General features: G+C 42.5%; 2 protein-coding genes across 3 annotated transcripts; both read left to right on the top strand.

Annotated features, from left to right (window-relative positions):
- Positions 1-38,460: 38,460 nt before the first annotated feature.
- Positions 38,461-91,164, top strand: LOC117508751 (synapse differentiation-inducing gene protein 1-like). Of its 2 annotated transcripts, XM_034168580.1 has the most exons (4): positions 38,461-39,196; positions 62,054-62,200; positions 75,488-75,645; positions 91,129-91,164. In XM_034168580.1, exons 1-3 carry the CDS (start codon positions 38,762-38,764, stop codon positions 75,641-75,643), a joined length of 738 nt encoding a protein of 245 aa, XP_034024471.1. In that variant the 5' UTR covers positions 38,461-38,761; the 3' UTR covers positions 75,644-75,645; positions 91,129-91,164. The 2 variants fall into 2 exon arrangements, with proteins under 2 accessions (XP_034024471.1, XP_034024470.1); XM_034168579.1 differs by lacking the exon at positions 91,129-91,164 and having other exon boundaries at positions 75,488-75,736.
- exosc5 (exosome component 5) lies at positions 86,736-111,838 on the top strand. Its single transcript, XM_034168581.1, has 6 exons — positions 86,736-86,928; positions 94,286-94,399; positions 101,906-102,027; positions 102,132-102,272; positions 102,413-102,502; positions 111,687-111,838. Exons 1-6 carry the CDS (start codon positions 86,829-86,831, stop codon positions 111,780-111,782), a joined length of 663 nt encoding a protein of 220 aa, XP_034024472.1. The 5' UTR covers positions 86,736-86,828; the 3' UTR covers positions 111,783-111,838.
- Positions 111,839-144,179: the final 32,341 nt, after the last annotated feature.

Below are 144,179 nucleotides of genomic sequence, written 5' to 3'. Positions count from 1 at the left end.
ATCTCCTCCAACTCCGTCGCCCCTGATCCGGCCAAGGTTGCGGCGGTGAGAGATTGGCCCCAACCCACAAGCCGTAGGAAGCTGCAACAGTTCCTCGGCTTCGCTAATTTCTACAGGAGGTTCATTAAGGGCTACAGTCAGGTAGTTAGCCCCCTGACAGCCCTGACCTCACCAAAAGTCCCCTTCACCTGGTCGGATCGGTGCGAAGCCGCGTTCAAGGAGTTGAAACGGCGCTTTTCGTCTGCACCAGTTCTGGTGCAGCCCGATCCTAGCCGCCAGTTAGTGGTTGAAGTGGATGCCTCGGACTCAGGGATAGGAGCGGTGCTCTCCCAGAGCGGGAAGACCGATAAGGTCCTTCACCCGTGTGCCTATTTTTCCCGCAGGTTGACCCCCGCTGAACGGAACTATGACGTCGGCAATCGGGAACTCCTTGCTGTGAAAGAGGCCCTCGAAGAGTGGAGACATCTGTTGGAGGGAACAGCCGTGCCATTCACGGTTTTCACTGACCATCGGAACCTGGAGTACATCAGGACCGCCAAGCGGCTGAACCCCAGGCAAGCCCGCTGGTCACTGTTCTTTGGCCGTTTTGACTTCCGGATTACCTACCGTCCCGGGACCAAGAATCAAAGATCGGATGCATTGTCCCGGGTGCACGAAGACGAAGTCAAAACGGAACCGTCGGATCCCCCGGATCCCATCATCCCGGAGTCCGCTATCGTGGCCGCCCTCACCTGGGACGTGGAGAAGACCGTCCGGGAGGCCCTGACCCGTGACCCGGACCCCGGAAACGGACCCAAGAACAGACTATACGTCCCACCAGAAGCTAGGGCTGCAGTCCTGGACTTCTGTCACGGTTCTAAACTCTCCTGTCACCCTGGGGTGCGTAGGACCGTGACAGTCGTCCGGCAACGCTTCTGGTGGGCATCCCTGGAGGCCGACGTCCGGGACTACGTCCAGGCCTGTACCACCTGCGCCAGGGGCAAGGCCGACCACAGAAAGACCTCAGGGCAGCTACAGCCACTGCCCGTGCCTCATCGCCCCTGGTCCCACATCGGCCTGGACTTCGTCACGGGTCTCCCGCCGTCCCAGGGAAACACCGTCGTCTTCACGATAGTGGACCGTTTCTCCAAGGCGGCCCACTTCGTGGCCCTCCCGAAGCTCCCAACGGCCCAGGAGACAGCGGACCTCCTGGTCCACCACGTCGTCCGTCTGCATGGTATACCATCAGACATCGTCTCCGATCGCGGTCCCCAGTTTACCTCACACGTTTGGAGGAGCTTCTGCCGGGAACTGGGGGCCTCGGTCAGCCTTTCGTCCGGGTACCACCCCCAGACCAACGGGCAAGCAGAGCGGGCCAACCAAGAATTGGAGCAGACACTACGCTGTGTGACAGCCGTGCACCCGACGGCCTGGAGTACCCACCTGGCCTGGATCGAGTACGCCCACAACAGCCAAGTGTCATCAGCCACCGGCCTCTCCCCGTTTGAGGTGTGCTTGGGGTATCAGCCCCCCTTGTTTCCGGTGGTCGAGGGAGAGGTCGGTGTGCCCTCGGTCCAGGCCCACCTACGGAAGTGCCGTCGGGTGTGGCGTGCCGCCCGCTCTGCTTTGTTGAAGGCCCGGACGAGGGCGAAGAAATATGCAGACCGGCGGCGGGCCCCGGCCCCCAAGTATCGTCCTGGGCAGGAAGTGTGGTTGTCCACCAAGGACATTCCCCTTCAAGTGGACTCCCCCAAACTCCAAGAACGATACATCGGTCCCTTCAAAGTCCTCAAAATCATCAATCCCGCCGCAGTGAGGCTTCAGCTTCCGGCCTCGCTGCGGAGTCATCCAGTGTTTCACGTCTCCCGGATAAAACCCCATCACACCTCACCCCTCTGCACCCCGGGTCCGGCACCACCTCCTGCCCGGATCATCGACGGGGAACCGGCTTGGACTGTGCGCCGGCTCCTCGACGTCCGTCGAATGGGCCGGGGTTTTCAGTACCTGGTGGACTGGGAGGGGTACGGTCCCGAGGAACGCTCCTGGGTGAAGAAGGGCTTCATCCTGGACCCGGCCCTCCTGGCCGACTTCTACCGTCGCCATCCGGACAAGCCCAGTCGTGCGCCAGGAGGCGCCCGTTGAGGGGGGGGTCCTGTTGTGTGGGCCGCTGAAGAGGAGGTACTGCTGGCCCACCACCACAAGAGGGCGCCCTGCCTGGAGTGCGGGCTCCAGGCACCAGAGGGCGGTGCCGCCTTACGGGAGCAGCCAGGGTGACAGCTGTCACCCATCACTGGACACAGCTGTTCCACTCAGCACGGAGGTATATCAGCAGGACGGCGTCTCCACCTCAGTGCCGAGATATCGCCTAGAGTTTAAGGTAATCACCTCAGCAGCATATTCTGTGTTTGTGACAATATTTGATAACCCTTTCAGGACAGCGGACTACTGAAGGCCAAGTGTTTGGATAAGTACTCACCTTTCCTGCTTAAGTGTGACAAGAGGTGGAGGCGGCTTTGCCCCTCTCCGTCTACTGGGTGCGGTCGCATCCCTACCTGTGTGTTTGTGCTCTTTTCCGCCAGCAGTACCGGATCCGACGAGCAAAGGCAGTGGCCACCTGGGAATTCGGGACTTGGCGGTTCCAGTACTTCTGGGTTTCGGTGGCAGAGGAGATCTGGGTGGTTCCGGCTCGACTAGGACGGACGTCTCCTACCTTCGAGCCTGCCCACACGACACCAGCAGATTTCGGCTTACGCCTCCAAATTGTTAATTGTTGTATTAGTTGTGTTCTTCTCACAACAGTAAAACTAATTCTTTACTTTTCTCCATTGTCCATTCATTGCGCCCCCTGTTGTGGGTCCGTGTTCCTACACTTTCACAACATTTAGACTGGTTTGTGAGCAATATTTGAGGGAAATGGTGATATTGTGTATGTGGAAAAAGTTTTAGATCTTTGAGTTCATCTCATACAAAATGGGAGCAAAACCAAAAGTGTTGCGTTTATATTTTTGTTGAGTATATATATTCAGATGGGGGAATTATTCAAAAATACAGGGAAAAGTTCAAAACACGACACAGAATGGCAGCATGGTTCAGTAACACAGAGGAAAACATGGAGAAACAATGCAAGAAAGCAGGTATGAAACTGGACAATCTGGCAAGGAGGTAACACATCTTGAATGGTTCTAAAGGCTAAGGAGCAATTCACATGGAAATGTATAGAAACACCTAAATCCAGGAACCAGTGAACAGGAAGTGAAGCCACAAGGAATCAACGCAGAGAGGTCAGAATAAAGGCACTAGAAATAACTAAAGAGGAGAATACAATCAAATGAGCTTGAAGAAGAAATAGTGGAGGAGAAACACCAGAAAGCATTAAAACAACACAAGAATATAAAATGCAGGCAATAACACGAGGTAAACAAAAGCCAGAGAGTAGCAGATATAATTTAAACAGACTATTTAATTAAATCTTAAATTTAATTAAATACCTCGTAAAGGGACACCATCTGCCAGAAAAGAAGGAAAATAATATTGAAAACCGATGCGCATTAATCAGTCTTAAAATCTGAATGTCAAAGTTCTGAATACGATGGATTAAACATCTGTCGTCAACTGGACACAACACAAACAACTAGCTTAATTTAACATTTTTATTTACATATTTACAGGTCATAAACACATGTGACTGATATTTTGTGCATGTGGATAATGATTCATCATTTTATTACTGAGGTGATGAGACATGAGGCAAAAAAAAAAAAAAACAAAGGGAAAGGGAAAGGAGGAAAGAGACAAGGCACTAAATATTATGACTAGAAATGAATAAGAATAACAATATGGAGAGTCCTGGCAGGACTGCTTTTAAGTGTGAGTCTCACTCGGAATGAGTGAAACCTGACAGCACTACGCTTATTTCCAGAAGGGCCCACGGCACGCGACTCTCCACCTCCCCAGTACTCCAGTTAAAAGGTTGCACTGCTGATGAAAATACAGCACTCAGATCTGAATGTGTGGCACTGATCATGAGTTTATGCATCAATGGGCACGAATTGTAAAACTGTGCTCTCGATTTGGCTGTTCTTATCGGGTTTGATTGGCAAAGCAGACTGAACACAAATGCAGGACGCAGAAACACAGCTCTTAGCTGTTAGCGGGAATGGGTACACAGGCAGGCAGTCCAAAATGAGCAACAGTACAAAAAACATCAGGCTGAGGCGTGGTCGAGGTACAGAGGCAGGTGGCTGAAAAACACGACGAAGCATAGATAGCAAGGCAAAGACACAAGAACAGAACTGGAAGGAAGGTACAAGGCACATCGATCTGGCAGGGGACAAAGGTAAACTGTGAGGCTTATAAAGCACCCAGGTGATTAACTGCAAATCAAGAACAGGTGTGTGGAGAAGCTCCCAGAACCAGGGTGTGGACAGACAGAGAGGAACGCCCACCACCAAGAACCAAGAGAGAGGGAAACAAGAAAGAGCAGGACAGAGAAAACCCAAGCAGAAGAATAAAACAAGCAAACAGAAAACAATAAAAATAAATAAAACAGAACACATATAGTAGTGTTCAGAATAATAGTAGTGCTATGTGACCAAAAAGATTAATCCAGGTTTTGAGTATATTTCTTATTGTTACATGGGAAACAAGGTACCAGTAGATTCAGTAGATTCTCACAAATCCAACAAGACCAAGCATTCATGATATGCACATTCTTAAAGCTATGAAATTGGGCTATTAGTAAAAAAAAAGTAGAAAAGAGGGTGTTAGGCCCAACACCATAGTAGGAGAAACATGCCTATATCATGATGCTTGCACCACCATGCTTCACTGTCTTCACTGTGAACTGTTCAGAGTTCAGAGTTTGGGGGTCGTCTCACAAACTGTCTGTGGCCCTTGGGCCCAAAAAGAACAATTTTACTCTCATCAGTCCACAAAATATTCCTCCATTTCTCTTTAGGCCAGTTGATGTGTTCTTTGGCAAATTGTAACCTCTTCTGCACGTCTTTTATTTAACAGAGGGACTTTGCGGGGGATTCTTGTAAATAAATTAGCTTCACACAGGCGTCTTCTAACTGTCACAGCACTTACAGGTAACTCCAGACTGTCTTTGATCATCCTGGAGCTGATCAATGGGTGAGCCTTTGCCTTTCTGGTTATTCCTCTATCCATTTTGATGGTTGTTTTCCGTTTTCTTCCATGCGTGTCTGTTTTTTTTTTTGTTTTTTTTTGTCCATTTTAAAGCATTGGAGATCATTGTAGATGAACAGCCTATAATTTTTTGCACCTGCGTATAAGTTTTCCCTTCTCCAATCAACTCTTTAATCAAACTTCACTGTTCTTCTGAACAATGTCTTGAACATCCCATTTTCCTCAGGCTTTCAAAGAGAAAAGCATGTTCAACAGGTGCTGGCTTCATCCTTAAATAGGGGACACCTGATTCACACCTGTTTGTTCCACAAAAATTGACGAACTTACTGACTGAATGCCACACTACTATTATTGTGAACACCCCCTTTTCTACTTTTTTTTTTTACAAATAGCCCAATTTCATAGCCTTAAGAGTGTGCATATCATGAATGCTTGGTCTTGTTGGATTTGTGAGAATCTACTGAATCTACTGGTACCTTGTTTCCCATGTAACAATAAGAAATATACTCAAAACCTGGATTAAACTTTTCAATCACATAGCACTACTATTATTCTGAACACTACTGTACCAGCTCAAATGCAGATTCTGACAATTCTGTGCGCAAAGTTTACAACAGTGTGGGCACAGTCAGTGGGGTTCTGTGCTAAAATGCCCCGTCCAAACTTTGGAATGTGTTACATTCTTTAAATACAGGAAAGGATATATATTAACACATAAAATGAGGCTGACACCACAAAACATGAAATATCTTGGGTTCATAATGCCTGCAATGAAACAGATGTCAAAGTAAATGCAAGGATCACTGCTTTAATGGTTTGTTTCCATTGTCCATACCATCCAAACTTTTTTTCTGATTTGGGGTTGTACTAAAATTCCTGCAAAACCTTTTCCATTTGGAGTGGCTTCAGGACAACTCTGTGAATTCAGCTCTATAAAAAAGCCCTCCGTAAAGCTAGGACATCTTACTACTGATCACTAATTGAAGAAAATAAGAACAACCCCAGGTTTCTTTTCAGCACTGTAGCCAGGCTGACAAAGAGTCAGAGCTCTATTGAGCCGAGTATTCCTTTAACTTTAACTAGTAATGACTTCATGACTTTCTTTGCTAATAAAATTTTAACTATTAGAGAAAAAATTACTCATAACCATCCCAAAGACATATCATTATCTTTGGCTGCTTTCAATAATGCTGGTATTTGGTTAGACTCTTTCTCTCCGATTGTTCTGTTCTGTCACTTCCTCCAAACCATCAACATGTCTATTAGACCCCATTCCTACCAGGCTGCTCAAGGAAGCCCTACCATTAATTAATGCTTCGATCTTAAATATGATCAATCTATCTTTATTAGTTGGCTATGTACCACAGGCTTTTAAGGTGGCAGTAATTAAACCATTACTTAAAAAGCCATCACTTGATCCAGCTATCTTAGCTAATTATAGGCCAATCTCCAACCTTCCTTTTCTCTCAGAAATTCTTGAAAGGGTAGTTGTAAAACAGCTAACTGATCATCTGCAGAGGAATGGTCTATTTGAAGAGTTTCAGTCAGGTTTCAGAATTCATCATAGTACAGAAACAGCATTAGTGAAGGTTACAAATGATCTTCTTATGGCCTCAGACAGTGGACTCATCTCTGTACTTGTCCTGTTAGACCTCAGTGCTGCTTTTGATACTGTTGACCATAAAATTTTATTACAGAGATTAGAGCATGCCATAGGTATTAAAGGCACTGCGCTGCAGTGGTTTGAATCATATTATCTAATAGATTACAATTTGTTCATGTAAATGGGGAGTCTTCTTCACAAACTAAGGTTAATTATGGAGTTCCACAAGGTTCTGTGCTAGGACCAATTTTATTCACTTTATACATGCTTCCCTTAGGCAGTATTATTAGAAAGCATTGCTTAAATTTTCATTGTTATGCAGATGATACCCAGCTTTATCTATCCATGAAGCCAGAGGACACACACCAATTAGTTAAACTGCAGGAATGTCTTACAGACATAAAGACATGGATGACCTCTAATTTCCTGCTTTTAAATTCAGATAAAACTGAAGTTATTGTACTTGGCCCCACAAATCTTAGAAACATGGTGTCTAACCAGATCCTTACTCTGGATGGCATTACCCTGACCTCTAGTAATACTGTGAGAAATCTTGGAGTCAATTTTGATCAGGATATCAATCAATCAATCAATTTTTTTATATAGCGCCAAATCACAACAAACAGTTGCCCCAAGGCGCTTTATATTGTAAGGCAAGGCCATACAATAATTATGTAAAACCCCAACAGTCAAAACGACCCCCTGTGAGCAAGCACTTGGCAGCAGTGGGAAAGAAAAACTCCCTTTTAACAGGAAGAAACCTCCAGCAGAACCAGGCTCAGGGAGGGGCAGTCTTCTGCTGGGACTGGTTGGGGCTGAGGGAGAGAACCAGGAAAAAGACATGCTGTGGAGGGGAGCAAAGATCGATCACTAATGATTAAATGCAGAGTGGTGCATACAGAGCAAAAAGAGAAAGAAACAGTGCATCATGGGAACCCCCCAGCAGTCTATGTCTATAGCAGCATAACTAAGGGATGGTTCAGGGTCACCTGATCCAGCCCTAACTATAAGCTTTAGCAAAAAGGAAAGTTTTAAGCCTAATCTTAAAAGTAGAGAGGGTGTCTGTCTCCCTGAACTGAATTGGGAGCTGGTTCCACAGGAGAGGAGCCTGAAAGCTGAAGGCTCTGCCTCCCATTCTACTCTTACAAACCCTAGGAACTACAAGTAAGCCTGCAGTCTGAGAGCGAAGCGCTCTATTGGGGTGATATGGTACTATGAGGTCCCTAAGATAAGATGGGACCTGATTATTCAAAACCTTATAGGTAAGAAGAAGAATTTTAAATTCTATTCTAGAATTAACAGGAAGCCAATGAAGAGAGGCCAATATGGGTGAAATATGCTCTCTCCTTCTAGTCCCCATCAGTACTCTAGCTGCAGCATTTTGAATTAAGAAGGCTTTTTAGGGAACTTTTAGGACAACCTGATAATAATGAATTACAATAGTCCAGCCTAGAGGAAATAAATGCATGAATTAGTTTTTCAGCATCACTCTGAGACAAGACCTTTCTGATTTTAGAGATATTGCGTAAATGCAAAAAAGCAGTCCTACATATTTGTTTAATATGCGCTTTGAATGACATATCCTGATCAAAAATGACTCCAAGATTTCTCACAGTATTACTAGAGGTCAGGGTAATGCCATCCAGAGTAAGGATCTGGTTAGACACCATGTTTCTAAGATTTGTGGGGCCAAGTACAATAACTTCAGTTTTATCTGAGTTTAAAAGCAGGAAATTAGAGGTCATCCATGTCTTTATGTCTGTAAGACAATCCTGCAGTTTAGCTAATTGGTGTGTGTCCTCTGGCTTCATGGATAGATGAAGCTGGGTATCATCTGCGTAACAATGAAAATTTAAGCAATACCGTCTAATAATACTGCCTAAGGGAAGCATGTATAAAGTGAATAAAATTGGTCCTAGCACAGAACCTTGTGGAACTCCATAATTAACTTTAGTCTGTGAAGAAGATTCCCCATTTACATGAACAAATTGTAATCTATTAGACAAATATGATTCACCGCAGCGCAGTGCCTTTAATACCTATGGCATGCTCTAATCTCTGTAATAAAATTTTATGGTCAACAGTATCAAAAGCAGCACTGAGGTCTAACAGAACAAGCACAGAGATGAGTCCACTGTCCGAGGCCATAAGAAGATCATTTGTAACCTTCACTAATGCTGTTTCTGTACTATGATGAATTCTAAAACCTGACTGAAACTCTTCAAATAGACCATTCCTCTGCAGATGGAAAGAGGAGAGGAAAAACAACTTTTTACAAATATAATAACCCATATACGTATGTGTCTGCCACCTGCAGGATGGTTATTGATGCTAGATGGATTTTGAACAGTTGAGCATACATGTAGTTTGTCTGACACGTTCTGAAATACTCCATCGTCAATCTCAGCCTTTTTTTTTTTTACCGATGCGTAAAACGATGTGTAAAACGATGCGTAAAAAAATCTGACCGATGCAACTGCATCTGTCCAAACTGGTCTGGATCCGGGCCTGAAATACACCATAAAATATAAAACAGAAAGGGAAAGTACAACCAGAAATAAAGAATGATCACGCGAACGGCTGAAGCTGGAACGGTTCTCTGTGATTTCAGGAAGTGATTAGAGCCGTTTTCAACAGCGAATTTGCAGAGAAAATTATTAATCCGACAGGAAATAATTATTTTATATGCACAGCGTCCAGCGCAGAGCACGTGGCAGCCGGTAGCACAAAGAACGCCGTCGAGCTAGGAACACAGAGGGTGGGATCATCACGACGACATGCATGCTATTGCGTGAATCAAAGACATGCTCATGTCAGGGGCCCTTTAGTTGGGGTTAGGGTTACCGCAATAAGAACACTCTGGCATCAAAGTTAATAAGTAATCTATAGACCAGATCCTAGCTCTGTGAATAGCCACAGAGTTTAACTAAGGTTAACCAAGCTGCACTCTGGGTCATCCTAAGAACACACGAAATCTCTGGACAATCACTGGACATTATCGTCAGCCAGTACACAGGTACTGGGAGTGCTGTACAGTGATGCCAATATCTTTGCAGGAGAATGAAGGTCCCACCTTTAGGGTCTTGGTGGTTCCTGGCTTACTGTATGTGAGGTATGGATGGTCAACAATGATTTAAGACAATGACAAGATGTCTTTGGTCCTAAGTATCTTTGTAGGATCCATGGGTACTGCTGGAATGTCTTTGGGTCAAACAAACTTAGTGAGTGAGGCTTAGATGAGGAGTATCATTTGTATTTTGAGGGAATGTTATCTATGGCATTTTTGCCATGTGGCACATTTCTTTGGCATAATCCAGCTTGTTATTGGAGAGGACTCCAACCAAGGGGATACCTATGTTTCAACTGGCTTCAGAAAATCGATGGCTAGTTTTGAGAAATGGCAATGGACCATTTGTCTGTCTAACTTGTTGCCATATAGGACCCAAGTTGGTTCCATAGTGTGTTGGATGCAGTGACACATAGCATGAGAGCATGCTCCCAGACCTAACCTTAGCATCTAATCAATAATGGAGAACAAGTTGAAGCCCTGATTTCTGTGTCAGTATTTAAAACAACTTCATGAGGCTTCTTGTGCAACAAAGTCAGATCACATATTTTGATACATGTTACACTCTGGTCTCCCATTTCTTACAATCACTTTATATTTTCTCCACTTTGAAGCGTTCTGAATGCAGACTAGAAAAGTGAACAGGGTGAACACGTGTGCCATTTGTGACTGTATGCTTCATATTCCAGTCAAAACATGACCAATGAAATGATCAAAAAGGACACATAAAACCAATTTAATCTGGCAACTAATCTGCTTCTGATGTTTTAACCCAACAATGGTTATTCCTGTGCTTTTGAAACAACTGTTCATCAGAATTTTGTTGTGGTTTACTGATCCTTACAAATCACCACAGTATTATTGAGAATCAAATCAAATCAAATGTATTAATTTATATAGCGTCAAATCACGACTAGTCGCCTCAAGGTGCTTCACAAACATCATATAAAAGGCAGAATAAAATGAATTAAGATTAAAAACACAATAAAAAATTAAAACATAAATAGGTAAAAGAAATAAAATGAATAAAAAGAATAAAAGACACACAATCGTATAAAATACTAATGATAAAACAGGGAGAAAAAGTGTGTCTTCAGTCTGGCCATAAAAGTCTCCACAGAGTCCGAATGTCAGTACTGCGCAGGCAGATCATTCCACAGAGCTGGGGCACGGTGAGAGAAGGCTCTGTAGAAGAAAAACACATGGGTCAAAATTTGAACTAACTACTTGTGTGGGCAGTTTGGTTGTTATCATTCCACTCCATGCTAAAGACTAAATCACACTGTGGTGGATTGGGGAAATGTATATGTGATGGATACAAAATACTGATATTCATTTGTGTCTGTTCTTGACCTGTACACATTTTTTTCTCATTCATTATATACCGTACCTTCCTTTTCAGCTGAGGTCCAGCGAGTCCATCAGAAAGTTTTTTGTGTGCTCAAAGCTTTGAGTGGACATCAGACAAAGAGCTTCTCCAGTGGTTGTACATTTGCTTACTGTTTTGTCTTGCGCTTGTTTATTAGCTTCCCAGTGGACATCCAGTAGACATTAGTTTTATCCATGCGTTATCTGTTCATCCTCTGCTTGTGTGTAGAAGCATGGCACACCTGAATTTGGTGGTTGTCCATTCAATCCATGACAGCCTTAAATCCACCGGAGAGCGACAGAATAGGCGATTTTTACCACCAAATGATTTCAATCTGTTACTCATCAGATTAGTCAATCTGTCATAGTATGACTAGACCTTAGCAAGTGCAAAAACATAGATTTGTGACTTCCAAAGGTTTTCTTGTGACTATAGTCAGGCTATGATAAAGTTTGCCTTAGCATCTTGGATGTGCATTGTTCCCATCCCTTTGTTAAGCCAAGCACTCACATGTCATGACCATGTTGCTGGGAGAATCAGGAGTAGAAATGTTCTGTTGGTTGGTCTTTGAGAACACAAAATGAACATACGAGGGCTGTCCATAAAGTATAGGTCCTTTTTATTTTTTTCAAAAAACTATATGGATTTCATTCATATGTTTTACGTCAGACATGCTTGAACCCTCGTGCGCATGCGTGAGTTTTTCCACGCCTGTCGGTGACGTCATTCACCTGTGAGCACTCCTTGTGGGAGGAGTCGTCCAGCCCCTCGTCGGAATTCCTTTGTCTGAGAAGTTGCTGAGAGACTGGCGCTTTGTTTGATCAAAATTTTTTCTAAACCTGTGAGACACATCGAAGTGGACATGGTTCGAAAAATTAAGCTGGTTTTCGGTAAAAATTTTAACAGCTGATGAGAGATTTTGAGGTGATACTGTCGCTTTAAGGACTTCCCACGCTGCGAGACGTCGCGCAACGCTCTCAGGCGCCATCGTCAGCCTGTTTCAAGCTTAAAACCTCCACATTTCAGGCTCTATTGATCCAGGACGTCGTGAGAGAACAGAGAAGTTTCAGAAGAAGTCGGTTTCAGCATTTTATCCGGATATTCCACTGTTAAAGGAGATTTATTTAATGAAAGACGTGCGGGCGGATTGCAGCGTCGGCTCGCAGCCGCCACGACGCTCCGTCACAGGAAAAACACCTCTGTTGGAAGCCTTAAGGACAAGTTGGAACATGTCCAGCTGTTAAACAACTTCGCATATACTCACTCCACTGAAAGCCATCAAAAGCCGCCTGGATTTTACAAATGGTTATCAACACGGAGGTGTTTTTCCTGTGCCGCCGCACCGCGTCGGCTGCGTCCCGACGCGCGGACCCGTCCGCACGTCTTTCATTAAAAAAATCTCCTTTAACAGTGGAATATCCGGATAAAATGCTGAAACCGACTTCTTCTGAAACTTCTCTGTTCTCTCACGACGTCCTGGATCAATAGAGCCTGAAATGTGGAGGTTTTAAGCTTGAAACAGGCTGACGACGGCGCCTGAGAGCGTTGCGCGACGTCTCGCACTGTGGGAAGTCCTTAAAGCGACAGTATCACCTCAAAATCTCTCATCAGCTGTTAAAATTTTTACCGAAAACCAGCTTAATTTTTCGAACCATGTCCACTTCGATGTGTCTCACAGGTTTAGAAAAAATTTTGATCAAACAAAGCGCCAGTCTCTCAGCAACTTCTCAGACAAAGGAATTCCGACGAGGGGCTGGACGACTCCTCCACAAGGAGTGCTCACAGGCGAATGACGTCCACCGACAGGCGTGGAAAAACTCACGCATGCGCATGAGGGTTCAAGCATGTCTGACGTAAAAACATATGAATGAAATCCATATAGTTTTTGAAAAAAATAAAAGGACCTATACTTTATGGACAGACCTCGTAGACGAGTAAAGGTACCGTGACACTTGCACAAATTTTATCCGCGCACTGGTACGCAACCTGCAGTGCCAGAGAGTAACTTTGTTGTAAACCTTTGTAAACTGCGTGGCTTTGTGCAAGTGCACAAAGAAAATGTTGAAATTTTCTAAATCTCTGGCAGGCATTAATTTTGTGAACTACACGTGAACATTGTGCAAACAATTCAAAAGCACTGAGTGTCAGTGCGAGTCATTGCCTCACAGCACAGCTCATCTGAACGATTGTGATGAGATGTTATGTTAAACCTACTTTTACAGATACCTATAAGAAGGAATGAAAATGGAACTGTTTTACCAAGCTATTACAATATAAATATTACAAATCCTTTTCGATGATTCCAAATGCGTTCTCCACATCATGAAGTGCATGAGAACAGCTGCAGCTGTAGAAAAACTCCTCTGTGATTCCGGAAGCGATTAGAAGTGGTTTCATCAGCAAAACTCTAAGAGCAAATGATTAATTCGCTACGAAATAATTATTTTATACAATGCAGCATCGAGCGGCACTTAAGCTCACCATCAATCAGAACACAGCGTGGTGGCATTGCATGACTATTGCACAACAGTGCAAGGGTTAATGCATGCAAGTGTCAAGGTGCCTTAGAAATCTGTTTTCTGTGTTAGCACGCAGGCTGAGAGACAGGATCCTGTGCACCGAAGGCAGGCGTTAACCTTTAATGTCAAAATGTTTTGTGTGACCTTGTTCTCCTTTTGGCAGATCACAACCTATTTGTCAGTGGATGAACCGGCTGACTGCTCATTTGTCCTGAACAAGACTTCTTAGTGGACGAGGTGCATTAAAAATGCATGTCCCAGGGGAGCACTGATGTCAGAAACAAACTCTCGTAAAGCAACACTGGAGGACTTGGATTCTACATCGTCACAGTGATGGAACAATCTTTTCGTTGTGACTGGAGTGGATTTACTGCCAGAAGGTTGTGCATATTGAAGCTCTGAGCTCCCTGCTGCCACATCAGCTTTGTCACCTAAAGAGTTGGCCTCGGCTTTCGAGCTCTTTCAGTTCACTTTTTCAAGCACCACATTGCAGTCCTGACAACTTCCCACTCTGACTGTTTCCCATCTATCAACTCATTTCCATCAGCAACTCTTTTTAGTCTTGAAGGGAAAGACCAGGACACATCCTCACACAGTAATCCCACGAACCTCCTCAGCATTTTATTCAGCCTGCTTTCACCTTATCACTCTCTCCATCATCAGAATAGAACTTCTATACTGCACTGAGAGGTAAACCTGCATCCATCAACATGACATGGACACAACCATGACAAGTGAGGAGAGAGGAACTTAGATCTCAACATAACTTCAGAGTGACACCCCCCCCACACACACACAGTGCAGGGACACAGCCTACCACCAGTCATTTCCTGGTAAACCTTTGTGGATGGATTTTGGAGCAATACTTTTGGTGTGGAAAAACTGGACTAAAAATGGATTATCACTGTTCCACTAAAGCCAGAACAGCAGGTGTCTTTCCATAAAACCACTGGCTGCTCTTCAAGAACATACAAAACTGACATTTGGTTGTTGATGTGGTGGTCTCATTTGTGGCTTTTACAAAAACAGAGGGATGGAGAATCTAGATGAGCTGGAGCACCCGCTTCTGGGAGAAAGTCCCAATGACAGACAGGCACCAGAGCTGTGTCAAAGGCCAGGGGTTGCACCGCCCCCCAGTCGACTGTTTAAGGGCATTTTAGTCAAGTGTGAGGAGGACAGGGCCTATCCTCTCTAGCATGGAGGAGGTACTGTGGACATCCTCCTGAGCTTCAACAGCATCAAGTCTTGGACCCATGTTCCTTACCACATACACTGGATTCCTATTACACCCCGGGCCCCATATGGAACCAAACAGATTCTCTCCTGAGTAAGGACTACCTGGAGACCACCTTTGTAGACATTCGCCCTGGTTCTGTATTGGAGAAGAAGCTGCTAGCTGAGGCACAGGATTTCCACAGTGCATCCTACAGCATGGACGAAGACGAAGATGACCTGCTTCCTGACTCCGATGTAAGACACAACACTGGCATTATGTTTAAAGACATGACAAGATACCAAATTTTGCAAAGCTTTGACTATTATGTGCACAGTAAAAGTCTTGCCTTAGCAGTCTGACCTGAATTAATTTATATATCAGTCTATCAACATTTATTTATATAGCCCTTTACAACAACCAAAAGGTGACCAAAGTGCTTTACAGTAAAATCAAGAAATACAATTAACGGCAATAAGAGCAAACATACAATAAAACCAAAAAAGGCAGATAAAAGCAAAAAAAAGTTACAGCACTACAAGGAATTAAAAGCCATTCTGAATAAGTCTTGAGTTTTGAAATTGCTAGACATCCAGTGTCTAAAAGGTGAAGAAAAGTCCCTCTGTACACACAGCTGCACCGTGACAGCTTCTCTCCCCCACCGAGTCTTGGTGATTAAATTATGCTGTCAGCCACAATGAAATAAAATAATGTTAAAATTAGTCAGTTTTGTTTGTGTCAAGTAGATGGCAACAGTGTAATGTCCAAAGTGAACCTGAACTACACTACCACAATGCTCCATGCGTCAACCGGCCACTCATGTCTTGCTCTTAATGATGACGTCATCAGCAAGCGACAGGCAGCCAGTCTGCCACAGATACACAACAGATGGACTAAAATGTTTGATTTTTGGGTTTATAAACACTTATGACCGTTCAACTTTGTTAAACCAGCAAAAAAAAAAAAAAAAAAATGTTATCAGACCGAAAGTTATCAGAACTAAATTTATCGGAAGATAATTGCCCGATGATGGTTTTAAAACTTATCTGAAAAGCTCCGCTAGCAGAAACATAAGTTTCAATAATTATCTGTTATCGGATTAGCTCAACTGTGCCCGCCACTGGCTAAACGCCACCCCGGTAGTGTGAGCCTGTGCGGTGGTCAGGGTGTGCAATAGCAAATTTCATAGAGCACCAAAATTGCACGCAAAAAAAGAACGACTGCACGGTCAATGAAACACAACGGCAAATGGAACAAATAGTCCATGTCACGTGACATACAACCCACCAATCAAATGACAAGGATCCACTCAGCCGTTATATAATAACCTTTAATTGTACTGTTGTCTTGAATTCTGTTGAACTGAAAATCAGCAAATAATGGGAATTCACCATAACTAAATGTTTTTTTTGTTGTTGCTGTTGTCACACTTTTGCAACATTACTTAACCTACTCTAGTACAACATATAGCCTGCCATAAATGTAAAAACAACTTCAGCATGCTCTCCTTAATAGTGGACCCTAGATCTAGTGGAAGTGCCACCTTCTTGCTGTGAGGCAGTAGTGCTAACCACTAAGCCACCGTGCTGCCAGTGCAAGTGATGATAATAACATGATTGTATTTGGGGCCCTGTCGAGGCTTTGCCGAGGGCTATTAATGAAATGTCATGCTGCTAATCACAGATGGAGGGCCACTGATAATCCTTATTGCCCCCCAAAATCATGTTATTACATAATGATTGTGAGGAGCCCTAAATACCAAGTAATAATAACCAGTACTTTATTTAAGTTGCTCTGCCATCCTCAGTAGTTCAACAGTCCAATATCCCAAATACTTGCATCTTTCACAGTTGCTGGAATTTGGTTAGATTAGCTTTAGAGCCAAGAAGCTGTACTCTCAACTCGAACTGCGAACAGGAAAAGCTTTGGTTATACAACACAAGTCAAAAAGCTGATGGAAATTCCTTCTAAACCAAGTGATTCAATTTTTGAAATTCACACTGTGACACAAAAATGGCAAAAATAAATAAGGCTCATTACTGTATTTAACTTCTCTGACAAAGTATTATTTAGCAGAGTTCTGACTGTTGACTGTTTCCTGATGTTCAATGCAAATGTTTTTTAAAGATTGGCCACCAGATGTCGCCATATATAATTGTATCAAAGCTTCAAAACACTAAACCATTGCTTCAGTTTCTCCATCACTAATTTTCATGAATAAATACATCACCAACCACTAATTATTACCACATATCCCTTGATAGACTTATAATTATGAATTCTTTGATGCTATGTTGTGAACCGGGATGTTAATTAACGTGCAATGACTTTTATACACTGAAGAATGAAACAGAGAGTAACTCGCCGAGATCTTCTCACATAACGTCTAATCCAGTGTGCTTCTCTGTGCGACTTTAAAACAGACTGATTTATAGCGCACGCAAAACACTTTGGCATAAATTTAACAATGCATAAATATACAAAAATGTGCAAACTAATTCTCACATTCCTATAGCTGTCAGTCAAAACGGGATTCCACAGCCTTTCAACTGATCGTCCAATCATTGTGCAGAACTCCAGCATCCAGGCCCGCCCACAGCTCCATTCACCCTCAGCGTCCGGGGGCTTTATCCAATGACTGCCGCGTGTCATGGCAATGAAAAAAACCTTTCCAGGCAGTTCCATTGAAGTGTACGGACGCTCGGCTTCTACAGGAAAATGCATTTACCACAGACCATATGAGAAAAAACATTCATGAGAAGTTAACAAAATAGAATCAATCAGTTTGTGATAAGTAGCTGATTCTGAACAAACTCATCTTCAAGATGAATGTGTTCTAATGCATTTGGATTCGATGAAATGATAACAAACTGTACATATTTGACCATTTTTTCATTTTAGAGGAAGCTGAGCAGTCTTAGTGAAATCACCTCTGATATCAGCATTAGAGGTGGGCGGATCGATCTAATATCGATAATATCGATATCAATGCTGGTATTGATATTGAACGATCCGTGTAAAAAGATCGATACTCAAGCTTTTTTCTCTCCCGCACGCACTGACTGCTGCGCACGCAGATTCAACAAAGTCTCTCTCTGTCTGTAAGAGCAGCGCTGCACTGTGTCACACAACACGGAGCAACGCACCCCCACACTGACACAGCATTAACTCTTTGTATATTGTGCCTAAACTCTCGTGAATATATCATCTGGGTTTATAGACATTGTTATTGTGTTTGTTTTATGTAAAATGCTAGAAAGCTAGTTGCCTCTCCATTATTTCAATTGGAATCACTGTGAGTTCCAATCGATTCCTGTTTGCTTTATAACATCCTGCTTGTTGACCTACAACACTGTTTGTTGTCTTTGTTCCAGAGTAATATATATAAGATGTCTGAAATTCGGTTTGTGTTTATTAAATTCCACACAGATTAAATGTAGCACATGTATTATTGGAATATTTGTTTTGGCAAGTTTTCACGGTCTCTACTGCCATCTACTGGCCAGTAGTGTTCATGGCAGTATTCTCCCTAAGTATTGAGATATCCCATAATCCTGTGCGCATGTGACAGTTGTTGCAGCCTCTTGCAGCAGCTAAAGAAATAAAAATGTACATTTTGGTTGTATAATGGTCATTTACAATTGTCATCGTGGATTCTGTTGTTTAAACCACAGCAACTCTCCGGCACATGAAAAAAAATTGGTATGCAAAGTATTATGGATAAGGGTCTGAGTGTCTGACAGTTGTCTAATCACAACGTGACTTGACATTTTTTTTACATATGAATAAAATGGCATATTTTACAAAAGCACATTTATGTAAATACCAACACATGCCACGTCACATTAACTTGTTGGTTTTTACATAGAATGAATGAGTCAACCAATCAGTGTCTGTGTTTGTTACAAAACATCAGAATTAGTGCATTATTTAAAATTTAAAGATATGCGTTATATTGTAACTTTGTACACATGACAGAATTGACATTAATGGAGTTATTCTTTTTAATCAAAACCATAAGTCAAAACTGTTTTATTTTCCAAGACCTCTGCCTCACAGCAACACGGCTATGTTCTGTGACGTATTTTTTTGTATATGTGTGTGTGTAGAGTTGAGCTTCACTACTACAAGCTATGTAGTAAACAGGAGCTTCCAGCAGTGGGCAGGGCACACAAAGATAGAAGTGCTGACTCATTGTTTGGGGCTGTGGTCACCTTTAATCCTACTAGGAGCAATCGTGATGTTAAAACTCAAAATCAGCTTGTTAGTAGTTATTGCAAGTGTACTGGAGATGATACTGAAAGTTATCGGTTAGCTGTAGCTTCCGAAATTTTTTTGGGTGGTTTATCGGTTTAGCTTTATAAAAGATAACTTTTCAGTTAGCTGATTAGCTGTTATCAAAGCTAACTTTTTGGTTAGCTGTGCCCACCACTGCTTTTAGGTGTGTTTCTTGATGTCCTTGACATTCCTGTAGGATTTCTATAGGGTTCCTGGCCTTTTCCTGTAGGATTCCTATAAGATCCTACCTACAAGATAGGATTCAGGAAATCCTGTTGGAAAAATACAATCATAAATCAAAAAAGTTTGAACGAAGAAAAACAAAAATAAGACCCAGCAGTGATTACTTTGACTTCTGTTTCATTGCGGACCATATGAACTCAAGATATTTTGTTTTGTTCTTTCTGGTCATCTTCATTTTATTTGTTAATATACATCCATTCCTGCATTTAAGGCCTGTAACACATTTAAAAAAGTCTGTAAACTGAAACATGTACCACTATGTGTCATTGCCATTCCCTCTCACAATGCTTAAAAGACATTTTGGCATTAAGGATAAACTGATGAAGCATTTCAAGTGTTACTTTGCCCCATTCATCCTGCAGACACATAGGCAGGGGTGGTGGCCAGGCAGTTAGGGCGCTTGTTTTCAGTCTGGCAGGTTCCTGGTCCAAGGCCACCCCTGCCCATTTGATATAAGTTGTCTCTTGGCTTTGAGTAGGATGTTGTAGGCTGATCGGAAGGGCGGATGGGGGTCACGCACACACACCACGTTCACTCATGCACTACATACTACTGACTTGCAAGAACAAATTGCATATATGTGTCTTTATGTATATAATGATTCTGCCAGTGTGGCATTTACCATTACTCAACAAAATATAAACGCAACACTTTTGGTTTTGCTCCCATTTTGTATGAGATGAACTCAAAGATCTAAAACATTTTCCACATACACAATATCACCATTTCCCTCAAATAGTTCACAAACCAGTCGAAATCTGTGATAGTGAGCACTTCTCCTTTGCTGAGATAATCCATCCCACCTCACAGGTGTCCATACCAAGATGCTGATTAGACACCATGATTAGTGCACATGTGCCTTAGACTGCCCACAATAAAAGGCCACTCTGAAAGGTGCAGTTTTGTTTTATTGGGGGGATACCAGTCAGTATCTGGTGTGACCACCATTTGCCTCATGCAGTGCAACACATCTCCTTCGCATCATCCGTGAAGAGAACACCTCTCCAACGTGCCAAACGCCAGCAATTGTTAGCATTTACCCACTCAAGTCGGTTACGACGACGAACTGGAGTCAGGTCGAGACCCCGATGAGGACGACGAGCATGCAGATGAGCTTCCCTGAGACGGTTTCTGACAGTTTGTGCAGAAATTCTTTGGTTATGCAAACCGATTGTTTCAGCAGCTGTCCGAGTGGCTGGTCTCAGACGATGTTGGAGGTGAACATGCTGGATGTGGAGGTCCTGGGCTGGTGTGGTTACAGGTGGTCTGCGGTTGTGAGGCTGGTTGGATGTACTGCCAAATTCTCTGAAACGCCTGTGGAGACGGCTTATGGTAGAGAAATGAACATTCAATACACGAGCAACAGCTCTGGTTGACATTCCTGCTGTCAGCATGCCAATTGCACGCTCCCTCAAATCTTGCGACATCTGTGGCATTGTGCTGTGTGATTAAAACTGCACCTTTCAGAGTGGCCTTTTATTGTGGGCAGTTCTAAGGCACACCTGTGCACTAATCATGGTGTCTAATCAGCATCTTGATAGGCACACCTGTGAAGTGGGATGGATTATCTCAGCAAAGGAGAAGTGCTCACTATCACAGATTTAGTGTTGTGTGGGCCCGCTGAAGAGGAGGTACTGCTGCCCACCACCACAAGAGGGCGCCCTGCCTGGAGTGCAGGCTCCAGGCACCAGAGGGCGCTGCCGCCTTACGGGAGCAGCCAGGGTGACAGCTGTCACCCATCACTGGACACAGCTGTTCCACTCAGCACGGAGGTATATCAGCAGGACGGCGTCTCCACCTCAGTGCCGAGATATCGCCTAGAGTTTAAGGTAATCACCTCAGCAGCATATTCTGTGTTTGTGACAATATTTGATAACCCTTTCAGGACAGCGGACTACTGAAGGCCAAGTGTTTGGATAAGTACTCACCTTTCCTGCTTAAGTGTGACAAGAGGTGGAGGCGGCTTTGCCCCTCTCCGTCTACTGGGTGCGGTCGCATCCCTACCTGTGTGTTTGTGCTCTTTTCCGCCAGCAGTACCGGATCCGACGAGCAAAGGCAGTGGCCACCTGGGAATTCGTGACTTGCGGTTCCAGTACTTCTGGGTTTCGGTGGCAGAGGAGATCTGGGTGGTTCCGGCTCGACTAGGACGGACGTCTCCTACCTTCGAGCCTGCCCACACGACACCAGCAGATTTCGGCTTACACCTCCAAATTGTTAATTGTTGTATTAGTTGTGTTCTTCTCACAACAGTAAAACTAATTCTTTACTTTTCTCCATTGTCCGTTCATTGCGCCCCCTGTTGTGGGTCCGTGTTCCTACACTTTCACAACAGGATATCTCGGCCAGCGTCATGGACCCCGAGGGCGTCAACCGGCTGTTGAACGGCCAATGGAAGAACAGGGCGCGTCGGCGTCTTCGGGAGGGGTAATCGGTGAGTTGCAGCGGATCCTCACCGCTTTCACCACTCGGATGGATTTAATGACCGAGCAGAACGTTCTCCTAAACCGCAGGGTGGAGGCTCTCGCCGCACAAGTGGAAGCACGCCCTTCGGGCGCCGCTGCGGCTCTCCCTCCCGAGGATCCTGCGCGTAATAGTGACGTTCCACTGGTCGTTCAACGGCCCCTCCCTCCGTCCCCAGAAGCATACATAAGCCCTCCAGAACCGTACGGAGGCTGTGTGGAGACGTGCGCGGATTTTTTGATGCAGTGTTCGCTCGTCTTCGCACAGCGTCCCGTGATGTACGCGACTGACGCTAGCAAAGTAGCTTATGTGATAAACCTGCTTCGCGGGGAGGCACGCGCTTGGGCTACACGCCTCTGGGAGCAGAACTCACGGCTCCTTCATACATACGATGGGTTTGTGCGGGAGCTCAGAACGGTGTTCGATCATCCCAACAGAGGAGAGACCGCTTCGACCGCGCTACTGTCAATAAGACAGGGGCGTCGGAGCGCAGCTGCCTATGCAGTCGCCTTCCGCATCGCGGCGGCGAGATCCGGCTGGAATAGCACTGCCCTCCGCGCCGCCTTTGTAAACGGACTGTCACTGGTCCTAAAAGAGCACCTGGTGGCGAAGGACGAACCGCGGGATTTAGATGGGCTCATCGATCTAGTCATACGACTCGACAACCGGCTAGAGGAACGCCGTCGGGAACAAGGCGAAGGGCGTGGCCAGGCACGCATCGTCCCTCTCCCTTCCGGTTCCGACCGAGCACCGCCCTCCCCACGCTCCTCTGTTCCTGCGCTCCGTGCGCCTACGGCTCCCCCTGCTGACGAAGCTATGGACACGAGCAGGGCAACATTTAGGGCACCTGGAGCACAAAGGAGGCGGGCCCACGGAGCTTGCTTTGTTTATGGCAAACGACTGCCCCGAGCGGTTAAACTCCAACGCCCGCCCCTAGAGACTGGGCCAGGGGTGGGCCGAAACATTCACGTGGGACACACCCACATTGCCACACGACTCCCAGTCACGATCCTGTTTGAGGATTCAACCCTGAAGGCCCCAGCACTGGTGGACACGGGCTCCGAGGGGATCTGCTAGACAGTAGATGGGCGAGGGAGATAGGGCTCCCTCTGGTGGCTCTTACCTCGCCTGTGCAGGTTCGGGCACTAGATGGCTCCCTACTCCCACCAATCACGCATAAGACACCTCCAGTAACTCTGGTGGTGTCAGGTAACCACCGGGAGGTGATCGAGTTCTTTGTGACTCAGGCCACCTCCCGTGTGGTTTTGGGTTTTCCCTGGATGCTAAAGCACAATCCCCGGATCGATTGGCCGTCCGGGGTAGTGGTTCAGTGGAGCGAAACCTGCCATCGGGAGTGTCTAGGTTCCTCGGTTCCCCCGGCTCCCAAGCTAAGGAGGAGGTCCGAGTCCCGCCCAATCTGAAGGCGGTGCCGGCGGAGTACCATGACCTCGCTGACGTGTTCAGCAAGGATCTGGCTCTCACGCTTCCTCCCCACCGCCCATATGATTGTGCCATGATTTGGTTCCAGGCAGTGAGTTCCCGTCCAGTAGGCTGTACAACCTCTCACGGCCGGAGCGTGAATCAATGGAGACCTACATCCGGGACTCATTAGCTGCCGGGTTGATCCGGAATTCCACCTCTCTGATGGGTGCTGGTTTCTTTTTTGTGGGTAAAAAGGATGGCGGGCTTCGTCCATGCATTGATTATAGGGGGTTGAACGAAATCACGGTTCGCAATCGATACCCGTTGCCCTTGTTGGATTCAGTGTTCACCCCCTTGCATGGAGCCAAAATCTTCACCAAGCTTGATCTTAGGAATGCGTATCATTTGGTTCGGATCCGGAAGGGAGACGAATGGAAGACGGCATTTAACACCCCGTTAGGCCATTTTGAGTACCTGGTCATGCCGTTCGGTCTCACTAATGCTCCCGCGACTTTCCAAGCGTTGGTAAACGATGTCTTGCGGGACTTCCTGCACCGGTTCGTCTTCGTGTATCTGGACGATATACTCATCTTTTCCCCCGGATCCTGAGACTCATGTCCGGCATGTCCGTCAGGTCCTGCAGCGGTTGTTGGAGAACCGCCTGTTTGTGAAGGGCGAGAAGTGTGAATTCCACCGCACTTCTTTGTCCTTCCTGGGGTTTATCATCTCCTCCAACTCCGTCGCCCCTGATCCGGCCAAGGTTGCGGCGGTGAGAGATTGGCCCCAACCCACAAGCCGTAGGAAGCTGCAACAGTTCCTCGGCTTCGCTAATTTCTACAGGAGGTTCATTAAGGGCTACAGTCAGGTAGTTAGCCCCCTGACAGCCCTGACCTCACCAAAAGTCCCCTTCACCTGGTCGGATCGGTGCGAAGCCGCGTTCAAGGAGTTGAAACGGCGCTTTTTCGTCTGCACCAGTTCTGGTGCAGCCCGATCCTAGCCGCCAGTTAGTGGTTGAAGTGGATGCCTCGGACTCAGGGATAGGAGCGGTGCTCTCCCAGAGCGGGAAGACCGATAAGGTCCTTCACCCGTGTGCCTATTTTTCCCGCAGGTTGACCCCCGCTGAACGGAACTATGACGTCGGCAATCGGGAACTCCTTGCTGTGAAAGAGGCCCTCGAAGAGTGGAGACATCTGTTGGAGGGAACAGCCGTGCCATTCACGGTTTTCACTGACCATCGGAACCTGGAGTACATCAGGACCGCCAAGCGGCTGAACCCCAGGCAAGCCCGCTGGTCACTGTTCTTTGGCCGTTTTGACTTCCGGATTACCTACGTCCCGGGACCAAGAATCAAAGATCGGATGCATTGTCCCGGGTGCACGAAGACGAAGTCAAAACGGAACCGTCGGATCCCCCGGATCCCATCATCCCGGAGTCCGCTATCGTGGCCGCCCTCACCTGGGACGTGGAGAAGACCGTCCGGGAGGCCCTGACCGTGACCCGGACCCCGGAAACGGACCCAAGAACAGACTATACGTCCCACCAGAAGCTAGGGCTGCAGTCCTGGACTTCTGTCACGGTTCTAAACTCTCCTGTCACCCTGGGGTGCGTAGGACCGTGACAGTCGTCCGGCAACGCTTCTGGTGGGCATCCCTGGAGGCCGACGTCCGGGACTACGTCCAGGCCTGTACCACCTGCGCCAGGGGCAAGGCCGACCACAGAAAGACCTCAGGGCAGCTACAGCCACTGCCCGTGCCTCATCGCCCCTGGTCCCACATCGGCCTGGACTTCGTCACGGGTCTCCCGCCGTCCCAGGGAAACACCGTCGTCTTCACGATAGTGGACCGTTTCTCCAAGGCGGCCCACTTCGTGGCCCTCCCGAAGCTCCCAACGGCCCAGGAGACAGCGGACCTCCTGGTCCACCACGTCGTCCGTCTGCATGGTATACCATCAGACATCGTCTCCGATCGCGGTCCCCAGTTTACCTCACACGTTTGGAGGAGCTTCTGCCGGGAACTGGGGGCCTCGGTCAGCCTTTCGTCCGGGTACCACCCCCAGACCAACGGGCAAGCAGAGCGGGCCAACCAAGAATTGGAGCAGACACTACGCTGTGTGACAGCCGTGCACCCGACGGCCTGGAGTACCCACCTGGCCTGGATCGAGTACGCCCACAACAGCCAAGTGTCATCAGCCACCGGCCTCTCCCCGTTTGAGGTGTGCTTGGGGTATCAGCCCCCCTTGTTTCCGGTGGTCGAGGGAGAGGTCGGTGTGCCCTCGGTCCAGGCCCACCTACGGAAGTGCCGTCGGGTGTGGCGTGCCGCCCGCTCTGCTTTGTTGAAGGCCCGGACGAGGGCGAAGAAACATGCAGACCGGCGGCGGGCCCCGGCCCCCAAGTATCGTCCTGGGCAGGAAGTGTGGTTGTCCACCAAGGACATTCCCCTTCAAGTGGACTCCCCCAAACTCCAAGAACGATACATCGGTCCCTTCAAAGTCCTCAAAATCATCAATCCCGCCACAGTGAGGCTTCAGCTTCCGGCCTCGCTGCGGAGTCATCCAGTGTTTCACGTCTCCCGGATAAAACCCCATCACACCTCACCCCTCTGCACCCCGGGTCCGGCACCACCTCCTGCCCGGATCATCGACGGGGAACCGGCTTGGACTGTGCGCCGGCTCCTCGACGTCCGTCGAATGGGCCGGGGTTTTCAGTACCTGGTGGACTGGGAGGGGTACGGTCCCGAGGAACGCTCCTGGGTGAAGAAGGGCTTCATCCTGGACCCGGCCCTCCTGGCCGACTTCTACCGTCGCCATCCGGACAAGCCCAGTCGTGCGCCAGGAGGCGCCCGTTGAGGGGGGGGTCCTGTTGTGTGGGCCGCTGAAGAGGAGGTACTGCTGGCCCACCACCACAAGAGGGCGCCCTGCCTGGAGTGCGGGCTCCAGGCACCAGAGGGCGGTGCCGCCTTACGGGAGCAGCCAGGGTGACAGCTGTCACCCATCACTGGACACAGCTGTTCCACTCAGCACGGAGGTATATCAGCAGGACGGCGTCTCCACCTCAGTGCCGAGATATCGCCTAGAGTTTAAGGTAATCACCTCAGCAGCATATTCTGTGTTTGTGACAATATTTGATAACCCTTTCAGGACAGCGGACTACTGAAGGCCAAGTGTTTGGATAAGTACTCACCTTTCCTGCTTAAGTGTGACAAGAGGTGGAGGCGGCTTTGCCCCTCTCCGTCTACTGGGTGCGGTCGCATCCCTACCTGTGTGTTTGTGCTCTTTTCCGCCAGCAGTACCGGATCCGACGAGCAAAGGCAGTGGCCACCTGGGAATTCGGGACTTGGCGGTTCCAGTACTTCTGGGTTTCGGTGGCAGAGGAGATCTGGGTGGTTCCGGCTCGACTAGGACGGACGTCTCCTACCTTCGAGCCTGCCCACACGACACCAGCAGATTCGGCTTACGCCTCCAAATTGTTAATTGTTGTATTAGTTGTGTTCTTCTCACAACAGTAAAACTAATTCTTTACTTTTCTCCATTGTCCATTCATTGCGCCCCCTGTTGTGGGTCCGTGTTCCTACACTTTCACAACATTTAGACTGGTTTGTGAGCAATATTTGAGGGAAATGGTGATATTGTGTATGTGGAAAAAGTTTTAGATCTTTGAGTTCATCTCATACAAAATGGGAGCAAAACCAAAAGTGTTGCGTTTATATTTTTGTTGAGTATATATATTCAGATGGGGGAATTATTCAAAAATACAGGGAAAAGTTCAAAACACGACACAGAATGGCAGCATGGTTCAGTAACACAGAGGAAAACATGGAGAAACAATGCAAGAAAGCAGGTATGAAACTGGACAATCTGGCAAGGAGGTAACACATCTTGAATGGTTCTAAAGGCTAAGGAGCAATTCACATGGAAATGTATAGAAACACCTAAATCCAGGAACCAGTGAACAGGAAGTGAAGCCACAAGGAATCAACGCAGAGAGGTCAGAATAAAGGCACTAGAAATAACTAAAGAGGAGAATACAATCAAATGAGCTTGAAGAAGAAATAGTGGAGGAGAAACACCAGAAAGCATTAAAACAACACAAGAATATAAAATGCAGGCAATAACACGAGGTAAACAAAAGCCAGAGAGTAGCAGATATAATTTAAACAGACTATTTAATTAAATCTTAAATTTAATTAAATACCTCGTAAAGGGACACCATCTGCCAGAAAAGAAGGAAAATAATATTGAAAACCGATGCGCATTAATCAGTCTTAAAATCTGAATGTCAAAAGTTCTGAATACGATGGATTAAACATCTGTCGTCAACTGGACACAACACAAACAACTAGCTTAATTTAACATTTTTATTTACATATTTACAGGTCATAAACACATGTGACTGATATTTTGTGCATGTGGATAATGATTCATCATTTTATTACTGAGGTGATGAGACATGAGGCAAAAAAAAAAAAAACAAAGGGAAAGGGAAAGGAGGAAAGAGACAAGGCACTAAATATTATGACTAGAAATGAATAAGAATAACAATATGGAGAGTCCTGGCAGGACTGCTTTTAAGTGTGAGTCTCACTCGGAATGAGTGAAACCTGACAGCACTACGCTTATTTCCAGAAGGGCCCACGGCACGCGACTCTCCACCTCCCCAGTACTCCAGTTAAAAGGTTGCACTGCTGATGAAAATACAGCACTCAGATCTGAATGTGTGGCACTGATCATGAGTTTATGCATCAATGGGCACGAATTGTAAAACTGTGCTCTCGATTTGGCTGTTCTTATCGGGTTTGATTGGCAAAGCAGACTGAACACAAATGCAGGACGCAGAAACACAGCTCTTAGCTGTTAGCGGGAATGGGTACACAGGCAGGCAGTCCAAAATGAGCAACAGTACAAAAAACATCAGGCTGAGGCGTGGTCGAGGTACAGAGGCAGGTGGCTGAAAAACACGACGAAGCATAGATAGCAAGGCAAAGACACAAGAACAGAACTGGAAGGAAGGTACAAGGCACATCGATCTGGCAGGGGACAAAGGTAAACTGTGAGGCTTATAAAGCACCCAGGTGATTAACTGCAAATCAAGAACAGGTGTGTGGAGAAGCTCCCAGAACCAGGGTGTGGACAGACAGAGAGGAACGCCCACCACCAAGAACCAAGAGAGAGGGAAACAAGAAAGAGCAGGACAGAGAAAACCCAAGCAGAAGAATAAAACAAGCAAACAGAAAACAATAAAAATAAATAAAACAGAACACATATAGTAGTGTTCAGAATAATAGTAGTGCTATGTGACCAAAAAGATTAATCCAGGTTTTGAGTATATTTCTTATTGTTACATGGGAAACAAGGTACCAGTAGATTCAGTAGATTCTCACAAATCCAACAAGACCAAGCATTCATGATATGCACATTCTTAAAGCTATGAAATTGGGCTATTAGTAAAAAAAAAAGTAGAAAAGAGGGTGTTAGGCCCAACACCATAGTAGGAGAAACATGCCTATATCATGATGCTTGCACCACCATGCTTCACTGTCTTCACTGTGAACTGTTCAGAGTTCAGAGTTTGGGGGTCGTCTCACAAACTGTCTGTGGCCCTTGGGCCCAAAAAGAACAATTTTACTCTTATCAGTCCACAAAATATTCCTCCATTTCTCTTTAGGCCAGTTGATGTGTTCTTTGGCAAATTGTAACCTCTTCTGCACGTCTTTTATTTAACAGAGGGACTTTGCGGGGGATTCTTGTAAATAAATTAGCTTCACACAGGTGTCTTCTAACTGTCGCAGCACTTACAGGTAACTCCAGACTGTCTTTGATCATCCTGGAGCTGATCAATGGGTGAGCCTTTGCCTTTCTGGTTATTCTTCTATCCATTTTGATGGTTGTTTTCCGTTTTCTTCCATGCGTGTCTGTTTTTTTTTTGTTTTTTTTTGTCCATTTTAAAGCATTGGAGATCATTGTAGATGAACAGCCTATAATTTTTTGCACCTGCGTATAAGTTTTCCCTTCTCCAATCAACTCTTTAATCAAACTTCACTGTTCTTCTGAACAATGTCTTGAACATCCCATTTTCCTCAGGCTTTCAAAGAGAAAAGCATGTTCAACAGGTGCTGGCTTCATCCTTAAATAGGGGACACCTGATTCACACCTGTTTGTTCCACAAAATTGACGAACTTACTGACTGAATGCCACACTACTATTATTGTGAACACCCCCTTTTCTACTTTTTTTTTTTACAAATAGCCCAATTTCATAGCCTTAAGAGTGTGCATATCATGAATGCTTGGTCTTGTTGGATTTGTGAGAATCTACTGAATCTACTGGTACCTTGTTTCCCATGTAACAATAAGAAATATACTCAAAACCTGGATTAAACTTTTCAATCACATAGCACTACTATTATTCTGAACACTACTGTACCAGCTCAAATGCAGATTCTGACAATTCTGTGCGCAAAGTTTACAACAGTGTGGGCACAGTCAGTGGGGTTCTGTGCTAAAATGCCCCGTCCAAACTTTGGAATGTGTTACATTCTTTAAATACAGGAAAGGATATATATTAACACATAAAATGAGGCTGACACCACAAAACATGAAATATCTTGGGTTCATAATGCCTGCAATGAAACAGATGTCAAAGTAAATGCAAGGATCACTGCTTTAATGGTTTGTTTCCATTGTCCATACCATCCAAACTTTTTTTCTGATTTGGGGTTGTACTAAAATTCCTGCAAAACCTTTTCCATTTGGAGTGGCTTCAGGACAACTCTGTGAATTCAGCTCTATAAAAAAGCCCTCCGTAAAGCTAGGACATCTTACTACTGATCACTAATTGAAGAAAATAAGAACAACCCCAGGTTTCTTTTCAGCACTGTAGCCAGGCTGACAAAGAGTCAGAGCTCTATTGAGCCGAGTATTCCTTTAACTTTAACTAGTAATGACTTCATGACTTTCTTTGCTAATAAAATTTTAACTATTAGAGAAAAAATTACTCATAACCATCCCAAAGACATATCATTATCTTTGGCTGCTTTCAATAATGCTGGTATTTGGTTAGACTCTTTCTCTCCGATTGTTCTGTCTGAGTTATTTCATTAGTCACTTCCTCCAAACCATCAACATGTCTATTAGACCCCATTCCTACCAGGCTGCTCAAGGAAGCCCTACCATTAATTAATGCTTCGATCTTAAATATGATCAATCTATCTTTATTAGTTGGCTATGTACCACAGGCTTTTAAGGTGGCAGTAATTAAACCATTACTTAAAAAGCCATCACTTGATCCAGCTATCTTAGCTAATTATAGGCCAATCTCCAACCTTCCTTTTCTCTCAGAAATTCTTGAAAGGGTAGTTGTAAAACAGCTAACTGATCATCTGCAGAGGAATGGTCTATTTGAAGAGTTTCAGTCAGGTTTCAGAATTCATCATAGTACAGAAACAGCATTAGTGAAGGTTACAAATGATCTTCTTATGGCCTCAGACAGTGGACTCATCTCTGTACTTGTCCTGTTAGACCTCAGTGCTGCTTTTGATACTGTTGACCATAAAATTTTATTACAGAGATTAGAGCATGCCATAGGTATTAAAGGCACTGTGCTGCAGTGGTTTGAATCATATTTATCTAATAGATTACAATTTGTTCATGTAAATGGGGAGTCTTCTTCACAGACTAAGGTTAATTATGGAGTTCCACAAGGTTCTGTGCTAGGACCAATTTTATTCACTTTATACATGCTTCCCTTAGGCAGTATTATTAGAAAGCATTGCTTAAATTTTCATTGTTATGCAGATGATACCCAGCTTTATCTATCCATGAAGCCAGAGGACACACACCAATTAGTTAAACTGCAGGAATGTCTTACAGACATAAAGACATGGATGACCTCTAATTTCCTGCTTTTAAATTCAGATAAAACTGAAGTTATTGTACTTGGCCCCACAAATCTTAGAAACATGGTGTCTAACCAGATCCTTACTCTGGATGGCATTACCCTGACCTCTAGTAATACTGTGAGAAATCTTGGAGTCAATTTTGATCAGGATATCAATCAATCAATCAATTTTTTTATATAGCGCCAAATCACAACAAACAGTTGCCCCAAGGCGCTTTATATTGTAAGGCAAGGCCATACAATAATTATGTAAAACCCCAACAGTCAAAACGACCCCCTGTGAGCAAGCACTTGGCAGCAGTGGGAAAGAAAAACTCCCTTTTAACAGGAAGAAACCTCCAGCAGAACCAGGCTCAGGGAGGGGCAGTCTTCTGCTGGGACTGGTTGGGGCTGAGGGAGAGAACCAGGAAAAAGACATGCTGTGGAGGGGAGCAAAGATCGATCACTAATGATTAAATGCAGAGTGGTGCATACAGAGCAAAAAGAGAAAGAAACAGTGCATCATGGGAACCCCCCAGCAGTCTATGTCTATAGCAGCATAACTAAGGGATGGTTCAGGGTCACCTGATCCAGCCCTAACTATAAGCTTTAGCAAAAATGAAAGTTTTAAGCCTAATCTTAAAAGTAGAGAGGGTGTCTGTCTCCCTGAACTGAATTGGGAGCTGGTTCCACAGGAGAGGAGCCTGAAAGCTGAAGGCTCTGCCTCCCATTCTACTCTTACAAACCCTAGGAACTACAAGTAAGCCTGCAGTCTGAGAGCGAAGCGCTCTATTGGGGTGATATGGTACTACTGAGGTCCCTAAGATAAGATGGGACCTGATTATTCAAAACCTTATAAGGTAAGAAGAAGAATTTTAAATTCTATTCTAGAATTAACAGGAAGCCAATGAAGAGAGGCCAATATGGGTGAGATATGCTCTCTCCTTCTAGTCCCCGTCAGTACTCTAGCTGCAGCATTTTGAATTAACTGAAGGCTTTTTAGGGAACTTTTAGGACAACCTGATAATAATGAATTACAATAGTCCAGCCTAGAGGAAATAAATGCATGAATTAGTTTTTCAGCATCACTCTGAGACAAGACCTTTCTGATTTTAGAGATATTGCGTAAATGCAAAAAAGCAGTCCTACATATTTGTTTAATATGCGCTTTGAATGACATATCCTGATCAAAAATGACTCCAAGATTTCTCACAGTATTACTAGAGGTCAGGGTAATGCCATCCAGAGTAAGGATCTGGTTAGACACCATGTTTCTAAGATTTGTGGGGCCAAGTACAATAACTTCAGTTTTATCTGAGTTTAAAAGCAGGAAATTAGAGGTCATCCATGTCTTTATGTCTGTAAGACAATCCTGCAGTTTAGCTAATTGGTGTGTGTCCTCTGGCTTCATGGATAGATGAAGCTGGGTATCATCTGCGTAACAATGAAAATTTAAGCAATACCGTCTAATAATACTGCCTAAGGGAAGCATGTATAAAGTGAATAAAATTGGTCCTAGCACAGAACCTTGTGGAACTCCATAATTAACTTTAGTCTGTGAAGAAGATTCCCCATTTACATGAACAAATTGTAATCTATTAGACAAATATGATTCACCGCAGCGCAGTGCCTTTAATACCTATGGCATGCTCTAATCTCTGTAATAAAATTTTATGGTCAACAGTATCAAAAGCAGCACTGAGGTCTAACAGAACAAGCACAGAGATGAGTCCACTGTCCGAGGCCATAAGAAGATCATTTGTAACCTTCACTAATGCTGTTTCTGTACTATGATGAATTCTAAAACCTGACTGAAACTCTTCAAATAGACCATTCCTCTGCAGATGGAAAGAGGAGAGGAAAAAACAACTTTTTACAAATATAATAACCCATATACGTATGTGTCTGCCACCTGCAGGATGGTTATTGATGCTAGATGGATTTTGAACAGTTGAGCATACATGTAGTTTGTCTGACACGTTCTGAAATACTCCATCGTCAATCTCAGCCTTTTTTTTTTTTACCGATGCGTAAAACGATGTGTAAAACGATGCGTAAAAAAATCTGACCGATGCAACTGCATCTGTCCAAACTGGTCTGGATCCGGGCCTGAAATACACCATAAAATATAAAACAGAAAGGGAAAGTACAACCAGAAATAAAGAATGATCACGCGAACGGCTGAAGCTGGAACGGTTCTCTGTGATTTCAGGAAGTGATTAGAGCCGTTTTCAACAGCGAATTTGCAGAGAAAATTATTAATCCGACAGGAAATAATTATTTTATATGCACAGCGTCCAGCGCAGAGCACGTGGCAGCCGGTAGCACAAAGAACGCCGTCGAGCTAGGAACACAGAGGGTGGGATCATCACGACGACATGCATGCTATTGCGTGAATCAAAGACATGCTCATGTCAGGGGCCCTTTAGTTGGGGTTAGGGTTACCGCAATAAGAACACTCTGGCATCAAAGTTAATAAGTAATCTATAGACCAGATCCTAGCTCTGTGAATAGCCACAGAGTTTAACTAAGGTTAACCAAGCTGCACTCTGGGTCATCCTAAGAACACACGAAATCTCTGGACAATCACTGGACATTATCGTCAGCCAGTACACAGGTACTGGGAGTGCTGTACAGTGATGCCAATATCTTTGCAGGAGAATGAAGGTCCCACCTTTAGGGTCTTGGTGGTTCCTGGCTTACTGTATGTGAGGTATGGATGGTCAACAATGATTTAAGACAATGACAAGATGTCTTTGGTCCTAAGTATCTTTGTAGGATCCATGGGTACTGCTGGAATGTCTTTGGGTCAAACAAACTTAGTGAGTGAGGCTTAGATGAGGAGTATCATTTGTATTTTGAGGGAATGTTATCTATGGCATTTTTGCCATGTGGCACATTTCTTTGGCATAATCCAGCTTGTTATTGGAGAGGACTCCAACCAAGGGGATACCTATGTTTCAACTGGCTTCAGAAAATCGATGGCTAGTTTTGAGAAATGGCAATGGACCATTTGTCTGTCTAACTTGTTGCCATATAGGACCCAAGTTGGTTCCATAGTGTGTTGGATGCAGTGACACATAGCATGAGAGCATGCTCCCAGACCTAACCTTAGCATCTAATCAATAATGGAGAACAAGTTGAAGCCCTGATTTCTGTGTCAGTATTTAAAACAACTTCATGAGGCTTCTTGTGCAACAAAGTCAGATCACATATTTTGATACATGTTACACTCTGGTCTCCCATTTCTTACAATCACTTTATATTTTCTCCACTTTGAAGCGTTCTGAATGCAGACTAGAAAAGTGAACAGGGTGAACACGTGTGCCATTTGTGACTGTATGCTTCATATTCCAGTCAAAACATGACCAATGAAATGATCAAAAAGGACACATAAAACCAATTTAATCTGGCAACTAATCTGCTTCTGATGTTTTAACCCAACAATGGTTATTCCTGTGCTTTTGAAACAACTGTTCATCAGAATTTTGTTGTGGTTTACTGATCCTTACAAATCACCACAGTATTATTGAGAATCAAATCAAATCAAATGTATTAATTTATATAGCGTCAAATCACGACTAGTCGCCTCAAGGTGCTTCACAAACATCATATAAAAGGCAGAATAAAATGAATTAAGATTAAAAACACAATAAAAAATTAAAACATAAATAGGTAAAAGAAATAAAATGAATAAAAAGAATAAAAGACACACAATCGTATAAAATACTAATGATAAAACAGGGAGAAAAAGTGTGTCTTCAGTCTGGCCATAAAAGTCTCCACAGAGTCCGAATGTCAGTACTGCGCAGGCAGATCATTCCACAGAGCTGGGGCACAGTGAGAGAAGGCTCTGTAGAAGAAAAACACATGGGTCAAAATTTGAACTAACTACTTGTGTGGGCAGTTTGGTTTGTTATCATTCCACTCCATGCTAAAGACTAAATCACACTGTGGTGGATTGGGGAAATGTATATGTGATGGATACAAAATACTGATATTCATTTGTGTCTGTTCTTGACCTGTACACATTTTTTTCTCATTCATTATATACCGTACCTTCCTTTTCAGCTGAGGTCCAGCGAGTCCATCAGAAAGTTTTTTGTGTGCTCAAAGCTTTGAGTGGACATCAGACAAAGAGCTTCTCCAGTGGTTGTACATTTGCTTACTGTTTGTCTTGCGCTTGTTTATTAGCTTCCCAGTGGACATCCAGTAGACATTAGTTTTATCCATGCGTTATCTGTTCATCCTCTGCTTGTGTGTAGAAGCATGGCACACCTGAATTTGGTGGTTGTCCATTCAATCCATGACAGCCTTAAATCCACCGGAGAGCGACAGAATAGGCGATTTTTACCACCAAATGATTTCAATCTGTTACTCATCAGATTAGTCAATCTGTCATAGTATGACTAGACCTTAGCAAGTGCAAAAACATAGATTTGTGACTTCCAAAGGTTTTCTTGTGACTATAGTCAGGCTATGATAAAGTTTGCCTTAGCATCTTGGATGTGCATTGTTCCCATCCCTTTGTTAAGCCAAGCACTCACATGTCATGACCATGTTGCTGGGAGAATCAGGAGTAGAAATGTTCTGTTGGTTGGTCTTTGAGAACACAAAATGAACATACGAGGGCTGTCCATAAAGTATAGGTCCTTTTTATTTTTTTCAAAAACTATATGGATTTCATTCATATGTTTTTACGTCAGACATGCTTGAACCCTCGTGCGCATGCGTGAGTTTTTCCACGCCTGTCGGTGACGTCATTCACCTGTGAGCACTCCTTGTGGGAGGAGTCGTCCAGCCCCTCGTCGGAATTCCTTTGTCTGAGAAGTTGCTGAGAGACTGGCGCTTTGTTTGATCAAAATTTTTTCTAAACCTGTGAGACACATCGAAGTGGACATGGTTCGAAAAATTAAGCTGGTTTTCGGTAAAAATTTTAACAGCTGATGAGAGATTTTGAGGTGATACTGTCGCTTTAAGGACTTCCCACGCTGCGAGACGTCGCGCAACGCTCTCAGGCGCCATCGTCAGCCTGTTTCAAGCTTAAAACCTCCACATTTCAGGCTCTATTGATCCAGGACGTCGTGAGAGAACAGAGAAGTTTCAGAAGAAGTCGGTTTCAGCATTTTATCCGGATATTCCACTGTTAAAGGAGATTTATTTAATGAAAGACGTGCGGGCAGATTGCAGCGTCGGCTCGCAGCCGCCACGACGCTCCGTCACAGGAAAAACACCTCTGTTGGAAGCCTTAAGGACAAGTTGGAACATGTCCAGCTGTTAAACAACTTCGCATATACTCACTCCACTGAAAGCCATCAAAAGCCGCCTGGATTTTACAAATGGTTATCAACACGGAGGTGTTTTTCCTGTGCCGCCGCACCGCGTCGGCTGCGTCCCGACGCGCGGACCCGTCCGCACGTCTTTCATTAAAAAAATCTCCTTTAACAGTGGAATATCCGGATAAAATGCTGAAACCGACTTCTTCTGAAACTTCTCTGTTCTCTCACGATGTCCTGGATCAATAGAGCCTGAAATGTGGAGGTTTTAAGCTTGAAACAGGCTGACGACGGCGCCTGAGAGCGTTGCGCGACGTCTCGCACTGTGGGAAGTCCTTAAAGCGACAGTATCACCTCAAAATCTCTCATCAGCTGTTAAAATTTTTACCGAAAACCAGCTTAATTTTTCGAACCATGTCCACTTCGATGTGTCTCACAGGTTTAGAAAAAATTTTGATCAAACAAAGCGCCAGTCTCTCAGCAACTTCTCAGACAAAGGAATTCCGACGAGGGGCTGGACGACTCCTCCCACAAGGAGTGCTCACAGGCGAATGACGTCACCGACAGGCGTGGAAAAACTCACACATGCGCATGAGGGTTCAAGCATGTCTGACGTAAAAACATATGAATGAAATCCATATAGTTTTTGAAAAAAATAAAAAGGACCTATACTTTATGGACAGACCTCGTAGACGAGTAAAGGTACCGTGACACTTGCACAAATTTTATCCGCGCACTGGTACGCAACCTGCAGTGCCAGAGAGTAACTTTGTTGTAAACCTTTGTAAACTGCGTGGCTTTGTGCAAGTGCACAAAGAAAATGTTGAAATTTTCAAAATCTCTGGCAGGCATTAATTTTGTGAACTACACGTGAACATTGTGCAAACAATTCAAAAGCACTGAGTGTCAGTGCGAGTCATTGCCTCACAGCACAGCTCATCTGAACGATTGTGATGAGATGTTATGTTAAACCTAATTTTACAGATACCTATAAGAAGGAATGAAAATGGAACTGTTTTACCAAGCTATTACAATATAAATATTACAAATCCTTTTCGATGATTCCAAATGCGTTCTCCACATCATGAAGTGCATGAGAACAGCTGCAGCTGTAGAAAACTCCTCTGTGATTCCGGAAGCGATTAGAAGTGGTTTCATCAGCAAAACTCTAAGAGCAAATGATTAATTCGCTACGAAATAATTATTTTATACAATGCAGCATCGAGCGGCACTTAAGCGCACCATCAATCAGAACACAGCGGGTGGCATTGGCATGACGAATTGCACAACAGTGCGAGGGTTAAATGCATGCAAGTGTCAAGGTGCCTTTAGAAATCTGTTTCTGTGTTAGCACGCAGGCTGAGAGACAGGATCCTGTGCACCGGAAGGCAGCGTTAACCTTTAATGTCAAAATGTTTTGTGTGACCTTGTTCTCCTTTTGGCAGATCACAACCTATTTGTCAGTGGATGAACCGGCTGACTGCTCATTTGTCCTGAACAAGACTTCTTAGTGGACGAGGTGCATTAAAAATGCATGTCCCAGGGGAGCACTGATGTCAGAAACAAACTCTCGTAAAGCAACACTGGAGGACTTTGGATTCTACATCGTCACAGTGATGGAACAATCTTTTCGTTGTGACTGGAGTGGATTTACTGCCAGAGGTTGTGCATATTGAAGCTCTGAGCTCCCTGCTGCACATCAGCTTTGTCACCTAAAGAGTTTGGCCTCGGCTTTCGAGCTCTTTCAGTTCACTTTTTCAAGCACCACATTGCATGTCCTGACAACTTCCCACTCTGACTGTTTCCCATCTATCAACTCATTTCCATCAGCAACTCTTTTTAGTCTTGAAGGGAAAGACAGACACATCCTCCACAGTAATCCCACGAACCTCCTCAGCATTTTATTCAGCCTGCTTTCACCTTATCACTCTCTCCATCATCAGAATAGACATTCTCATACTGCACTGAGAGGTAAACCTGCATCCATCAACATGTACATGGACACAACCATGACAAGTGAGGAGAGAGGAACTTAGATCTCAACATAACTTCAGAGTGACACCCCCCCCACACACACACAGTGCAGGGACACAGCCTACCACCAGTCATTTCCTGGTAAACCTTTGTGGATGGATTTTGGAGCAATACTTTTGGTGTGGAAAAACTGGACTAAAAATGGATTATCACTGTTCCACTAAAGCCAGAACAGCAGGTGTCTTTCCATAAAACCACTGGCTGCTCTTCAAGAACATACAAAACTGACATTTGGTTGTTGATGTGGTGGTCTCATTTGTGGCTTTTACAAAAACAGAGGGATGGAGAATCTAGATGAGCTGGAGCACCCGCTTCTGGGAGAAAGTCCCAATGACAGACAGGCACCAGAGCTGTGTCAAAGGCCAGGGGTTGCACCGCCCCCCAGTCGACTGTTTAAGGGCATTTTAGTCAAGTGTGAGGAGGACAGGGCCTATCCTTCTCTAGCATGGAGGAGGTACTGTGGACATCCTCCTGAGCTTCAACAGCATCAAGTCTTGGACCCATGTTCCTTACCACATACACTGGATTCCTATTACACCCCGGGCCCCATATGGAACCAAACAGATTCTCTCCTGAGTAAGGACTACCTGGAGACCACCTTTGTAGACATTCGCCCTGGTTCTGTATTGGAGAAGAAGCTGCTAGCTGAGGCACAGGATTTCCACAGTGCATCCTACAGCATGGACGACGAAGATGACCTGCTTCCTGACTCCGATGTAAGACACAACACTGGCATTATGTTTAAAGACATGACAAGATACCAAATTTTGCAAAGCTTTGACTATTATGTGCACAGTAAAAGTCTTGCCTTAGCAGTCTGACCTGAATTAATTTATATATCAGTCTATCAACATTTATTTATATAGCCCTTTACAACAACCAAAAGGTGACCAAAGTGCTTTACAGTAAAATCAAGAAATACAATTAACGGCAATAAGAGCAAACATACAATAAAACCAAAAAAGGCAGATAAAAGCAAAAAAAAGTTACAGCACTACAAGGAATTAAAAGCCATTCTGAATAAGTCTTGAGTTTTGAAATTGCTAGACATCCAGTGTCTAAAAGGTGAAGAAAAGTCCCTCTGTACACACAGCTGCACCGTGACAGCTTCTCTCCCCCACCGAGTCTTGGTGATTAAATTATGCTGTCAGCCACAATGAAATAAAATAATGTTAAAATTAGTCAGTTTTGTTTGTGTCAAGTAGATGGCAACAGTGTAATGTCCAAAGTGAACCTGAACTACACTACCCACAATGCTCCATGCGTCATCCGGCCACTCATGTCTTGCTCTTAATGATGACGTCATCAGCAAGCGACAGGCAGCCAGTCTGCCACAGATACACAACAGATGGACTAAAATGTTTGATTTTTGGGTTTATAAACACTTATGACCGTTCAACTTTGTTAAACCAGCAAAAAAAAAAAAAAAAAAATGTTATCAGACCGAAAGTTATCAGAACTAAATTTATCGGAAGATAATTGCCCGATGATGGTTTTAAAACTTATCTGAAAAGCTGATCCGCTAGCAGAAACATAAGTTTCAATAATTATCTGTTATCGGATTAGCTCAACTGTGCCCGCCACTGGCTAAACGCCACCCGCGGTAGTGTGAGCCTGTGCGGTGGTCAGGGTGTGCAATAGCAAATTTCATAGAGCACCAAAATTGCACGCAAAAAAAGAACGACTGCACGGTCAATGAAACACAACGGCAAATGGAACAAATAGTCCATGTCACGTGACATACAACCCACCAATCAAATGACAAGGATCCACTCAGCCGTTATATAATAACCTTTAATTGTACTGTTGTCTTGAATTCTGTTGAACTGAAAATCAGCAAATAATGGGAATTCACCATAACTAAATGTTTTTTTTGTTGTTGCTGTTGTCACACTTTTGCAACATTACTTAACCTACTCTAGTACAACATATAGCCTGCCATAAATGTAAAAACAACTTCAGCATGCTCTCCTTAATAGTGGACCCTAGATCTAGTGGAAGTGCCACCTTCTTGCTGTGAGGCAGTAGTGCTAACCACTAAGCCACCGTGCTGCCAGTGCAAGTGATGATAATAACATGATTGTATTTGGGGCCCTGTCGAGGCTTTGCCGAGGGCTATTAATGAAATGTCATGCTGCTAATCACAGATGGAGGGCCACTGATAATCCTTATTGCCCCCCAAAATCATGTTATTACATAATGATTGTGAGGAGCCCTAAATACCAAGTAATAATAACCAGTACTTTATTTAAGTTGCTCTGCCATCCTCAGTAGTTCAACAGTCCAATATCCCAAATACTTGCATCTTTCACAGTTGCTGGAATTTGGTTAGATTAGCTTTAGAGCCAAGAAGCTGTACTCTCAACTCGAACTGCGAACAGGAAAAGCTTTGGTTATACAACACAAGTCAAAAAGCTGATGGAAATTCCTTCTAAACCAAGTGATTCAATTTTTGAAATTCACACTGTGACACAAAAATGGCAAAAATAAATAAGGCTCATTACTGTATTTAACTTCTCTGACAAAGTATTATTTAGCAGAGTTCTGACTGTTGACTGTTTCCTGATGTTCAATGCAAATGTTTTTTAAAGATTGGCCACCAGATGTCGCCATATATAATTGTATCAAAGCTTCAAAACACTAAACCATTGCTTCAGTTTCTCCATCACTAATTTTCATGAATAAAATACATCACCAACCACTAATTATTACCACATATCCCTTGATAGACTTATAATTATGAATTCTTTGATGCTATGTTGTGAACCGGGATGTTAATTAACGTGCAATGACTTTTATACACTGAAGAATGAAACAGAGAGTAACTCGCCGAGATCTTCTCACATAACGTCTAATCCAGTGTGCTTCTCTGTGCGACTTTAAAACAGACTGATTTATAGCGCACGCAAAACACTTTGGCATAAATTTAACAATGCATAAATATACAAAAATGTGCAAACTAATTCTCACATTCCTATAGCTGTCAGTCAAAACGGGATTCCACAGCCTTTCAACTGATCGTCCAATCATTGTGCAGAACTCCAGCATCCAGGCCCGCCCACAGCTCCATTCACCCTCAGCGTCCGGGGGCTTTATCCAATGACTGCCGCGTGTCATGGCAATGAAAAAAACCTTTCCAGGCAGTTCCATTGAAGTGTACGGACGCTCGGCTTCTACAGGAAAATGCATTTACCACAGACCATATGAGAAAAAACATTCATGAGAAGTTAACAAAATAGAATCAATCAGTTTGTGATAAGTAGCTGATTCTGAACAAACTCATCTTCAAGATGAATGTGTTCTAATGCATTTGGATTCGATGAAATGATAACAAACTGTACATATTTGACCATTTCATTTTTTGACATTTTAGAGGAAGCTGAGCAGTCTTAGTGAAATCACCTCTGATATCAGCATTAGAGGTGGGCGGATCGATCCTAATATCGATAATATCGATATCAATGCTGGTATTGATATTGAACGATCCTCGTGTAAAAAGATCGATACTCAAGCTTTTTTCTCTCCCGCACGCACTGACTGCTGCGCACGCAGATTCAACAAAGTCTACTCTCTGTCTGTAAGAGCAGCGCTGCACTGTGTCACACAACACGGAGCAACGCACCCTCCCCCCCTCTGGTCTTTTGTTGTTGCGCTGTCACGTGGCTCAGCGGCACCAGCCAACAGCCATGCAGGTAGGTTCAGCCTGCCCGCCCACTCAGCACTCTCCTCGAGTCAGCCCTCTACCTCAGGAGATTTTGTTTTAAGTTGTGTTGAGTGATATATTTTTAAACAAAAATGTTGATTGTGATAAAGTATTTTGTTGTCACATACAATGTTTGGCAAAATTCTATCCTAGGTCTTTTGGATCCTTTGGATCTATGAAGCTTAAATATGAAAAAGTATTGGTATCAGTATCTTTATCGGCGATACTGGGCCTGTATTTACTTGGTATCGGATCAATACCAAAATTCCCGGTATCGCCCACCTCTAATCAGCATCTCACTTTTGATTTCATTATTATTAACCAAGATGACAAAACAAAGTATAGACCAAAATATAGAAACTATAATGTGGACAACTCCATTTTGTTCCTAAAGTGTCTGTAGAGGATAATAAAAGAGGGATGCTTTTTTTGGCAACCCACATTTTGCAGCTGCCAACAACAGCTGATCTATCAATACAATAAAATTGATAGTGTATCTAAAAAGACTCTGAAGACTGATTCATATGAAATCTTAAATTAAGAGTAAACGGTCTTTTTTTCTGGTCAGTTTTTTTCTTGGCTACGTCCCTGCTCTCGAGGCTGAAGAGCCAGAGACATGACCGTCACTACAGCTGACTTACGGACATTCTCAGCAAGGTTAAAAGACAATGCCTAATTATGCACTGCTGTGGGCTGATTAATGGTTATTACTTCTGTCTGTCTGGAAACACTCAAATGCAGCAGCACTCTGTGCCATTAAAATCAAGAGCGGTAAGCTGCCAACATTTATGTGTTTCCATCAAGAACTTTCTAAACAGCAACTAAAATGTACATGAAAATACTTTCTGAGTAATGGCTCAAATGCAGTACTGCAAACACGGGGTGGGGGTTGGGGGGGTGGTTACTGTGACATTAAGAACACATAAAAGTGTCTCATTCTGCTCCATGCCACATTAAACTGCTAAGAACTGAAAAAAACATGTAAAGCATCAGTGTAAAGTGCTTTAAGTATCTGCATCAGATGAAAAAAACACTATAGGACTGCAGTCTACCATTTAAGTCCTTTACGGGCTCCATAGGCCTCACAATACCCAGAACACAGAATCCTTGGATTCTGTAGTATTAGGGTTTCTGATATGGGTGTTAGGGTTCCATTATAATTAAGGGTTAGGTTACCTTTTGAGTGAGGTTAGTGACAGGTTTCAGTGCTATGTAAAAGTTTGGGCACCCCTGATGATTTCCATGATTTTCCTTTATAAATCATTGGTTCCTCTGCAGTGTTTAGGGTCATTGTTGAAAGATCCAACCCTGACGCAACTTCCACTTTTCATTGATTCTTGAACATTGTTTACAAAATCTGCTGATATTGACTGGAATCCATGTGACCCTCAACTTTAACAAGATTCCCAGTACCTGCACTGGCCACACAGCCCCACAACATGATGGAACCACCTTCAAATTTTACTGTAGGTAGCAGGCATTTTTCTTGGAATGCTGTGTTCTTTTTCAGTCATGCATACTGCCCCTTGTTATGTCCAAATAACTCAATTTTACTTTCATCAGTCCACAGGACCTTATTCCAAAATGAAGCTGGCTTGTCCAAATGTGCTTTAGCATACCTCAAATGACTCTGTTTGTGGCATGTATGCAGAAAAGGCTTCCTCTGCATTACAGCATCATACATCATCTCTTTGCAAAGTGCGCTGTATAGTTGAACGATGCACAGGCACTATCTGTAGCAAGATCATGTTGTAGGTCTTTGGAGCAGGTCGGTGGGTTGACTATGACTTTTCTCACCATCCTTCGCTTTAGCTTGTCTGAGATTTTTCTTGGCCTGCCACTTTGGGCCTTAACTATCACTGTGCCTATAGTCTTCCATTTCCTCATTATGTTGTCCTCACAGTGGAAACTGACAGCTGAATTCTCTCAGATAGCTTTTTGTATCCTTTCCCTAAACCATGATGTTGAACAATCTTTGTTTTCAGGTCATTTGAGAGTTGTTTAGAGGTTCCCATGTTACCACTCATTAGAAGAGATGCAAAGAGGAGAAACATTTGTAAATAGCCACCTTAAATACCCTTTCTCATGATTGGATTCACCTGTGTAAGGAGGTCAAGGGTCAATGAGCATACCAAACCAATTTTGTGTTCCAATAATTAGTGCTAAATGTATTCAAATCAATAAAATTACAAGGGTGCCCAAATTTATGCACCTGCCCAATTTTGCTTAATTATTGTACACTTTCTGTAAATACTAGAAACTTTATTTCACTTCTCAAATATCAGTGTGTTCGTCTGCTATATGATATATTTAGCTGAAATTTCTGATACAGACAACCAATGATTTATAAAGGAAAATCATGAAAATGATCAGGGGTGCCCAAATTTTTGCATACAACTGTATATTAAGGGTGTCTGGGTTGCATTATGGTTAGAAGTGAAGTTATGGATGTTGGGGCTGTCTTATGGTTAGGGGTTGAGTTAAGAGTGTTAGGGTTACCTTAAGATTAGAGGTTAGTTTACCTTTGGGGTTAGGGTAGCAGTTAAGGATTGTAGTGTTATGGTGACTGGCTATGTTTAGGGTGTTATGGTTAGGGGTTAGGTTATGATGTTTTGGGTTATGTTATGGTTAGAGGTCAAGTTATGGTGCTTCAAATGAGCAAAGTCTAATCTCCCTCCCATCAGAGACCTCTGATGCTGGACTGTTGTAAGCCAGAAAATAAAACATTTCAGTAGTTTATTCTAGAAGAGCCAAAGGCATGAATTAATGTCTCTGCATCCACCATAGAGAGAATAGTTCAAATCTTTGTAATGTTAAGGATGTGACAGAAAGCATTCTTAGTTAAGGCCAAATCACAATCTGACTGACAGAGCAAAAGGATTTGTTATGTATTTAAATGTTTTGTCCGTTGATTTTGTCGAGTTGGGGCGCTAATGGACCAATGACGTCAAATTTACATGAAGATCTACGCTCAGCAGAAGGATTTCCCAGTTTACAGACAAATATGCTGCATTTTAGAGGAGTTTGGCAGTCTAAAGCATGATGTCATGTTTCTTCACTCAAACAACTCTGCCGTGTCTCCTCGCTGAGAGAGAGGGAGAGAGAGAGAGCTACACTTACTGTGTGAGTCCTGGCCAGAAGGCCAGAATGAATTGTCAGATAGCTGCAGGAAAATAAAAGACAAGCAGAGGACAAAAAGGCAAAGAAAGCTTTCCGCCTGATCTCTGCTCAAAGTTTTAACCACGGACAAAACTTCTGATGAACTTGGCAGACATCAGCTGACATTTTGGAAATGGGAAAAGGACTTTTTTCGGATGAAAGTGAACACAATTAGTTCCTCATACATGTCATTGATCTGTCACAGTGTGACTCTCTTCTCTAAGGTGTAAGTCAAAGGACCGTGTGAGATCAAAGGTCACCCCAAGATTTCCTCTTTATCACTATGATGAGTGACACACAAGTTCAAGACTAACATTAGCTCATCAAACTGATGCCTCTGTCTCACAGAACCAATAACCATCATCTCAGTCTTGTCAGAATTTAACAGTAAGAAACTGCTACACATCCAATTTTTCATTGAAGCCAGGCAGTCCTCTAAAGTCCTAGTGTAGGAAAGATCATCTGCATTTATTGCCATGTAAAGCTGCATGTCGACAATGAAAAGTAATTCCATGGCGCCACAATAACTGACGAACAGGTGCTATATATAGGTATAATAAAGGTGCCCTGACACTTGCACAACTTTGATCCCTGCACTTGCACACACTCTGCCGTGCAGGAGAGTAAACACGTCGTAAACCGTTGTATACCGTTGTACACTGTGCATGACTTTGTGCATGTGCCCAAAGAAAATTTTGAAATGTTCAAAAAGTCCATCAGGCATTAGTGACATGAACTTCAAGTGAACATTGCGCAAACAATTCATAAACACTGCGTGTGAGTGCGAGCAACTGCGTCACCGCACCGCATCAAAGCGCGGCTCTTCTGAATGATTATAACGAGATGTTAAATCCATCATAAACATACTTTTACAGCTAATCATAAGAAGGAATGAACATACAGCTGTTTTACCAAGCCATTACAATATAAACATTACAAATAATTACCTTTTTAGACGGTTCCAAATGTGTTCTCCACCTTATTAAGTGCGAGAGAGAGAGAGAGAGAGAGAGAGAGAGAGAGAGAGAGAGAGAGAGAGAGAGAGAGAAAGAGAGAAGCAGCAGCTGGAACAGTTCTCTGTGATTCCAGAAGCGATTAGATGCATTTTCAAGTCAAAATGATTAATACGTAACGAAATGATTATTTTATAAACGCAGCATCCAACGCACAATGCAAGGCATCCAGTGGAACAAAGCATGGCGTCCAGCTGGGAACACAGCAGGGGGGATCGTCACAACAAAGTGCGTGCAAGTGCGCGGATCAAAGTCGTGCAGCTGTCAGGGCACCTTAACAGAGTGCCTGGTATAGACCCCTGCAGCACCCCATATTTTGCCGTAACAAGATTTGAAGTCACGTTTTTATACAAGACACAATGAGAGTGACTCAGTAAGTAAGATGTCAAGCATGAGAGAACCAAGCTAGTAATACCAAACTCTCACCCCTGTCCAAGAATATATAATGATCAACCATGTCAAATGTGCACTTAGATCTAACAACAGCAGCAGCACTATGATGGTATACAACTCCATCACCAGCAGAAGATCATCCACCAACATTAATAAGTGCTGTGTCCGTGGAATGGTGTGTTGGAAACACCAGCAGCAGCAGCTTAAAGAGGTCATTGTCCGAAAGATAATCCACAAGCTGCTATGAAATCACTTTTTCAAGACTTTTAGAGCAGAAGGATGAATTCTATAATGGTCTATAATTTTTCAATGAACTCTGATCTAAGTTAGGTTTCTGAAAAATAAGTTTAAAACGTAGGAAAAGAAGCCGATGTTAGTGACAGGTTAATAATGTTTAGCGTCCAAGTGTAGCCCACAGGTTGTTAGTTTCATTGGTATCTGGTCAAATAGACAAGTCGTGCTTTTATACCCCTATTCCACAGAGCGCCGTTCCTTCCCGTTTTATTCCGAATAGCAAATCGATGCATGTTTTAAAGCATTGCCATAATTCCTTGACCCATCTTGAATAAACTTGATATATGCAGTAGTTACAGCCATCATTAATACCAGTTTTGAAATCGGGGTGAAGTTTGAGCTGTTCAAAATTTCATCGCGATTCTCCAAATCTGCGTCATTACACGGCCACTTCCAGGTGTTTGCAGTCTCAACAACTTCAGTCAGGGTAGTTCCAGTGAGTACAGCTTGAAACGTGTTTGATTGTGCTTCATTAGGGTACAAATCTGAAGCAAAAGCAGCGTTTGTTGCAGTTCCAGCTGAGAACACAGCCGGGCACAGCTTTACTTTTGTTTTCAAGAGGGTTGCCAGGACTGCACTTTATATAAGCCAGCCTGATGGGAGGCATGCCGGAGTCAGCCGTTTCATCCTGTTTTTGTGTTTTTCTTGGATTGTGGGGGGCCGTAATAGAACGGTGCCCTGTGGAATAGGGGTGTTAGCAGAGTTCACAATTTGCATCAGTATGCCCAGCTAAATAGTGTCAAAATTGGTAAGTCTCATCTTCCTCGCAAAGATGCCACCTACATCAGTTACAGGATCTAGTAGTGTGACTGATGCATGCTGGGATTTTTTTTAATCTAACATCCTCTATTTTCTCTTCAAAATAATCTAAGAATTCCTTAGCACTAAATGGTTAATGAATTAGAGCTCATTGCCCTTGAATACATGCAACTGCAGTGTCAAACATGAACTTTGTTTATGCTCATTTTTGCTCATTAATCAGAGTAATTGATCCTCTTAGTTGCCAGTCACACATGATTATATTCAACAATAACATCGCACCACACAAGATGAAAGGCTTCTTATTTTGAGTGATGCCATTTGCACTCCAGACTCCTACACTTATGGTTGAGATCCTTTGCGTTTTTGGGCGATGGGATTTTATTGAAGGTGGAGCAAGTAGACTCAAGCTGTCTGTGAGGCTGTCTCTGATTGATCATGCCTACAAATATCAGGCAGTTGTGTTCGAGATCTAGAATCTAGATCTAGAAATCTTAATGCACAGACGTGAATGACGTGCATGTCACACTCTAGACAATGGTACGAGTAAAGCAGGCTTCCATCATTTAACTCCAAAACAGCACCACAGTGTCCTGGTGGGCATACTGCTTCAAAATATCAATATCAATCTCGTGGGACATAAAAGTGTAATTTGAGAAGACCATGAGGAGTTTTTCCTTTGAGTGTGAAGTTGCTGGATGAAAACAGGTGGCAGGTGGATCTGGGAAATCTCAAGCTTGAGCAAAAAGTGAGACAAACAAAGGTGAAGGTTTATCAATCTTAGCATAAGAGATAAATTGTGGGGAAAAAAATTGACAAAGTGACAAAAATTTTGCATAAATTCTATGAATTTGAAAATTTCACAGGTAATTCTGTAATCTGGTTCACATTTTGTCTTATTTCGTTTAAGGAAAGCATTTTTGTGATGTTCAGGCAGGTTTATGAAATTGTTCTAGGAGTGTCTTGGGAAAACATACAGCAAATCATACAAAATGTTGGGGAAAGTGTAGTGACACGGAGCCACAACAGGGGGCGCAAATGAACGGTCAATAGATGAGCCAAAAGGTAACAATTTAATGTTGTGAATGTGCACAACGATTATACAGACAATCACAGAATCTGATAGCAGTCAATACACCAAGGTGACGTGTGGGCAGGCTCGAGGATAGAAGACGTCTGTCCTGAGAAGAGCCGGGACCACACGATTTCCACCGCCACAGAACCTGGTGAATACTGGAGCCGCCAAGTCCCGAATTCCCAGGTGATCACCGTCCCCGACTGTCGGATCTGGTACTGCTGACGAGGAGCACAAACAGTGAGATGTGGGTGTGTGCACACCCAGCAACAAAAACAGTCAGAAGGTGGAAAGTCACCTCCACCTCTAATCACACACTCGTGCAGCTCCTGTTACACCACTTATCTGGTTTGGATATGAAGCAAAGCCATCGCTGTTCACACCAAACGCCAATCCAGCAGATAAGGCAACACCACAGGAAAGCGGCTGCAAAAAGAGTTCAGACTATGACAGTTTTAGATACAGCAGAGAATATTACCTTCACAGGTAGATGATATCTCGGCAACGAGGTGGAGATGACGTCCGGTCTTTATGGAGTGAGATGATGTAGTGTAGATGGGTGACAGCTGTCAAGAGATAATGAGTGACAGCTGTCACCCCCGGCTGTGTCCGTGGCGGCAGCGCCCTCTCGTGCCTGAAGCCCGCACTTCAGGCAGGGCGCCCTTTGGTGGTGGGTTAGCAGTACCTCCTCTTCTGGCAGCCCACACAACACAAAACAAACAACGGGGCCAGCACGAGCAATGAGTAAGTGAATTTGCCTATTGTTTCACAAAATCGCAGTCATGAATGGCCTGCAGTCAGCAAAGCTTGTGCACATGCAGACTAACCTCATTAAGTCACGTTGTTTCACTGGCTCCAGCACAGGGCTGCACAGGACAGGAACATAACGAAAAAAAAAATCTCTCCATAAAACAGTGACTTTTTATCCCGTCATCTGTAAGGCCAGAAAGAAAGAAATGCACTCTGCCACTGCATTTGTGCATCCTTGTACCATTGCTAACTTTAAAATTTCATTTTTCACCTAATTTGAAATCATCCCAAATGAGTGTGCAGGATGACTTTGAATTTAAGCCTGATTGTGTTTCACCAAGATACTCTAAAGATTAAAGCTCAACACAACTTTCTTTTTTTTTCTTTTTCTTTATTTATTTCATTCATTTAAAAGAAAAAAAAGAAAAGCAGAAACAAAGCACCACAACACCAGAATGAAAAGGAGCAGAAAGAAGAACGTTATGTTTCGGACGCGGTCGGAAAACCGACCCAGCGTTTGAAGGACCCAGCATAAAATAAGCAGAGCACGGTTCAAAGGATAACAGAATTTAATAAACATAACAGTGAGAAGTACTAAATAACTAAACAGTCCGCGGTCTGGTGAGGTGGAAACACGGCGCGCTCTTAACAGCACAAACGGTCCGGAGCCACAGCAGTTCGGACCCAGGGACCCCGCCGACACCCCCCAGGTGGCCGCGACAAACCGAGTCTGTGAAGAAAGGAAACATGAGGTGAGTCCAACTCCACACAGAGAGACACAACTCAAAGGTGCATGCAATCAGCAAACACTTCCTGGCTTAAAGCTATACATCAGCTTCTCACCCTGCAGGCACGGAACAACTCAGTTCAAATCTCCACTGCAGCAGAAGCTGATTAGACAATTAGCATAAACGTGACAGCTCACTAACACAAGGTGTGAGGGACACCAAATCCACTGTCATTACTTCATAAAAGTCACCAAAACCAAATTACCTCAGGAAGTGTGCTGAAGAGCGTGAGACCTCACCCAATCCTCCTTCACAGACTGTGGCGTCAAACCTGGAGCGGTCTCTGCGTCCGTGATGGTGAGATTGTTCTCCTGACGTCGATCTCACACGTCTGCTCACAAGGTCGAGTCTCTGGCAATCACACACTGTGCATTCAAGGTTTAAATGCAGCAATCTCTGATTATGACAAAATACACCACAGCTGTGAGTCCTGATGACCTGCATGTGAAAACAAGCCTCAGGTGTTCAGGGTGAGGTCCTGACGCTCAGCCACTCAGTCCTGAATGCATACCACCTGGTGGGAGAAACAGAAAACAAAAACCAAGCCAGCCAAACACCCCAGCCCACAACAGAACAAGTCTTATGATTTCTGCCTCTTTTAACAATACAATCTTTCAATATCCAGCATCATAGTCAACATTATTTAACAGATTGTATTTCTTTAACTTGTCACATACCACAGACCCATTTCATAATTATGACCATTAATTGATTACATCTCTGACAGGTTAAATTTTAAACTTAAGACACTCCAAACATTATTAACAGATTACCTTTTTTTTTTTACTTTCTTGCAGCCCACTGACTTATTTCATAGTTTCATACTTACTTAATACATCTAATTTAATAGTTTTTTAAATAATTTAAGTGACCTTAATTCTTTAATTTCTTTATTAAGATTGTTCCATAATTTGACACCATTTACTGCAATACTCCTTTCCTTTACTTTGGTTCTAAATCTTGGTTTTTTTTTTTTTTAAGACTTCTATTCCTTTCAATTTATAACTACTTACTCATTTTTCAAACATATTTTGAATGTTTGTTGGTAAAGTATTTTTATTAACTTGGTACATTGTTTGTAATATTTTCAAATCGACTAAATCATAAAATTTAAGTACCCTATACTTAATAAACAATGGATTAGATGGATCTCTAAAACCACTGTTACTAATCACTTTTAAAGCTCTTTTCTGCAAAATAAATAAAGGTTGTATATAGGTTGTATATGTTGAGCCCCAGATTTCTACACAATAAGTTAAATATGGGACAATCAATGAATCGTACAATGTTAATAAACCATAACTATTTAATGAATATTTTACTTTATGCAAAACTGCAATGGCTTTCGCTATTTTTCCTTTTATGTAATTTATGTGTGACTTCCATGTAAGATCTTCATCAATCATGACTCCTAAAAATTTTGATTCTTTTACCCTTTGTATATCCATTCCATCTATTTGTAATGACACATTATTATTTTTTTCGCTCTATCATTAAACAATATAAAATTTGTCTTATTAATATTTAGTGACAATCTGTTTATATCAAACCAGTGTTTAACTTTTTCCAACTCTGTATTTATCACTTGTGCTACTTCCTGTATATCTGATCCAGAGTAAAACAGCGTTGTATCATCAGCAAATAAAATGCTGCCAAGCACATTGGATACATTCACAAAATCATTGATATACAATATAAACAGTTTGTGTCCAAGTACCGATCCTTGCGGTACTCCATAAATAATGTTACACAATTCTGATTTGGTATTATTTATCTGAACAAACTGTTTTCTATTTTCTAAGTAGCTTTTTACCCACTGATGTGCAACACCTCTTATTCCATACTGTTGTAACTTGTGAAGCAATAGTAGAGAAGCTTGAATCTTCGACTGGACTGGGTTGCTTGACGCGAGGACGTTTCAAGCAACCCAGTCCAGTCGAAGATTCAAGCTTCTCTACTATGGAAACCACCTGGACAACTGAGAGCCTACACAGAAACATTGTGAAGCAATCTTGAGTGGTCTATAACATCAAAAGCCTTTTTCAGGTCGATAAAAATACTTACAAAATAATCCTTATTATCTATTGTTGTTGATATTTTCACTATTAGTTCCATAATTGCCATAGCTGTTGAATGTTTTGTTCTAAATCCATACTGAGCATTATTTAAAATATGATGTTTCTCAATAAATGTATCCAATCTTGTCACAAAAACTTTTTCCATAATTTTAGAAAACTGTGGAAGCAATGATACTGGCCTGTAATTAGAAAAATTATGTTTGTCTCCATTTTTATATAATGGGACTACCTTAGCAATTTTCATTTCATCTGGAAAAATCCCAGTTGACAGAGACAGATTACAAATATAAATAAATGGTTCAATAACAATTTCTATTGTACTTTTTACAGTCATCATGTCTAAATCTTCATGGTCAGTTGATCTTTTGCTTACACAGTTTTTTTACAATATTTCTTATTTCATCTTTTTCCACATTGTCCAGGAAAATACTATTGACCGTATTTACCAGTGTATGTAATTTATCTTCTATTATTGGTTTATTTCCCACCAGACTTGATCCTACATTTGAAAAATAATCATTAAACCCATTTGCAACTTCTTTTATGTCATATATCTCTTTATTTTCCTTAACAAAGTAATTTGGAATAGTTGTTTTTGCTCACTATCACTATCAGTCACACTTTTTATAATTCCCCATGTTACCCTCATATTATCTTTACTCTTATTTAATTGTTCACTATAATAATCTTTTTTTTTTCCTAATTATTGCTAATAGTTTATTTTTATATTTTTTGTATTTATGTTCTGATTCCTTTGTTTGCAATTTTAAAAAGCACCTGTATAAATAGTTTTTCTTTGCACAAGCATTTTTTATTCCCTTTGTCAGCCATGGTTTATTTACTCTTTTCTTACTAATTTCTATTAATTTACAATTTTTATTGTATGATTTCATCAATATTTTCATAAATGAGTTATATGCTACATTGACATCACTGACATAAACTTCTTCCCAATTTTGATTTTTAAGGTGACATTTTAACGCCTCTAAGGCTTTTACTGACCTATCTCTTTTAAAGTTTATAACAGTTTTTTTGTTGTACCTATTTTTATATTTAAATATTGACAAAATTGGTAAATGATCACTAATATCTGTCATGAAGATCCCATTCTTGATCATTTCATCTGTTCTGTTTGTAAATATATTGTCGATTACCATTGCACTTTGCGATGTAATTCTGGTTGGTTTTGTTATCAAGGGGAATAACCCCAAACTATAGTGAGTTTACAAAATCACTTAATCTTTGGCAACTGGAGCTTTCTATGTTAATATTAAAGTCCCCACACATAAAAAGCGTTTTGTTTTTAATTTGATGGAATAATTCTACTATTTTATCTGTAAATTTCACAACACAAGAATCTGGTGCTCTGTATACACAACTGATTAGAATATTCTTAGATGTTTCATGTACAAGTTCTACTGTTATAATTTCTATGACATCATTCATAATTGTCATTTCTTCAACAATTGTACACATCAGATCTGTTTTTATATACAGAGCAATACCACCGCCTTTTTTATATCTTGTTTACAAAATACAGCTCATATCCCTCCATTTGAACTTCATCCATGAGATCATCTTTAAGCCAAGATTCAGTGATTGCAACAATACTAAATCTATTTTTAAACTGATTTCAATAATCTTTTATTTGTGACATTTTACAATACAAGCTTCGGCTGTTTATATGTATGAGTGACAGGGTATCTTCTGCAATTTTTTTCACTATTCAGCTGTTCTACTGTATAATACTCACAACCAATCATTTTTAAGTCAAATATACTTTCATCAATATTAGTGTCTATGTCATATATTTTATCATCTGTTTCTATGTTTTTTGTTGGTCCAATTACCAACAGACATCATATTTGATTGTCTATTCAGGTCTGTATTTCGTAAGGTCCTCCATGTTTTTGATTTGTATACCGTTTGTTCCTTCTTTTACTCTAATCCACACCCTACAATTCCAGACCCATGTAACAACAATGTGTTTCTGTTTTCTTAATAGTCTTGCTTCCCAAGCAATATCTGCATTTTTTTTCGTTAGATGCTCATTTATATAGACACTCGTTCCTTTCAAATTCTTTGTCTGTCTTAATAACTCATTTTTATATTTTCTGCTTGTAAATCATATAACAATGTTAGTTTATTTTTTTCTATCTTTAGTTGGAATAGAATAACAGTCTGATATCGTGTCTTGATGGATGACAACATCTTTTTGATATAAAAAATTTGTAACTTGTTCCAAAGATTGTCGTTCTTCAAGTGATGCATCCTCCCCACTAGTTCCACCAGAATCCACCACCCTTGCATATGTCCGATGTTTTGTTTCTAGTCCAGATATTATAACATCATCTTTTCTAGTGAATTGTTAAAGTTCATCTACTCGTTGCTCAAGTTTCTTAATGATCTTGTCCTTCTCTTTAACCAGATTTTGGAGTTCTTTAATCTCCACCATCAGCTTGTCTAAATTAGACATGTCTTTTGATATACAGTTTAATGAGGTCTTTATCTCCTCTATATCTTCCTCGAGTTTATCTGTTTTCCTGGGTGGTGCCATGCCAACTATAGTGGCTCAGTATGGCCACTATTGATTACAAAAACAATTATCACCCGTAGCCTCCACCACCACAGGTCCGGTCGCCGCACACCAACCGTCCCCGTTGCTAACCTCATTCACAGCTGCCCCAGCCACGGTCGTAGCTACCGCTAGCCACGGATGTAGCCGTAGGCAACCTCAGATGTAATCGCCTCCAGCCTCAGATGTCGCCGCCGCCGCCAGCCCTGGATGTAGCCGACGCTAGCGTAGATATAGCCGCCACTAGCCTCGGATGTAGCCGATGCCGCGGGCCTGGATATATCACCCCCACCGACGCCGCGGGCCTGGATGAACCTCCTCCACCGATGACGCGGGCCTGGATGAACCACCTCCACTGATGCCGCGGGCCTGGATAAACCACCTCGCCAATTCCGCGGGCCTGGATGAACCGCCTCTGCCAATGCCACGGGCCTGGATGAACCGCCTCCGCCAATGCCGCGGGCCTGAATGTAGCCGCTGCTAGCCGCGGATGTAGCCGCCGTTAGCCTCGGATGTAGCCGACACCGCGGGCCTGGATGAACCGCCTCCACCGACGCCGTGGGCCCGAATAAACCACCTCCGCTGACGCCGTGGGTGTGGATGAACCACCTCTGCCAACACTGCGGGCCTGGATGAACCGCCTCTGAGCTGTCTATCGCTGTTGGAGTGACGCTGCCACAAGTGATGCTGAACTAAGTCCAAGGTGATGGTGGTATCTCGTGGGGTGAAAACTATAGCTGGTAGCCAGTGCCTGAAGACGGTGTAGTGCTTCAGGAACCTGGGAGTGGAGTTCAACAACACCACTGTTATGGACAGTGCCATCAACGGAAAGATAGGAGACTATGTCAAGAACGTAGGAATATTACACCATCTCTTCAAGGACAAAGATATACCACTGGGTGTGATGTTGGTCATGTACACCTCCATTTTGCAGTCAGTGACCACTAAGATGAAGCGGTCAGTCCAAGCTGCAGAGCACTGAGACCTATCAGAGGAGTGATCAGGCATGATCGACTGAGGAGTCAGGGAGGAGCTGAGGGTCCAGAGTGTGTTAAAGATTATTGAGCAGAGCCAGCTATGATGGTGTGGTCATGTGAAGAGAATGGATACCATAAGGATCCAGCAAGGTGGCTTTGGTGCCCTCCTGTGAGACCCAGAGTAAGACCAAGGAAGAGGTGGATGGACAACAATGATACTATTGATATTCGAGGGTCATCATTGGAAGGCATCGAGAGGTCCACCCTATATGCTGACCAGGTAGGATGGAGGGCCTTCTGGCAGATAGGCAGCAATGCCTAACTGCTGTTTGATGATGATGATGATGATGATGATGATGACTACCCAAAAAGGCTTCCCAGTTTACTGAACAGAGTACTGATTCTTGTGCACACGGTAGAAGAGGAAGAAGACAAAGATGAAGTTGAAGAAGGTCTGTTATCGCCTTGAGCCCTATTGGTTCCAGTGATTATCCACGGATACTGTAGTGCAATGTGCCAGCAGGAGGTGCTGTACAGAGTGTAAAATTCATTCCTCAAGGCCAAAAGAAATTTCAGCGACAGACTCAAGAGGCCTTGGGTTATAGACTTGTGGTTAGCATGCCTGCCTCCTATGCTCGATACAGTGACGGGGACTGTGGCGTACACCGTGACGTAGGTTACAGTAGCATGAAGCAGATGAAAATGTATAAGTCTCTCACTGGAGAGGAAACCTGTCCTGCACAGGTTAATTCCCCAGCCAAGGCTGGTACCCATTTACAGTTGGATGGACTGAGACAATCCAAATGAACTACCTTTGGAAACCATACTACCTGTGAAACCACACTACCTTTCTGTGTCCTTGGACGCAGAAAGGTAGTGTGACCTTATTGAGAGCCATTTCATAATTCCCAGGTTTACAAATTGGTAGCCCAACTCGAATCCCACTGTACCTGCAATGTATGCTTATGATAATGTCAACAAAATATATGGGATATTCACCTAATTTGAATAGACCATCTCAGACCACTTTCAAATAGAGCATGATCTGCTTCAAGAAGAACCTCTAAGGAATTCCATTTTACTGAACATAGGACTAATTATTGTAATCATTGACTGGCAACAATCCGTTATTTATTTATTCCTTCATTTGGTTGGTTTGTTGGAAGGGCTTTTGTCAGTATCAGCCGGCTGTTGTTCATGTCTCTACAATAACCAGTTATATAAATAAAATAAAAATTATTTAATTAACATCAATACTTGGTCCAAACAAATTACATACATTTAAAACACTGAAATTTTGAAAGCAGAACTGTCGATATCAGTGTGGTCATGGGATTGGATTAACAACACAGTTGGTTATTTCTGTTTCCAAATCCATAATGGATCAACCACGATTGGTGACCCCCAATGCAGAGAACAACACATGCAGTACATTTATACAGTTCTTTGCTAAGAAATAAAAATAGGTACATGCCATTGTCAAAACACAGAAGATCAGGCGACAGTGTCTGTGAGGGCCTAGGCTAAGTCCAGAACAGGAAAAGAGAGACAGATAGTTAAGTTCACAATATAGTAAATCAGAACAGGCAAACATTTCCAAGGGATCAGGAGAGACACAGGGGAAGTACTGTATAGAACAAATACAAGTCAGCACCAGGAGAAGATTAGGAAAATAATTAATCGCAAGAAGACTTAGCAGTGGGCATCAGACACTCTGACATGAGGTAAAGGAGTCAGGCATATCCGAGTAAAATAAGAAGTTGAAAAGCAAAACTGACATTATCAGAACATACAAGACATGCTTCAGTGTATATCCAGAAATACATTAAGCCTTTAAATACCATGCCATAAATTACTGACGGGAAAAGCGTCTGCATTCTTGCATCTGTAATGAATATTGGGCCTCATGCAAGAACCATTCATATGAATAGACTGATTTATAAATGATGCATTCAAGAGATTAAAGAGGATTCCCTTCCATTCATCAATTTTCAAATATTTTGAGGGTTTTTCTTCTTTGTCCATAGGTAGGAGGACTAGGAACAAAATTTACTGCTCAGAATCATGTGCAATTATGTAGTATGCTGTGACTCTGAACTGGATTACAATTTACTTACAAAACCAGAAACAGGTTGTTAAACTCTGGGACTACTGTTCTTCATATCTGGACATCTTTTGTGGGTTTCCCCCAGGGTTCTGTGTTGGGACCAAAATGATTTATACATCAACGAGTTATGTAAAGTTTTGGATGTGTTTAAAGCAGTGCTCTTTGCAGATGACACAAACCTGTTTTGTTCAGGAGAAAATCTGCAACAATTATTATCGGATTTAGGAACTGAAATGATAAAGTTAAAGAGATGGTTTGATATTAAAAAAAATTATCATTAACTTTGTCTAAAACTAAAATAATGTTATTTGAAAATTATAAGAAAGACATACAAATTCAGTTACAAATTCAGATATACAAGGGCTAAACAGAGAACTTGTCAAAGAGAATAAGTTGTTAGGTGTCATTATTGATGAAAGAATTAATTGGAAAGTTCATATTCAACATATTCAAAAGAAAGTATCAAAATGTATTGCAGTAGTAAATAAAGCAAAGCATGTTCTTGATTGCAAAGCACTACATACTCTGTGGTTCACTGGTTGCACCTTAACTTAACTGCACTTAACTTACTGTGCTGACGTTTGGGGCAGCAATTATAAAACTACATTGAAACCATTATTCATTCTTCAAAAAAGAGCACCCTTCAGCCTCAGGGTGTATGGTTTTCTTCAGGGTGTATAAAGCCATATTCATTGGTGAACAACTTGATAACTGATAGTATCTCCATTTCTGACCCTAAAATACGGAAAAACCTGACAGAGGAACTCAAGCGATGTCCAGATATTAATAAGTTTAAATATCAATATAAAGAAATGATGTTCTCTAGGTATGTGTCTGATGAGGTAAGATGAGTTTGTGCTGCTGTGTTGTGTATGTAAATTGTTTGGTATTATTATTGCTATTGTTATTATTGTTATTGTAGTTAATATTATTGTTACTATTGTTATTAGTAGTACTATTATTATTATTAGTTGCAAATTTGTTTGACAGAGTATTTTGAAATCAACTGATTTTGGAATTAACTGATGATATATATCCTCAGTTGATATAAGGGGTGGGTGTTTATAAGCTTTTGCTTCAGCCTACACCCCTTCGGCTGCCCAAAACTAGAAAATAGCTATGAGTTTTGTTTTTTTTTGTTTGTTTGTTTGTTTTGTTTAATGAGAGATTTCTTCTTTTCTTTGTGCGCCGCCGAATAAATTAATTCATTCATTCATGCTGTCATTCAATTTAAGTCTGAAAATTTCTTTACTTTGAAGCAATTTCAGTTTGAAAATACTAAATAAATAACGTTGATATTATCCTGTTTAACTCGATAATTTTAAATATAGTGGAATTCTAAATGTATTTAGCCAGTGTTGAAGAAAGTTGAAGATATGATATTCCTTTATTAGTCCCGCATTGGGAAAATATGTAAAACTTGTGTGGGTATGCCATGAGGCGTCAGATCGGTGTGGAAACTTATCCATCCTCAGTGTCAGACATCAATAGCTTTGATGTGGCAAGATCTTTTTTACAACCATTTTCATGTCGAACCATTACATATTTATTTCATCAAGGGAGTCCTTCCCTTGGGTGAAAACGCATGCAATGTACTACTTATTTTTACACATTCAGTGGCATTTACAGGTCCCTTAATTCCACTTTTTATGTCAATAACAATTACAATTTTTTTTTCTTTACATATCTGATATCCGATCATCAGTCTCCTTATTACTAAAGTGTATCTTCAAGAACAGTTCCTCTGTCACCAATCCCAGTATCCTGACTGCACGCAGTACCTCTGACATATACAGACACAGTGCACAGCTTTATGTTTGAGTCTTATTTATGGTAATTCACTTTTCTTGTGAAATGCTGATTTACATATACATTGCACACGTAATTTATTCAGTTATCTGGATTTATGAGTGTTTGCTGAATCTGGTGTGCCACATTCATACAAAACCATCTCCTAAAAAAGATAAGAGAAATTTAAGATAAGAAGTTTAAGAAATTGTTGTTGCACAAGCTTCCAATATTCATACATGTCACACAACCTTGAGCAGTGGTGGGCACAGCACAAAAACTTAGCTTTTATAACGCTAAACCTCTAAAAAAAATTTAGCGGAAGGTACTGCTAACCACTAACTTTTAGTATTGACTCGGATTACACTGTTGGCTACTGATAAACCAGTTTCGAGTTTAAGCATCGCAGGGGCTACTGGGTAAATTCAAAAGGTGATCACAAACAAAATGAACGCAAGAAAAATACATAAATAAAAAATAAAACCCCAAACACTGTCATCTTCATCAAAAGCAGTAAATCGCAGTATTACAAATGACAGTTTATCTCTATATTTATAAACTGTTAACAGAGCTACGGCTCACCAATATTGCATTTGCAAACACAAAACAAATGCACGAAAAATAAATAAATAATAAAAATACTGACTTTTGAGCTGCTTACATACGGATTTGTCCATGGTGTAACTTCTTGTCTTCTTACAAGCGCTTGTGTGATTTGACCTGTGAACTGGAAGTGTTAGCTAGCTCTCTGCATTCATAAACAGGAACTAACATGAATGATTTTAGGGTTAATATATATTTTTGACCATTAAATTTCAATTCAATTTCAATTTATTTCCCTTTATATAGCACCATATCACAACAGAGTTGCCTCAAGGTGCTTCACACAGGTAAGGTCTAACCTTACCAACCCCCAGAGCAACAGTGGTAAGGAAAAACTCCCTCTGAGGAAGAAACCTCAAGCAGACCAGACTCAAAAGGGTGACCCTCTGCTTGGGCCATGCTACAAACATAAATTACAGAAACAATTCACAGAACAATTCACCGATGAATATACAAGAATTGTTGTTGGTGCACAGGACAGGAGGGTCGCCAACACAAATACAACTCCCATCTCTGGATGGAGCTGCACCTTAAACAGAGAAAAAACAGAATCAGGCATCAGAAAGACAAAAAATACTGTATAATTTGCCAGCATTAATCAACAAGAAAAACAGAAGAAATACTAAGGTGATCACCAGCCACTAGCCCTAAGCTTCACTAAAAAACCCAGAATTTAGGTAAAGTTGAGGCCGCGGCCCGCTCCAATTACTAAAAACATGAATTAAAAGAGTAAAAAGCATAAAACAAAACTGTACCAGTATGCTAGCCATATGAAAGGGAAAAGAAGTGTGTCTTAAGTCTGGACTTGAAAGTCTCCACAGAATCTGAATGTTTTATTGACGCAGGGAGATCATTCCACAGAACAGGGGCACGATAAGAGAAAGCTCTGTGACCCGCAGACTTCTTATTCACCTTAGGGACACAAAGTAGTCCTGCACCCTGAGAACGTAAAGCCCGGGCCGGTACGTAAGGTTTAATTAGGTCAGCTAGGTAGGGAGGTGTGAGTCCATGAATAATTTTATAGGTTAGTAGCAGAACCTTAAAATCTGATCTCACTGGGACAGGAAGCCAGTGAAGAGATGCCAAAATGGGTGTAATGTGGTTGAACTTTCTGCTTCGTGTCAAAAGTCCGGCTGCAGCATTTTGAACCAATTGGACACCCCTAATGCTAGACTGCGGTAAACCAGAAAATAGAACATTGTAGTAGTCCAAATAAAATAAAACTAAATATACTCACTTTACCAGCAAAAAAAAAAAATAAATAAATAAATAAATAATGTTAACGGACTGAAAGTTAGCAGAACTAAATTTAGTGGTCCGCAATTTGTTTTCAAAGTTAGCTGGAAAGTGAATCTGCTAATGAAAACATTAGCTTTGCTAATTAGCTGTTAGCGAATTAGCGGAACTGTGCTCACCACTGAACATGAGTAATTGTTGTCATAGGGCTACTGTTGACTGAACCTGGAGATGAGTCTTTCGTATGAGTCAATGCCCTTTCTTTGAATCCTCAGGACTCATCTATTGAAGACTTCAGCGACACAGACAGCGACAGCAACTTCCCTCTGATGATTCCTCAGGACTACCTTGGTCTGGCATTTTTCTCCATGCTCTGCTGCTTCTGGCCTCTAGGCATTGCTGCCTTCTACCTTTCACAGAAGGTACATATGCTCCACCCTGAACTGACAACAGAGGTTCATTTATCTCAGCAATGACATTCAATGTCTCTGGGAGCTCGGCCTGTGAGAATGAGAGATGTGTGAAGCTATGAGGTCACCAGAAAGAGGTGTTTGCTGATTGTAGAAGAATGAAGGTCCAGGTCTTTCTGATCCTGGTGTAATGACACTGAATGTACTGAAGACCCAACACAGAGAGCAGACAGTATCCTGAAAAAGTCCATGGTCAAACAGTGAATATGGCAAAGGTATCCTTGAGGGGTGAAACTGAAACAGTTCAATCAATCAATCAATCAGTTTTATTTATATAGCGCCAAATCACAACAAACAGTTGCCCCAAGGCGCTTTATATTGTAAGGCAAGGCCATACAATAATTACGTAAAAACCCCAATGGTCAAAACGACCCCCTGTGAGCAAGCACTTAGCGACAGTGGGAAGGAAAAACTCCCTTTTAACAGGAAGAAACCTCCAGCAGAACCAGGCTCAGGGAGGGGCAGTCTTCTGCTGGGACTGGTTGGGGCTGAGGGAGAGAACCAGGAAAAAGACATGCTGTGGAGGGGAGCAGAGATCAATCACTAATGATTAAATGCAGAGTGGTGCATACAGAGCAAAAAGAGAAAGAAACACTCAGTGCATCATGGGAACCCCCCAGCAGTCTAAGTCTATAGCAGCATAACTAAGGGATGGTTCAGGGTCACCTGATCCAGCCCTAACTATAAGCTTTAGCAAAAAGGAAAGTTTTAAGCCTAATCATAAAAGTAGAGAGGGTGTCTCTCTCCCTGATCTGAATTGGGAGCTGGTTCCACAGGAGAGGAGCCTGAAAGCTGAAGGCTCTGCCTCCCATTCTACTCTTACAAACCCTAGGAACTACAAGTAAGCCTGCAGTCTGAGAGCGAAGCGCTCTATTGGGGTGATATGGTACTATGAGGTCCCTAAGATAAGATGGGACCTGATTATTCAAAACCTTATAAGTAAGAAGAAGAATTTTAAATTCTATTCTAGAATTAACAGGAAGCCAATGAAGAGAGGCCAATATTGGTGAGATATGCTCTCTCCTTCTAGTCCCCGTTAGTACTCTAGCTGCAGCATTTTGAATTAACTGAAGGCTTTTCAGGGAAAGTTTAGGACAACCTGATAATAATGAATTACAATAGTCCAGCCTAGAGGAAATAAATACATGAATTAGTTTTTCAGCATCACTCTGAGACAAGACCTTTCTAATTTTAGAGATATTGCGTAAATGCAAAAAAGCAGTCCTACATATTTGTTTAATATGGGCTTTGAATGACATATCCTGATCAAAATGACTCCAAGATTTCTCACAGTATTACTAGAGGTCAGGGTAATGCCATCCAGAGTAAGGATCTGGTTAGACACCATGTTTCTAAGATTTGTGGGGCCAAGTACAATAACTTCAGTTTTATCTGAGTTTAAAAGCAGGAAATTAGAGGTCATCCATGTCTTTATGTCTGTAAGACAATCCTGCAGTTTAGCTAATTGGTGTGTGTCCTCTGGCTTCATGGATAGATAAAGCTGGGTATCATCTGCGTAACAATGAAAATTTAAGCAATGCCGTCTAATAATACTGCCTAAGGGAAGCATGTATAAAGTGAATAAAATTGGTCCTAGCACAGAACCTTGTGGAACTCCATAATTAACCTTAGTCTGTGAAGAAGATTCCCCATTTACATGAACAAATTGTAATCTATTAGATAAATATGATTCAAACCACCGCAGCGCAGTGCCTTTAATACCTATGGCATGCTCTAATCTCTGTAATAAAATTTTATGGTCAACAGTATCAAAAGCAGCACTGAGGTCTAACAGAACAAGCACAGAGATGAGTCCACTGTCTGAGGCCATAAGATCATTTGTAACCTTCACTAATGCTGTTTCTGTACTATTATGAATTCTAAAACCTGACTGAAACTCTTCAAATAGACCATTCCTGTGCAGATGATCAGTTAGCTGTTTTACAACTACCCTTTCAAGAATTTTTGAGAGAAAAGGAAGGTTGGAGATTGGCCTATAATTAGCTAAGATAGCTGGGTCAAGTGATGGCTTTTTAAGTAATGGTTTAATTACTGCCACCTTAAAAGCCTGTGGTACATAGCCAACTAATAAAGATAGATTGATCATATTTAAGATCGAAGCATTAAATAATGGTAGGGCTTCCTTGAGCAGCCTGGTAGGAATGGGGTCTAATAGACATGTTGATGGTTTGGATGAAGTAACTAATGAAAATAACTCAGACAGAACAATCTGAGAGAAAGAGTCTAACCAAATACCGGCATCACTGAGAGCAGCCAAAGATAACGATACGTCTTTGGGATGGTTATGAGTAATTTTTTCTCTAATAGTTAAAATTTTATTAGCAAAAAAAGTCATGAAGTCATTACTAGTTAAAGTTAAAGGAATACTTGGCTCAATAGAGCTCTGACTCTTTGTCAGCCTGGCTACAGTGCTGAAAAGAAACCTGGGGTTGTTCTTATTTTCTTCAATTAGTGATGAGTAGTAAGATGTCCTAGCTTTACGGAGGGCTTTTTTATAGAGCAACAGACTCTTTTTCCAGGCTAAGTGAAGATCTTCTAAATTAGTGAGACGCCATTTCCCCTCCAACTTACGGGTTATCTGCTTTAAGCTGCGAGTTTGTGAGTTCTACCACGGAGTCAGGCACTTCTGATTTAAAGCTGTCTTTTTCAGAGGAGCTACAGCATCCAAAGTTGTCTTCAATGGGGATGTAAAACTATTGACGAGATACTCTATCTCACTTACAGAGTTTAGGTAGCTACTCTGCACTGTGTTGGTATATGGCATTAGAGAACATAAAGAAGGAATCATATCCTTAAACCTAGTTACAACGCTTTCTGAAAGACTTCTAGTGTAATGAAACTTATTCCCCACTGCTGGGTAGTCCATCAGAGTAAATGTAAATGTTATTAAGAAATGATCAGACAGAAGGGAGTTTTCAGGGAATACTGTTAAGTCTTCAATTTCCATACCATAAGTCAGAACAAGATCTAAGATATGATTAAAGTGGTGGGTGGACTCATTTACATTTTGAGCAAAGCCAATTGAGTCTAATAATAGATTAAATGCAGTGTTGAGGCTGTCATTCTCAGCATCTGTGTGGATGTTAAAATCGCCCACTATAATTATCTTATCTGAGCTAAGTCAGACAAAAGTTCTGAAAATTCACAGAGAAACTCACAGTAACGACCATATATGCTGCAATTATTTCATTTATTGATTATTTTGGCCATTTGTTCACCACAAATTATTCCAAGCTTTAAATTTTGGTAAATAAATGAAATGGCTGCTGATGTATTTGTTGTCAAGTTGTTCAGAATCTGCTTAATTAAAAACAAATAAAAAAAAAGGGTTGACTCGAGGCTGACTGGCTGGCGATAATACCTATTGATTTAATAGATTAAATGCAGTGTTGAGGCTGTCATTCTCAGCATCTGTGTGGATGTTAAAATCACCCACTATAATTATCTTATCTGAGCTAAGCACTAAGTCAGACAAAAGGTCTGAAAATTCACAGAGTAACTCACAGTAACGACCAGGAGGACGATAGATAACAACAAATAAAACTGGTTTTTGGGACTTCCAATTTGGATGGACAAGACTAAGAGTCAAGCTTTCAAATGAATTAAAGCTCTGTCTGGGTTTTTGATTAATTAATAAGATGGAATGGAAGATTGCTGCTAATCCTCCGCCTCGGCCCGTGCTACGAGCATTCTGGCAGTTAGTGTGACTCGGGGGTGTTGACTCATTTAAACTAACATATTCATCCTGCTGTAACCAGGTTTAAGATATGATTAAAGTGGTGGGTGGACTCATTTACATTTTGAGCAAAGCCAATTGAGTCTAATAATAGATTAAATGCAGTGTTGAGGCTGTCATTCTCAGCATCTGTGTGGATGTTAAAATCGCCCACTATAATTCCAAGGTATGAGCCAAACATCAGAGCTCAGAGGGTCAGTTAGTGTACAATAAGGGTCCCTTCACACATAACATGAAAGACACAGAAACCTGAAGAAAATCCACAAACCAAACATGAAATGGGGAACCTCGAACCATCCACCTGCTGTCGTGACGGACGCACGATCGCACATGCATGCACGACATATTGGCAATGGTTTTGTGCAGTGCGAGCAGTTGGAACGTGTTGCACCACATCGCACTGCTGATGTGGAGAAAAATAAAATAAAAAACAGCTGTATAGTTAGTGAAAATCACTGGGTTGATATCAATAATAAATAAAAGGGGATGCAATACAGAAGAACCCTGCAGTTAAATAACAAAATTAATGCCACTCGTGGGATTCAAACCTGCAAATTACAAAAGCTCAGATTACCAGATGGGAACTTTACCACTGCACTACAATCACTGTCTTATAAAAGGAATGCAAAATGCCTAAAATCAATAAGGAGATAAATGTATTTTTTTAAATAAAGAGAAAAAAATAGGTGACTGAAAGTGGCGTATTTGTGGCACTGTTGGCTTGTCATATTGTAGTCCTGCGGTGCGTGTGCTCTGCCAGATACATGTGTCGGGCCGAACATGCCTGCAGCATGATCTGATGGTGCATTTCACATGCAGCAGTCTGTCGAGGTGTGCTGTGTGCGGTTGCTGCAGCACTGCTGTATGTGCTCAGACATGGCTGTCTGGCTCCCATATGATCTTGTCTGTAAATACATATCAGCATGCAAGTGTGCTCTCCCCCTTCACGTCATGTTTTGGGGAGAAGCAGGGAGGGGGGAGCACGAAACACACGCATGCCACATGTGGGGGGGGGGGCGGTATGCACATGCACACATGCGATACACATGCACGCCACATGTGTCTTGCTTTTTGCAACGTCACACTCGTGGGGGCACTTAGAAAAATTTGACATCCAGCTGGAAAGTGATTGTCTGCTGACTATTTTTGTGCTGACAGCGCCAATGGCCACACATTTTCAAGTGTCAAGCGAGTGGTGTTGGATGTTCCTGTGTGTCACCTGGAATTTGGCCGACACCTGCTGTGAGAGGGATCGAATGGGCTCTCACAGGGCACACTCTGTCTTTCCGCCGCTAGTGTTGGCAAATAATTGCAGCGACACATGTATGAGGCATTGGAATTTTCACAAATGGCATGCAATTTCGCCTTCATGAGCGAGTCGGTTTCAGTCATGTTATGTGTGAAGGGGCCCTAATCAGAGGGTGAGGCTAAGGCAGGTTCCAGTAACAGGCAGTATGTCAACTCACCGTTCAGGCAATCAGTCCAGAAAACATAAATCCAAAGGAGGCTGGAAAGACAAGATTAAACAAACACTGAAGTCAGCAACGAAGAGTTACACATGTTGGTAGTCGCGATGAATCATACGATATCCTGGCACAGGGGAAAATGAGGGACGGGTTTAAGTGCATCAGGACAATTATTACAGCAACTACAGGTGAGCTCCACAATGCAGTAAGACAAACAAAAAGAGAGGAGGGGAGGCAGTGCCCAGATAAAAGAGGAAATGAGGGGAAACAAACTGTGACCATGACACCATTGTGTGGTTATACTGTAAAGCAGTGGTTCTCAACCCTGGTGCTGCTCTGCTAGCTTTTGATTGGCTGTGCTGACCTAAATGAGCTAATCAGCTTTTTGGCAGAGCAGGGAAAAATGAAGGGCGGGTTAGGTGGTCCCTCAGGGCCAGGGTTGGGAACCACTGCTCTAATTAGTGACCAAAGGGGACGTCTTTGTTGTTCCATCTTACCCGAATATCCTTGGGTACTGCTGGAATGATTTTGTGTCAAATGAATAGTTATTTAAGGGGATACAGGTGAGCACTACTTGTTCTATAAGGGAACATTAGCTACGACCTTACGGCCTTACATTACATTAGCTATGACCTTACAATATGTGATGAGTCAGGTTACATCACTGTGTGACCCTATCCCGAACCTCAGCCAAAACACAACTGAATGTTCCCTGATGATCACATGGGTGTGAAGCAGACATCTCCACGTGCTGTCACAGGGAAATGACGCAACTGTCAAAAAAAACGTGTCCACCCACCTGTCACTAAACAATGCAATGGGACTACCTAACGCATCACATTATGACACTGACGAAACATAAATGTGACGAGCTGGGAGTGAGAAGGTATAGCTCAAACAATCAGTATCTGTCTCCCAAAAACCATGTGACACAGAAGTTTCAAATGAGGCTTTTGGGTCATCAGTTCCCCCAAATCCTTCCGGAGCCAGTCATGACTTTATCCCTGGTTTCTGGAGCCGCTGGGACCAGTATCCATTTGCAGCTGGGTGAAATGAGGAGTTACAAGGACACAGAAAACAACTTTGGGTTAGCAGTCTAAAATCTGATCAAGTTTGCACAAATAGATACATACATTTAACATGAAACTGTAAGTAAATGCAATTATAAAAGGTAGATTAAACAATGATGTAACCCGTTTACACATGTACATGTACAATGTTCTTTTTAAGTGGTTGACATGTCTATTGGCTTCTTGTGAAATTAAAAACCTGCAGTAAATAATAAAATAATCCCCCTATCACTTTTCAGGTTACACATTTTTCAATCAATCAATCAATTTTTTTATATAGCGCCAAATCACAACAAACAGTTGCCCCAAGGCGCTTTATATTGTAAGGCAAGGCCATACAATAATTATATAAAACCCCAACGGTCAAAACGACCCCCTGTGAGCAAGCACTTGGCTACAGTGGGAAGGAAAAACTCCCTTTTAACAGGAAGAAACCTCCAGCAGAACCAGGCTCAGGGAGGGGCAGTCTTCTGCTGGGACTGGTTGGGGCTGAGGGAGAGAACCAGGAAAAAGACATGCTGTGGAGGGGAGCAGAGATCGATCACTAATGATTAAATGCAGAGTGGTGCATACAGAGCAAAAGAGAAAGAAACAGTGCATCATGGGAACCCCCCAGCAGTCTACGTCTATAGCAGCATAACTAAGGGATGGTTCAGGGTCACCTGATCCAGCCCTAACTATAAGCTTTAGCAAAAAGGAAAGTTTTAAGCCTAATCTTAAAAGCAGAGAGGGTGTCTGTCTCCCTGATCTGAATTGGGAGCTGGTTCCACAGGAGAGGAGCCTGAAAGCTGAAGGCTCTGCCTCGCATTCTACTCTTACAAACCCTAGGAACTACAAGTAAGCCTGCAGTCTGAGAGCGAAGCGCTCTATTGGGGTGATATGGTACTACGAGGTCCCTAAGATAAGATGGGACCTGATTATTCAAAACCTTATAAGTAAGAAGAAGAATTTTAAATTCTATTCTAGAATTAACAGGAAGCCAATGAAGAGAGGCCAATATGGGTGAGATATGCTCTCTCCTTCTAGTCCCCGTCAGTACTCTAGCTGCAGCATTTTGAATTAACTGAAGGCTTTTTAGGGAACTTTTAGGACAACCTGATAATAATGAATTACAATAGTCCAGCCTAGAGGAAATAAATGCATGAATTAGTTTTTCAGCATCACTCTGAGACAAGACCTTTCTGATTTTAGAGATATTGCGTAAATGCAAAAAAGCAGTCCTACATATTTGTTTAATATGCGCTTTGAATGACATATCCTGATCAAAAATGACTCCAAGATTTCTCACAGTATTACTAGAGGTCAGGGTAATGCCATCCAGAGTAAGGATCTGGTTAGACACCATGTTTCTAAGATTTGTGGGGCCAAGTACAATAACTTCAGTTTTATCTGAGTTTAAAAGCAGGAAATTAGAGGTCATCCATGTCTTTATGTCTGTAAGACAATCCTGCAGTTTAGCTAATTGGTGTGTGTCCTCTGGCTTCATGGATAGATAAAGCTGGGTATCATCTGCATAACAATGAAAATTTAAGCAATACCGTCTAATAATACTGCCTAAGGGAAGCATGTATAAAGTGAATAAAATTGGTCCTAGCACAGAACCTTGTGGAACTCCATAATTAACTTTAGTCTGTGAAGAAGATTCCCCATTTACATGAACAAATTGTAATCTATTAGACAAATATGATTCAAACCACCGCAGCGCAGTGCCTTTAATACCTATGGCATGCTCTAATCTCTGTAATAAAATTTTATGGTCAACACTATCAAAAGCAGCACTGAGGTCTAACAGAACAAGCACAGAGATGAGTCCACTGTCCGAGGCCATAAGAAGATCATTTGTAACCTTCACTAATGCTGTTTCTGTACTATGATGAATTCTAAAACCTGACTGAAACTCTTCAAATAGACCATTCCTCTGCAGATGATCAGTTAGCTGTTTTACAACTACCCTTTCAAGAATTTTTGAGAGAAAAGGAAGGTTGGAGATTGGCCTATAATTAGCTAAGATAGCTGGGTCAAGTGATGGCTTTTTAAGTAATGGTTTAATTACTGCCACCTTAAAAGCCTGTGGTACACAGCCAACTAATAAAGATAGATTGATCATATTTAAGATCGAAGCATTAAATAATGGTAGGGCTTCCTTGAGCAGCCTGGTAGGAATGGGGTCTAATAAACATGTTGATGGTTTGGATGAAGTAACTAATGAAAATAACTCAGACAGAACAATCGGAGAGAAAGAGTCTAACCAAATACCGGCATCACTGAAAGCAGCCAAAGATAACGATACGTCTTTGGGATGGTTATGAGTAATTTTTTCTCTAATAGTTAAAATTTTGTTAGCAAAGAAAGTCATGAAGTCATTACTAGTTAAAGTTAATGGAATACTCAGCTCAATAGAGCTCTGACTCTTTGTCAGCCTGGCTACAGTGCTGAAAAGAAACCTGGGGTTGTTCTTATTTTCTTCAATTAGTGATGAGTAGAAAGATGTCCTAGCTTTACGGAGGGCTTTTTTATAGAGCAACAGACTCTTTTTCCAGGCTAAGTGAAGATCTTCTAAATTAGTGAGATGCCATTTCTTCTCCAACTTACGGGTTATCTGCTTTAAGCTACGAGTTTGTGAGTTATACCACGGAGTCAGGCACTTCTGATTTAAAGCTCTCTTTTTTAGAGGAGCTACAGCATCCAAAGTTGTCTTCAATGAGGATGTAAAACTATTGACGAGATACTCTATCTCACTTACAGAGTTTAGGTAGCTACTCTGCACTGTGTTGGTATATGGCATTAGAGAACATAAAGAAGGAATCATATCCTTAAACCTAGTTACAGCGCTTTCTGAAAGACTTCTAGTGTAATTTAACTTATTCCCCACTGCTGGGTAGTCCATCAGAGTAAATGTAAATTATTATTTACTATTATTAGAAAGCATTGCTTAAATTTTCATTGTTATGCAGATGATACCCAGCTTTATCTATCCATGAAGCCAGAGGACACACATCAATTAGTTAAACTGCAGGAATGTCTTACAGACATAAAGACATGGATGACCTCTAATTTCCTGCTTTTAAATTCAGATAAAACTGAAGTGATTGTACTTGGCCCCACAAATCTTAGAAACATGGTGTCTAACCAGATCCTTACTCTGGATGGCATTACCCTGACCTCTAGTAATACTGTGAGAAATCTTGGAGTCAATTTTGATCAGGATATGTCCTTCAATGTGCATATTAAGCAAATATGTAGGACTGCTTTTTTACATTTGCGCAATATCTCTAAAATTAGAAAGGTCTTGTCTCAGAGTGATGCTGAAAAACTAATTCATGCATTTATTTCCTCTAGGCTGGACTATTGTAATTCATTATTATCAGGTTGTCCTAAACGTTCCCTGAAAAGCCTTCAGTTAATTCAAAATGCTGCAGCTAGAGTACTGACGGGGACAAACAATAATGAAACTTATTCCCCACTGCTGGGTAGTCCATCAGAGTAAATGTAAATGTTATTAAGAAATGATCAGACAGAAGGGAGTTTTCAGGGAATACTGTTAAGTCTTCTATTTCCATACCATAAGTCAGAACAAGATCTAAGATATGATTAAAGTGGTGGGTGGACTCATTTACATTTTGAGCAAAGCCAATAGAGTCTAATAATAGATTAAATGCAGTGTTGAGGCTGTCATTCTCAGCATCTGTGTGGATGTTAAAATCGCCCACTATAATTATCTTATCTGAGCTAAGCACTAAGTCAGACAAAAGGTCTGAAAATTCACAGAGAAAACTCACAGTAACGACAGGTGGACGATAGATAATAACAAATAAAACTGGTTTTTGGGACTTCCAATTTGGATGGACAAGACTAAGAGTCAAGCTTTCAAATGAATTAAAGCTCTGTCTGGGTTTTTGATTAATTAATAAGCTGGAATGGAAGATTGCTGCTAATCCTCCGCCCCGGCCCGTGCTACGAGCATTCTGACAGTTAGTGTGACTCGGGGGTGTTGACTCATTTAAACTAACATATTCATCCTGCTGTAACCAGGTTTCTGTAAGGCAGAATAAATCAATATGTTGATCAATTATTATATCATTTACCAACAGGGACTTAGAAGAGAGAGACCTAATGTTTAATAGACCACATTTAACTGTTTTAGTCTGTGGTGCAGTTGAAGGTGTTATATTATTTTTTTATTTTTATGCTTAAATAGATTTTTGCTGGTTATTGGTGGTCTGGGAGCAGGCACCGTCTCTACGGGGATGGGGTAATGAGGGGATGGCAGGGGGAGAGAAGCTGCAGAGAGGTGTGTAAGACTACAACTCTGCTTCCTGGTCCCAACCCTGGATAGTCATGGTTTTGGAGGATTTAAGAAAATTGGCCAGATTTCTAGAAATGAGAGCTGCTCCATCCAAAGTGGGATGGATGCCGTCTCTCCTAACAAGACCAGGTTTTCCCCAGAAGCTTTGCCAATTATCTATGAAGCCCCACCTCATTTTTTGGACACCACTCAGACAGCCAGCAATTCAAGGAGAACATGCGGCTAAACATGTCACTCCCGGTCCGATTGGGGAGGGGCCCAGAGAAAACTACAGAGTCCGACATTGTTTTTGCAAAGTTACACACCGATTTAATATTAATTTTAGTGACCTCCGATTGGCGTAACCGGGTGTCATTACTGCCGACGTGAATTACAATCTTACCAAATTTACGCTTAGCCTTAGCCAGCAGTTTCAAATTTCCTTCAATGTCGCCTGCTCTGGCCCCCAGAAGACAATTGACTATGGTTGCTGGTGTCGCTAACTTCACATTTCGCAAAACAGAGTCGCCAATAACCAGAGTTTGATCCTCGGCGGGTGTGTCGTCGAGTGGGGAAAAACGGTTAGAGATGTGAATGGATTGGCGGTGTACACGGGGCTTCTGTTTAGAGCTACGCTTCCTCCTCACAGTCACCCAGTCGGCCTGCTTTCCCGGCTGCTCGGGATCTGCCAGGGGGTAACTAACGGCGGCTAAGCTACCTTGGTCCGCACCGACTACAGGGGCCTGGCTAGCTGTAGAATTTTCCACGGTGCGGAGCCGAGTCTCCAATTCGCCCAGCCTGGCCTCCAAAGCTACGAATAAGCTATACTTATTACAAGTACCGTTACTGCTAAAGGAGGCCGAGGAATAACTAAACATTTCACACCCAGAGCAGAAAAGTACGGGAGAGACAGGAGAAGCCGCCATGCTAAATCGGCTAAGAGCTAGTAGCTACGCTAAGCTAGCGGATTCCTAAAAACACGCAAAGTGAATAATGTGTAAATAATTTAGAGGTGATTCAGCAGAAGGAGTGCTTTAGTTAAGGCACGTAAAGATTACACTGGGAAACAAATCGTGATCTAGATAACTAGATCAATCTAACTGCGCAGATTAAACAGCTAACAGATACAGAAAAACACCGCTGTGCTCCGGAACAGGAAGTGATACAATACCGCAGTGAGAGCCAACCACCAGTAGAGGCAAGCAAGAAGAACATTTTTGAAAAAACAATAAAGTATAATTTAATAGAAAAAAATAAATGGCTGTTTTTCGTCAGATAAATCTTCTTTGTTACGTCTGCCGAGGACACAATAAAATCATCTGCGCTTTTATTTGTCTGTCTGGCTGTTAGCAGGATTACATCAAAATCACTGCACAGATTTTGACAGAATTTTCACCACAGATAGATATTAGGCCATGGAAGACTCCGTTATATTTTGGAGGGGATCCAGATCCAGATCTGGATTCTGGATCAAGATTTCACTTCATATACGCTTTGAAGGATTACTTCAAAACTACTTACATCAAAACTACTTCACAGATTCTCACCAAATTTTCACCACAGATAGATATTATTTTAGGGCACGGAAGACTCCACTGAATTTTGGATCCAGACTCTGGACCAAGATTTCCCTTTATATATGCTTTGAAGGATATCTTCCAAACTACTTCACGGATTCTCACCAAATCTGCACAACAGATAGATAAGAGAGGTTGGAAAATTCCAATAACTTTTGAAGATGATCTGGGTCCGGATTGGCGGATGTCAGAAATCTCAGATTGCTCTTGTTTTAACAGTGTCACAGCTGGAATGGTTATTTTCGAGAGGTTGGAATAGATCTCTTGTTTGTCTGGGTGGTTGCCATCCAGGACCCAAAATGGTTCTGTGGTGTGATGGACACAGCAACGCAGAACTGACTTCCTAATTTAGGCGCAATCAAAACTTACATGTGATGCTAATGTCAAATGTTTACATTCAAATGTATTTTTTCATGACATTTTTGGTTTCTGCTGATTTACTTGGGTTAATAATGCACCAGGAGTGAAAATATGATGCAGATCCAAAACAGCTCCAGCTACACCATTAGTCATGACTGCCATGAGCTGTATGGAAACACATGTAATTGTCATAACCAGAGGTCTGCAGTTTATACAGGCATCCTTTTTGTCCCCAGCAGTGCAGGAGACAAAAAAAAAAAATCCCATCAAGGGTTTTGCAAAGCTGACTGGCAGAAAGCTGCAGTGGCCTTTTGGACGGATCAGTCGCCTTCGCTGAAGTTTAATTAGAGTTGTAACAAGCAGCCGCAAGGTGATAGATTTCCAATAGTTTTGAACGCCTCCTAAAGTAGGAGTCAGAGTGAAAGACGTACTACACAGAGAGAGAGAGAGAGAGAGAGAGAGAGAGAGAGAGAGAGAGAGAGAGAGAGAGAGAGAGAGAGAGAGAGAGAGACAGAGAGAGGGCAGGAAGAGGAGGAGGAGAAAGTGATGAATGAGGCTGAAATGCCACGTGTGACTCATAGATTGAACATAATATGAATATAGCGTGTGACTGGAATGACTGAAAGAGGAAAGTGAGGTCACAGAGGACGGTAACAAATGATGCTGAATATTCTCCTCTCCTTCCCTCCTTCCCTCTTATCTGCTGCTTTTCTGTGATTCACAGACCAACAAGGCTTCGGCTCAGGGGGACTATCAGGGTGCCAACGCCGCCTCTCGCCAGGCCCTGTGGCTCTCAGTGCTTTCCATTGTGTTTGGAGTTATAACTTACATCTGCGCCATCGCTGCGGTCATTTCCTACCTGTCAGGAAAACCACCATAACAGCCACACACACACACACACACCCATCGTGCTTTTCACCTCCACCAACACAGAAGACCAGACTCAATCCCAACTGATCCTTGCAAGAAAATCGAAAAAAAAAAAAAAAAAAAAAAAAAATCAGCATAGAAGATTCAGTGTGATTGCTTTTGTCATCTGTTCAAACTGCCATCCTTTAATTCTGTGCCATAGTTCTCACTGTACAGAGCACGTAAGAAAAAACAAAGCAGTGACTGATCCGCACAGTCACCCGTGTTCACAGCGACGCTGTGGGTGGACGTGAAGGTCACAGCGTGGACATGTCAGGAGCTAAACCTCAGTGGACTAAACCACCACTGTCTCTTTGATACATCCATCTTCACACAGTGTGCTTTGTTTCTATCACGTGGCATCTTATATTATTAGAACACTGCAAACGTTTTGTGCTATGATGAAACATACCGAAACTAAGGACTGGGAAGTTTTAAAATGAAATGCAAGGTTGTGACTGTAAAGAAATCGATGAACTGCTGTGAGGAAATGACGGAAGAGACGCGAAAAGTGCTGAAAAAGCTCTGAGGGTGATGATCTGATGTGCTATTCCATGAATAGAAGCAACAAGGTTGCCAAGCCACGCTCCCCAAATATAGATTGTGCTATTGCGCCTCCATATCGAGGACTGAAATCTTTTAGGAACTGGCTTCTCGCAGTATGACACAAATTATAAACAGCATTCAGTGTGTCGACAAGACATCAAGAGTTCAGCTATGAGGTGCATGAGTCAGTAAAAATCTTCTTTTAGTCACAACACCACACTGTATGGTGAGTTTGTTGTTTGCAAACTTGCTTGTCTATCATTTGGTCCTGAATTACTGTGAAAATAGATGTAATTTAAAAAAAAAAAAAACAGTGAATATGAATATTTTAAAAAGAACAAGTTATTAATATTTTCTCTTGCAATGCAAATGTATTTGTGTGTGTGTGTGTGTGTGTTTTTTTTTTGGGGTTTTTTTAAGTAGTCCACAATTGGATTACTAATTATTAATTTTCATTTCTAATTCTGTTCTGTTCTCCATATGTTAGCTGGATTAAACCGTTGATGATATGATAAGATATTCCTTTATTTGTCCCACATGGGAAAATTTGCAATGAGATAGAAACAGTGGTGATAGAATTGTGCAGTAGTTGGGCAGAGTACAATGTGCAAATAAAAGACAAACACAAATACCTAGGCATGACATGCCAATATAATGAAACATGGAGAAATATTATGTACATTGTGAGACACAAATACAGTATATGCAATGAGCAGGGTAAGAACACTGCATACAGTAAAACAGATTTTACAAAGAATTGCACAGTTTGTTAACCTGGGATACACATAAGTAAATATATACACTTACTGGGAGAGGTGCAGATCGCACTGTCTAACAGCAGCAGGAAGGAAGCACCTCTCCTTCAGACACGTCAGAGTGATGTGGTTTGATCCTGGATTTCTCGGTTCTTCAAAATAGTTGTTGGATTGGTTTGTCACAACAGTATATTGTCAAGGACAAACAAACTCGAACGCAGGTTTATTCAAAGTAAACAATAAATGACAGAGTTGATCAGCCTCTTTTCAGGAAATCTGCCCAATGACTGCCTGTATTCACTCCTGTGGGAGACACCAGTTTTGATCTGGGAATCTTATGAATAAAGCACCGTGTGTGTGTGTGTGTGTGTGTGTGTGTGTGTGTGTGTGTGTGTGTGTGTGTGTGTGTGTGTGTGTGTGTGTGTGTGTGTGTGTGTGTGTGTGTGTGTGTGTGTGCACATGTGTGCGTCTGTGTGATAAAGAGGTGGAGCATGGATGAGACTTTTATATGACCTGTGCAGGATAAAACGGATATTTACGACCATAAAATCCAGCATGAACGTCCGCAAATCATCAGACACAACAGGGATATTCCCATTCTAATCCAGTTCCATCGTTTGTTTATTTTTCTCAAAGTAATTCGGTCGGCGAATTGTTGTGAAAGGGTATGGTCGGCTCATCAAAGCTTAACGTCGCAACAGCGTCTTCATGCCAAACTGGAACTTCTGTGAGCAGACCCACAGATTTGTCCATCTCGTCAGCTGCACTGAGTTAAATTCACAGTAAGTCCGTCAATCAGTCCAGTTAAATCCATTAAATCCATGCATTTCTGGATTGCCATCGCTGCACTAGTTTCTGTCGGTCTCAGGTGACAGCGTCATTGTTGACACCTGCACAGCAGCGCAGTCAGGGGGCGGAGTAACACATCAAATGTGAAACGGATTTAATATTTTGCCACCGTCCATGCGATATTTTACGGTCTGAAATCTCACACGATTAACCAATCAGATTCGTGGAAAAAAATGTAATTGGATTAGAATGATGCTTGAACACTGACACGCTCAGCTAACAGACTAACCTCAGTTTGGGTGTTTGTTGCATCATATTTTGGGGGGCTGAGCAGTGGTTGTGATAACAGTTTTGCTTTGGTGTGGGACTTAAAAATTCTGACACTCTTATTTCCTCTGTAATTGTGGATTACCGACCTAACATCCTCAAACTACCGATAGCTGTTACAAATGTTAATGAGCATCTTACTGATAAGTACAGGTGCAACAACCTGCATCAAAACCAGAAAGATGTGGAAGAAAACAGAAAACCACCATTCAAATGGATCAAAGAATATCCAGAATGGCAAAGATTCAGCCAATGATCAACTCCAGGGTGATCAAAGAAGGTCTAAAGGTACCTGGCGGTGCTGTAACAATTAGATGACGCCTATATGAAGCCAAACTATGGACAAGAAACCCCCGCAAAGTCCCACTGTTTAAAAAAGGGGCCGCAGACAGTTTGTTTAATGACTCCCCCCCCCCCCCCCCCCCCCCCCCCCCCCCCCCCCCCAAAAAAAAAAAAAAACTGAATTCAAGTCACAGTACCCTGTGCAGACAGTGAAACATGGTGGAGCAAGGATCATGATATGTGGATGTTTCTCACACTATGGTGTTGGACCTGGGCAGCACAGTAGCTTAGTGGTTCACACTGTTGCCTTACAGTGAGAAGGTCATGGGATTGATTCCCACCTGTGGCCTTTTTATGTGGAGTATATATGTTCTCCCCATGTTTGTGTGGGTTCTCTCCAGGTGCTCCAGCTTCCTCTCGCATCCCAAGACATGCAGATTAGATGAATTGGAAACTTTAACTTTTCCGTAGGTGTGTATACAGGTGTGAATGTGTTTGTTTGTCTACATGTGGTCCTGTGACAGAATGGCATCCTTTCCAGGTTGTACCCTGCCATACACCCTATGACTGCTGGGATAGGCTCCAGCCCCCATGACCCCATAAGTAGTTAAAGATGAGTGTGTGTGTGTGTGTGTGTGTGTGTGTGTGTGTGTGTGTGTGTGTGTGTGTGTGTGTGTGTGTGTGTGTGTGTGTGTGTGTGTGTGTGTGTGTGTGTGTGTGTGTGTGGTTTCGGGCATGTTTATCACATACCAGGGGTCATGGTACATGAAGAGGTCATGTTGTCTCATGCAAAAGAGGAAATGCCTTTGAAATGGGTGTTTCAACAAGACAATGACCCCAAACACACCAGCAAATAATCAGCATTTTAGTTCCAGACCAACAAGATTAAAGTTATGGAGTGGCCAGCCCAATCCCGGGACCTTAATCCAAAAGAAAACTTGTGGGGTGACATCAAAAATGCTTTTCTGAGGCAAAACCAAGAAATGCAGAGGAACTGTGGAACATAGTCCAATGGTCCTGGAATATCTGGTCACAAGTGCCAGAAGTTGGTCAACTCCATGCAACACAGATGTGAAGCAATTTATAGAAACAGTGGTTACATAACTAAATATTAGTTCAGTGATTCACAAGAAAACTAAATCTTTAAGCATTTTCCGTTTATACAGTAAATGTTTGAGTTTGTAAAGAAAAATGCAGACACAAGATGAATGATCCCAGTGACTCAGTACTCCCCAGCTCTAGTCAGAGTGCCTGCATTCCAGCATAACTCCACTGTAATCCTGGCGTAGGGAGGTGTATGTGCTCAGCGGTGGTTTATATTGGCACTCCGATCACAAACAGAATTGACATTCCATCACCAAATTGACAACTAATACAGTAAATAGTATACAAATAATGAATGTTTATGAGGCACAGCTGAGTTGAATGGAACATTCCATCATTGCACAAATGAAAAAACATTCATTATTTGTTTTATATAACGCCTAACAATCCTGATGATGTAGTCCGTACCTGATGCCGTGCATTGACTTCTTTGTGTACAGACTGCTGTCTGCTTTCATCAGTCCAGTGAAACATCACAGCAACTGAATTTGTTGGTGTGCGTGTGTGTGTGTGTGTGTGTGTGTGTGTGTGTGTGTGTGTGTGTGTGTGTGTGTGTGTGTGTGTGTGTGTGTGTGTGTGTGTGTGTGTGGTAGAAAAATGAACACCATCAATAAAACAAACCCCGCCATGTTTGTTTTTAAGCTAAGTGACATCACTGCTAGTGTGTGTGTGTGGTGGTCACGGTGTGCAATAGCACAAAGCATATAGAACCAAAATTGCACGGTAAATGGAATACAGTGGTAAATGGTACGAATGATCCATATCATGTGACATACAAACCACCAGTCAAATGACAACGATCTATTTAGGTGTTATATAAAACTCAATAATTCATCTTATTTGTTTAATCCACTGCTGCTTTACAGGACAATCCATCTGAAACTGGACAAAAAAAGTGCACACATTGCTCTCAGATTGGTGATCACAGTCAGGAATGAAACATTGCAATATCATAAAAAACAACTCAAACATTGTCGTGGATATGCAACGTTGCACATTGGAGGTGTATTGCGCAGCTGTCAACATCCTTTGGCATTCCCAGACTCATGACTGTGAGAGATGTTGCTTCAGTCTGGACACAGTGATGTTATTGGTATTATTAACATATGATATTATAGATGTTTTAATTTTAGGATTTCTGTAGTTTAGTCTAATCTGTGCCAGGGTCATTAGTGCACTGGTACTTGCTCTAAATATTAAGGAATAAATAATAAGTGTAGAAATGATGTGATCAGTAATGCAGTGAACACACAAAGACTGCCACAGTGAATAACTAAAAGGACACACTTTTCATTGCTTTCTGCTGTTGGAATTTGATTCTCCTTCTCTGTTTCTGTCACTTAGATTCTCCCACTCAAATGTCCATGTGTTTGGCTGTGTGATCCAGTTTGGATAAAACTTTGTGAAATGACTGAGGGTCAGCCAAGGACAAAATGATGTGATTTTGAGTAAAATATAAGCTCAAAGCAGGTTAAGACTGGCCTGGAGAGGTGGAGATATGCTCTGGATAGAAGGGGAATGAAATTCGGTAGAAAAAAGACTGAGTACATGTGTGTGAATGAGAGGGAGCCCAGTGGAATAGCGCAGTTACAAGGAGTAGAGGTGGTGAAAGTAGATGAGTTTAAATACTTGGGGTCAGCTGTCCAAAGTAATGGAGGGTGTGGTAGAGAGGTGAAGAAGAGAGTACAGGCAGGGTGGAGTGGGTAGAGAAACATGGCAGGAGTGATTTGTGACCAGAGAATATCAGCAAGAACGAAGGGGAAAGTTTACAACACAGTAGTGAGACCAGCTATGTTGTTTTGCTTAGAGACTGTGGCACTAACAAAAAGACAGGAGGCAGAGCTGGATATGGCAGAGCTGAAGATGTTGAGATTCTCTTTGGGTGTGATGAGAATGGACAGGATAAGGAATGAATATATCAGAGGGACAGCTCAGGTGGGACAGTTTGGAGACATAGTCAGAGAGGTGAGATTGAGATGGTTTGGACATGTGCAGAGGAGGGACCCAGGTTACATAAGGAGAAAGATGCTGAGGATGGAGCCACCAGGCAGGAGAAGAGGGAGACCAAAGAGGAGGTTTATGGATGTGCTGAGGGAGGACATGCAGGTGGTTGGTGTGACAGAGGAAGATACAGAGGACAGGGTGAGATGGAAACAATTGCTCTGCTGTGGCGCCCCCTAACGGGAACAGCTGAAAGAGGAGGTTTAAAGCCAATAAAGACGAAACATGATGGAAGGGTTGTGTGTTAATTAATGACAAAATAGTCCTGATTTAAACCTTATGATATCACTGAATATGAATTTGCATGAATTGATTTCAGCTTTTTTGCAGCTTTTCTTTACTCTGAATCATCTCTCTCCTCATAACCCTTAAACAGAAGCTGTTGCTCCACTGGAGTGAACATTAGCGCCCTCCACTGTGCGTAGAATCAGTGGCGCCTTCTTCTTCACCACACCTCCAGTCACAGAGCTGTGGATCGTGGTTTCCAGGCTCGGTATACACTTATCAAAGACACGGGTTCACACAGTCATCCCACATCATTGAATCCAGCTTGTTTAATCAAATCTTCACGTGAGTTTGATGAACTGAATAACCCGTATCAGCATGGCCAAGATCGGTTAATCCTGGATCAACCAGTAGCTCCTGGATCCTTTAAGTGATGCACAGAGAACAGGCCCCTGGACTGAAGCTCACTCACTGGAACACTTTACATGCTGATATCCCACTGTTTCCTCTCTCACTGTATCTGGACGCAGCCAGTCATCACAGTGCTGCTCGGTCTGAGCCGCCTCTCAGCGGAAAATGATTTATTCATGAAACAAGCATCACTTTGAGGAATCACACTGTCATGAGATGAGTCCTGTTCACACTGTGTCATGTGTATAGAAAACACTCTGATGCAGTGAAGTGAACAACCATGCAAGGCAATAAAGGTCAAAGGTCGCAAATGACATGCTGTAATTTAAATGACACGTTCTGTACTTTCATAAACCACATATTTCTATTACATGTAAATAATAAACAGGGAAAAAACTGAATCCTAATAAATGCACTTGTTTGAACTTCATCTTTGCTTTGTTTTTGTTTTGTTTTGTTTTTAACAATAAGAGACATTCAGGCTTTGGTCAGAGCACAAGAAGAAGGGAAACTGAGGCACCAGTGCTTATATTAACCTCATTTCAGTACAGCTAACATCAATTTACTCAACCAATCTGCACTGAAACATAAATTGCGTATTTATTTTTGTTCGTAAATTTGTTTCACTGAGGATGGGGCAGTGGGGGGGGGAGGGGGTACTTTGGGGTTGATGTTTTATAAAAAAAAAAAAAAATCCTGAAAAAAATAAATAAATAATAAAAATGACACATAAGACCAATTCAGACCTCGCAACATCTGGCGAACCTCTGCCCTCTTGTGGCGGTTAATGATATGACGGCTTTTGTAGACCAGAGGCTGCAGAACTGAAAAACGAAACAAACAGTTTTACTAGACTCTCAGTGTTAACCTGAAATTTTCTCATGTCTTCTACTCATGTAAAACATTGGAGGAGGGAGGAAAAAGTCAATACGTCAAACTAACTGAAATTTAATATACGAGTATTGTGATCTAAGATGCTGTGAAGTACGTTTTGAATCCTGGGCCCGTATTTCTATACACACACACACACATATATATATATATATATATGAAGTTCTCTGGTCTGATGAGACAAACATTGAATTCTTTGGTGTGAATGCCAGGCATCATGTTTGAAGGAAATCAGGCACCATGCACGGTGGTGACAGCATCATGCTGTGGGGATGTTTTTCAGCAGCAGGAACTGGAAGACTAATCAGGATTGAGAGAAAGATGAATGCAGCAATGTACAGAGACATCCTAGATGAAAACCTGCTCCAGAGCGCTCTTGACCTCAGACTGGGGTGATGGTTCATCTTTCAGCAGGACAATGACCCAAAGCACACAGCTAAGATATCAAAGGAGTGGTGTGTGTATAGATAGATAGATAGATAGATAGATAGATAGATAGATAGATAGATAGATAGATAGATAGATAGATAGAGAGAGAGAGAGAGAGAGAGAGAGAGAGAGAGAGAGAGAGAGAGAGAGACAGAGAGAGAGAGAGACAGAGAGACAGAGAGAGAGAGAGAGAGAGTACCATCCAGCGCAAAATTTGTGTCAAATCAACATGCAGGTCTTCCTTGGATCTGCTGTGATGACCCCGAGGGAAAACAAGGGAGCAGCCGAAGGTGCTTACTTGTATTTATGAAACAGTCACACATTCTTAGTACGCACATCAGTAAGTATCATCTGTTCAAAAATCCCACGTTTGATTCCACTGTGTATGTGCAGATTCATGGTTGTTTTTATTCAGAAACACCTTCAGTTACATCCATTTGTTGTTTGTGTTCCTCATTGGAATAATGGAACAAGAGAGTGAAGAAGAGAAACTTTTGTGCAATGGAGATCGAAGTGCTCGTGTGTGTGGTCGCAGCAGTCAGATGACAAAAAAAAAAAAAAAAATCAAATTGACCCAATCATTCACTCATAGTGTGGCATGCTGCTTCTTAATTTAGGTACCACAGTCACTTATGATTTATGAACATAATTTTAATAAGCTCTAAGAAGCTTTAACAAATTCACAACAATAACCAGTAAAAAGCTTTCCAATTAACAAAATAAGAAGACAATTATTATTGTTAAATAATAGTAATTATTTATTTATTTATTTTATTACATCCGCCAAGGATTATCAGAGTTTATTTAGTTTTATTTGTCTGTCTGACTGTTAGCAGGATTACGTCAAAACTACTGCAAGGACTTTGACGAAATTTGTACCACACATAGATATTAGGCTTTGGAAGAACCCATTCAATTTTGGAGGTGATCCAGATCCAGATTCTGGATCAAGATTTCACTTTATATAGGCTTTGAAGGATTATGTCTAAACTACTTAATGAATTTTCATAACATTTTCACCACACATTGGTGTTAGGATTTGGAAGACTCCATAAAATTTTTGAGGTGAGCTGGATTCAGATCTGGATTCTGGATCAGGATTTCACCTTGTAGACTTTTAAGAATTATGTCAAAACTACTTCACGGACACGACATCACAATGTAAAACCAAGATCAGGAAGACACTATTTTTGTTTCAGTTTGTGAATTACATATCAGATTGCAACATCTTGATCAGTGGGACCATACTGGATCAATATGCAGTTATTGCATTGTGTGGAATCTGTTTCCAGGTAAAGTCCGGGTCACGATGTGAATCACATATCTGTTATTTTGAGTCCTCGCCAACCCTTGGCGGACATCAGAAATCTCTGATTGCTCTTGTTTATTTCTTTTTTACAGTTGTTCCTGAATCCTTTGTGTATATATATATATATATATATATATATATATATGTGTGTGTGTGTGTGTGTGTGTGTATCCTTTTATATTGATGTCTTTATTAATATAAAATCTCCCCTAATGAAATCTGAGCGGTGATAATAATGTGGGCACATTTTTTATATAAAATTGCAGGAGGGAAACTTTTTGCTTCATGCCTTGTAGTAACAGGCGGAGATGGAGGTGCTTATTGTTGCTGAGGTCAAAAGCTGGTGTTTAGTTCACACAGGTGTCTTTTGTAGGTTTGACCCCAATGAGGCAATACGCTTGTTTTTAACTAGACATTATTACTGATTGATACATGTTGATCTTCATATTAATATTCATGTTCATACAACATGGGAAATTCATGGTGCATTTTTTGCCAAACATATGCAGTCACATCTTAAAGTGGTCAAAATATGGACGTCACTGTGCTTCAATGTATTCAGAGCCGATGTGAAATAGTAAAGAACAAACACAAAGCACTTGAATGGATGTATCAGTACAGCCTGTGTCGCGTCAGAGCACACGAGTCATTCATTTATTTTCTAAACCCACTTACTCCAGTCAAGGGTCATGGTGGGCTGGAGCCTATCCCAGTAGTCACTGGGTGAGAGGCAGGTTACAACCTAGACAGCATATCAGTCTATCTCAGGGCCACATACAGACAGTCAAACACATGCACACCTACGGCCAGTTTACAGTCACAGGTTCACCTAACCTGCATGTCTTTAGAAGACAGAGGAAGTAGAAGAACATGCAAACCCCACACAGAAAGGAGCAAGTGGGAATCGAACCCATGGCCTTCTTGCTTGCCTTGTTGCTGTGAAGCAACAGTGCTGACCACTAAGTCACTGTGCCACCCACAAGAATCATGAATTAATAAATAAATAAAGCAATCCTCAATAAAGTGCGTAAGTAAAGCTACCCTTGTGTCTGGATTGGTGGATTCCATTGTGCCCATTTCACTGTAAAACCTGGTAAGTTTGTTCAACTCAAACAATTTGAGTTCACTGGTTGCCTGAATATAGACTGGCATCCGGTCCAGGGTGTAACCCGTCTCTCGCCCTATGACTCTTAATTGGAATAAGTGGGTATAGAAAATGGATGGATGGATGGATGGATGCCTGAATCCAATTATGTTAACTCAAATTATTCAAGTTTTAAAAATGATTTGAATATAGGAAGGTGTAGCTTAATTACTGTGTGTTAGATTAACTCGGCTCATTTGACAATTTGAAGTATTTTGTATTTATTCACAGTATTTCTCAAATAATCTGAAATTTAAAATATTACATTTATCTGAATTAAGTAACACAAATTCAAATATCTTTTTCTCGCTTTCATGTTCATGTGAGTTTTAAAGAGTTCAAGGTTTAGTGTTCAGGTGACCTTTTCAATGCTAATTTATTTCCTGTCTGACATTGTGTGGATCTGTCTGTGTGGCCATGTGGACAATCTGTATGTGATATTTTGACTCAGACTTCATGTATCAAGGTCACCTCCCTGAAACCTCTGACTTCGAGCTCACAGACACAGGTTAGGGTGAACTCAAAATTTATGTAACCTCAATTTTTTAGCCTTATGTACTCAAATATAGCGTTATTAAAACCTTTAATATTTGAATTTACTGTTACACATATATTTTGATTTGATCTTCAATGCTTTTCTTAAATCACTTGAATTAAAACTAAAGGTCTACACTATAAGCACTTCTTAAATGTTTCATTTCAGCTCCACTGTAGTGGTGCAGAGAAGCAACATTTTAAACAATATGTTGTCGCTGCCCAAATACAAATCACCACGATTCTACACACTCCAGAACAATAGGTGGCGGTATAGTCCTTCAGTCAGCAGATGTTCTGTGTAGATAATGACGAAGAAGACGAAGAAGGAAATACGCTGAAGCTGTTGGAAGCACACGCGCTTAAAGTTCTGAAAAAATAAATAAATAAAACATATTAAAACAGAAGCATGGTGGAAGAGTTCGACTCACCTGTTGTTTATCTTAGACAGTTTGGCTGTGAACAGGCTTTGTTGTCCAGACCTGACGGTTCCGCGTCATTCAAACAAGGTAAACTACACACACACACACAATAAAATAACTACACACTTAAAATAACAACAGACACACAATAAAATAACTACACACTTAAAATAACAGACACACAATAAAATAACTACACACTTAAAATAACAACAGACACACAATAAAATAACTACACACTTAAAATAACAACAGACACACAATAAAATAACTACACACTTAAAATAACAACAGACACACAATAAAATAACTACACACTTAAAATAACAGACACACAATAAAATAACTACACACTTAAAATAACAACAGACACACAACAAAATAACTACACACTTAAAATAACAACAGACACAACAAAATAACTACACACTTAAAATAACAACAGACACACAATAAAATAACTACACACTTAAAATAACAGACACACAATAAAATAACTACACACTTAAAATAACTACACACACACACAATAAAATTACACACATAAAATAACAGACAATAAAATAACTACATAGTAGTACATACACAACAGAATAACTACGCGCATGCACATAAACTACACACAAAATAACATCAGGCACACAATAAAATAACTACATAGTACATACAACAAAATAACTACACGCACGCACATAAAATAACTGTACACACACACATAAAATAACTACACACGCACACAGAGTAACTACACACACACACACAAAGTAATGTTACACCCCTGGCTCGATAAGAGAGTAACAAAAGAGGGGAGACGACACATGGAACAGGTTTAACAATATTTAAACAAAATAAGGTGTACATGTGAGTCGGTATGTGTGCAAGTGTTGCAGTGCGTGTGGTGTGTGGAAGTGTAAATTAATCAAACAGAAGAACTTAAAAGTCCATGGCTGGCTTCAGCAGGGCTCCGACAGTCCAAGTCCTGTGTGTGTGGTGGAGACAGGAGGAGTGATGCTACACGCACACCTGCACTCAGGTTTTAATGTCAGACACAGGTGGAGTCACAGCCAAACAAGAAAGGAGGAGGAGAAGCAGGAGCACCTGGGCAGAGAGCAGAGGCAGGAGCGGCCACAAAGACAACCAAGACCTCCCCAACTTCCAAACCGAACAACACAGGCCAGGGCCGTGGCACCCCCCCCCCCCCCCCCAAAAAAAAGGGACCCTCATAGGACCCTACAAAATCCCCAAATTAATAACTTCTTACAAAAACTAAAAATGGTCCAGGTCAACCCATGAGACGACCACTAACTAAGAACTTTCAACCGATCTACGTTACCTCCTGGAGGCCAGACAATGTGTTCTATTCAGACAACATTGTCAGAGCGTTGTTGAGACCTAGCTCAGGGGACCAACTGAAGAACCACAGCAGCAAAGAGAAGGATGGAGACGATCAACAGCAGGGTCAGGACCAACATCGATCAGGCAAGGCACATCACAATCATCTGGCAAGAGGAGCAAACACAGGGAGCAGCAGTTCCAAATAACGACCCACAATTGTTAAAACAGGACTGGACACTGTTACCTGTAACCAGTGGGCAAACCCACCGAGTAGATTCGCATTAGGGCCGTACAAAGCAGAGCACCTAATGCCTCAGTCCAGAACCAGCAAGGTTATGATTGGAATAAACTTTCAGAGAAGTTCCTGAGTCAACGTAAACCTGAAAATACTGCAATGCCAAAATAAGAGTGAGCGCCTCCTTTTCTATCACAGAATAGTTCAGCTGGTATGAATTGAACTTTTTAGAAAAGAAGCTAACAGGACGGTCTACTCGTTGCTCATCCGCCTATAACAAAACAGTTCCAGCTCCAATATGACTGGCATCAACATGCAGTTTAAACAGCTGATCAAACTGTAGAGCCCTCAGAACAGTTAGTGGCGCAACAATGCTGGAAAAATTGCAACAAAAACAACAATAATAGCCCATGAGACCCAAAAATCTCATGAGTTCCTTCTTTGTCGTAGGAACAGGAAACTCAGAAACAGCTGTAACTTTAGCCATTACAGGGCAGACTTGACCCTGTCCAACAACTTTTCCTAAATAGGTTATTGTAGCCTTAGCGAAGTCACACTTGGCTAAATTTAGAGTGAGATTACCATGGGCTAAAGTCAAACAATGCCCGGAGCTGCATTTGATGGTTGTCCCAGGTGTTACTGTATACTACAACATCATCCAAATAGACGGCACAACCTTTCAGACCACTCACAACCCGGTTCGTCAACATTTGAAATGTTGCTGGTGCATTTCTCAGGCCAAAACCCATCACAGTATAGGAAAATAAACCAGAAGGTGTCATGAATGCAGATATTTCTTGTGCTCTCTCAGTTAAAAGCACTTGCCAATACCCTTTAAGAAGATCCAGCTTACAAACAAACCGCACACCTCCCACCTGATCAACACAGTGCTCAACACGCGGCAATGGAAATGAATCTGGCTTTGTCACCACATTGACTTTTTGAAAGTCAGTGCACATCCGCGGAGACTTGTCTGACTTCTGTACTATCAGGCAGGGAGATGCCCAGCTGGAAGCAGAGAGAACCGCAAGATTATTATCAAGCATGTATTTCACCTCCTTATCAGTGACCTTCTGCTTTTCATCGGAGACAGAAAAATCTCTGCTGAATGGGTTTTGAATCTCCCACATCTATATCGTGTTGTATCAAATTGGTCTTAGTGGGTGTATCCCCAAACAAAGATGGGTAATCTCTAATCAAATCTGCCAATTGTACAGCTCTGTCACGAGGCAAATGGTCATATAAGGAACCCAGTTTCTCCCAAGTTTCAGAATTTTTCAAGTGAGCACAAAGTACAGCATCATCTGGCATTGACACCTCCTCCCCCCATGAAAAGTTGACTGAGGTACTTCACAAACAGCCAAAACTGTATCCCCATCCACAGACCCAGACTGACTTTGTAAAGATTCTCTGACAAAATAGGGTTTCAGAAGGTTAATGTGGCAAAGCTGCTGACTTTTTTTTTCCTATCTGGAGTTGCAATCAGATAGTTGAGATCTGAAAGCTGTTTCACAACAGTATAAGGACCATGAAATTTTGCCTGAAACAGTGACCCCACAACTGGTAACAAGGCCAAAACTTGATCCCCCTCACTGAACTGTTGCTTTTCACAATGTCTATCAGACAAACTTTTCATTTTATTCTGAGCGGTAGCCAAGTTCTGTTTAGCCAGTTGACCTGCCATGTACAGACAATGGCAAAAACCATTCACATAGTCCAACAAATTAGCGAGAGGTTCATCTGAGGCCCACTTATCATGAAGTCCTGCCAGCGATAAGGGAGTAACAAAAGAGGGGAGACAACACATGGAACAGGTTTAACAATATTTATTTAAACAAAGTAACATGTACGTGTGAGTCAGTATGTGTGCAAGTGTTGCAGTGTATGTGGTGTGTGGAAGTGTAAATTAAACAGACAGAAGAACTTAAATGTCCATGGCTGGCTTCAGCAGGGCTCCGACGGTCCAAGCCCAGTGTGCGTGGTGGACACAGGAGGAGTGATGCTACACGCACACCTGCACTCAGGTTTTAATGAGGCCGCAATCAGACACAGGTGGAGTCACAGCCAAACAAGAAAGGAGGAGGAGAAGCAGGAGCACCTGGGCAGAGAGCAGAGGCAGGAGAGGCCACAAAGACAACCAAGACCTCCCCAACCTCCAAACCGAGCAACACGGGCCAGGGCCGTGACAGTAACTACACACACATAAAATAACTACACACAGAAATAAAGTAACTACACACAAACACACATAAAACGAGAGCAATCATAGATTTCTGACGTCCGTCAAGAATTGACGAGGACTCAAAATAAAAGATACGTAATTCACATTGTGACCCGAACTTTACCTGTATCCAGATTCCACAACACATTGCAATAATTACATACTGATCCAGAATAGTCCGACTGATCAAGATGGTGCAATCTGATATTTAATTCAGGAGATGAAACAAAATAGTGTCTTCCTGATCTTGGTTTTACATCATGATGTCATATGCGTGAAGTAGTTTTGACATAATCCTTAAAAGTCTACAAAGTGAAACCTGATACAGAATCCGGATCCAGATCACCTCCAAAATTTTATGGAGGCTTCCAAGGCTTAATATCTATCTGTGCTGAAAGTTTCTTTAAAATCTGTGCAGTAGTTTTGATGTAATCCTGCTAACAATCAGACAGACAAATAAATAAACACTGAGGATTTCATTACATCCATGGTGGACACAATAACTACACACACACACACACACACACATACATAAAATAACTATATACAGAAATGAAGTAACTAAACACAAACTACACACATAAAATAATTACGCACAGAAATAAAGTAACTACACACAAACACATACAAATTACACACATAAAGTAAATACACACTGACCACACACACATAAAGTAAATACACACTGACCACACACACATAAAGTAAATACATACACTGACCACATGCATGTAAAGTAAATACACACACTGACCACACGCATGTAAAGTAAATACACACTGACCACACTCACGTAAAGTAAATACACACACTGACCACACGCATATAAAGTAAATGCACACTGACCACACGCATGTAAATTAAATACCCACACTGACCACACACACGTAAAGTAAATACACACACTGACTACACTTATGTAAATTAAATACACACAGTGACCACACTCACTTAACGTAAAGTAAATACACACAGTGACCACACTCACGTAAAGTAAATACACACACTGACCACACGCATGTAAAGTAAATACACACTGACCACACGCACATAAAGTAAATACACACACTGACCACACACATGTAAAGTAAATACCCACACTGACCACACGCATGTAAAGTAAATACACACACTGACCACACGCATGTAAAGTAAATACACACTGACCACACGCACATAAAGTAAATACACACACTGACCACACACATGTAAAGTAAATACCCACACTGACCACACACACGTAAAGTAAATACACACACTGACTACACTCATGTAAATTAAATACACACACTGACCACACGCACGTAAAGTAAATACCCACACTGACCACACGCATGTAAAGTAAATACCCACACTGACCACACACACGTAAAGTAAATACACACACTGACTACACTCATGTAAATTAAATACACACACTGACCACACTCACATAAGTAAGTACACTCACTGACCACACTTGCGTAAAGTAACTACACACACTGACCACACACACGTAAAGTAAATACACACACGTAAAGTAAATACACACACTGACTACACTCATGTAAATTAAATACACACATTGACCACACACACGTAAAGTAAATACACACACTGACCACACGCGTAAATACACACACTGACTACACTCATGTAAAATAAATACACACTGACCACACATACGTAAAGTAAATGCACACACTGACCACACACACATAAAGTAAATGCACAGAATGACCACACATGTAACTACACACACTGACTACACTCACATAAAGTAACTACACACACTGACCACACTCACGTAAGGTAAATACACACACTGACCACACTCACATAAGGTAAATACACACACTGACCACACTCACATAAGGTAAATACACACACTGACCACACTCACGTAAATACACTGACTACACTCATGTAAAGTAAATGCACACACTGACCACACTCACATAAAGTAACTACACACACTGACCACACTCATGTAAATACACACACTGGCCACACACATGTAAAGTAAATGCACAAAATGACCACACATGTAACTACACACACTGACCACACTCACATAAAGTAACTACACACACTGACCATACACACGTAAAGTAAATGCACAAAATGACCACACATGTAACTACACACACTGACCATACACACGTAAAGTAAATGCACAAAATCAATCAATCAATTTTTTTTTTATATAGCGCCAAATCACAACAAACAGTTGCCCCAAGGCGCTTTATATTGTAAGGCAAGGCCATACAATAATGATGTAAAACCCCAACGGTCAAAACGACCCCCTGTGAGCAAGCACTTGGCTACAGTGGGAAGGAAAAACTCCCTTTTAACAGGAAGAAACCTCCAGCAGAACCAGGCTCAGGGAGGGGCAGTCTTCTGCTGGGACTGGTTGGGGCTGAGGGAGAGAACCAGGAAAAAGACATGCTGTGGAGGGGAGCAGAAAATGACCACACATGTAACTACACACACTGACCACACTCACATAAAGTAACTACACACACTGACCACACTCACATAAAGTAACTACACACACTGATCACACTCATGTAAAGTAAATACACACACTGACCACACCCACGTAGTCGTGCTCCTACTGACTTTCATTCCCCTTCTTTCCAGAGCATACATCCATTTCTTCAGGCTAGTCTCAACCAGCCCTCTACTCTCACTGCAGTTCACAGTATTTTCTGAAAATATCATAGCCTGTGGAGACTCCTGATTGATCTCAACAAGTTAACATCAGACATGCATTTTATGCATTTCTGCATATTTGTAATATATATAACAAACACTGGTAATTAGAGTTGTACTCAAAAGTTTACATACCCTGGCAGAATATTTTTTTGTTTGGCCATTTTTCAGAGTATGAATGATAACACAAAAACTTTTTTTCACTCATGGTTAGTGTTTGGGCGAAGCCATTTTCAAACAACTGTTTACTGTTTTTAGATAATAATGACAACAGAAACTAGACAAATGACCCTGATCAAACGTTTACATACTCCTGTTTTTAATACTGTGTGTTGCCCCTTTAACATCAATGACAGCTTGGAGTCTTTTGTGGTAGTTGTGGACGAGGCTCTCTGATGGTGAAGCTGCCACATAATATGTCTTTAACTTTATTTACATCAATTATGCAGAAAGACAAACAGTATGACACTCTATGGTAAATCTGCATGGAGTAGACAGTTCTCAAAAACTGAGTGACTTTGCAAGAAGGAGAAGAGTGAGGAAAGCCACCAAGACACCCAGACAGCCCAGAAGAAGTTATAGGCTTATGTGGCTGTGATTGGAGATTGGCATTTTTGGTAAGGAAATGACACTGATCACAATCGCACTTGCAAGTTGCCAGGACAACAACTGTCTAATATGTTGCCCATCATGCCACTGCACTGGAAGCTTATGAGATTCATGGTCTTGGTCTTGAAACGTGGGTGGGACATATGTTGTTCTTTCACTTTTGTCATCCATGTGTCCTTTGTGACCCTTCAGTCACAAACGTCCTCTATAACCTTTAGGTTGCCAAATCCAGTTTATTTAATGCAGTTTGCCTTCATGTCTGAAGTCTGCTGTGTCTATGTAATGCAAATGTTCACGTGTGGTTCATTTGTCTCTAAATTCAATGATGACTGTTATGCTCTCCTCTACAGGAAACACACACGTGCTGGCTGCGGTTTATGGACCAGCTGAGGTCAAAGTCAGTAAGGAGATCTACGACCGGGCCACTGTGGAGGTTTTGATACAGCCCAAAGTGGGACTACCAAGTAAATTATGAATTTTTCATAATTCTTTCATAAATATCTTGGCTTGCCTCTACTGGTGGTTGGCTCTCACTGCGGTATTGTATCTCTTCCTGTTCCGGAACACAGCGGTGTTTTGCTGTATCTGTTAGCTGTTTAATCTGCACAGTTAGATTGCTCTAGTTACCTAGATAACGATTTGCTTCACAGTGTAATCTTCACGTGCCTTAACTAAAGCACTCCCTCTGCTGAATCACCTCTAAATTATTTACACATTATTCACTTTGTGTGTTTTTAGGAATCCGCTAGCTTAGCGCAGCTACTAGCTCTTAGCCGGTTTAGCATGGCGGCTTCTCCTGTCTCTCCCGCACTTTTCTGCTCTGGGTGTGAAATGTTTAGTTATTCCTCGGCCTCCTTTAGCAGTAATGGTACTTGTAATAAGTGTAGCTTATTCGTAGCTTTGGAGGCCAGGCTGGGCGAATTGGAGACTCGGCTCCGCACCGTGGAAAATTCTACAGCTAGCCAGGACCCTGTAGTCGGTGCGGACCAAGGTAGCTTAGCCGCCGTTAGTTTCCCTCTGGCAGATCCCGAGCAGCCGGGAAAGCAGGCCGACTGGGTGACTGTGAGGAGGAAGCGTAGCCCTAAACAGAAGCCCCGTGTACACCGCCACCCTATTCACATTTCTAACCATTTTTCCCCACTCGGCGACACACCCGCCGAGGATCAAACTCTGGTTATTGGCGACTCTGTTTTGAGAAGTGTGAAGTTAGCGACACCAGCAACCATAGTCAGTTGTCTTCCGGGGGCCAGAGCAGGCAACTTTGAAGGAAATTTGAAACTGCTGGCTAAGGCTAAGCGTAAATTTGGTAAGATTGTAATTCACGTCGGCAGTAATGACACCCGGTTACGCCAATCGGAGGTCACTAAAATTAACATGGAATCGGTGTGTAACTTTGCAAAAACAATGTCGGACTCTGTAGTTTTCTCTGGGCCCCTCCCCAATCGGACCGGGAGTGACATGTTTAGCCGCATGTTCTCCTTGAATTGCTGGCTGTCTGAGTGGTGTCCAAAAAATGAGGTGGGCTTCATAGATAATTGGCAAAGCTTCTGGGGAAAACCTGGTCTTGTTAGGAGAGACAGCATCCATCCCACTTTGGATGGAGCAGCTCTCATTTCTAGAAATCTGGCCAATTTTCTTAAATCCTCCAAACCGTGACTATCCAGGGTTGGGACCAGAAAGCAGAGTTGTAGTCTTACACACCTCTCTGCAGCTTCCCTCCCCCTGCCATCCCCTCATTATCCCATCCCCCGTAGAGACGGTGCCTGCTCCCAGACCACTAATAACCAGTAAAAATCTATTTAAGCATAAAAATTCAAAAAGAAAAAATAATATAGCACCTTCAACTGCACCACAGACTAAAACAGTTAAATGTGGTCTATTAAACATTAGGTCTCTCTCTTCTAAGTCCCTGTTAGTAAATGATATAATAATTGATCAACATATTGATTTATTCTGCCTTACAGAAACCTGGTTACAGCAGGATGAATATGTTAGTTTAAATGAGTCAACACCCCCGAGTCACACTAACTGCCAGAATGCTCGTAGCACGGGCCGAGGCGGAGGATTAGCAGCAATCTTCCATTCCAGCTTATTAATTAATCAAAAACTCAGACAGAGCTTTAATTCATTTGAAAGCTTGACTTTTAGTCTTGTCCATCCAAATTGGAAGTCCCAAAAAACAGTTTTATTTGTTGTTATCTATCGTCCTCCTGGTCGTTACTGTGAGTTTCTCTGTGAATTTTCAGACCTTTTGTCTGACTTAGTGCTTAGCTCAGATAAGATAATTATAGTGGGCGATTTTAACATCCACACATATGTTGAGAATGACAGCCTCAACACTGCATTTAATCTATTATTAGACTCAATTGGCTTTGCTCAAAATGTAAATGAGTCCACCCACCACTTTAATCATATCTTAGATCTTGTTCTGACTTATGGTATGGAAATTGAAGACTTAACAGTATTCCCTGAGAACTCCCTTCTGTCTGATCATTTCTTAATAACATTTACTCTGATGGACTACCCAGCAGTGGGGAATAAGTTTCATTACACTAGAAGTCTTTCAGAAAGCGCTGTAACTAGGTTTAAGGATATGATTCCTTCTTTATGTTCTCTAATGCCATATACCAACACAGTGCAGAGTAGCTACCTAAACTCTGTAAGTGAGATAGAGTATCTCGTCAATAGTTTTACATCCTCATTGAAGACAACTTTGGATGCTGTAGCTCCTCTGAAAAAGAGAGCTTTAAATCAGAAGTGCCTGACACCGTGGTATAACTCACAAACTCGCAGCTTAAAGCAGATAACCCGTAAGTTGGAGAGGAAATGGCGTCTCACTAATTTAGAAGATCTTCACTTAGCCTGGAAAAAGAGTCTGTTGCTCTATAAAAAAGCCCTCCGTAAAGCTAGGACATCTTACTACTCATCACTAATTGAAGAAAATAAGAACACTTTTCAGCACTGTAGCCAGGCTGACAAAGAGTCAGAGCTCTATTGAGCCGAGTATTCCTTTAACTTTAACTAGTAATGACTTCATGACTTTCTTTGCTAATAAAATTTTAACTATTAGAGAAAAAATTACTCATAACCATCCCAAAGACGTATCGTTATCTTTGGCTGCTTTCAGTGATGCCGGTATTTGGTTAGACTCTTTCTGAGTTATTTTCATTAGTTACTTCATCCAAACCATCAACACGTCTATTAGACCCCATTCCTACCAGACTGCTCAAGGAAGCCCTACCATTATTTAATGCTTCGATCTTAAATATGATCAATCTATCTTTGTTAGTTGGCTATGTACCACAGGCTTTTAAGGTGGCAGTAATTAAACCATTACTTAAAAAGCCATCACTTGACCCAGCTATCTTAGCTAATTATAGGCCAATCTCCAACCTTCCTTTTCTCTCAAAAATTCTTGAAAGGGTAGTTGTAAAACAGCTAACTGATGATCTGCAAAGGAATGGTCTATTTGAAGAGTTTCAGTCAGGTTTTAGAATTCATCATAGTACAGAAACAGCATTAGTGAAGGTTACAAATGATCTTCTTATGGCCTCAGACAGTGGACTCATCTCTGTGCTTGTTCTGTTAGACCTCAGTGCTGCTTTTGATACTGTTGACCATAAAATTTTATTACAGAGATTAGAGCATACCATAGGTATTAAAGGCACTGCACTGCGGTGGTTTGAATCATATTTATCTAATAGATTACAATTTGTTGATGTAAATGGGGAATCTTCTTCGCAGACTAAGGTTAATTATGGAGTTCCACAAGGTTCTGTGCTAGGACCAATTTTATTCACTTTATACATGCTTCCCTTAGGCAGTATTATTAGACGGCATTGCTTAAATTTTCATTGTTACGCAGATGATACCCAGCTTTATCTATCCATGAAGCCAGAGGACACACACCAATTAGCTAAACTGCAGGATTGTCTTACAGACATAAAGACATGGATGACCTCTAATTTCCTGCTTTTAAACTCAGATAAAACTGAAGTTATTGTACTTGGCCCCACAAATCTTAGAAACATGGTGTCTAACCAGATCCTTACTCTGGATGGCATTACCCTGACCTCTAGTAATACTGTGAGAAATCTTGGAGTCATTTTTGATCAGGATATGTCATTCAAAGCGCATATTAAACAAATATGTAGGACTGCTTTTTTTCATTTACGCAATATCTCTAAAATTAGAAAGGTCTTGTCTCAGAGTGATGCTGAAAAACTAATTCATGCATTTATTTCCTCTAGGCTGGACTATTGTAATTCATTATTATCAGGTTGTCCTAAAAGTTCCCTGAAAAGCCTTCAGTTAATTCAAAATGCTGCAGCTAGAGTACTAACGGGGACTAGAAGGAGAGAGCATATCTCACCCATATTGGCCTCTCTTCATTGGCTTCCTGTTAATTCTAGAATAGAATTTAAAATTCTTCTTCTTACTTATAAGGTTTTGAATAATCAGGTCCCATCTTATCTTAGGGACCTCATAGTACCATATCACCCCAATAGAGCGCTTCGCTCTCAGACTGCAGGCTTACTTGTAGTTCCTAGGGTTTGTAAGAGTAGAATGGGAGGCAGAGCCTTCAGCTTTCAGGCTCCTCTCCTGTGGAACCAGCTCCCAATTCGGATCAGGGAGACAGACACCCTCTCTACTTTTAAGATTAGGCTTAAAACTTTCCTTTTTGCTAAAGCTTATAGTTAGGGCTGGATCAGGTGACCCTGAACCATCCCTTAGTTATGCTACTATAGACTTAGACTGCTGGGGGGTTCCCTCCACAGCATGTCTTTTTCTTGGTTCTCTCCCTCAGCCCCAACCAGTCCCAGCAGAAGACTGCCCCTCCCTGAGCCTGGTTCTGCTGGAGGTTTCTTCCTGTTAAAAGGGAGTTTTTCCTTCCCACTGTCGCGAAGTGTTTGCTCACAGGGGGTCGTTTTGACCGTTGGGGTTTTTACGTAATTATTGTATGGCCTTGCCTTACAATATAAAGCACCTTGGGGCAACTGTTTGTTGTGATTTGGCGCTATATAAATAAAATTGATGATAATTGATGATGATGATCTTCACTTGCTTCTAAAATAATCTTTCTTTTGGCGAGGGGGGGCTTTGGTTTGTACAGTACATCTGGAAAGTATTCACAGGGCTTCATTTTTTCCACATTCTATGTTACAGCCTTATTCCAGGTGGACTCCAATTAAGTTGTAGAAGCATCTCAAGGAGGATCAGTGGAAACAGGATGCACCATAGCAAAGGCTGTGAATATATATATATATATATATATATATATATATATATATATATATATAAATTTGAAGAAAAAAAAGTTAAAAACTTTTTATTATCATCATTATTGTGTAGAGCTGGGTATCGATTCAAATTTCAAGAATCGATTTGATTACGATTCTTAAGATTCAGAATCAATTATTTCAATTTGATCCAATCCGATCCGATATTGATTTGGGTTAGTGCTATTAAAACCGTTTTTGAGCTGTTACCTAATTGTCTAGTTATTGTCTAGTTAGTTAGTCAACATAATACTAGTTAGTTAGTCAACATAATACTAGTATTATATTGACATTTGACAGCAAATTAATGAAGTATTGGTAGTTAATAATGATGGCTATAAGACTGATTGTACGGATCAATCCCCATCCCAGAATGATAGAGTATTTTTATTTTACAAACATACTGACGGACAGAATTACTGAACAGATCCAGGGGAGCCAAAAGAGGGCACCAGAGGTACCTGCTTCATTGCCCCTTACACAGGTACATTTCAAAACCTTTCCTTGTTTTGGCTTGATGCCTTGTTTCTTTTGTCTTTGAAGTAAGGCCATAACAAAGATTTAAAAAAAAAATGGCTTTACTTCACAAAATTTGTTCCTCAAAATACAGGAAATAGTGTTTCAGAGAGCTAGAAATTAAAAAATTTCCTGGGGAAAATGGTCCTGGTCTCCCCTACAAACAGTCGCATCTGCAGTGTGACACACTGCAGGAGAAGTTCTCCCACAGCCGCGCAGTGACTGCTGGTGACTGAAAAGTCAGTCCACACCAGAGATCCTTCGTGCGTGATCCCATGGAAAAGAAACGTTATGAGGAACGAAAGAAAGAAAGAAAACTGTGTGAATTAAACGGCTGACTTTTTTCTTGCCCGCAGGTGACAAGCGTCCTGGTGTCACAGGCTGAATGGTCCCCCTTAAAAATCGGTCCACCCTGCCTTCACTGCGCATGCGTCATTAGCTGCGGTTCACGGATTATCACCTCGTTTCTGCTTCAAACTGCACTCCAGTCATCATCTGTCTCAGTGACAGATACCTGAAGGTTTTGTACAACAATCATTTCCACATAAATTCAGCATTATTTCAAAATAAAAGGCAGATGAAGTGATCAGAGTGCCGCGGATACACAAGCTGCTAGATGATGTGTTCACTGTGCATCGGTCATTTCAAAACATCACAGAGTTTCATCTAATTTCGGCCTTGCTTCTGCTTAAAACTGACTTTAGAATGATTTAAGAAGTTTTGTCTTGTCATCTGATAGTTAATAACCCCATTAATCCATTTGATCGCTTTGGGTGAAGAGACTGTCTCAGAGCTCCCAAATGATGCAGGCACATTGGAGGCAGGGTGGACCAGTTTTTAGGGGCGGACCGTTCGGTCTGCGACACCGGTTGTCATGATTGACAACTTTAAATGGCTCTGACAGAGGTTGAAGAATAAATTGTGCACCTGCGTCTAAATCAAAACCAGCACGTCCACAATCAATGTAGAGAAATGATCATTGTCACACCCTCAGAAACAGCGCAATGGCCCAACTGCTGTGTCATTTTTTTCAGGAACGCCATATGACAATCATTTTAAAATTGGGGGATCAATCTTTTCAACCCAGCACTAGTATTGTGTATTGAATTTTCAGGGAAAAAATGAATTTCATCCATTTTGGAATAAGGCTGTAAAATAACAAAATGTGGAAAAACTGAACCTCTGTGAATACTTTCTGGATGTGCTGTATATTAAATAAGTTAACATTTGTCAATGTGGAGCTTTTTAAATTTGTTGCAGTTGTTCAGTTTTGCTGTGATGCTGTGCCAGTCTGTCTGTACAAGTACTGTTTCATCTTTACAACTTTATATCACTTCTGAGAAATACATGGGAACACTAACCCTCATGTAGCACTCTGGGATTTACTTAATGTTAATATCATGATATACCTGCTAGAAAATGTATCTCAGTGAATTTAGAACTTACCTTTTAGTGCAGCAGAAAACAGAATATTTACAGAGGAATCATGCAAATGGTGATAGAAGCACCAAATATTCGGCACAAATACTCCTTAGACATTACTCTTTTGAAAAAAAACAATTTGCCACTTGAATTTTCAGTGGACAGGTAGGGGTCAGTTGAAGAATTACACAGGGGTCAAAATTAAAAGATGCTCCAATCATATTGAAAACTATACCACATAATTTGTCTGAATATAAGGATTCCAAAACGTATAGTTTGTACTATCTCTGACGGAATGTTATGGAGTTATGGGGTAAAAAACAGCAAGAATGGTGACATGAAAATTCAACTGGCCAATCGTTTTTTTCAAAAGAGTAATGTGTAAAGAGGTTTGTGCCAAATTTAGTACTTCTATCGACATTTGCTGGATTGTTTCAGTTATCTGCTGCACTATTTTGATATTGGATATGATATTGGAGGTTAGGAGGCAGGCTTGTGATCAAAGGATCCTTGGTTTGATTCTCCATCCAACAGAAAAATCAAGGGCTTTAATTCCAGAGTTGCTCCAAGTGTGCAGTTGAGTGCGTTGCATAGTAGCACGCTGACATCAGTTTGTGTGTGTCTGACTGGGTGAATGTAATCCATTTATGAAGGTAAATTTGGCGTGATGGTTCATCTCTGTCTGAAATAATGCCAGGAGGGCATAGGTGTGCCTGTTGTACTCCCATGTTTCCCCTTTGTCTTGTTTTGTAGGTGTTAGGGAACGGTCACATGAGCAGTGTGTTCGACAAACATGTGAAGCATCTCTGCTCTCTTCACTTCATCCTCGCACTTCCATCAGTCTCATTCTTCAAGTCTTACATGATGATGGCTCAGTATCCTTCAGTAAAGTGCTGTTTGCTGCACTGAAACATGTTTTGTAAAAAACAAAAAAAAAAAAAACACTGCTGGCTCAGTCTCTTCCTGAACTCTTCTCCAGCTCTTGGCGTGCTTTGTGAATGCAGCCTGCATGGCTCTGATGGATGCAGGTCTGCCCATGAGATGCTTGTTCTGTGGCGTGACCTGTGCCATTCACACAGACGGTGAAATCATCATCGACCCAACTGCACCTCAGGAAAAGGTCCATCTGAGGAGAAAATGCTCCCTAAACCAACCAGCTCTTAATGCTGTGTTTTTAAAATAATTATTTTTTCACTGAGGTGAGGAGCAGCTGAAGACTTGCACATACTGAACACCGTCGTTTGTTTCCACTTTGATCAGGAGAGCCGCGCTCTGATGACTTTTGCTATTGACAGCACACATCAGGGAGTGATGATGTCATCAACCAAAGGATCCTTTACAGAGCTCGAGGTGAGTAAACATATGAGGAGATTCCTTTCCAGCGGCTTTGCAGGTTTGTGTTCATGATTTGCGTATGTGTTGTTTCTAAAATAGTTTTGGTCCACACTCTGTAAATGAAGATGGATGCTGTGCCTTGCTCACTCTGATGTCAAAACACATTGAACTCATTTAAAACCAGATCCTGTGTAGTTGACACTGTAGGGTTGGATGGACACGTAGTAGGTCTACAATTCATTGTGCCTTCTGCTAAATAAAAGCAGTACTGCACTTCCTCCTCATTTCCACCAGCTATTGAATTATATTGGCTCTTGTTTTGAAAAAGTTATTCTGATATTATAAAATTAAGTGGAACCTCGACATACAAGCGAATCAACATATACGTTTTTTTTTTTAAATACGAGCCATTGCACAGTCCATATTTTTTCTTTGGAATACAAGTGGAAATCTGAGTCATGAGTTGCACTTCAGGATGCCACCAGAGAGAATGAGGATGAGAAGCTTCTATTGCAGACGTTAAGGCAGCGGATGAATATGTCACATTTTGCTGCACTTGTTGCAAAGGAAAGTTATGTCCCCCAACAAGTGTTTAACTGACGAAACTGGATTATTCTGGGGAAAAAAAAGCCACAGAGGACCTATATAACGGCAGAGGAGAAGAAGCTGTTTAATTGAAAAGAAACACCCAGAAAAAGTGTCCACTGGTTGTGCTTCAGCACTTTTTAATGACACTTGTTTTCCGTCACATTTCTGCAACATTTTAAAAGGTAGGCAGAAGCAAACCTCCTTGGATAGATTTTTATCCAAAAGACCTGCAGATTTACAGTTAAAGTTCCATCTGTATGATCCTTTTAAGGATCTACAGTATAAGTTTAGTTTGTGTTTACAGTGTGCGCAAACCTTCCTCCTCCCTCCCTCCCTTCCTTCTCTGCCACCATCCACCTCTGTTAGCCGCATTCGTCTGTTTCTAAGGTAAGAACACTGAATAAAACTTTTTATTTTATGCAGTAGTGTTCAGAATAATAGTAGTGCTATGTGACTAAAAAGATTAATCCAGGTTTTGAGTATATTTCTTATTGTTACATGGGAAACAAGGTACCAGTAGATTCAGGAGATTCTCACAAATCCAACAAGACCAAGCATTCATGATATGCACACTCTTAAGGCTATGAAATTGGGCTATTAGTAAAAAAAAGTAGAAAAGGGGGTGTTTACAATAATAGTAGTGCGGCATTCAATCAGTGAGTTTGTCAATTTTGTGGAACAAACGGGTGTGAATAAGGTGTCCCCTGTTTAAGGATGAAGCCAGCACCTGTTGAACATGCTTTTCTCTTTGAAAGCCTGAGGAAAATGGGACGTTCAAGATACTGTTCAGAAGAACAGCGTAGTTTGATTAAAAAGTTGATTGGAGAGGGGAAAACCTATACGCAGGTGCAAAAAATTATAGGCTGTTCATGTACAATGATGAAAACAAACGAATGAAACAAATAGTTTGAAATACGAGCAGGTTGGCTTACGAGCTTGGTCATGGAACAAATTAAACTCGTATCTCGAGGTTCCACTGTATTGCAATATCTTGCATATCATATTTTCTCCACACCTCATAATTTTGTTGTCAAAAAAGACACTAGGTTAGAGGATCACTTATGATCAGATAGGCTGTACTTATGCTCACTCCCATGTTCCAGATTTCCTGAACAGCAGAGCCAACAAAGTTTGTACAATAATCACCTACAAACTAGCAACACCAAACAGAACACAGACCCCAACAAATATAAGAGACAAAGAAAAGTCCATCAGTTTGGTGAAAACAAGGACACCAGCACACCTTTTGATGGAGTTTTTTGAGTTACCATGTGTGCACGAGCACACGCTTTGAAGCAGTGCAGCGGTATGCATGTAGGACAGTGGCGGTCCTAGAGTGATTTACTCCCCGGGCGAAACCCCCTGCGTGCCCCCCCCCCCCCCCCCCCGCCGCGCCACTAACGTGGCCACCACCTCCGCCCCACCACCCATGAAAACACTAACTTCGTCCAGAACACCCACAATCCCACAAATTAACTCACAACAGCTATTTTCAAGAACAAATTTCCAGTTTTAATGACTACTGCAATAACAAACACAACGAAATTGGCACAGTCTAATGTCAATCAATCAATCAATCAATTTTTTTATATAGCGCCAAATCACAACAAACAGTTGCCGCAAGGCCATACAATAATTATGTAAAACCCCAACGGTCAAAACAACCCCCTGTGAGCAAGCACTTTGCTACAGTGGGAAGGAAAAACTCCCTTTTAACAGGAAGAAACCTCCAGCAGAACCAGGCTCAGGGAGGGGCAGTCTTCTGCTGGGACTGGTTGGGGCTGAGGGAGAGAACCAGGAAAAAGACATGCTGTGGAGGGGAGCAGAGATCGATCACTAATGATTAAATGCAGAGTGGTGCATACAGAGCAAAAAGAGAAAGAAACAGTGCATCATGGGAACCCCCCAGCAGTCTACGTCTGTAGCAGCATAACTAAGGGATGGTTCAGCGTCACCTGATCCAGCCCTAACTATAAGCTTTAGCAAAAAGGAAAGTTTTAAGCCTAATCTTAAAAGTAGAGAGGGTGCCTGTCTCCCTGATCTGAATTGGGAGCTGGTTCCACAGGAGAGGAGCCTGAAAGCTGAAGGCTCTGCCTCCCATTCTACTCTTACAAACCCTAGGAACTACAAGTAAGCCTGCAGTCTGAGAGCGAAGCGCTCTATTGGGGTGATATGGTACTATGAGGTCCCTAAGATAAGATGGGACCTGATTATTCAAAACCTTATAAGTAAGAAGAAGAATTTTAAATTCTATTCTAGAATTAACAGGAAGCCAATGAAGAGAGGCCAATATGGGTGAGATATGCTCTCTCCTTCTAGTCCCCGTCAGTACTCTAGCTGCAGCATTTTGAATTAACTGAAAGCTTTTTAGGGAACTTTTAGGACAACCTGATAATAATGAATTACAATAGTCCAGCCTAGAGGAAATAAATGCATGAATTAGTTTTTCAGCATCACTCTGAGACAAGACCTTTCTGATTTTAGAGATATTGCGTAAATGCAAAAAAGCAGTCCTACATATTTGTTTAATATGCGCTTTGAATGACATATCCTGATCAAAAATGACTCCAAGATTTCTCACAGTATTACTAGAGGTCAGGGTAATGCCATCCAGAGTAAGGATCTGGTTAGACACCATGTTTCTAAGATTTGTGGGGCCAAGTACAATAACTTCAGTTTTATCTGAGTTAAAAGCAGGAAATTAGAGGTCATCCATGCCTTTATGTCTGTAAGACAATCCTGCAGTTTAGCTAATTGGTGTGTGTCTTCTGGCTTCATGGATAGATAAAGCTGGGTATCATCTGCATAACAATGAAAATTTAAGCAATACCGTCTAATAATACTGCCTAAGGGAAGCATGTATAAAGTGAATAAAATTGGTCCTAGCACAGAACCTTGTGGAACTCCATAATTAACTTTAGTCTGTGAAGAAGATTCCCCATTTACATGAACAAATTGTAATCTATTAGACAAATATGATTCAAACCACCGCAGCGCAGTGCCTTTAATACCTATGGCATGCTCTAATCTCTGTAATAAAATTTTATGGTCAACAGTATCAAAAGCAGCACTGAGGTCTAACAGAACAAGCACAGAGATGAGTCCACTGTCCGAGGCCATAAGAAGATCATTTGTAACCTTCACTAATGCTGTTTCTGTACTATGATGAATTCTAAAACCTGACTGAAACTCTTCAAATAGACCATTCCTCTGCAGATGATCAGTTAGCTGTTTTACAACTACCCTTTCAAGAATTTTTGAGAGAAAAGTTAGGTTGGAGATTGGCCTATAATTAGCTAAGATAGCTGGGTCAAGTGATGGCTTTTTAAGTAATGGTTTAATTACTGCCACCTTAAAAGCCTGTGGTACATAGCCAACCAACAAAGATAGATTGATCATATTTAAGATCGAAGCATTAAATAATGGTAGGGCTTCCTTGAGCAGCCTGGTAGGAATGGGGTCTAATAAACATGTTGATGGTTTGGATGAAGTAACTAATGAAAATAACTCAGACAGAACAATCGGAGAGAAAGAGTCTAACCAAATACCGGCATCACTGAAAGCAGCCAAAGATAACGATACGTCTTTGGGATGGTTATGAGTAATTTTTTCTCTAATAGTTAAAATTTTGTTAGCAAAGAAAGTCATGAAGTCATTACTAGTTAAAGTTAATGGAATACTCAGCTCAATAGAGCTCTGACTCTTTGTCAGCCTGGCTACAGTGCTGAAAAGAAACCTGGGGTTGTTCTTATTTTCTTCAATTAGTGATGAGTAGAAAGATGTCCTAGCTTTACGGAGGGCTTTTTTTATAGAGCAACAGACTCTTTTTCCAGGCTAAGTGAAGATCTTCTAAATTAGTGAGACGCCATTTCCTCTCCAACTTACGGGTTATCTGCTTTAAGCTGTGAGTTTGTGAGTTATACCACGGAGTCAGGCACTTCTGATTTAAAGCTCTCTTTTTTAGAGGAGCTACAGCATCCAAAGTTGTCTTCAATGAGGATGTAAAACTATTGACGAGATACTCTATCTCACTTACAGAGTTTAGGTAGCTACTCTGCACTGTGTTGGTATATGGCATTAGAGAACATAAAGAAGGAATCATATCCTTAAACCTAGTTACAGCGCTTTCTGAAAGACTTCTAGTGTAATGAAACTTATTCCCCACTGCTGGGTAGTCCATCAGAGTAAATGTAAATGTTATTAAGAAATGATCAGACAGATGGGAGTTTTCAGGGAATACTGTTAAGTCTTCTATTTCCATACCATAAGTCAGAACAAGATCTAAGATATGATTAAAGTGGTGGGTGGACTCATTTACTTTTTGAGCAAAGTCAATAGAGTCTAATAATAGATTAAATGCAGTGTTGAGGCTGTCATTCTCAGCATCTGTGTGGATGTTAAAATTGCCCACTATAATTATCTTATCTGAGCTAAGCACTAAGTCAGACAAAAGGTCTGAAAATTCACAGAGAAACTCACAGTAACGACCAGGTGGACGATAGATAATAACAAATAAAACTGGTTTTTGGGACTTCCAATTTGGATGGACAAGACTAAGAGTCAAGCTTTCAAATGAATTAAAGCTCTGTCTGGGTTTTTGATTAATTAATAAGCTGGAATGGAAGATTGCTGCTAATCCTCCGCCCCGGCCCGTGCTACGAGCATTCTGACAGTTAGTGTGACTCGGGGGTGTTGACTCATTTAAACTAACATATTCATCCTGCTGTAACCAGGTTTCTGTAAGGCAGAATAAATCAATATGTTGATCAATTATTATATCATTTACCAACAGGGACTTAGAAGAGAGAGACCTAATGTTTAATAGACCACATTTAACTGGTTTAGTCTGTGGTGCAGTTGAAGGTGCTATATTATTTTTTCTTTTTGAATTTTTATGCTTAAATAGATTTTTGCTGGTTATTGGTGGTCTGGGAGCAGGCACCGTCTCTACAGTGATGGGGTAATAAGGGGATGGCAGGGGGAGAGAAGCTGCAGAGAGGTGTGTAAGACTACAACTCTGCTTCCTGGTCCCAACCCTGGATAGTCACGGTTTGGAGGATTTAAGAAAATTGGCCAGATGTCTAGAAATGAGTTGCTCCATCCAAAGTGGGATGGATGCCGTCTCTCCTAACAAGACCAGGTTTTCCCCAGAAGCTTTGCCAATTATCTATGAAGCCCACCTCATTTTTGGACACCACTCAGACAGCCAGCAATTCAAGGAGAACATGCGGCTAAACATGTCACTCCCTGTCCGATTGGGGAGGGGCCCAGAGAAAACTACAGAGTCCGACATTGTTTTTGCAAAGTTACACACCGATTTAATGTTAATTTTAGTGACCTCCGATTGGCGTAACCGAGTGTCATTACTGCCGACGTGAATTACAATCTTACCAAATTTACGCTTAGCCTTAGCCAGCAGTTTCAAATTTCCTTCAATGTCGCCTGCTCTGGCCCCCGGAAGACAATTGACTATGGTTGCTGGTGTCGCTAACTTCACATTTCGCAAAACAGAGTCGCCAATAACCAGAGTTTGATCCTTGGCGGGTGTGTCGTCGAGTGGGGAAAAACGGTTAGAGATGTGAATAGGGTGGCGGTGTACACGGGGCTTCTGTTTAGGGCTACGCTTCCTCCTCAGTCACCCAGTCGGCCTGCTTTCCCTGCTGCTCGGGATCTGCCAGGGGGTAACTAACGGCGGCTAAGCTACCTTGGTCCGCACCGACTACAGGGGCCTGGCTAGCTGTAGAATTTTCCACGGTGCGGAGCCGAGTCTCCAATTCGCCCAGCCTGGCCTCCAAAGCTACGAATAAGCTACACTTATTACAAGTACCGTTGCTGCTAAAGGAGGCCGAGGAATAACTAAACATTTCACACCCAGAGCAGAAAAGTGCGGGAGAGACAGGAGAAGCCGCCATGCTAAATCGGCTAAGAGCTAGTAGCTACGCTAAGCTAGCGGATTCCTAAAAACACGCAAAGTGAATAATGTGTAAATAATTTAGAGGTGATTCAGCAGAAGGAGTGCTTTAGTTAAGGCACGTAAAGATTACACTGGGAAACAAATCGTAATCTAGATAACTAGATCAATCTAACTGCGCAGATTAAACAGCTAACAGATACAGAAAAACACCGCTGTGCTCCGGAACAGGAAGTTATACAATACCGCAGTGAGAGCCAACCACCAGTAATGTGTCATCATCCATGGACTTATCTGCAATGATCATCTCAAAAGTTTGCAGGAGGGCATCATAATTGTTTGCCCCAGTGCTCACTATCCATGATGTGAAATTCCATTGAGTAGGAGCATTTCTGGGCAACCTTGAGCAGCCTGCAGACTCAAGAAAAGACATCCTCTTTGTGGATTTTGAGAAAAATGTGGCAAAACCAGAGAGTGATGCAAAAAATATTCTGCACTCAGATAAGCATTTAGCCCCCTGAGACAGAACCAGATTCAGTCTGTGTGCATAGCCATGCACAAACATTGCACTGGGGGCTATTGCTTTAACTTTGGCCTGCAAACCACTGAGAACTGAATCCATGACAGCAGCCATGGCTTCTTCATAAGGAAGACTATCAAATGGCTTCGCCAAAATCCGGTCCACAACATCCAAATTGTCTGCCATTATGTGCAGCTTGTTACCTAGCTAGCTCGCTAGCTGGGACTGGCGCGAGGCTGGTGTGAAGTGTGTCCGCCTGTGAGCGCTTTGTGACGGTGGAGGAGCTCAGCAGCACCCGCTGCTCGGTAGGGACAGAAACTGCGATAGAAGTCAGAAAGAGTGATAGAAGTCAGTCTCCAAACACAAGCAGCTACAAAAAAACCACACCAGAAACAGAAGCTTGATTTGTCGCTAGTCGTTTTTAACAAAGAAAATGCCGCTAAGAGGATTAGGAAAGTCTCCGGTTCAACTCAGAACAGAATGAAAATTAAAAAATGCTCCCACGGATGTTTACACCAAAAGGTCGCTGATTCTCTCATTTCGCTGTCAATCAAAAAGGGATTCAGCCTCAGACAGATCATCCAATCATCATGCAGAAGCTGAGCGTCCGGGCCGGTCGAGGCCAGCCCACTGCTCCATAGACCCCCAGACACGCTGAGCGTTCGATGGGCGGGACAAAGCCCAGTATTTATCCAATGAATCGTCTCGTTTTGCTGCAGTCTTTGCTTCGCTGCAGTCTTCGCTTCGCTACTGTTTATAGCTCTGTGAAGCTGCAGGAATGAGTGAGAGGAAAGCCACCATGGGACGGGAAGGTGGGGTCGCCGCTCCGCCGTAACGTAACGTAACCACGAACCCCCCCGTCAGGACAACCCACCTCGTTTTTTTCGCACGGTCGTGCCGACTCCAGGACTGCCCCTGATGTAGGGTGTCATATCACTGTTTTTACTCTTAAAAATGTTATGATTAATGCTTGAATAATACAGTCTTCAATTCATTCAAGACCATTCGGGTTAAAAACAGGTCTGGTTTCTTGCGTTATTGATCAACGTGAATCGTCTACGAGTCAAGCACCAAAACACTTAAAAAGCAAATCACTTTCCCCTCTCACTTGATCTTATGGCTAAAATACTTCCTACAGAAACTTTTTTCAGGCGTTACAGTTGAGTTCCTTCATTTTGTACTCTATTTAATAGATAAACCATTCAAAAATGAGGAGATATCGTTTGCCTGCATGCTGAAATCGGCCTGCATCAGTTTTATTTTTATTTTGGTGAATTTCATAGACTGCGGTACAGCTGGTGCACAGGATGTGTGCTTTTTAATGATACTTTGCTGTATGTGCCTGTGGGGGTAAATAATTTACACATACTTGCATGAAGTTCCAGTATATTTCAGAGCTCATTGCAGGTTAAGGAAAGACACTTGAAGAATAGTTTTGGCAAGTTCAGTGATATCTGTCCAATGCTATGGCATTTATACTAAGTACATATGCTATAGCTGAAGGCAGGTATCACTGAAAGAAGGTCGACATAGACAGATTCTTTTATTACAGTAAGACTTTCACATACCCCAACATACAAAAAATATAAAATGGAAATTCATGAAATTAGGTCTCTCCAGAGGCCCCAAAATGCCTCTACAGTGCTCAAAACCTGTGGGCCCCCATAGGCACTGATTTTTAGAGTTTTTTGTTTGTTTTTCGTTTTTGTTTTTTTCTTTGCCCATTCTCATCCCTCTCTGATGTCCCATTGGTCCTGATGGGCTTCTGCAGATAAAACTTAAATCTATTATATTTGGGATTTGTTCTGGAGTGGTTAGTTTGTTGGCTCTACTGTACAGGAAACTGCAGTCAGGAGCACTAGAGTGAGCACATGTACAGTCCGTGTAAACATGAGTGATCCTCCAACCCAGTGTCCTTTTTTGAGAACATAATTACAGGCTGTTGCATGGTCTGCTATATGAAACTTTACCACCACTTTGTTAAATGTCTCTTTAAGGAGCTGTACTGACAGCAGCCACTAGGGGCTGATATGAGACTTGGTTCCAGCTGCATCTTTGCCCTTTGTGGACTGGACACGCTGCACTGCTTTATTTGTGTCTATGAATAACAGTTTGCACTTTGCAGAGTCTGTATCGCTGATTTAAGAGGATCTTCATTGTTTGTTTTTCTTCCTCTGCAGCTACAGAAGTGTGTAGCCATCAGCCAGAAAGCTTCAGAGAAGATTTTCCAGTTCTACAGAGATTCTGTCAGGCGACGATATTCAAAAATGCTTTGAAGGACACTTTTTGTTGTTTTTAAACATGCCCTCAGTGTTTTAATAAAATATTATGCATGTCTGGCTTTGTTGACATTTGCATTTAAATTACAGTGCATTCGATGTGATTCAGTATTTCTCCTGTTTAATATTTGCATTACACAAGTGTGTGTGTGTGTGTGTGTGTGTGTCAGCAATCAGACAGGTGAAAACATAGCCTCTATTTTAAATGAAAAACAAACTTTCATGCAAGTACTGACCTTTTGATCAGGAAATTAAAAGGTTCCACAGTCAACTACAGGAACAAATAACTTGAATTTGTAAATTTCATTATCACGCAAATTGATTTTCACTAATATACAGCTGTGAAGTACAATAGTTTATTTTGCCATAGATCATGAAATGACATGGCTGTCATTGAAAGAACTTTTGCTGTTTGGGCAAACACAAAGCAACCTTAAATGTAAATTATTACTACTGCTGGGTGGTTGCCATCCAGGACCTGTGGCGGTTCTTTGGTGTGGATGCGGCAAACCAAAAGCCTTAGTAGTCACTGAAAAACGCCAAATGCATTTCTCTTGTGAAGACGAGTTTGCTCAGTTTTGTTTGTGACAAAGAAAAACGTAACCGTGTTAATGATCAAATGGTGAGTGGATGGCATTTATATAGCGCATTTCCATCTATCAGAAGCTCAAAGCGCTTTACACTTACACCTCACATTCACACAGACACACACACACACCGATGTCAGGGTGCTGCCATGCAAGGTGCTCACGACACACAGGGAGCAACTAGCGGATTAAGGACCTTGTCCAAAGGCCCTTAGTGATTTTCCAGTCTGGCTGGGTTTTAAACCAAAGATCCTCATGTCTGAAGCCCAACACAACAGTAGACCATCACCTCTCTGGACAACAAATGGATATTATTTTTAAGCATCAGATTTTAAATAAAGGGTTTTTTTTTTCTTATTAAAGTAAGTTATTTTGGCTTCTCCCTTTTTCATTTGAGGTCATCACAGCAGATCCAGTATGGACTTGCATGTTGAATTGGGACAAATTTTATGGTGTATGCCCTTCCTGACAGAACTGCACATTACATAGAAAATTTATTACTAGCCTGTTGCCCGTGGGGATCCACGGGCTCCAGAATGGGTAGTGTTTTGTAAAGTAGCTAGCTGACATTTTTCAAGAGTGGTATTTATTTATGCAAAGTTTCTATAATGAGTTAGAATGGTGTGTGAGTACCAAATGTTTTTAGAACCTTAGACCTCAGTATTTAGAAGAAGTCAACGCTTTTATTTCCTGTTACTTCATTTGTTTATGTTCATTTACTGTCTTGATGTATTTATAAATTGTTTAGGTTTTTGTTATACTGTTATCAGTATTTTTGTTTTATTATTACTTCTATTTTGTCAATTGATTTTTAAATGGACCATAATGGAAATAAGTGTTTTCACTTTCTTGTGTCATCTCTGTAAATCAATCAAAATCAATCATCTTCAACTGCTTATCTGGGATTGGGTTTAGCCCCAGACTTCCCTTTCCCGGGCCACAGTGACCACCTCTAACTAGATCCTGAGGTCTTCAGGCCAGTGTGGAGATATAATCTCTCCACCTAGTCCTGGGTCTTTTCCGGGGTCTCCTCCCAGCTGGACGTGCCAGGAACACTTGACCAGTAGATTGATAGCTTCGCCTTTTAATTCAGCTCCTTTATCGTCACAACAGTACGGTAAAGGGAATGCAATACCATCCCTGCGGTGCCGATTCTAGCCAATATCATGCTCCGTTGCCCCCACACTCGAGAACAAGACCCCAAAGTACTTGAACTTCACTTGGGGCAAGACTGCATTCCCTACCTGGAATAGGCAATCCGTTTCCTGCTGAGAACCATGGCCTCAGATTTAGAGGTGCTGATCCATCCCAGCAGCTTCGCACTCTACTGCAAACAGCATTGGTGGTCATAATGACCACCAATTGAATTGTTTGCAAGATGACTTGAGACTTGCTGATTCATGACTTGAGAATCAAATCAAATCAATTTTATTTATATAGCGCCAAATCACAACAAACAGTTGCCCCAAGGCGCTTTATATTGTAAGGCAAAAGCCATACAATAATTACAGAAAAACCCCAACGGTCAAAACGACCCCCTGTGAGCAAGCACTTGGCGACAGTGGGAAGGAAAAACTCCCTTTTAACAGGAAGAAACCTCCAGCAGAACCAGGCTCAGGGAGGGGCAGTCTTCTGCTGGGACTGGTTGGGGCTGAGGGAGAGAACCAGGAAAAAAAACATGCTGTGGAGGGGAGCAGAGATCAATCACTAATGATTAAATGCAGAGTGGTGCATACAGAGCAAAAAGAGAAAGAAACACTCAGTGCATCATGGGAACCCCCCAGCAGTCTAAGTCAATCAATCAATCAATTTTTTTATATAGCGCCAAATCACAACAAACAGTTGCCCCAAGGCGCTTTATATTGTAAGGCAAGGCCATGCAATAATTATGTAAAACCCCAACGGTCAAAACGACCCCCTGTGAGCAAGCACTTGGCTACAGTGGGAAGGAAAAACTCCCTTTTAACAGGAAGAAACCTCCAGCAGAACCAGGCTCAGGGAGGGGCAGTCTTCTGCTGAGACTGGTTGGGGCTGAGGGAAAGAACCAGGAAAAAGACATGCCGAGAAGGGGGGCAGAGATCGATCACTAATGATTAAATGCAGAGTGATGCATACGGAGCAAAAAGAGAAAGAAACAGTGCATCATGGGAACCCCCCCACAGTCTACGTCTAAAGCAACATAACCTAAAGTGACATGCAACATGTATAAAGTGAATAAAATTGGTCCTAGCACAGAACCTTGTGGAACTCCATAATTAACCTTAGTCTGTGAAGAAGATTCCCCATTTACATGAACAAATTGTAATCTATTAGATAAATGTGATTCAAACCACCGCAGCGCAGTGCCTTTAATACCTATGGCATGCTTTAATCTCTAATAAAATTTTATGGTCAACAGTATCAAAAGCAGCACTGAGGTCTAACAGAACAAGCACAGAGATGAGTCCACTGTCTGAGGCCATAAGAAGATCATTTGTAACCTTCACTAATGCTGTTTCTGTACTATGATGAATTCTAAAACCTGACTGAAACTCTTCAAATAGACCATTCCTCTGCAGATCATCAGTTAGCTGTTTTACAACTACCCTTTCAAGAATTTTTGAGAGAAAAGGAAGGTTGGAGATTGGCCTATAATTAGCTACGATAGCTGGGTCAAGTGATGGCTTTTTAAGTAATGGTTTAATTACTGCCACCTTAAAAGCCTGTGGTACATAGCCAACTAATAAAGATAGATTGATCATATTTAAGATCGAAGCATTAAATAATGGTAGGGCTTCCTTGAGCAGCCTGGTAGGAATGGGGTCTAATAGACATGTTGATGGTTTGGATGAAGTAACTAATGAAAATAACTCAGACAGAACAATCTGAGAGAAAGAGTCTAACCAAATACCGGCATCACTGAAAGCAGCCAAAGATAACGATACGTCTTTGGGATGGTTATGAGTAATTTTTTCTCTAATAGTTAAAATTTTATTAGCAAAGAAAGTCATGAAGTCATTACTAGTTAAAGTTAAAGGAATACTCGGCTCAATAGAGCTCTGACTCTTTGTCAGCCTGGCTACAGTGCTGAAAAGAAACCTGGGGTTGTTCTTATTTTCTTCAATTAGTGATGAGTAGTAAGATGTCCTAGCTTTACAGAGGGCTTTTTTATAGAGCAACAGACTCTTTTTCCAGGCTAAGTGAAGATCTAAATTAGTGAGACGCCATTTCCTCTCCAACTTACGGGTTATCTGCTTTAAGCTGCGAGTTTGTGAGTTATACCATGGAGTCAGGCACTTCTGATTTAAAGGTCTCTTTTTCAGAGGAGCTATAGCATCCAAAGTTGTCTTCAATGAGGATGTAAAACTATTGACGAGATACTCTATCTCACTTACAGAGTTTAGGTAGCTACTCTGCACTGCGTTGGTATATGGCATTAGAGAACATAAAGAAGGAATCATATCCTTAAACCTAGTTACAGCGCTTTCTGAAAGACTTCTAGTGTAATGAAACTTATTCCCCAGTTTAGGACAGTTGATTGTGAACACTGGCGGCAAATTTAAGGCTGTGATTGTGAACACTGGGGACACATTTAGTGAGGTAATTGAACACTGGGGGCCCAGTTAGGGCAGTGATTGTGAACACTGGCAGCACATTTAGGACAGTTGACTGTGAACACTGGCAGCACATTTAGGACAGTTGACTGTGAACACTGGGAGCACATTTAGTGGGGTGATTGACCACTAGGGGCACATTTATGGCAGTGATCGTGAACACTGGGGCCACTGGTGGCCTGCTGAGTGGAGAGTCATCCCGCTCGTAGGCGCGGAAATCAGGGTGCTCGCTCCTCATCAGAGGCTCATGCACGGCAGGTGAGTGGCCGTGATGAGCGGTGATGCGCAGCAGGTAAGATCCGGCTCTGTGTGCGCCATCTGGGGGAATAAACTCAGAACTACACAAAGGGAAAAAAGGGGAAGGAGCGAGAGGCAGGGCAAAGGCTAACCATGACACCTTCACAGTAATAAAGTCGATCCTGTTCTGTGATTGTGAACACTGGGGCACATTTATGTTGGTAATTGAACACTGGGGCCTCAATTATGGCAGTGATTGTGAACGCTGGGGGCACATTTAGTGATGTAATTGAACATTTGGGGCACATTTAGGACAGTGATTGTGAACACTGGGGGCCCATTTAGGGCAGTGATTGTGAACACTGGGGGCTCATTTAGGTTGGTAATTGAACACTGGGGGCTCAATTACGGTAGTGATTGTGAACACTGGGGGCACATTTAGTGAGGTGATTGACCACTGGGGGCACATTTATGGCAGTGATTGTGAACACTTGGGGCACATTTAGGACAGTTGATTGTGAACACTGGCTGCAAATTTAAGGCTGTGATTGTGAACATTGGGGACACATTTAGTGAGGTAATTGAACACTGGGGGCCCAGTTAGGGCAGTGATTGCGAACACTGGCAGCACATTTAGGACAGTTGACTGTGAACACTGGGAGCACATTTAGTGAGGTGATTGACCACTGGGGGCACATTTATGGCAGTGATCGTGAACACTGGGACCAATGGTGGCCTGCTGAGTGGAGAGTCATCCCGCTCGTAGGCGCGGAAATCAGGGTGCTGCAGGTTTCCGTGCCAGTCTTGAAGGAGAACTGAAAACTTGGAATCTGGGACCAGGACCAGGCGGGGACGCAAAGAGCCAATACCGGGAGCTTGAGTTTATCATCGGGAAGCGCCGACATTTTAGGCGCTTGGAAGCTGCAGGAACACGCGGTCAAGGTCACAGAGAGGAATCAGGCTCGGTCCTCACATCATCCATCTGTGGATCATGGGTCTTCGATCATGGAAGCATCTGGAAAGGCTTATGGATCGTCAGCGTAGACTCTGGCCTAAGGGCAGGAAAACCAAGCAAGGATTCGGTCACAATGAAATACTAGCATGGGATTATATAGCCCGCTCCTCATCAGAGGCTCATGCACGGCAGGTGAGTGGCCGTGATGAGCGGTGACGCGCAGCAGGTAAGACCCGGCTCTGTGTGCGCCATCTGTCGGACTCTGTAGTTTTCTCTGGGCCCCTCCCCAATCGGACCGGGAGTGACATGTTTAGCCGCATGTTCTCCTTGAATTGCTGGCTGTCTGAGCGGTGTCCAAAAAATGAGGTGGGCTTCATAGATAATTGGCAAAGCTTCTGGGGAAAACCTGGTCTTGTTAGGAGAGACGGCATCCATCCCACTTTGGATGGAGCAGCTCTCATTTCTAGAAATCTGGCCAATTTTCTTAAATCCTCCAAACCGTGACTATCCAGGGTTGGGACCAGGAAGCAGAGTTGTAGTCTTACACACCTCTCTGCAGCTTCTCTCCCCCGCCATCCCCTCATTACCCCATCCCCGTAGAGACGGTGTCTGCTCCCAGACCACCAATAACCAGCAAAAATATATTTAAGCATAAAAATTCAAAAAGAAAAAATAATATAGCACCTTCAACTCCACCACAGACTAAAACAGTTAAATGTGGTCTATTAAACATTAGGTCTCTCTCTTCTCAGTCCCTGTTGGTAAATGATATAATAATTGATCAACATATTGATTTATTCTGCCTTACAGAAACCTGGTTACAGCAGGATGAATATGTTAGTTTAAATGAGTCAACACCCCCGAGTCACACTAACTGTCAGAATGCTCGTAGCACGGGCCGAGGCGGAGGATTAGCAGCAATCTTCCATTCCAGCTTATTAATTAATCAAAAACCCAGACAGAGCTTTAATTCATTTGAAAGCTTGACTCTTAGTCTTGTCCATCCAAATTGGAAGTCCCAAAAACCAGTTTTATTTGTTATTATCTATCGTCCACCTGGTCGTTACTGTGAGTTTCTCTGTGAATTTTCAGACCTTTTGTCTGACTTAGTGCTTAGCTCAGATAAGATAATTATAGTGGGCGATTTTAACATCCACACAGATGCTGAGAATGACAGCCTAAACACTGCATTTAATCTATTATTAGACTCTACTGGCTTTGCTCAAAATGTAAATGAGTCCACCCAACACTTTAATCATATCTTAGATCTTGTTCTGACTTATGGTATGGAAATAGAAGACTTAACAGTATTCCCTGAAAACTCCCTTCTGTCTGATCATTTCTTAATAACATTTACATTTACTCTGACGGACTATCCAGCAGTGGGGAGTAAGTTTCATTACACTAGAAGTCTTTCAGAAAGCGCTGTAACTAGGTTTAAGGATATGATTCCTTCTTTATGTTCTCTAATGCCATATACCAACACAGTGCAGAGTAGCTACCTAAACTCTGTAAGTGAGATAGAGTATCTCGTCAATAGTTTTACATCCTCATTGAAGACAACTTTGGATGCTGTAGCTCCTCTGAAAAAGAGAGCTTTAAATCAGAAGTGCCTGACTCCGTGGTATAACTCACAAACTCGTAGCTTAAAGCAGATAACCCGTAAGTTGGAGAAGAAATGGCGTCTCACTAATTTAGAAGATCTTCACTTAGCCTGGAAAAAGAGTCTGTTGCTCTATAAAAAAGCCCTCCGTAAAGCTAGGACATCTTTCTACTCATCACTAATTGAAGAAAATAAGAACAACCCCAGGTTTCTTTTCAGCACTGTAGCCAGGCTGACAAAGAGTCAGAGCTCTATTGAGCTGAGTATTCCATTAACGTTAACTAGTAATGACTTCATGACTTTCTTTGCTAACAAAATTTTAACTATTAGAGAAAAAATTACTCATAACCATCCCAAAGACGTATCGTTATCTTTGGCTGCTTTCAGTGATGCCGGTATTTGGTTAGACTCTTTCTCTCCGATTGTCCTGTCTGAGTTATTTTCATTAGTTACTTCATCCAAACCATCAACATGTTTATTAGACCCCATTCCTACCAGGTTGCTCAAGGAAGCCCTACCATTATTTAATGCTTCGATCTTAAATATGATCAATCTATCTTTATTAGTTGGCTGTGTACCACAGGCTTTTAAGGTGGCAGTAATTAAACCATTACTTAAAAAGCCATCACTTGACCCAGCTATCTTAGCTAATTATAGGCCAATCTCCAACCTTCCTTTTCTCTCAAAAATTCTTGAAAGGGTAGTTGTAAAACAGCTAACTGATCATCTGCAGAGGAATGGTCTATTTGAAGAGTTTCAGTCAGGTTTTAGAATTCATCATAGTACAGAAACAGCATTAGTGAAGGTTGCAAATGATCTTCTTATGGCCTCAGACAGTGGACTCATCTCTGTGCTTGTTCTGTTAGACCTCAGTGCTGCTTTTGATACTGTTGACCATAAAATTTTATTACAGAGATTAGAGCATGCCATAGGTATTAAAGGCACTGCGCTGCGGTGGTTTGAATCATATTTGTCTAATAGATTACAATTTGTTCATGTAAATGGGGAATCTTCTTCACAGATTAAAGTTAATTATGGAGTTCCACAAGGTTCTGTGCTAGGACCAATTTTATTCACTTTATACATGCTTCCCTTAGGCAGTATTATTAGACGGTATTGCTTAAATTTTCATTGTTACGCAGATGATACCCAGCTTTATCTATCCATGAAGCCAGAGGACACACACCAATTAGCTAAACTGCAGGATTGTCTTACAGACATAAAGACATGGATGACCTCTAATTTCCTGCTTTTAAACTCAGATAAAACTGAAGTTATTGTACTTGGCCCCACAAATCTTAGAAACATGGTGTCTAACCAGATCCTTACTCTGGATGGCATTACCCTGACCTCTAGTAATACTGTGAGAAATCTTGGAGTCATTTTTGATCAGGATATGTCATTCAAAGCGCATATTAAACAAATATGTAGGACTGCTTTTTTGCATTTACGCAATATCTCTAAAATCAGAAAGGTCTTGTCTCAGAGTGATGCTGAAAAACTAATTCATGCATTTATTTCCTCTAGGCTGGACTATTGTAATTCATTATTATCAGGTTGTCCTAAAAGTTCCCTAAAAAGCCTTCAGTTAATTCAAAATGCTGCAGCTAGAGTACTAACGGGGACTAGAAGGAGAGAGCATATCTCACCCATATTGGCCTCTCTTCATTGGCTTCCTGTTAATTCTAGAATAGAATTTAAAATTCTTCTTCTTACTTATAAGGTTTTGAATAATCAGGTCCCATCTTATCTTAGGGACCTCGTAGTTGTTGGGAAAGTGAAGGGACACGGACCCACAACAGGGGGCGCAAATGAACGGTCAATAGATGAGCCAAAAAGTAACAATTTAATGTTGTGAATGTGCACAACGAACATACAGACAATCTCAGAATATCATAGCAGTCAATACACAGAGGTGACGTGTGGGCAGGCTCGAGGATAGAAGACGTCTGTCCTGAGAAGAGCCGGAACCACACGATTTCCGCCGCCCCAGAACCTGGTGAATACTGGAGCCGCCAAGTCCCGAATTCCCAGGTGATCACCGTCCCCGACTGTCGGATCTGGTACTGCTGGCGAAGAACAAAGACAGTCAAGTGTGGGTGTGTGTACACCCAGTAACAACAACGGTGGGAATGCCACCTCCACCTCTCATTCAATATGTTGCAGCGGTCTCAGCTAAAAAGGAGCGCCGTCTTGCACAGCCTCCTCACAAACGACCGGTTCTCCTGCAAATTCTCACAATAACAGAGTTACAAATCTCACAAAAAAGGCTGAGAGTATTACCTCCTATGAAGTATGATATCTCGGCAACGAGGTGGCGATGACGTCTGGTCTTTATGGAGTGAGATGATGTTGAGTAGATGGGTGACAGCTGTCAAGAGGTAATGAGCGACAGCTGTCACCCCCGGCTGTGTCCATGGCGGCAGCGCCCTCTCGTGCCTGAAGCCCACACTTCAGGCAGGGCGCCCTCTGGTGGTGGGCCAGCAGTACCTCCTCTTCTGGCGGCCCACACAACAGGACCCCCCCCTTAACGGGCGCCTCCTGGCGCCCGACCAGGTTTGTCGGGGTGTCGGCGGTAGAAGTCGGCCAGGAGGGCCGGATCCAGGATGAAGCTCCTCTTCACCCAGGAGCGTTCTTCGGGTCCATACCCCTCCCAGTTTACCAAGTACTGGAACCCCCGACCCATCCGACGGACGTCCAGGAGCCGGCGCACCGTCCAAGCCGGCTCCCCGTCGATGATCCGAGCAGGAGGTGGCGCCGGTCCGGGAGCACAGAGGGGTGAGGTGTGGTGAGGTTTGATGCGGGACACGTGGAAAACCGGATGGATCCGCAGTGAAGCCGGGAGTCGGAGCTTCACTGCAGCAGGACTGAGGACTTTGAGGATCCTGAAGGGGCCAATGTACCTGTCCTGAAGTTTAGGGGAGTCCACCTGGAGGGGGATGTCCTTCGTGGAAAGCCACACCTCCTGCCCGGGCTGGTAAGCAGGGGCCGGGGATCACCGGCGGTCTGCATGGGTCTTCGCCCTCGTCCGGGCCTTCAACAAGGCAGAACGGGCGGAGCGCCACGCCCGACGGCACTTCCGCAGGTGGGCCTGGACTGAGGGCACACCAACCTCTCCCTCCACCACGGGAAACAACGGGGGCTGATACCCCAAACACACCTCAAATGGGGAGAGGCCGGTGGCAGAAGACACCTGGCTGTTATGCGCATACTCGATCCAGGCCAGATGGTTACTCCAGGCCGTCGGGTGTGCGGATGTGACGCAGCGGAGGGTCTCTTCCAAGTCCTGGTTGGCCCGCTCTGCCTGTCCGTTCGTCTGTGGATGGTACCCGGACGAGAGGCTCACTGTGGCCCCCAGTTCCCTGCAGAAGCTCCTCCAGACGTGTGAGGAGAACTGGGGACCATGATCAGAGACGATGTCGGAGGGTATCCCATGCAGACGGACGACGTGGTGGACCAGGAGGTCTGCTGTCTCCTGGGCTGTTGGGAGCTTCGGGAGGGCCACGAAGTGGGCCGCCTTGGAGAATCGGTCCACTATCGTGAAGATGGTGGTGTTGCCCTGGGACGGCGGGAGGCCCGTGACGAAATCCAGGCCGATGTGGGACCAGGGGCGATGAGGCACCGGCAGCGGCTGGAGGAGTCCTTGGGCCTTCTTATGTACTGCCTTGCCCCTGGCACAGGTGGTGCAGGCCTGGATATATTCCCGGACGTCGGCCTCCATAGACGCCCACCAGAAGCGCTGCCGGACAACTGCCACGGTCCTTCGCACCCCTGGATGACAGGAGAGCTTGGAACTGTGACATAAATCCAAGACTGCAGCTCTGGCCTCTGGTGGGACGTACTGACGGTTCTTCGGACCGGTTCCATGGTCCGGGCTCCGTGCCAGGGCCTCCCGGACGGTCTTCTCCACGTCCCAGGTGAGGGTGGCCACGATAGTGGACTCCGGAATGATGGGCTCCGGTGGATCCGACAGCTCTGTTTTGACTTCGTCTTCGTGTACCCGGGACAAGGCATCCGATCTCTGGTTCTTGGTCCCGGGGCGATAGGTGATCCGGAAGTCGAAACGCCCGAAGAACAGTGACCAGCGGGCTTGCCTGGGGTTCAGCCGCTTGGCGGTCCTGATATACTCCAGGTTCCGATGGTCAGTGAAAACCGTGAACGGCACAGACGCTCCCTCCAACAGGTGTCTCCACTCCTCAAGAGCCTCTTTCACCGCAAGGAGTTCTCGATTGCCGACGTCATAGTTCCGTTCAGCCGGGGTCAACCTGCGGGAAAAGTAGGCACACGGGTGAAGAACCTTATCGGTCTCTCCGCTCTGGGACAGCACGGCTCCTATCCCTGAGTCAGAGGCGTCCACTTCAACCATGAACTGGCGGCTAGGGTCGGGCTGCACCAAAACTGGCGCAGTAGAGAACCGTCGTTTCAACTCCTTGAACGCGGCTTCGCACCGATCCGACCAGGTGAAGGGGACTTTTGGAGAGGTCAGGGCTGTCAGGGGGCTAACTACCTGACTGTAGCCCTTAATGAACCTCCTATAGAAATTAGCAAAGCCGAGGAACTGTTGCAGCTTCCTACGGCTTGTTGGTTGGGGCCAATCTCTCACCGCCACAACCTTGGCCGGATCAGGGGCGACGGAGTTAGAGGAGATGATAAACCCCAGGAAGGACAAAGACGCGCGGTGAAACTCGCACTTCTCGCCCTTCACAAACAGTCGGTTCTCTAACAACCGCTGCAGGACCTGACGTACATGCTGGACATGGGTCTCAGGATCCGGAGAAAAGATGAGAATATCGTCCAGATATACGAAGACGAATCGGTGCAGGAAGTCCCGCAAGACGTCGTTAACCAAGGCTTGGAACATCGCGGGGGCGTTTGTGAGGCCGAACGGCATGACCAGGTACTCAAAATGACCTAACGGGGTGTTAAATGCCGTCTTCCATTCGTCTCCCTTCCGGATCCGAACCAGGTGATACGCATTCCTAAGATCCAGCTTAGTAAAGATTTTGGCTCCATGCAGGGGGGTGAACACGGAATCTAACAATGGCAACGGGTATCGGTTGCGAACTGTAATCTCATTCAGCCCCCTGTAATCAATACATGGACAAAGTCCGCCATCTTTCTTGCCCACAAAAAAGAAACCTGCCCCCATCGGGGAGGTGGAGTTCCGGATCAGCCCGGCAGCTAATGAGCTCAGGTCGTGAGAGGTTGTACAGCCTGCTGGACGGGAACTCAGCGCCTGGAACCAAATCAATGGCACAATCGTACGGACGGTGCGGGGGAAGGGTGAGTGCCAGATCCTTGCTGAAGACGTCAGCAAGATCGTGGTACTCACCGGCACTGCCGTCAGATTGGGAGGGACTTTGACCTCCTCCTTAGCCTGTGAACCGGGAGGAACCGAGGATCCTAAACACCCCCGATGGCAGGTTTCGCTCCACTGAACCACCACCCCAGACGGCCAATCAATCCGGGGATTGTGCTTCAACATCCATGGGATGCCCAAAATCACGCGGGAGGTAGAAGGAGTCACAAAAAACTCAATCTCCTCCCGATGGTTTCCAGACACTACCAGAGTTACTGGTTGTGTCTTGTGTGTGAGTAAAGGGAGGAGGGTGCCATCTAGTGCCCGCACCTGCAATGGCGAAGGAAGCGCCACCAGAGGGAGCCCTACCTCCCTTGCCCATCTGCTGTCTAGCAGATTCCCTTCTGACCCCGTGTCCACCAGTGCTCGGGCTTGAATGGTTTGACCCCTCCTTAGCCCAGTCTCTAAGGGCGGTTGTTGTCGTTTTGGCCGTTTGGGGCAGTTTCTCTGTGTGTGCTCAGTTGAGCTGCAGAGAAAACACTCTCCACGGATCAGCCTCCCCATTTTGGCCCTGTGCGTTTCCCTAACAACGTCAGCAGGGGGAGCTGTTGCCCCACAAAGCGCTGCGGCTGTGGAGCGTGGGGAGGGCGGCGCCTTATCGAACCCGGAAGGGAGAGGGGCGGCGCGTATCCGGTCACGTCCTTCGCCTCGCTCCCGATGGCGTTCCTCCAACCGATTGTCTAACCGTATAACGAGGTCGATAAGCCCATCTAAATCCCGCGGTTCCTCCTTAGCTACCAGCTGCTCCTTCAGAACCAACGACAGTCCGTTTACGAAGGCGGCGCGGAGCGCAACGTTATTCCAGCCGGACCTCGCAGCCGCGATGCGGAAGTTGACTGCATAAGCGGCTGCGCTCTCACGTCCCTGTCTCATTGACAGCAGCACAGTTGAAGCGGTCTCTCCTCTGTTAGGGTGATCAAACACTGTTCTGAACTCCCCCACAAACCCAGTGTATGCTGATAACAACCGTGAGTTCTGTTCCCAGAGCGCCGTAGCCCAGGCGCGTGCTTTACCCCGAAGCAGAGCAATCACATAAGCTATTTTACTAGCATCTGACGCGTACATGACGGGACGTTGTGCGAAGACGAGCGAACACTGCATAAGAAAGTCTGCGCACGTCTCCACACAACCTCCATACGGCTCAGGAGGGCTTATGTATGCTTCAGGGGATGGTGGGAGGGGTTGTTGAACCACCACTGGAACGTTTATATCCTGTACAGGGTCGGCAGGAGGACAAGCTGCAGCAGCGCCCTGAGCGCTCGCCGCCATCTGCGCGGAGAGAGCCTCCACCCTGCGGTTCAGGAGGATGTTTTGCTCAGTCATTTGATCCAACCGAGCCGTAAAGGCGGTGAGAATGTGCTGCAGCTCACCAATCACGTCTCCTGCAGACGCCTGCGCTCCCTGCTCTCCCATTGGTCGTTCAACAGCCGGGTGAGGCCCCTCGGAGTCCATGACGCTGGCCGAGATATCCTGTTGGGAAAGTGTAGGGACACGGACCCACAACAGGGGGCGCAAATGAACGGTCAATAGATGAGCCAAAAAGTCAATCAATCAATCAATTTTTTTTTTATATAGCGCCAAATCACAACAAACAGTTGCCCCAAGGCGCTTTATATTGTAAGGCAAGGCCATACAATAATGATGTAAAACCCCAACGGTCAAAACGACCCCCTGTGAGCAAGCACTTGGCTACAGTGGGAAGGAAAAACTCCCTTTTAACAGGAAGAAACCTCCAGCAGAACCAGGCTCAGGGAGGGGCAGTCTTCTGCTGGGACTGGTTGGGGCTGAGGGAGAGAACCAGGAAAAAGACATGCTGTGGAGGGGAGCAGAGATCGATCACTAATGATTAAATGCAGAGTGGTGCATACAGAGCAAAAAGAGAAAGAAACAGTGCATCATGGGAACCCCCCAGCAGTCTACGTCTATAGCAGCATAACTAAGGGATGGTTCAGGGTCACCTGATCCAGCCCTAACTATAAGCTTTAGCAAAAAGGAAAGTTTTAAGCCTAATCTTAAAAGTAGAGAGGGTGTCTGTCTCCCTGATCTGAATTGGGAGCTGGTTCCACAGGAGAGGAGCCTGAAAGCTGAAGGCTCTGCCTCCCATTCTACTCTTACAAACCCTAGGAACTACAAGTAAGCCTGCAGTCTGAGAGCGAAGTGCTCTATTGGGGTGATATGGTACTACGAGGTCCCTAAGATAAGATGGGACCTGATTATTCAAAACCTTATAAGTAAGAAGAAGAATTTTAAATTCTATTCTAGAATTAACAGGAAGCCAATGAAGAGAGGCCAATATGGGTGAGATATGCTCTCTCCTTCTAGTCCCCGTCAGCACTCTAGCTGCAGCATTTTGAATTAACTGAAGGCTTTTTAGGGAACTTTTAGGACAACCTGATAATAATGAATTACAATAGTCCAGCCTAGAGGAAATAAATGCATGAATTAGTTTTTCAGCATCACTCTGAGACAAGACCTTTCTGATTTTAGAGATATTGCGTAAATGCAAAAAAGCAGTCCTACATATTTGTTTAATATGCGCTTTGAATGACATATCCTGATCAAAAATGACTCCAAGATTTCTCACAGTATTACTAGAGGTCAGGGTAATGCCATCCAGAGTAAGGATCTGGTTAGACACCATGTTTCTAAGATTTGTGGGGCCAAGAACAATAACTTCAGTTTTATCTGAGTTTAAAAGCAGGAAATTAGAGGTCATCCATGTCTTTATGTCTGTAAGACAATCCTGCAGTTTAGCTAATTGGTGTGTGTCCTCTGGCTTCATGGATAGATAAAGCTGGGTATCATCTGCGTAACAATGAAAATTTAAGCAATACCGTCTAATAATACTGCCTAAGGGAAGCATATATAAAGTGAATAAAATTGGTCCTAGCACAGAACCTTGTGGAACTCCATAATTAACTTTAGTCTGTGAAGAAGATTCCCCATTTACATGAACAAATTGTAATCTATTAGACAAATATGATTCAAACCACCGCAGCGCAGTGCCTTTAATACCTATGGCATGCTCTAATCTCTGTAATAAAATTTTATGGTCAACAGTATCAAAAGCAGCACTGAGGTCTAACAGAACAAGCACAGAGATGAGTCCACTGTCCGAGGCCATAAGAAGATCATTTGTAACCTTCACTAATGCTGTTTCTGTACTATGATGAATTCTAAAACCTGACTGAAACTCTTCAAATAGACCATTCCTCTGCAGGTGATCAGTTAGCTGTTTTACAACTACCCTTTCAAGAATTTTTGAGAGAAAAGGAAGGTTGGAGATTGGCCTATAATTAGCTAAGATAGCTGGGTCAAGTGATGGCTTTTTAAGTAATGGTTTAATTACTGCCACCTTAAAAGCCTGTGGTACATAGCCAACTAACAAAGATAGATTGATCATATTTAAGATCGAAGCATTAAATAATGGTAGGGCTTCCTTGAGCAGCCTGGTAGGAATGGGGTCTAATAAACATGTTGATGGTTTGGATGAAGTAACTAATGAAAATAACTCAGACAGAACAATCGGAGAGAAAGAGTCTAACCAAATACCGGCATCACTGAAAGCAGCCAAAGATAACGATACGTCTTTGGGATGGTTATGAGTAATTTTTTCTCTAATAGTTAAAATTTTGTTAGCAAAGAAAGTCATGAACTCATTACTAGTTAAAGATAATGGAATACTCAGCTCAATAGAGCTCTGACTCTTTGTCAGCCTGGCTACAGTGCTGAAAAGAAACCTGGGGTTGTTCTTATTTTCTTCAATTAGTGATGAGTAGAAAGATGTCCTAGCTTTACGGAGGGCTTTTTTATAGAGCAACAGACTCTTTTTCCAGGCTAAGTGAAGATCTTCTAAATTAGTGAGACGCCATTTCCTCTCCAACTTACGGGTTATCTGCTTTAAGCTACGAGTTTGAGAGTTATACCATGGAGTCAGACACTTCTGATTTAAAGCTCTCTTTTTCAGAGGAGCTACAGCATCCAAAGTTGTCTTCAATGAGGATGTAAACTATTGACGAGATACTCTATCTCCCTTACAGAGCCTAGGTAGCCACTCTGCACCGTGTTGCCACATGGCATTAGAGAACACAAAGAAGGAATCATATCCTTAAACCTAGTTACAGCGCTTTCTGAAAGACTTCTAGTGTAATGAAACTTATTCCCTACTGCTGGGTAGTCCATCAGAGTAAATGTAAATGTTATTAAGAAATGATCAGACAGAAGGGAGTTTTCAGGGAATACTGTTAAGTCTTCTATTTCCATACCATAAGTCAGAACAAGATCTAAGATATGATTAAAGTGGTGGTGGACTCATTTACTTTTTGAGCAAAGCCAATAGAGTCTAATAATAGATTAAATGCAGTGTTGAGGCTGTCATTCTCAGCATCTGTGTGGATGTTAAAATCGCCCACTATAATTATCTTATCTGAGCTAAGCACTAAGTCAGACAAAAGGTCTGAAAATTCACAGAGAAACTCACAGTAACGACCAGGTGGACGATAGATAATAACAAATAAAACTGGTTTTTGGGACTTCCAATTTGGATGGACAAGACTAAGAGACAAGCTTTCAAATGAATTAAAGCTCTGTCTGGGTTTTTGATTAATTAATAAGCTGGAATGGAAGATTGCTGCTAATCCACCGCCCCGGCCCGTGCTACGAGCATTCTGACAGTTAGTGTGACTCGGGGGTGTTGACTCATTTAAACTAACATATTCATCCTGCTGTAACCAGGTTTCTGTTAGGCAGAATAAATCAATATGTTGATCAATTATTATATCATTTACCAACAGGGACTTAGAAGAGAGAGACCTAATGTTTAATAGACCACATTTAACTGTTTTAGTCTGTGGTGCAGTAGAAGGTGCTATATTATTTTTTCTTTTTGAATTTTTATGCTTAAATAGATTTTTGCTGGTTATTGGTAGTCTGGGAGCAGGCACCGTCTCTACGGGGATGGGGTAATGAGGGGATGGCAGGGGGAGAGAAGCTGCAGAGAGGTGTGTAAGACTACAACTCTGCTTCCTGGTCCCAACCCTGGATCAATCAATCAATCAACTTTTTTCTTATATAGCGCCAAATCACAACAAACAGTTGCCCCAAGGCGCTCCACATTGTAAGGCAAGGCCATACAATAATTATGAAAAACCCCAACGGTCAAAACGACCCCCTATGAGCAAGCACTTGGCCACAGTGGGAAGGAAAAACTCCCTTTTAACAGGAAGAAACCTCCAGCAGAACCAGGCTCAGGGAGGGGCAGTCTTCTGCTGAGACTGGTTGGGGCTGAGGGAAAGATCCAGGAAAAAGACATGCCGAGAAGGGGGGCAGAGATCGATCACTAATGATTAAATGCAGAGTGATGCATACGGAGCAAAAGAGAAAGAAACAGTGCATCATGGGAACCCCCCCACAGTCTACGTCTAAAGCAACATAACCAAGGGATGGTCCAGGGTCACCCGATCCAGCCCTAACTATAAGCCTTAGCGAAAAGGAAAGTTTTAAGCCTAATCTTAAAAGTAGAGAGGGTATCTGTCTCCCTGATCTGATAGTCACGGTATGGAGGATTTAAGAAAATTGGCCAGATTTCTAGAAATGAGAGCTGCTCCATCCAAAGTGGGATGGATGCCGTCTCTCCTAACAAGACCAGGTTTTCCCCAGAAGCTTTGCCAATTATCTATGAAGCCCACTTCATTTTTTGGACACCACTCAGACAGCCAGCAATTCAAGGAGAACATGCGGCTAAACATGTCACTCCCGGTCCGATTGGGGAGGGGCCCAGAGAAAACTACAGAATGACTTCACAGTGGCTTTGTCCCACCTCTGGTACAAAGCTAGCTCTATATAATTGGACAAAAGATGGAGTAATAAAGATCCTCGGATACTCAAAGCTGTTAGGAGACCATTTAAAAGGAAAGGGAGGATCTATAGTTGGTATTATTGAAAGAGAACCAAGGGGCATGGCCTCTGATTTGGCCAAATTAATCTTATAACCAGAAAAATTACTAAATCTGTCAATCACATGAACAAGACCTGGTGTAGATGTTTCAGGGTTGGTCAGGAGAATTAGAACATCATCTATACAATGTTAATTTATGACAGCTGTTTGATCTCTAAACTGCGGCTCTATAGCTAAAGCAAATAAAACGGGCAATAATGGACAACCCTGCATCACACCTCTGAGTAATAAAATAGACCGAACTCTTAGTCAAAACTGCTACTTGTGGTCTAGCATATAATTTTAACCCATTTTTCAAAATTCTCACCCCAACCCAAATTTACCCAATGTGTATGATAAGAACGACCACTCAGTTTGGTCAAATGCGTTCTCTTCATCGAGGGAAAGCTCCAGACCACAACTAGAATTTTGTTTAAAAACTTGAATGGCGTTTAAAAGTCGTCTGACGTTATCAACCGAGTTCCAGCTCTTAATAAAACCTGTCTGGTCTTCCTTCACCAATGCTGGTAAAAGATTCTCCAAATGAAAGGCTAAGATTTTAGAAAGCAGCTTCCTATCTACATTTAAAAGGGTTACAGGCTTATAAGGTGCAAAATTCAGTCACTTCCCTTTTTCAAGATTAAAATATACTAACCTCCATCAATGTCTTTGGGAATTCGCCGACAGCAAAAGAGTGGTTGAACATATCCCACAAAGGTTCTACCAGAATATTCTGAAACTTTATAAAATTCGCAAGAGAAATGATCAAGCCTTGGTGATTTTCCATTTTATAATGTTTTAATAGCTCTGATCACTTCAGTTTTTGTTATAGGAGCATTAAGAGCAAATGGCTGCTCTTCTGACAAAGTTTGTAAGTTAAATTAAGTAAAACAGTTATCCATTAATTGCTCCCCATCTGACACTTGTTCTGAAAAGTACAATTTTTTATAAAAATTCTTAAAACAATTGTTTATCAGTCTATTTTTGTAAACCTTATGGCCTTCTTCGTCAGATACAGCCACAATAGTTTTGGATTCTGCACGCTTCTTAATAAAATAGGCCACTTTGTGTTCATTAAACCTCTGTCTAGTATACTTAATTTTCTTCTCTAGAAGCCAAAGTAGACCTAAGTGTAGCAATTTCCTGCCACAGTGATGGTGAAGGAGAAAGAATATATGCTTTTTCCTTATCTGTTGGCTCACTCAGTTTTTGTTTCTCCCCTCTTTGATACTTCTTTGTTGCGGAATATAAATAGCCATAGGCCTTGCATGTTTCCCATAAAACAGAGGCATTGCTGGCTGAGGGAGTATTAATTTTCAGAAATACTTTAAATTTGGTAGAGAAGTAAGATAGAAATTTTTCATCTTTAAGAATAATATTAAATCTTCAGTGACGAGACTGATATAGTACCAATTTAAGTCCATGATTACGCCAGCATGACCAGAATTAATTATACTTTTTATATCACATGATGAAACTAAATGTAAATCCATTCTTGATAAAAAGAAGTAATCAATTCAGGTTTGACATGTATGCGGTGGAGAGAAAAAGGTGTATTGTTTATCCAAAGAGACTGTGCACCTCCAGACATCAGTCAGCCCATCACCCCTCTCATAAAGCAGAAAGTGCATTGACCTGAAGAGAGGGAGTCATAGTACTATGTGGAAATCTATCAATAATCAGCTTTAGAACGATAGAATTAGAAAAAAATGGCGCTTATATCAATATAACATTGTAACAGGCCGTGATGAGCGGCGATGCACAGCAGGTGAGACTCGGCTCTGTGTGCGCTATCTGGGGGAAAAAAACTCAGAACTACACAGTAAAAAGGGAAGGAGCGAGAGGCAGGGCAAAGGCTAACCATGACACCTTCACAGTAATAAGGTCGGTCCTGTTCTGTGATTGTGAACACTGGGGACACATTTAGTGAGGTAATTGAACACTGGGGGGCACATTTATGGCAGTGATTGTGAACACTGTGAGCACATTTTCTGATGTAATTCAACACTACGGGCACATTTAGGTTGGTAATTGAACACTGGGGGCTCAATTACGGCAGTGATTGTGAACACTGAGGGCACATTTAGTGAGGTAATTGAACATTTGGGGCACATTTAGGACAGTTTATTGTGAACACTGGGGGCAAATTTCGGGCTGATATTGTGAACACTGGGGGCACATTTATGGCAGTGATCGTGAACAATGGGGACACATTTAGTGAGGTAATTGAACACAGGGGCACATTTATGGCAGTGATTGTGAACACTGTGAGCACATTTAGGACAGTTGATTGTGAACACTGGGGGCAAATTTCGGGCTGTGATTGTGAACACTGGGGGCACATTTAGTGATGTAATTCAACACTAGGGGCACATTTAATGTGGCATTTGAACACTGGGGGCACATTTAGGACAGTAAAAACACCAGTAAAAATAGAGTAGCCAGCCAGCCAGGAATCAAGTCTTTTGTTTTATTTTGTATTTTTTGTATTTTAAGTGATTGTGAACATGAGGGGAACATTTAGGGCAGCGATTGTGAACACTAGGTGACAATTCAGTGCAGTAATTGTGAACACTGGGGGCACATTTAGGGTAATGATTGTGAACACTGATGGCTCACTTTGTGGGGTCGGTCCTCACATCATCGATCTGTGGATCATGGGTCTTCGATCATGGAAGCATCTGAAAAGGCTTATGGATCGTCAGCGTAGACTCTGGCCTCAGGGCAGGAAAACAAACCAAGGATTCGGTCACAATGAAATACTAGCATGGGATTATATATCCCGCTCCTCATCAGAGGCTCATGCACGGCAGGTGAGTGGCCGTGATGAGCAGTGATGCGCAGCAGGTAAGACTCGGCTCTGTGTGCGCCATCTGGGGGAATAAACTCAGAACTACACAAAGGGAAAAAAGGGGAAGGAGCAAGAGGCAGGTCAAAGGCTAACCATGACACCTTCACAGTAATAAGGTCGGTCCTGTTCTGTGATTGTGAACACTGGGAGGACATTGAAGTAAGTGATTGTGAACACGAGGGGAACATTTAGGGCAGTGAATGTGAACACTAAGTGATAATTCAGGGCAGTGATTGTGAACACTGGGGGCACATTTAGGTTGGTAATTGAACACTGGGGCCTCAATTACGGCAGTGATTGTGAACGCTGGGGGCACATTTAGTGAGGTAATTTGACATTTGGGGCACATTTAGGGCAGTGATTGTGAACCCTGAGGGCACATTTAGTGATGTAATTGAACATTTGGGGCACATTCAGGGCAGTGATTGTGAACATTTGGGGCACATTTAGCGTAGTGATTATGAACACTGACGGCTCACTTTGTGTGGTAATTGAACCCTGAGGGCACATTTAGGGCAGTGATTGTGGTCACTGGGACCACATTTTGTGATGTAATTCAACACTACGGGCACATTTAGGTTGGTAATTGAACACTGGGGGCTCAATTACGGCAGTGATTGTGAACACTGGGGTCTTATTGAAGTAAGTGATTCTGAACACGAAGGGAACATTTAGGGCAGTGATTGTGAACACTGGGAGCACATTTAGTGAGGTGATTGACCACTGGGGGCACATTTATGGCAGTGATTGTGAACACTTGGGGCACATTTAATCAATCAATCAATCAATTTTATTTATGTAGCGCCAAATCACAACAAACAGTTGCCCCAAGGCACTTTATATTGTAAGGCAAGGCCAGCCGCTTGTACCCGCGATCTGGTTATTTCAGTCATGACTCAACCCTTATGACCATAGGTGAGAGTAAGAACGAAGATTGACCAGTAGATTGATAGCTTCGCCTTTTGGCTCAGCTCCTTTATCGTCACAACAGTACGGTAGAGGGAATGCAATACCATCCCTGCTGTGCCAATTCTAGCCAATATCATGCTCCGTTGCCCCCACACTCGAGAACAAGACCCCAAAGTACTTGAACTTCACTTGGGGCAAGACTGCATTCCCTACCTGGAATAGGCAATCCGTTTCCTGCTGAGAACCATGGCCTCAGATTTAGAGGTGCTGATCCATCCCAGCAGCTTCGCACTCTACTGCAAACAGCATTGGTGGTCATAATGACCACCAATTGTTTGCAAGATGACTTAAGACTTGAGACTTGCTGATTCATGACTTGAGAATCAAATCAAATCAATTTTATTTATATAGCGCCAAATCACAACAAACAGTTGCCCCAAGGCGCTTTATATTGTAAGGCAAAAGCCATACAATAATTACAGAAAAACCCCAACGGTCAAAACGACCCCCTGTGAGCAAGCACTTGGCGACAGTGGGAAGGAAAACTCCCTTTTAACAGGAAGAAACCTCCAGCAGAACCAGGCTCAGGGAGGGGCAGTCTTCTCCTGGGACTGGTTGGGGCTGAGGGAGAGAACCAGGAAAAAAAACATGCTGTGGAGGGGAGCAGAGCTCAATCACTAATGATTAAATGCAGAGTGGTGCATACAGAGCAAAAAGAGAAAGAAACACTCAGTGCATCATGGGAACCCCCCAGCAGTCTAAGTCTATAGCAGCATAACTAAGGGATGGTTCAGGGTCACCTGATCCAGCCCTAACTATAAGCTTTAGCCAAGTACAATAACTTCAGTTTTATCTGAGTTTAAAAGCAAGAAATTAGAGGTCATCCATGTCTTTATGTCTGTAAGACAATCCTTATTGGACATGATGAGCGGTGATGCACAGCCGGTGAGACCCGGCTCTGTGTGCGCCATCTGGGGGAAAAACCTCAGAACTACACAAAGGGTAAAAAGGGGAAGGAGCGAGAGGCAGGGCAAAGGCTAACCATGACACCTTCACAGTAATAAGGTCGGTCCTGTTCTGTGATTGTACAATAACTTCAGTTTTATCTGAGTTTAAAAGCAGGAAATTAGAGGTCATCCATGTCTTTATGTCTGTAAGACAATCCTGCAGTTTAGCTAATTGGTGTGTGTCCTCTGGCTTCATGGATAGATAAAGCTGGGTATCATCTGCGTAACAATGAAAATTTAAGCAATGCCGTCTAATAATACTGCCTAAGGGAAGCATGTATAAAGTGAATAAAATTGGTCCTAGCACAGAACCTTGTGGAACTCCATAATTAACCTTAGTCTGTGAAGAAGATTCCCCATTTACATGAACAAATTGTAATCTATTAGATAAATATGATTCAAACCACCGCAGCGCAGTGCCTTTAATACCTATGGCATGCTTTAATCTCTGTAATAAAATTTTATGGTCAACAGTATCAAAAGCATTACTGAGATCTAACAGAACAAGCACAGAGATGAGTCCACTGTCTGAGGCCATAAGAAGATCATTTGTTGTTGGGTATTTTCTCCTCCAAACATTTTTAAAACCTTTAACAAGACAAACAGAGTCACGAAACACCAGTGAGACAGAAAATCAAATATTACGCGCGGAGTGTGGCCAGGCTGTACACCAAGGCTACACTAAAGTCTGGCCTGCTTTTCCGCTCTTTTTATTAAGAGACGCCCTCATCACATAAACAAGAAACTTGTCCTAAGGGTGGGGGTAATGACGCAAGACAAGTTTCTTCCCATAACATAAACGCATACGTCAATAAGTGCAGCTGTAAGGAAGAACACTTCAGGTCAGCACATCTCGTTCGTCTGTTGCAGGTATCAGCTGTTCTGCATCTGCCTGAAGTGTCCTGTCTTCCACACTCCTTCACACTAAACACCACATCACAAACGTCAAAACAAAATTGAATTCTCAGGATTGCATTAAGACAGGTGCAAAACAGCACATCTCCGTTCTCATGAGAAAGAAGACAAAGCTAAACAAGGTTGAATAACACGTACGTTCTCAGGGTGAAGTGCAAAACAGCACAACACCGTTCTCATGAGAAAGAAGACAAAGCTAAAAAAGGTTGAATAACACGTACGTTCTCAGGGTGAAGTGCAAAACAGCACAACACCGTTCTCATGAGAAAGAAGGCAAATGTACAAACGTTTAACAGTGATAACATGTATACAAAATCTCTAACATTCCCCTCCTGTTTATCGCCTGTTAAAACATACAGTAGGCATCACTCAGCTTAGCACTTCTTTTTGAGATTTTCACTAAGAGGTTCATCATGGTATGTTTTCTCTAGGCTTACACCCCAGAGGTGATGTCATCATTGTCACCATCATCGGTGTCTGGGTCATCATACTTCCATTGGTCTGGGTACAGGTCAGGAGAGCCATCGTCCTCCTTGTCGTCATCTGTCCCCAGAAGTGGATATGATGCTGGACCCCCTCCTGGTCCTGGACTTATTGCTGTGGTTATCATTCTATTTACAAGGCCTCGGAGACATGGAATACAACAACATCCACACAATGTTAGAATTGCAGCAAATACTGCTATAGACACTAATAGTGAAGAAATCAAAGACCTCCATTTTCCCATCCCTTCCAGCCACCAATCCCAGCCTTCGGTGTTTACTCCACTGTGCTCTTTCATCTTCCTGTTCAACGTCCTCAGCCCGTCAATGGCTTGAGTGAGACTGCCGTCTGCAGCTGTGTTGTTGGGAATGAATGTGCAGCATTGTTCTCCGAACATGGCACAAACACCTCCTTTCTCTGCCAACAACATATCCAGAGCAATGCGATTCTGGAAGGCCATAAGGGACGTGGCTTCTAACTGTGAATGGACAGCCTTAAATCCTTCCTCAGTCCAATTTCCTAATTTCTGTACATTGTAGTGGATGTAGTTTATTCTGTCCACGTTTTTATTAATTGAGCACCACCAACAGATGGAAGATTCGAATCCAGCTGCTATTTGATTAACCAGTTTATACTCGTCAGGCACTCCCCTGGGGACTCCTATTGCGTCAATATATGTTGGATTTCCCACTCCTTTCCAATCTCTTTTCACTCTATGTCTGGCTACGCCTTTCTGCCAATCTTCAGGAATAAGAGAGGCTGCATATGTCGTAACGTCTTCAGGGGTCATGGGTATGGCTTCAACTGGTAACAATAATGATATTAATGCACAATAACCTGACACATTTCGTGGCAGTCTGTCAAAGATTCTGTTATCCCCACACCACCACCATACGTCACTCCTCCCGACAGGTTTGAATGTGGGAGTACTATGGACCACATTCTTACACCAGGCGGTGTGGTTTAAGCTACCCAAAGTCTTACTTGTCCCTGTCAAGTGTACACATGTATGGTTAGCATGCCCAACTTTGCTTGAGAATAAAGGTTTAATCTTAGTCAATTTGGTCACTGGATAGATCTTGTCCCACTTAGAACATTTGTTGTTTGCCGCAATGTATGTCTGTGTCATAGCAGTCAGTAGACAGTCTTTGGGTAATGCTGCCGGTATTACCTGTAATATAGGTCTGGGTCCCATACATACAACACAGTCCTTCTTTGCTGCTAGTCCTGCTTGTTCTGCCATTAAAAGCCAATTGTTATTTTGTCCACTAATTCCAGTAGTTACTAGGAACCAGTCATCTGCCTTCATGTCTTTTGTGCCTTGTACAGACACCCCCTTTGCTTGTATGGACACCCCCTTTGCTTGTATGGACACCCCCTTTGACGTACTTAATTCGGTCAATATTGGTTGCTGTACTCTATCTGTTTCACAGAGGAAGAAATGGAAATACGGATCTTTTCCTTGTTTGTATACCCAAAGGAGGAACAACCAACAGTCTCCCTCTATATCAGGTGGGAATATGGTTCCTTTTTCTGTGGTATTCACCACTATAGACAGCTTATCATCTGTTTGATACATTTTGAGACTTTGACTCTGGTACTTAGCCCACTCGGTTTGTGCCCATCTTGGTGTCCATCTACTCCATTCATCGGCTACCAACGTTTCCCATCTCCTATCTTGTTGATCGTTGGTCATATACCATGAGAAACTATTTCCGTAATTAGTCCCTCTGTCACCATCCGGCATTCCATGGGTAAGAGCACTATATGGTACAGAGATGATTACAGAAGTATTTCTAGGAATGCAGGCCTGTACACCAAATCGGTATGCATTATTCCCATCACAGCTATGTACTGTGGCATTAATTATCGGACTGGGGTCTTTGTTACTTCTTTTTGGTCTCTGCAATCTGTGGATGTGATCCTTATTATCATGTCCCGTGCTCATGGCTTTTAATAATACTCCCAATTCAAAAAAGAAAAGTAGCATAACAAGGACTGTCCGTGGGGTCCAGAAACCCCCGTTCTTTTTTTTTTTTTTTTCGCCATTTCTGCACACTACAGCACACCTATGTTCAGAACAGTGGCTTCTTAATGTCTTCTGCTAGCTTTCGTGTCTAACCTGGATCTCAACACCAAGCTCACACACTATTACTAGTCTTGTCCTACTGTTCTTACTGTTTGTCTGTGTCTGCAGAAATGACTTTCTTACAGTGAGTTAAATGAATCCATGTACTTCTTTCCCCAATTTTCAAAGCTGTGGGTGTTGTGAGTAGTACTTGATAGGGCCCTTCCCATTTAGGTGAATGCCAGTGTTTTCTCTTGATGCTTCTTATCAACACCCAGTCTCCAGGTACCACTTTAGGGTCCTCCTGTGGAGAAACTCAGTGTTTGGAACTCTCCCTCGTTGTCCTTCTAACATTTTTCTCATGTAATCCGCCAAATTGGCTTCCTCAGGTACATCCCAAATTTGTCCATAATATGGCAATCGATATTTTCTGCCAAACAATGTTTCATACGGTGTCAACCCCATGGTACTAGTTATGTTTATATACATTTTTACCAAATCTACACAATGTGTCCATGGTCTGCCTGTTTCCTCCATTGTCTTTCTAAGTCTGTTTTTTACTGTTCCATTCATCCTTTCCACTAATCCGGCACTTTGTGGATGATAAGAACAATGATTTTTGAGATTAACCTGTAGTGCTTCTCCTACGTATTGCACTATTGCATTAACAAAATGCGCTCCATTATCTGAATAGACTGTTTCTGGTATTCCAAATCGTGGGATGATGTCTTTGCATAATGCTTTAGCCACTGTAAGTGAATCTGCATGTTTTGTAGGGAACAATTCTACCCATTTTGAGAAGGCATCAATTATGACTAAACAAAATTCCTTCCCTTCATGTTTACTCAGCTGTATATAATCCATATGAATCACTTGAAAGGGGTATTGTGGTGTTGGAAATTTACCTCTTTGGGGTCTCAAATTGCCTTGTGAGTTGTGTTTTGCACATATCATGCATGCTCTACAATGCTGTTTTGCATATGCTTCGAACCCATAAAGACAAAAAATAGATTGCAATTGCGATATCATACCCCCTGATGAGACATGCGTCACGCCATGGCTCATAATAGCTGCCCATTTAAACATATTTTTTGGCAATATGGGTTTCTTTTGTGGTCATACGCACAAGCCATTCGCATACGTAGCTCCTTTAGCTATCCACATTTGTTTCTCTCTGTCAGTTGCCTGCTGTTGCATGTCAGCAAGCAGTGTATGACCTAAATGCAACTCTGGGGTAGTTTCCTGTACAACAAAAATAGAAGGAGCTGCTGCTGCCTCTTTTGCTGCTCTGTCAGCAAAATCATTTCCTTTTGAAACACTGTCAGAGCCATTGGTGTGAGCCGCACATTTGCATATAGCAATTTGTTGAGGCAACTTCACAGCTTGCAGTAGGGCAGTTAGGAGAGTGGCATGAGTCACTGGCTTTCCAGACGACGTCACCATTCCACGCTCCTCCCACAGTTTTGCAAACACATGCACTGTGCTAAAAGCGTACTGGCTGTCTGTATAAATTGTTACAGCCGTACCTTCAAACAGATAGCAAGCTGCAGTTAAAGCAACTAATTCAGCTGCTTGTGCTGAAAATGACGATGGCAATGAAGCAGAATCTAATACTTCTGAATTTGTGACGACAGCATATCCAGATTGCGTTTGTCCATAAGCATTTTTGGTGGAAGAACCATCCACATACACGATTGTACTGTTTGGGATGGGTGTGTCCCGGAGGTCTGGGCGTGCTTTTGTACAAACTGTTGCTACATCAAGACAATTGTGCGGCTCACCATCCTCAGGTAAAGGTATCAATGTGGAGGGATTCAATGTTGTACATCGCTCTATCGTAAGGTGTGGCTGTGATAATAGCAAGGACATGCACGAAAGATGTCTTGCTGGGGACAAAAGGCTCATGTTTGTCTGCAACAAAAGTGCAGAGACTGCATGTGGAACTTTCAATGTCAACTGATGGAATAGAACAACATTACTGCTACTTTGAACAGCCATAGAGGCCGCAACAACAGCCTGTACACATGGTGGTAAAGCACTTGCTACTGCATCCAATTTAGATGAGTAGTAGGCAACTGGCCTCAATTTTGAGCCATACACTTGTACCAAAACACTAGTCATGAACTTATTCTTACAATCAACTGTTTGAATGAATGGTTTACTATAATCTGGTAGTGCCAAAACTGTGGATGACACTAATGTTTGCTTTACTTTTACAAAGGCTTCCTCAGCTTCTTTGTTTCATTCCAACACGGTTGACATTGAAATATCATCCTTGTACATCAAATCAGAAAGTGGACTAGTCAACTCTGCATAGCAGGGAATCCATGCCCTGCAGTAATTTGTCAATCCAAGAAATGACATCATCTGCTTTTTGGTTTGTGGTTTTGGAGCGTGCAAAATTGCTTCCTTCCTGTCAGACAGGATCGTGCGCCCTGTGGCTGATAACTCATGTCCTAAATATTTTACTTTATCCCTACACAACTGAACTTTGTTTTTACTCACTTTGTGGCCATTATCAAATAAGAAACATAATAATGCTACTGTGTCAGTTATGCAGTTTTCTCGTGTGTCAGAGGCAATCAAAATGTCATCAACATACACTAATAGTTGGCTATCTGCCGGTGGAACGAAATTGGCTAAACATGCTGACATGACTTGAGAATAAATAGTTGGACTCTCTGCGTAACCCTGCGGTAATCTGGTGAATGTATATCGTTGTCCTTTAAAGGTAAAAGCAAACCAGAATTGACTATCTGGATGTACTGGCACAGAGAAAAATGCATTACTTATGTCAATTACTGAGAAACTATTAGAATTTGGTCTCAGCGAATTTAACAAGGTGTGTGGATCTGGGACACATGGTGCTCTTTTAATCACAGCAGCATTTACTGCCTGCAGATCTTGAATCATTCTCCACCCCACTGAGGGCGGAGCCTTTTTCACAGGAAATATGGGTGTATTACATGGTGAATCTGGACATGGCACTATTACTCCTGCTGTTAATAAATCCTCTATTACTGGCCTGATTCCGTCAATTGCATCAGGTTTCAATGGATACTGTCTTACACATGGTCTGTATTCTGTTTTTGGCCTTATAACTACAGGTTGTGCATTTTTAATCAGTCCTACGTCTGAAGGACCTGTTGTCCACAATCCTGACGGTACTGAAGAGAGAAGAGCATCCTCTTCAGGACTCAACTGAAACACTCAGGATTGTGAAGTGGACGCATCAATGTGTGTTCCAGCTGTCAGCACCAATGAGACATTAACTAGCACTTTATACAACTTGGTTGATGGACTGAACTCCGTTCGTGGGCCAACTCTACTCCAATCAGAGGCTGACAAAGCTGTTATGACTGTCAGTCCCAATTCTTGCCATTCTGTCAAATATGGCTTACAAAGTGACATATGTAATGGCATACCTGTGAATTTCAATTTTGATACATCTTCAGTGGCGCCTGTTACTGTTATGACGGCTATTGAGTTGCCATCATGAATCAAATCGGTCATTGTCAGTTTCACAGGTGAAACATTTTTCAATTTAGTTTCATAGTCACCATCCGGACCTGGAGGATCTTTATGCCACATTGTGACATGCAGGTCAGGTGGTGACATCTGTTGTTCAGGATTTTTTAGTAGGGCTGTCGCTTGCAAGACGACATCTTTACCCCATCCTGCAGCATCTTCTTCTGAGATGTCAAATGTATAGTAATAGTGGAATGTGGGGTCAGCGCTTTCTTCTCTTACCATGTTAACGCCTCCTGTGCGTTCAACAACTAATTTCCCTTGTTCCACAATTATGGACAAGCCCAATGCAGTCAATCCGTCTCGTCCTAGGAGGTTAACTGGACATTGTGGCATGCTTAACACTGACATAGTACACGTCAGGCCAAATGGATCTGTCAACGTTATGGGTTTGGTGATAGGGACGTCTGATGTTTGTCCATTTGCAGAGCGAACCCTAAAGAGTTCGTTGCTTAATTGATGGACAGGTATGTTGTCATTACATGTGGTTCTACATGCTCCTGTATCACAAAGGAATGTCACTGGTCGTCCATTTACCAACAAAGTCACTTCTGGTTTTGGTACCGGATTTCCCAGCAAGGCACACAGATCCATACATACAGATTCAGACTGCCTATCTGATATGGAATCATGGATTATGGATTCTAGTCATTGTGGATACTGTGGCTGCGGAGGATTATTCCGTTGTGGAATTCTCCCTGCTGCTCCCTCAGTAGGTGGATTTGGACAATTTCTATACATATGTCCCTCTCTTCCACAGTTCCAACAAATCAGGGGACCACGTGGTGGCCCTCCCTGCTGTTGTGGTTGCCATGGTCCTTGACGTTGTGGCTGTCCACCTTGTCTATTTTGCCATGGCTTTTTGGGGCGTTTGCACTGCTTCTGCTGTCTTAAGTTGCCCTGCTGGTAATATATTTCATCATCTCCATGTGCTACATACACTCCTTTGTCGCTGTTTCTTGTCTTTTTCTGTTTTAAGACTTCTTCTGCATGACAGCAGTGTGTATGTGTGTCTTCCAATGTGCCTGTAGGCAATCCAATCCAATGTTTCTGTATCCAAGCTTTTATATCCTTATTGGAATGTTGGATCAGAGCGTTTTTCAATTGTTGTTCATACACAGGTGTTTCTGGCAATATGCCACTATGGACCCTAAACACATTCTCAAATCTGCACCTAAACTCTGTCCATGGCTCTCCTTCTTTCTGAGTTGTCCTGGTAATTTCAGTATAATTTATCTTTGGTCCTAACACTCCTTTTGCACGTGTAATCATAGCTTCCACTCTTGTTTTCAAGACTAGATCATCATGTGTCAGTGGTACGCCTTGTTGATCTGCAGGATTCCAGTCTCCGCGTACCTGACTCCATTTAGGGCCACATGCTTTCATCCACACCTGTTGGACTTCAGGTCCATTAAGGTGGTAAGATGTTCTAATGTTTTCTATATCCTGCATAAATCCCTCAATATCGACATGTGGCGATGGTATCATGTCGACTGCTGCTTTGATATCATCAGCATTCCATGTCCGATAAACGAGCATGGTTGGTAGCTGTCCTGCTGTTCCTGCACGAGGATTTGGTACTTCTATCATAGGATAGGCACCTCCCTGATCACTATGTTCCACCATGGGAGGGGCTGTAGGCACTTTCGCTTGACTGCGTGTTTGTGGTTTTTCTGGTTTTTCTCTTTTTACCTTAGGTTTTACCGCCAAATCATACTGTGGTGGCGGTACATCGTCATCCTCTGGTAGAGGAGATAAAGGTCTCTTTGTCACCGACGATCCAGCCGGCGGTGATTGTTGAGGCTGTTCTGGCTCTCTGTGCTGAATTATCACATCTTCTTCTGCCTTACCTACAGCTTTCTTTTTCCTTGCTTTCTCTAATCGTCGCTTCTCTGCTCCTTTCTGTCTGTTCTCTGCTTCTTCCTCCCAAATGCCACTAAATCTGCCCCTACTTTCTGCATCTTTTTCTCATCACCTTTATGTTCCCGTTCTAACTCCTTCTTCAGCTTTTGTATGCTGATCAGGTTCAGTCGTCCGTCAAAGTCATGTTTATTTATCCAGGTCTCCAATTTCTTTGTTGCTTTTGGATTTTTTGCCTCCATAACTTTCCAGTCGTCAGTTGATAAATTTTCCTTATTTTTAGACGTCTTACCCCCCATTTTTATTATCCCTTGTTATAATTTGGACTTCAGACGGGGGCACACCTAGGGTGTTCTAAATCTGAAGTTTTCACACTTTCTTTGGACGTGACAATTAATTTGCCATCGTGTGGTTGATTCCTTTCACCTCCCCGTAGGAAGCGGAATCACTTGCCTGCTGCTTCCACACGCACGGTTGTCACTAACGTTGTCCAAAGTATTACAC

Source organism: Thalassophryne amazonica, chromosome 4 (assembly GCF_902500255.1).
Source record: "Thalassophryne amazonica chromosome 4, fThaAma1.1, whole genome shotgun sequence".
NCBI lineage: Eukaryota > Metazoa > Chordata > Actinopteri > Batrachoidiformes > Batrachoididae > Thalassophryne > Thalassophryne amazonica.
The sequence above is the reverse complement of the archived record's forward strand: the minus strand, read 5'-3'. Positions and strand labels throughout refer to the sequence as shown.

Coding starts and splice junctions, on each gene's coding strand:
- LOC117508751 (XM_034168580.1), top strand. CDS start 38,762: ATGGAGAATCTAGATGAGCTGGAGCACCCGCTTCTGGGAGAAAGTCCC. Junction 39,197..62,053: donor ACCTGCTTCCTGACTCCGAT/GTAAGACACAAC, acceptor TTGAATCCTCAG/GACTCATCTATTGAAGACTT. Junction 62,201..75,487: donor CCTTCTACCTTTCACAGAAG/GTACATATGCTC, acceptor TGTGATTCACAG/ACCAACAAGGCTTCGGCTCA.
- exosc5 (XM_034168581.1), top strand. CDS start 86,829: ATGGTGGAAGAGTTCGACTCACCTGTTGTTTATCTTAGACAGTTTGGC. Junction 94,400..101,905: donor GCCCAAAGTGGGACTACCAA/GTAAATTATGAA, acceptor CTTGTTTTGTAG/GTGTTAGGGAACGGTCACAT. Junction 102,028..102,131: donor TCTTACATGATGATGGCTCA/GTATCCTTCAGT, acceptor ACTCTTCTCCAG/CTCTTGGCGTGCTTTGTGAA.